The following is a 132,061-nucleotide window of genomic DNA, read 5'->3' on the forward strand; positions in this document are numbered from 1 at the left end:
GCTCAGATCCAGCCAAATGCAGCCAAACTGATTGGTCGTCATTTCATACTACAGATGGACAATGACCCAAAACATAAAGCCAAAGCAACCCAGGAGTTTATTAAAGCAAAGAAGGGGAATATTCTTGAATGGCCAAGTCAGTCATCTGATCTCAACCCAATTGAGCATGCATTTCACTTGTTAAAGACTAAACTTCAGACAGAAAGGCCCACAAACAAACAGCAACTGAAAACCACCGCAGTGAAGGCCTGGTAGAGCATCAAAAAGGAGGAAACACAGGGTCTGGTGATGTCCATGAGTTCAAGATTTCAGGCAGTCATTGCTAACAAAGGGTTTTCAACCAAGTACTAGAAATGAACATTTTATTTACAATTATTTAATCTGTCCAATTACGTTTGGTCCCTTTAAAAACAGGGCGGCACATGTTAAGGAGCTGAAACTCCTAAAACCTTCATCCAATTTTAAAGTGGATACCCTCAAATGAAAGCTGAAAGTCTGAACTTCAACTGCATCTGAATTGTTTTGTTTAAAATTCATTGTGGTAATGTCTAGAACCAAAATTAGAAAAATGTTGTCTCTGTCCAAATATATATGGACCTAACTGTAAGTAAATAGTAGGGGGAAAACAAGTCCTAGGAGATCTGTCATTCACGCTGTGATATCTGAATCTGGATACCAGTGTTGAACACTTCTTTAAAAGAGTGGGTGAAAGATACAAAACAGAGTGCTTATTAGGTTCTATTCACACCACTTATACACAGGAAAAATGTCATTGTGTATGTGTCAAACCTATGAAACTGTATGGTTTACAGCTAAATACATTCACCGGCAATGCACTTGGATTGGAATCTTCAGTTAATTATGCATTCCAATGCAGTAAAAAGAATGCCATGTCACCTTTCTTGGTATACATCCAGTCCATTATAGGAAATGGATATAATATTTTTTCTCAATGGAGTGTTATTTTCAGATATTGTTAATAATGAAAGTAGAGCACTTTTGGTGATGCCTTTATAAAAATAACTGCTTTCTGCATCCACATCATGTACAAAAATGAGGTTTTACGAGTTGTAAACCAAAACTCACAGGGTTCATGGGGCTGCTGTCCGTTCATAAGAAAGTGTGCCTCAGACTTGCATCGCAAACTCTTAATTACTAAAAATGCTTGTAAACAGTGTAAAAATCACTAACGTCTGAACCTGTCTGCCCTGACGATTGAGAGACGGATATTGATGCATTTCTCGGATATGTCTGCGCAATGTATCTGCACGAGAACAACACTTTCAATTATTTATGCAAGAAGACTGGAAAGGCTTAAAATAAAGAAGCAGCATGAATACTGGAGGAACGGATTTTTTGGATGCTCCCAGATGAAGTGTTGGAATTCGGTGGTGTTCATATAGAGAATTCATCTTTAATACAAATACAAGTAAACAACAAAAAGGTCAGCTTAGTCCAGATGCAAGGCCATATTGTTAAAAGAGAAAGGGGTAAATTTGTATCCTGCACCAGAATAAAACTTGTTCTGAAATTCCACCCTGTTAAAGAAGTAAAAGAAAATCCAGTTAGAGACAAAGTGTATTCTGCAGAGTAAATACAAGAATAATGTAATTTATTTAAAAGGAGTCATATTTATAAGCCTGTTAAAAAAAGTTCAGAAGATTTTAAAGGGTTTGTCCCATAAAGCACCACTCCAGCTTTTTTTTTTAAAAAACGGACGCATACAACTGGAAATTGGTGGCGGCGTGAAAGGTTTCTGTGCTGTGTGGCCACATGTTGTGTGGAAGGACCTCATGCAAACTGCTTTACAGCAAACTGCTGCGGTTTTTCACTGCAGCTATTGGTCTCGAGTTTTTTGGTTTTCTTTTTACAAGTGAAACATTTTTTAAACATCATTAAAGACTATTGTGCCAGGAACCACAACAATTTGCAATAAAACATGTGTGGTTTCCTGAAGTCCAGCACTTGACTGCAGCGTGTGAACTCAGCCATGGGCATTTACCACTACATGGTCACGGATGATGATTCACAGTTTGGAACAGAGACCCCAGTATGGTGATAATACTTTTGGGATATATTCAAAGCTCTGTTTGCACATTCTTTCTGTCTGCTCTGTTTAGTGGAACAGACATCTGAAATTAATGTGAAAAACGGATGTATAACTGATGCAACCGGAAGCAGAGGTTATTATTACAGGTTTCATTATGTCTCAGTTTTTAGAACATAAATTCTCCATGCTCCACTTTTTCTTCCCTTCTAAAAACCTGACACAAATAGAACCCAAAAAATCAAATAATCATCACTGTGGTCCCGCTGCTTTCCTTTACATCAATTATTCACAGATCCATTTGTCTGTTCATCAAAACAGAACAGAGAAATAGAACGTGCTATGGCTGTTATTATATATACAGTACTGTGCAGCATTTTTTCCACATCTGCCAAAAACTTTTTCAAATAATGCTTCAAAAAATGCAAGTATTAATGGTTTCATTTACATTTTTTAACTAATGAAAATAAAGAGACAACTAAATTAATATTTGGTGTCACCACCCTTTTCCCCTTCAAAACAGCAATTCTAGGCAGACTAGCCCACAGTTTTTGAAGTTGTCTTACATGAAGACCACTTATGGTCAAACTTCTCTAAACAGTAGATGGGTGTAGTTGGGTCCCACGTGTTGCCCACAGTTCAGAGCTTATGGTGAATGTCATGGATGGTAGCACTAGTGAGGGGTGGATTAGTGTAATCGCACTCACCTCTCAAAGTGGACTACTGCTCCTTTCTCTTTCCTGATCCTTAGATTGGGTGTCAGTACGAGCAGTTTTGTGAAGGTGCGATAAAGCAGTAATGGACAGTGCACTGTTTTATTTCACCTTCACCAAACTGCTAGTTCTGAGATGATGGAGCTGCTGGACATTTCTTCTGATTTCAAAGAGAAGTAAGCATGATGTTTCTTTCATCTGTTGCACTAACTGTCCATGGCTGATCACTGTGTTTATGGTCATCACGATTGCCCATTTCTAGCTGCTTCTTCTAAAGAGCTTGAATATATTGCAAATCTTGAAACCCCAATCTGCTTGGCTAGCTTTGCTAGGACAGACCTTGCTGATGCAGTATAACAACCTTGTGTCTAATTGCTGTGCTCAGTCTTTCCATGGTTTATGACCTGTCTCATTAAACTGTCTTGTACACCCTCACTTTTGTAGAAGAGTTTGGCTGCTCCTCACACAGTTTTAAAGGGACTCTGTCAGTACAGAAAGACTGTTCAAACTAAGTCCCGCAGCTGGTTGCTTCATGGCGGGGCCAATCATTTACATATACCCTCCCACCCACCTGCTAAATGGTCACTTAAACACCTGACTACAATCTTACAAAATCCCTGGCTTTGTGCAAACGTACCTAGAGAATCCTTTGCAGCATTTTCTCTACATTTTCCTGATCAAAGTGTATATACACAGTATAATACATATACAGTATAATACATATATATTATATATATATATATATATATATATATATATATATATATATATATATATATATATATATATATATATATACACACACACACACACATACATACATATATATATATATATATATATATATATATATATATATATATATATATACACACACACATATATATATATATATACACACACACACACACACACACACAGTGCAGACCAAAAGTTTGGACACACCTTCTCATTTAAAGATTTTTCTGTATTTTCCTGACTATGAAAATTGTACATTCACACTGAAGGAATCAAAACTACGAATTAACACATGTGGAATTATATACTTAACAAAAAAGTGTGAAACAACTGAAAATATGTCTTATATTCTAGGTTCTTCAAAGTAGCCACCTTTTGCTTTGATGACTGCTTTGCACACTCTTGGCATGCTCTTCATGAGCTTCAAGAGGTAGTCACCGGAAATGGTTTTCACTTCACAGGTGTGCCCTGTCAGGTTTAATAAGTGGGATTTCTTGCCTTATAAATGGGGTTGGGACCATCAGTTGTGTTGTGCAGAAGTCAGGTGGATACACAGCTGGTAGTCCTACTGAATAGACTGTTAGAATTTGTATTATGGCAAGAAAAAAAGCAGCTAAGTAAAGAAAAACGAGTGGCCATCATTACTTTAAGAGATGAAGGTCAGTCAGTCTGAAAAATTGGGCAAACTTTGAAAGTGTCCCCAAGTGCAGTTACAAAAACCATCAAGCGCTACAAAGAAACTGGCTCACATGAGGACCGCCCCAGGAAAGGAAGACCAAGAGTCACCTCTGCTTCTGAGGATAAGTTTATCCGAGTCACCAGCCTCAGAAATCGCAGGTTAACAGCAGCTCAGATTAGAGACCAGGTCAATGCCACACAGAGTTCTAGCAGCAGACACATCTCTTCAACAACTGTTAAGAGGAGACTTTGTGCAGCAGGCCTTCATGGTAAAATAGCTGCTAGGAAACCACTGCTAAGGATAGGCAACAAGCAGAAGAGACTTGTTTGGGCTAAAGTACACAAGGAATGGACATTAGACCAGTGGAAATCTGTGCTTTGGTCTGATGAGTCCAAAATTGCAACCACCGTGTCTTTGCACGACGCAGAAAAGGTGAACGGATGGACTCTACATGCCTGGTTCCCACCGTGAAGCATGGAGGAGGAGGTGTGATGGTGTGGGGGTGCTTTGCTGGTGACACTGTTGGGGATTTATTCAAAATTGAAGGCATACTGAACCAGCATGCCTACCACAGCATCTTGCAGCGGCATGCTATTCCATCCGGTTTGCGTTTAGTTGGACCATCATTTATTTTTCAACAGGACAATGACCCCAAACACACCTCCAGGCTGTGTAAAGGCTATTTGACCAAGACGGAGAGTGATGGGGTGCTACGCCAGATGACCTGGCCTCCACAGTCACCAGACCTGAACCCAATCAAGATGGTTTGGGGTGAGCGGGACCGCAGAGTGAAGGCAAAAGGGCCAACGAGTGCTAAGCATCTCTGGGAACTCCTTCAAGATTGTTGGAAGACCATTTCCGGTGACTACCTCATGAAGCTCATCAAAAGAATGCCAAGAGTGTGCAAAGCAGTCATCAAAGCAAAAGGTGGCTACTTTGAAGAACCTAGAATAAGTATATAATTCCACATGTGTTAATTCATAGATTTGATGCCTTCAGTGTGAATGTACAATTTTCATAGTCATGAAAATACAGAAAATCTTTAAATGAAGTGTGTCCAAACTTTTGGTCTGTACTGTATTATATATATATATATATATATATATATATATATACATACATATATATATATATACATATATATATATACATACATATATACACACACACACACACACACACACACACACACACACACACACACACACACTCTATGTTTCAAGTCTCTAGTACATTGGTGAAGTAGATACATATATTTTTTTTATCATAGATTGACATGTATTCAATAAATGTGTTTTTCTTAGCACTATGAATATGTGAAGAAAATGCATAAGGCTAGCTAATAAAACATACCAGTGTAATCGAAGAGCATGAAGGAAGGCAGACATGCCCTCCATAACTAAAAGAATGAAAACAGTCAAACAAGAAAATGCAGCCACGGCTGGCACCAGTAAAAACACCGCTATATGAGAGGGCAGCACATGGAGGCCTTTATTCAGCACCATCGTCCACAAGACCTCAGACAGCTCTGAAATGGAAAGAAGAACATTTACCAGCAAATCCCATTTACAAAACTTGAGATTGTAATTAACATTTTTCAGAAGGATCAGTATGCAATATCATTTTATGACAATTTACCAGTCTACATCAAATGGCGAACAAAGGACCAATCATTTCTTCAGGGTTTTTTGTGCCACTTCGTTATTAGCTGGGCAGTATTACCTGCTCCGAGCACAGCCACCTAGGGCTGCAGTCATATCTTTATGGTTTACTCACCGCAGTGGGTGAAAGCAGTATAAGGGCCCATTGAGATGTCCGTTTTTTATTTGCTAGTTCTATCTGTGGTTTTCACGGATAGAACACGTACTCATTATAGACTACGTGGCTGTTCACATGTCTATTTTTTGAGGTCAGCAAAAAAAAAACAAAAAAAAAACAGACATGTCCATTTTTAATCCAAATAATGAATCAGACATATGCATTTAAGTCTTTAGGTCTGTGAAAATCTCTGACAGTTCTCGAATGCCATGCTAGCGCTGTTCTGTCTGATTTTCAGGTTTGTTTGCTAGCAGAAGTTGAGAAACCCCTTTCCGTTTTTGTTGCATACAAGAAAAAGTGGCGAAATATTGATCTTAAAAAGGAACACTGATCAAACACCGATGGGAATCTGGCACAACACACTCATAAGAATCAATCCTTATTTTATATTTGAGAAAAGAAAACACTCGTGTCTGAATTAAGCCTTCGGGTGCCTGCTGTGCAGCCTAAAAGTATGTTAACATAATGTCATAGCACTAAATATTGCTGTTATTTCAGAAAATTGGCAAAATCCCCCAGTGTAATCGGATCATGTGAACATACATGAAAGTACTCTTAAAGAGGTGGTACAAAACTAACAGATTTTAATCTTAAATGTCTATTTACTGTAATAATCTAATCACTTTTCTACTTTCATTAAAAAGTCACCATCGTTAACGCTCTACTCTAACTGCTTTATTTATTTATTTATTTATTTTTTTTTACTTCCAGTATGATGACATTTAGTTTGAGAATCAAGTGCATGCTGGGAAACTCAAACGATAAGTCATTAGGGGGCAGAGGGAGTGGTCACTGCTACAGCCTCTGTCCCCACCCTGAAAGAAGCATCATCAGTGATTCGTTTCAGGGGCTGGGCTAGTCCCAGCTCTACTAACCATGGGTCAGTTGTCAGTTGCCGACATATGCTAAGTATGAGCTCCTTTGTCACTGTGCGATATCCTTTTCAATGCACGGTGACAGTGCGCTCCCTTGCAGACTCTAATGAGAAGAGGCAGGCCAGCAACAGAGCACACTATCAGTGCACATTGTAAGGGGAGAACCCGGTGAGCATAGAGAACTGAGACCAGCTCCACCCCCCCTGCTTGCCGGGTTCTCTTCTTTGCAATGCGCACTAACAGTAACACACAACTCTCTTGCTGGATTGTCACTTCTCATCTGAGCCGGCGAGGGAGTGCACTGTCACACTGCATTGAAAAGGATATCACACAGTGACAAGGTAACTCATACTGAGCATAAGTCTGAATTGACAACCAACACATGCTCAGTACATCAAGGACTAGCCCAGCCCCTGAAACGGACGTCACAGATGCTGCTTCGTTTCACGGTGCGAACAAAGGCTGCGCCACTGACCGGCTCCTTTACACACTGATGACATCTAATTTGAGTATCCTGGCATGCAATGGGGATGCTAAAACAAAATGTCATCAAATCAGAAGTAGGTAAAAAAAACAATAAAGCAGTTACAGTACAGAGGGAATAAGAGGGGCTCTTCAGGAAAAGTATAACAGACAAGTGATTAGAGTATTACAATAAATAGCTAGACATTTAAGATTAAAATCAATGATATTTTGGACCAACCCTTTAACTGCAAATTAACACCATCTCCCCTCAAAATAAATGCAAGTGAAATTTCATAAGTAAGACTTTTTTTTCCTCTGACACAAGAAGTACATAATACTAGGCTGCAAAAAGTTACAAAACATGTGCTGCTGCTCTGCTAAATTATATTCAAGTTTTAAAAAGGGAAACTTACGAGCATGTGCCAGACTTAGAGCCCACAGACGTAGGTAGGAAGCAGTGTTGGAAATACATCCCAGACAGTATTCAATGGTGTGGATTGCCTGATTGATAAATACATCAGCCACATCAAACTGCAAAACAAACCAACACAGCAGTAAGACATTGACCTCATGTGCACACATTCAGGATCCCGCCTGGATTTAGACACTGCTGAAAACCCAGGGCTGTGGAGTGGGTAAGCGAAACCTCCGACGCGGACTCCTCAATTTCCATGACACCGACTCCACGACTCCGACTCCCTCATACATGGCTCATGTTTAAGTGATACATTTACTGTAGCACAGATTCATCTCAGCTAAAAGTCTAGACCCTTAGATCAAGAATAGGACAGACATTTATAGGACATTTCATAACTTTCCCAAATTCTTATGAAAAAATATTCCCCACAAATTACATTGAACTACTGTACCCAATTTATTATATATTTTAGGAGTCGGAGTTCGTCCATTTTATACCGACTCCACCAAAATGGGCTCAGACTCCACAACCCTGTGAAAATCTGCCGGAAATTGAAATGAATGTAGTATTCCTTACCACATTCATATACAGCGGAATAAATCCATGGTCGTTATTACCATTGGATTCTGCCCCGAAAAACCACAGATTAGCGCAATCAAAATAAAAAATGGGCTAATCACTGTGTATATCTGCTGGCACATCTGTAGCATAAATCATGTGATAATATAGTATAGTACACACAAGTTACAGAAGAAGACTGTGCATTGGGGAACATGTATATAAAAAGCCAGTCAGTTAAGATTTTAGTAATTTTCTTACCTTTTCTTCTTCTCGCTGAGGTTCATGGCCTGAATGATTTTCCCCCTCTTCCAAATCATGTGGTCTGAGTAATGACAGCTCTTCCTCGCTGCCACGGCGAACTAAAGTATATCCTTTCTATAGGGAAAAATACATGCAGTTACATGGCTAGAAAAATAAGAAGGTCCAAGAAATGTCTAAGTATCTAACTGCATGGATGTATCTGCATTCAGGTCTAATTCTTTATAACTTATGAAATGGCTACAACAAAAATCTCACATTATGTATGCGTTCTTTTACTTCAATAAATACAAAGCGGCCGATACATCAGAAAACTGGTGTAAAACACTTTCAATTGTCGCAAATTTTTTGTACAACACAGTTGCACAAAAATGTTGCGACTTTTGGCGTTTTCACACCAGGTTAAAGCATGGAAAGTGGCAGTATTACTTACGCAATAAATGTTACTCCAGTCCCACACTGGAGTAACATTTCTGGTGAGGTGCACGTCACTGGTAAGATGTGCCAAATTCATTAAGTGACGTGTCTATCTTAATGAAGGGCGTGCAGGAATAAAATGCGCTGAATTCATTAGGACTACGGTACGAAACGCAAGTGTTCATGAATCTAGGTCAAAGTGTGCAACAGTAGAATATTGTCCACCATTGTTTTTTTGGATAAGCAAATTTCCTATTACTGTGTTACATATTTCAAGTCTAAGGATGTGTGCCCACGATGCATTTTTTTAAGCGTTTCCGCAGCAGCAAAAACGCTGCAGAAACCCTTAAAAAACGCATGGTAGAAGGTCTGCCATGTTCCCCAATGATAATCCGCATGTGCTGTGCACATGCTGCGGAAATTTCCGCTGCAGATTATCATTGCGGAAAAAAACGCAGCACTACCAATTATTTTGTGGAAGCGCAGCGTTTTCGCCGCCATTGACTTGCATTGGAACGCATATAATCCACATCACTGCATCTGTACATGCGGATAACGTGCGTTTCAATGTGCGGATGGTACCGGGTGTGGAGGAGAGGAGACTCTCCTCCAGACCTGGGTACCATAGAACCTGTAAAAAAAAGAATAAAATAAAAAATATACATTATACTCACCTTTCTGATGGCCCCCGGTGTGCTTGTCTTCGCTTGCCGGCAACTCGCAGTGGACTGAAGGACCTGCGCTGACGTCATAGTCATGTGACAGCAGGTCCTTCAGTGTAGTGTACCGCGAGCTGCTGGCAAGCCAGGACGGAGCGAAGCAAGACTGCGGGGGCCATCGGAAGGTAAGTATAGATTTATTTTTTTATTTTTTGACATTCTTTGGGGTCACACAATATAAATACAAGCCATTTGCATGGATTTACATAGTGTGACCAAGTTGTCAAGCACTTTCCAAGTGATGCTAAAATCGCTTGGAAAGAGCTTGTCAACCCGCATGTGGAAATGCATGTGAAGAACGCTTCACATCCGCTTGTCCCTGGCAGGAAAAATGCATGTACAAGCCGCATGTACAATCCGCATGTACAATCCGCATGCGTATTTTCTGCCAGGGAGATGCAGAAACGCTCAGGAAAAATCCAGAGCATTTCTGCATCGTGGGCACATAGCCTTAAAGACGATAATTTCTGAAATTAACTTAATACAGATCCGTATCTCAGCCTGTTTGCTAAATGCCATTGAAGTTGTAGGTCTAGCAATTCTTACATTGCATAAAAATCATCATGTACAAAAGGGAATAAAAAAAGATAACTGCCTACCCTGTAATTTCCAAATGTCTGACCGCCATGGTGCTGCCAGTACAGATACAATGGTTTCCCAAACAGGAGCACAGGAAAGCAGAGGAACACAATCACCACCAAGAAGATCTGAAAAACAAACTAAATGGAAAAAAAAAAAAGATACAACTGTGACTTTCTGCATACTGTTACTAAAAATCAGGGTTATGTTTCTACATTACAAAAACTGTTATATAATATTTCATAGAATAAGAAAACAAACATGGAAAATCACAACAAAAAGTTATAGTGAACCTCCGAGGCTTTCCTGTTAGTAACCTGCATTTATCTGATCTTATTCTCACTGCTGGTTTATGATCTACACTTTATAATCATTCTGTCCTTACTGACTCTCATGCCAAGATTTATGCCGTCTGGCAGACATGGGCACCATGATCTGGGCTGGTTTGTCATTGTGATCGTAAAGTCGTTATCCATCTGAAAGAATGCCGCATAAAAACAGACATAATGCACAGCAATGTCTAAATGACATTGCTGTGCAGATGTTCAGTCTTTCGTTACTTCTTTCATGGTTCGGACACCGTGAAGCAGTTAAAAGAAACAGTGTGTTCATTATTCAGATTGCTTCCACTAGGAATCCGTCTGCTAGTTATTGTTTAAAATATAAAAAAAAAGGTGCCAAAGGGAGAGTCACTACAAAAGATACATTAAAACTGCCAGCGAAACGGCTACAGGAAGAAGACCACTGTTTGACTATGAAACGCTGCGGCTTTTCAGAGAAAAATATACTTTAAAAGCCGTTGGGAACCGAACTAGGTGTTAATGCAGGTCCCTAGCAGCTTCTCCCTGCCAACTCCATCTTCCTATACACGCATGAGGAGAGACCTGTCACTCAAGGCTCCAGTGTGCACAGAACCTTATAGAGGGAAACTCAGTGAAAACCATGTACTAAAAACCCCAAAGTTTTAATTCACTCTTTTTATTTTTCTTATGTGATTTTGGTGAGGACAGATCTAACAATTTAATGGAGAATGTAAAAGAGTATACACTTTAATGAAAAAGCAATGGTAAATATACAGTGGTCTATATTGCAAGCAGTCTGAAGTGAGCAATGTGTGTAAGATGCTCATATCTGTTTGGTGTATTGAATTTATAAATCAGACCCCAAAAACACCCTGCCAGGTATTAGTGAAACTCCACTGACATACAATGGGGTCTACCAAGTATCATCCAGGTGTCCGTTGTTTAGAGAAAAATGACACAATCAGTGAGGAAGGCTTTGACACAGAAGTGAAATCTTCTTGTGTGACACAAAGAAACCAATAGTAAAATGCTATTTTGTGCAAACACTGAGGCCAAACACAATGTTTGTGCACCATGATGCCACCATTATAGGCTTTGTGATACAGGAATTCTCTAATTTATTATACAGTTTAAATAAATGTCATGTGTCAGTGTTAGAGCATGCATCTTAAAAAAAATATATATATATATATTAATGCACCAACTCTCAATCTTAAAAAATTGTGGAGGGGGTGGACAAAACATTAACCAGATCCGAACCCCTCCTAGACTGCTCCATACTAATCAGGTAGCGACAAGAGCCACCTCAGATCACTGCTGGTTAACCATTTAAACTTGCTGTTATTCACGGACAGCAGCATTTAAATGTTCTGCTTGTTAGAGCGTGCCTATCAGCCTTTCCGCAACGCGATTGTAGACAGCCGGGGGCCAGCTGGGGTCTGAGGTGGGGCTGATGCTGGTGACACACTATACTTTCTACTGTTGATTGGTGTATTTTATTACAGTGCAGCTGTATACTCTTGATATTGCCATCTTCTATTCTATTTAATCCAATTTTTGGGTATTACATTACACTAGCTGTATGGATGTTCTTTGTACCTAGTGGCTACCTTTTGCATTGCATGCTATTTTTATTGCATTTCCCTCATCAGCCTCCCCCCTTTGAGTTTAACAATTTTTTTTTTTATGTCTTCTAATAAAGTATTTATTATTTGGATATATTTGTCTGATATTTTTCTATTATGGAGTAACACCTATATGAATATAATGGCATGGTCTCTTTACTCCTTTTTGGCTTACGGGTTTATATAAAAGTTCAGAATTTTGTTTTAATCACTAAAATATACATGTAAAAAAATAAAAAAAACATATACATTTTGTATCGTAATTGTACTGACCTCAAGAATCATATTGCCAAGTAATTTTTACAGCTCAATGACAAGGAACAAAACCCAAAAACAACAGCAGAATTGAGATTTTACCATTTCACCCCAAGTGGAACTTTTTTTATGTTTTTCAGTATTTTTAGTGGTAAAATAAATTGTGTCATTCAAAGCTAGAATTCGTCTGACAAATAGCATGCTCTCATGCAGCTAATATTGATGGAATAATAAGCTAATTCTGACTATTAAAAGGTACAGAAGGCAAAACCGAAAGCACAAAAACAAAAAATCATTGGGTCTTGAAAGGGATAAGTTATATAATAATTAGTATTGTTGAGCGAGAATGTATTATTAACCCTTTCAGGGGAGCACGCTCGGGTGCTCGCCGAGTATTTTGGTGTGCTCGGCGTTTCATTCACTGTCGCCGTGACACATGCAGAGATTGCCTGTCTGACAGCACGCCAAGCTCACCAAAATACTCGGCGAGCACCCGAGCGCGCTCGCCAGAAAGGGTTAATGATACATACTCGCTCAACACTAATAATTTAAATGTATACAAAAATAATGTACAATCCAAAACACCCATAATTAAAATGGGTACAAAGTAATCACTGACCTGCCCTGAATAGAGAGAAGTGTTGCCATCCTGATGACCAGTAAACATGAACATGCTTATAAAGTGAAGAAGGATACTGGGTGCCCTCCTTGAATCTACTGAAGTCCAAGCCAACCACTTATATACAATCATGAATACAAGATAACCAAAGATGCACATCATGAAGAGAAGCTCAGGGAGGAAAACCAAATACATGCAGAATTTCTTCTTGAAGTGCCTAAGAATACAGAAAATGCAATTAATTCAGTAAGTATAAGGACAAGAGTGTAAGCAACACACAAAGAATTAAGCTTAAAAGAGGACATTTCGCCAAATTTTTCATGTTGAACCGGACACACAATGTAATTGTGGCTGCAGAGAACAATAAAACATTTTTGTGTTTCTTTTTATTTCACCTCTCAGTTGCGAAGATATGAGCAATCAAAGTATTTAGTACCTGATGAGTTAATTTTCATTAAGTCCAAGTGGGTGTTTCACTGGGGGCGTGCACTTCTTCTCCCTGTAGGATGCTGACCAATCATGACCAGGCAGCAACACAGCAGAAAAAAAAAAACATGCAGATTTCTCAGTGTGTGAGATGTAATGATACAGCTCTGGTCTGATCTATCCTCCTGCATGAGCCAGAGTGGGGGAGGGGTCAGTACAGCTGAGTTTAGCAATGTCCCATTACAAACACTCTTATCAGTTTTTCTTCTCTCCTAGCATGGTCACCTCTGCCATACTGCCCCCCCCCCCATGGTCTGTGAAATGAAAGCTCAAAGTGTCTGTATCACACTTATGTCTGTTGTGCTCAACTTTAAATCGCTCTGCAATGAGATTTGGGCTATCATTATGTCTGACACAGAAAAAGCCCAGAACAGGCATGTGACTCCTGTGTGAAATGTAATGGCAGCCCTAATCTCACTGCAAAGCAATTACAAGTTTCTTGAGCACAGCAGACATAAGTCTGATTACTGACACATCTTCAGACAGGCTGTGTGGAGGGAGGGGCATAACAGCAGAGGTGACAGTGCTAGGAGAGGTAGAAAGCTGATAGAAGAGTTTTGTAATTTGACACAATTAAACTCAGCTGCACAGCCCCTCAACCACACTGACTCATGCAGGTTAGATCAGGAGATCATACATCTCATATACTGATAATCCTGCTCTAATCTATGGTGAAGCTATGTTTTTCTTTCCGGTGAGTATTTTTTGCCTGCTTATGATTTGCCAGCATTATACAGGGGGAAGAAGAATACGCCCCCAGTGAAATCACTCTAACACCCACTTGGGCTTAACAAAAATGAACTCCTTAGGGAAAAATACTCTGACTGCTAATACCTCTGCAACAGAGACAAAATTAAAAAGAAAAGTTTTATTCCGCTCTGCAGCCACTTAGTACATCATGTGTCCAGTTCAACATGAAAAAATTGTGATAGGTCCTCTTTAAACACCATGTTATAAAAGCACAACAGAAAAACAAATGGATTTTTTATAAAACATCAGATGCAGCTAACTTTAACTCTTTAAAGAGGTTGTCCTGGCAGTGGGGGCCTGGCACCTGGCATCCCACCGATCAGCCGTGTACAGCATTGATGCTGCCTGGATATAAGCAGTGTGTGGGCTCAAATGTATGGGTTGTAACTGCTTCAGAGTTCAAAAACTGTGAAGCAGTTAAAAGAAGCAGCACGTTCATTCTATGGGTGGTCTGCTAGTTAAGCTTTAAATTACCTCCCACCCTCCCCAAAAAAAACGCTGAAGATGGAACCGCCACAAAGCTAAAGCAAAAACGTCAGCAAAACCACTTCAGGAAAAAGACTGCAGCCTTTCCCTCAAAGCGGCTTCGTCTAAGAAAACTTTGGCGGGTCCACTATTGTCAGCTGTTACTAGCCTTGTGTCCGATATATAAAAATAATTGTTACGGAAAGGGGAACATAATTTAAAATGTATTTCACCGGCCCTTTGTGGTTATAAAAAAAATGAAAAAATATGTGAAAAGTTTTTTAATCGCTGCCTCCATTCTGCAGAAATTGATAGGGTGCTCGGTGCATGCTTTGTGTGACCAAGAGGCTCAGTCCGTGCAAGGTTTCTCCTGCTGGTTTTGCATGTCTCCCTCACTGGTGATTGACAGCACTAGAACAGAGCCCAGTATTTGCAGCATGGTCCTGGCTGTGAGCAACTTCTGCTACAGATATCGGGGACAGCACCTACATAGATCACCATGGGAAGAAGATGTATATCATGAAGAGCAAGGGTTTACACATGAGCAACGAAAGAGAATGTGTCATCAGAAAATGACCAACAGGTAGAAATCAGGTTTTCATGTTAAATGTACTGATGTGGAAAATAAAAAAAAATACTGATCAATAAAAACCTAAATTATGATATATGTACACGACACATGCACTTTAACATGCTGACTCAACATTTACCAAGGGACTAGGTAAACAAGTAATGCATTTTGGCTGAGGACACCAGTGAACAAACAATTCAGGAAACTTATAGTAGCCATAAGCAAAAAGATTCAAACTATCCCGGTCTGGCATCCAGTTTGGCCCTCCGTAGTAGCCGGGCTAGGGCAGTGTTCACTTTGACAATCCTCTGCTTCTGACTAGTCAACCGCAACGTTATAATGTAGGGACTAGGCTGGACCAGGGAACTTCGACTCTTTGTTCATTACTATCTTCTACAACCCCTGGCAAAAATTATGGAATCACCGGGCTCGGAGGATGTTCATTTAGTTGTTTAATGTTGTTGAAAAAAAGCAGATCATAGACATGACACAAAACTAAAGTCATTTCAAATGGAAACTTTAGGGCTTTAAGAAACACTAAAAGAAATCAAGATTAAAAATGTGATACTCAGTAAGGGTAATTTTTTTCAGACCAAGTAGAGGGAAAAAATTATGGAATCACTCAATTCTGAGGAAAAAATTATGGAATCATGAAAAACAAACACACAAAAGAACACTCCAATACATCACTAGTATTTTGTTGCACCACCTCTGGCTTTAATAACAGCTAGCAGTCTCTGAGGCATGGACTTAATGAGTGACAAACAGTACTCTTCATCAAGAGTGCTTGGTCTGAAAAAAATGACCCTTACTGAGTACCACATTTTTAATCTTGATTTCTTTTAGTGTTTCTTAAAGCCCTAAAGTTGCCATTTGAAATGACTTTAGTTTTGTGCCATGTCTGTGATCTGCTTTTTTTCAACAACATTAAACAACTGAATGAACATCCTCCGAGCCCGGTGATTCCATAATTTTTGCCAGGGGTGGTAGTTAAAGAATTTAACAAGCACAGGATACTGAAATCCTGTTAGTTGTCTGTTGATTTACATAATATTTCATAGGTAATGAACAGTATGTGATGTTACTATACAAATAATTCTGACTTACAGATAGTTAAAAGCACTCAAAACTACCCCAAATGTCATGTGGATCACTCCCAGAATAATAGACATCTTCATTTTAAAAGAGTTCAGGAAAGTGAGACGATTTGATGCCAAGTTCCAGATCTTAATATGAAAAAATAAAAAAAGATATCAGAAAAGTAAGGTTAATACAACAAAGCTATGATAATAGCAATGGTAATTGACATTATAAGGGAATTTGTCAGCATGTTTCCCATAACTGCCTATATGAGCGTGTAGGTCTTTAAAACATAAGGCAATCTGTACCTTTACTTAAAAATCTGTTACTCGATTACTAAAAAAGTAAGCCCATATGGAAAAAAAGGCATAAGTGCTCTGGACGTGATCGGAGCACTTCCCAAGCCTCTGCCTCCTCAGCTCTATTCTTTGCCTAGCACCACCTTCTTCTGCTTAGCTGACAGCTCACAAGTTGTGTAGACGAGCCGGTGAGCTGTCACTCCAGCAGAAGGTGGTGGCACTAGGCGGGGAATAGAGCCGAGGAGGTAAAGACTCGGGAAGCGCTCCGATCACGCCCAGAGAGTGGGAGGGTGGAATGCAATGACAGCTTCCCTTTAAAGTAATAATTATTTGGACAACAGTGGATACACAGTCTATTTTTTCACTAAATGATATTACATGAGTTAAAGATATATTATACTTACAGGATCTATTCCAAAAGGATACACTCCTTTGACAACTCCTGTTACATTGGGGTCCAGTGTCAAATAATGATTTGATAAATCTGCTTTCCTGATGCAAAAGTATAAAATAAAATCAACAAATTGCGAAGGATTTCACAGATTCATTTTAATAGCCATAGTTCTTACAAATTTGCCCCTTCAATCAAGATGGTGGAACCTATGAATTTTCTTCTGTGACACTGTACAGAGACAATTCATAACTAAATGTGCATCTTGATTTGGTTGTCTTATTTCACAGTGTCCACTTGATAAAAATGCCAAATATGTATATTATTTTTCAAAGCTTTAACCCGGTCAGGCATTGAATCAATGAGTTCTGCTACCTTGACCTGTGGAACACTAGCACTTTGCCACACACACTCTAGACCAGGGGTCTCAAACTCAGCTGGGCATATGGGCCGCACACAGAAAAACATTTAATTTGGGGGGCCGCATTATTTGCATGACAAAGTGACATTTTTAGTGATACCATTTTATTTTCTATACACCTTTTGAACTGGTCCCCCACATTGCAGACATGGTCTCCCATCCAGGTCCCCCACATTGCAGACATGGTCTCCCATCCAGGTCCCCCACATTGCAGACATGGTCTCCCATCCAGGTCCCCCACATTGCAGACATGGTCTCCCATCCAGGTCCCCCACATTGCAGACATGGTCTCCCATCCAGGTCCCCCACATTGCAGACATGGTCTCCCATCCAGGTCCCCCACATTGCAGACATGGTCTCCCATCCAGGTCCCCCACATTGCAGACATGGTCTCCCATCCAGGTCCCCCACATTGCAGACATGGTCCCCATTATTGCAGACATGGTCTCCCATCCAGGTCCCCCACATTGCAGACATGGTCCCCATTATTGCAGACATGGTCCCCCACATTGCAGACATGGTCCCCCATCCAGGTCCCCCATATTGCAGACATGGTCCCCCGTCCAGGTCCCCCACATTGCAGACATGGTCTCCCATCCAGGTCCCCCACATTGCAGACATGGTCTCCCATCCAGGTCCCCAACATTGCAGACATGGTCTCCCATCCAGGTCCCCAACATTGCAGACATGGTCTCCCATCCAGGTCCCCAACATTGCAGACATGGTCTCCCATCCAGGTCCCCAACATTGCAGACATGGTCTCCCATCCAGGTCCCCCATATTGCAGACATGGTCTCCCATCCAGGTCCCCCATATTGCAGACATGGTCTCCCATCCAGGTCCCCCATATTGCAGACATGGTCTCCCATCCAGGTCCCCCATATTGCAGACATGGTCCCCATTATTGCAGACATGGTCTCCCATCCAGGTCCCCCACATTGCAGACATGGTCTCCCATCCAGGTCCCCCACATTGCAGACATGGTCCCCATTATTGCAGACATGGTCCCCCACATTGCAGACATGGTCCCCCATCCAGGTCCCCCATATTGCAGACATGGTCCTCCATCCTGGTCCTTATCTTGCAGACATGTCCCCCATCCAGGTCCCCCCCATACTGCGCACAGGGTCCCCGTCCCCCCCCACCATACGGCGCACAGGGTCCCCGTCCCCCCCCACCATACGGCGCACAGGGCTCCCCCCCCCCACCATACGGCGCACAGGGCCCCCCCCCCACCATACGGCGCACAGGGCTCCCCCCCCCCCACCATACGGCGCACAGGGCTCCCCCCCCCCACCATACGGCGCACAGGGCTCCCCCCCCCCCCACCATACGGCGCACAGGGCTCCCCCCCCCCCCACCATACGGCGCACAGGGCTCCCCCCCCCCCACCATACGGCGCACAGGGCTCCCCCCCCACCATACGGCGCACAGGTCCCCCCCCCCACCATACGGCGCACAGGTCCCCCCCCCACACCATACGGCACACAGGGTTCCCCCCCCCACCATACGGCGCACAGGGTTCCCCCCCCCCCACCATACGGCGCACAGGGTTCCCCCCCCCCACCATACGGCGCACAGGGTTCCCCCACCATAAGGCGCACAGGGTCCCCCCCCACCGTACTGCGCACAGGGTCCCCCCGTCCCCCCCGTACTGCGCACAGGGTCCCCCCGTCCCCCCCGTACTGCGCACAGGGTCCCCCCGTCCCCCCCGTACTGCGCACAGGGTCCCCCCCGTACTGCGCACAGGGTCCCCCCCGTCCCCCCCGTACTGCGCACAGGGTCCCCCCGTCCCCCCCGTACTGCGCACAGGGTCCCCCCGTCCCCCCCGTACTGCGCACAGGGTCCCCTCGCTATACTGCGCACAGGGTCCCCCCGCTATACTGCGCACAGGGTCCCCCCCCATACTGCGCACAGGGTCCCCCCCATACTGCGCACAGGGTCCCCCCGTCCCCCCCCTATACTGCGCACAGGGTCCCCCCGTCCCCCCCCCCATACTGCGCACAGGGTCCCCGTCCCATCCCCCCATACTGCGCACAGGGTCCCCGTCCCATCCCCCCATACTGCGCACAGGGTCCCCGTCCCATCCCCCCATACTGCGCACAGGGCCCCCGTCCCCCCATACTGCGCACAGGGCCCCCGTCCCCCCATACTGCGCACAGTGCCCCCCCATACTGAGCACAGGTCCCCGTGTGCTGTATTTCACATGACAAAAAAAAAAAAAAGATTCTCACCTGTTCTCCGTTCCCTTGGCGTCCTTTCGGCACCTGTGGCCCGCAGGCACAGACCCCTTAACAATCGCGGCTCTCTCCAGCCGCCGCCGCCATCAGCGCTGTAATGCAGTGTATTGGCGCGCACAGACCGACTCTCTGCACAGCAATACCAGTGTCAGCCGCCGGCTTATCAGAGGCCAGCAGCTGACATCGGCGCATGTCAGGGACGTCATACGCCGCTGCGCTGGGACGTAGATGTCAGCTGCTGGCCTCTGATAAGCCGGCGGCTGACACTGGTATTGCTGTGCAGAGAGTCGGTCTCTGCGCGGCAATACACTGCATTAACAGCGCTGATGTCGGTGGCTGCTGGAGAGAGCCGCGATCGTTACGGGGTCTATGTGCCTGCGGGCCGTGTGTTTGAGACCCCTGCTCTAAAAGCTCTTCACAGAAAGAAGGTTTTATGATCGCCTTCTCATACATGATCAATCATAGCCCATACCTACTCAATGGGATTCATGTCAGGTGACTGACTGGCCCATGGAAGCTTCCAGATGCCTTTTTTGCCTGCCACCTAGGGTCCTTTTAAACAGTGTGGCAAAGAGCTAATCTTCCATGAAAAAAAAGGATGTTTTGGCCAACAGCCCAAGAATGAATATTGGGTCTTCTTCCAATATCCTTAGATGGGCTGCTAAACATGCCTGACTGAGCAGTGAGACCAAGTTCATGAAAACCTGCTTACCGTGGAGAGCTTTTAGAGTGTTTGCGTGCCGAGTCAGCCAACATAGCGGATCTCATTAATGCCAAACCAGGATAAAGTTTTAAAGGGAATCTGTCAGCAGGTTTTTGCTATGTAATCTGAGGACAGCATGAGGTAGGGGTTAAAACACAGAATTCAAGGATGTGTCACTTATCAAGCTGTGTGCTGTTGTTTACTTACAATGAAGGTTTTATCACTAGGACATTATCACTGCCAGATCTGATGTGCACGTGACTGCTAGTCGACAGAGTCTGACCCCTCCTGTGACAAGCAGCTAACTGTCTATAGACTATTTACATACAGAGCCTGGTGTGGGTGGGGTTAGCTTTCTCAGCTCTGCTTCATTGCTAAATTTAAAAACTCTGATTGTGTCAGAACGGCAGCACCGAGTAAACTAAGTGATACATCGTTGGATTCAAGGTCCCTGCCCCTATATCATGCTGCTCTCAAATGAGATAGCAAAAACCTGCTGACAGATTCCCTTTAAAGAAAGCAAGAGTCGGGATAGCTAAATTTTAATATACATATTTGGAATTTGTATTAAGCAGCAAATACTGTGAAATAAGATAATATCTAAAAATCAGGGAGTCTATTTAATTATGGTTTGCCTCTAGCGAAACCTCTACAATACACTAGCCCATTATCGAGACCAGAATTTTTGTTACACCATATCATATGTACACCCTCTAGAACTGGGGTTTTTAATCTTTTTCCACAGGACCTCTTGGGTCAGAACATTGTGATACATATGGCCCCTCCATTAGTAGTAGTCCAGGCTGAAAATATTAATTGATAAGTCTCAATTTCTTAAAACATTAAGAATTAAAATAAATACAAAAGGATTCACTTCTGTAACTAATCCAAGGATTCTTACAGCCAGTGAAAGACGTGAGCACTTCCAGCAAAACAGGCTCCAAGCTTAACTAGAACAGCAACGAAGGGGGCTAACTAGTGAGGTTTGCCTTACAATTTGGGAAGCACTGCTTTAGATGACAGTTTTTCAATGTAATTTTGGGTGACGATATCGCAAAAGCTTCAGCAATATAAAAAAACCAAAACAATACAGAAGTACATTTAAGCAATGTCAGGCCCAAGACAACTTGCCCATGGCACAGGATATACTCACGTCCATTTGGCTTCAAACATTGCTGAAACATTCCAACTAGAGCCAAATATGTTCATTGACTTTGAAAAGCAATCATTATAGATAAGCCCAGTATAGACAGAGAAGAGCCCCATCAGCAGGATAATGTAACGCCCCTCAAAAAACATCTTCATGAACTATTACACAGAACAAAAAGATTAAAAAAAATCTATTATATCATAAACATTACAGTAAATTTATACTAACTGTACAGGATAAATCTTTTATCCATTTTGCTTAGAATAACCCCCTTTACAGCATATAGATACTATAAATAAACCTGTGTATAAAGCATCCCCATACAATGGCCACATATACAGTATGAAGATCCTGCTACATTCGGGCTGAGCAGCAATGATTACATGTGTTAAGAGCCATACAGAAGGGGCAGCATTGATCAGAACATACTTCTAGACTGACCATAGAACGTCTGGGAGGTCCTCTCTTATCCCACCACTGATGTGCCAAAATGTAATCACAGTCAATTCAGCTTTGACAAGACCATGCAGCTATGGGGGAGCAGAGCCGGCTGTCATACTCCGCCAGACTTACCTTCTCGATCTCTGTATACATGGCGCTGAATCTATGCTTATGTATAGAGACCCTGCCTTCCTCCTTGGACCCCACTGGGTGCGGGGAAGGAGCAGGAGCTGCGGAGTACTAGGACACCCAGACAGCTCAGAAGGCTAACATCCCCCTGTAACTGGGGCAAGGGAAATAAGCAAAAGAAAAAAAAAAAATGGAGTGATGTGTTAAAAAGCCCTCTCCATGTTCCTTATCCCCTGTTCCTTAAGGGGAACAGTGTATAAAATAGATTAAAAAAAGAAAAATAAGAAAATTGCAAAAATAAAAAAAAATAAAAAATAAAAAAGAATGAGACACTACCAGTCTAAAATCACTGTTGCTAGCCCGCTCCCCCACCAAAAAAGATGTCCAATACATAAAAATTATTTCTATGGATAAAGGAAAATAATTTTAAAAAGCTTTTAGCGGTCCTTTGTGCCTTAAAATATTTTTTTACAACATTTTTTAAAACAGACACATATCTTCATATTTCGCTTTACATTTTCAACCGATATTTTTATATTATATATCAAAAAAAAAAAAAAAAAAAAAAAAAAAAAAGAAGGCAAAAATTATTTGAATATCCGGACCAGAAAAAAGCCTTCAAAAGCACATGTATCACAAAACACGAAAATGTCTCTGGTCAAGAAAAAAGGGGTGGGTTAGAGAAATGTTCCGGTCATGTACTAGTTCGTGAAAAAAAAAAAAAGGAGCTTATTCAAGGAAAACCTCTCGATTATGAAGTGAAGATTTTTATTAAAAAAAAGTCTTAGATGCATTAATGTATAAATAAATGGGAGCCTTACTTCATCTTGCGTGCGCTTTAGTTTTGGATTGTTTTCATAGAGAATCAGTACCAGAGCAAAGAGCGACATCATAAGTCCATGTCCAAAATCTCCAAACATCACAGCAAACAAAAAAGGAAATGTGATAATGGTGTAGGGAGCTGTAATATGAAGAAACACAAATGTTAGTTCTGCCTCTACCCTACGATATTATGACAAAGCTGCCAAGGACTGTGTCTAGAAGTACAGCTCAGCCATATTCCCATGAACCAGGGTGAGCTGCAATAGTAGATACAGCTAATGGACAGATATGATGTGGTTTCTAGAAATAAAGGGGAACCTTTGTTTAATAAAGGACCATCCCTTTAAGTTGCTATAAAAATGAAAAGTGGAGCAGTCCGCAGTATACCTGGATTGACTTCTCGGTAGTTCCCCACGCCATAAGCATCTACTATGTTCTGAAAGCCAACGGTGAATTTGTTTGTACGTATTAATGTTGGAGGGGTGTCATTGCTGGGAATGCGGTTTATGAAGGAGGGGACAGATGCACCACTCTTTCTCTATTAAGGAGAACAGACAGACATTCAACGCAGCCACCACTGTACAGATTTCATTAGAATATCAAACATATCAAAAGAATTAAAACGGGTCAATACTTGTTCTGTGGCAAAATATCTTACCGAGCCTTCCTCAAGAGCTTTTTTGAGGTTCTGGAGATCGGACACAGGACACCAAACTTCGGCAATTAGACACTTATTAGTGACATCAAAACTACAAAAATTCAGCACATGATAAATTGCCTTCATCTTCTTGACTTGAATAACCCACTTGTAGACTGACTCCGATGCCTTGAAGAGAACTTGTCTCAAATAATCTTCTGTCTGGACAACCACCTACATGAAGTTGAAAGCATTGACACTTTATAACACAGACTTGAATATATATAGAACAATATAGAACAAATGGGAGTAATGACCCAGAAACTACAACAGTTATGTGTATAAAATATAATATCGTTTATTAAATCCATTAAAAAGCAAAATTATAAACATTTGTGAAGGGAGAAAGATAAAAAGACACAAATGTGTGACAAATTTGGCACTGCTGTATCATATAGTATTACACATGGGGTATCAGGGCACCTGGAGAGACTATAGGGCAAAGGGACATATTCCATATAAAAAGAGTATCTATGATCAATTGTAAAGTCCCTATGGTAATAGATTAATGCATATTTGAGATCATCTCATTGGTTTGCCAAAAAAAAGCCTTCTATCCAGAGAAAACAGCATAGTGAAGTGCGAGACCAGAAAACTCACCCATAAAGTGCTGCAGTGCAAATTAGGTCAGACAAACAGGAGCCCCTACGCGCGTTTCGCGTGGGCTTCGTCGGGGGGCCTGTATGTTCTGTGTGTCAAACAGACTTTTATGCGTGCCATCAAGCACCTGCATGCAATACCGAACACTGATGCGGCGCCGCATAGGGACTTTACAATTGATCATAGATACTCTTTTTATATGGAATATGTCCCTTTGCCTTATAGTCTCTGAGGGGTGCCCAGATACTCCATGTGTAATACTATATGATACAGCAGTGCCAAATTTGTCACACATTTGTGTCTTTTTATCTTTCACCCTTCACAAATGTTTAGAATTAATTTTGCTTTTTAATGGATTTAATAACCGATATTATATTTTATACACATAACTGTTGTAGTTTCTGGGTCATTACTCCCATTTGTTCTATATATGTAGTTTGGGAGGACCCTCCCTTTGATACTATGGTCCTTATACATTTAAATGGTTCTATTCTATTTTGTATAGACTTGAATATATAGCAGCATCCAATCGCAAGAAGGGGGCGGTAGATTTTCTTGACTTTTATAACCTGGCATTATACTACAGACTATTCTAGACTGGGATCACCAAAGCCCAACTCCACAGCACCAAGAGTTTAATTTAATCTTGTACGGATTTAAGGAGCTTGATACATACTACATATATCAGTTAAGAATGGAAATAGAAAAGGTTCACCTATGGTTAGCATCACCTGTCAACTCTAACTATATAACGCTTCTAAAAGGTATCAACCTTAGAATCATAGAATGGTAGAGTTGGAGGGGACCTCCAGGGTCATCGTGTCCAACCCCCTGCTCAGTGCACGATTCACTAAATCATCTCAGACAGATGTCTGTCCAGCCTCTCTATGAAGACTTCCATTGAAGGAGAACTCACCACCTCTCGTGGCAGCCTGTTCCACTCATTGATCACCCTCACTGTCAAGAAGATTTTTTATCTTCTCTCATTCAGTTTCACCTTATGTGCTACTTACAGATAAACAACAGGAAGATTTTTTAACATACCGTATTTTGCAGACTAAAGGACGCACCCCAAATTTTGGGGAGAAAAATAGGGGAAAAATTTTTTTAAGCAAACTGATAGTGCGTCTTATAGTCCGCTTTTATGGTAGCTTACCCGGGGGGAAGGAGCGGCTTTGGTGGAGTGGGGTCCCAGGATGCAGGGTCGCTGCTGCAGGATGCTGGCGGTGGCAGGAGTGGCTCCAGAAATCTCAATCTGCACATGCCTCTGGCGGCCATTTTCCAGAAGTCCACCGCAGTGAAAATGATGGAAGTGCGGGGACTCCGCTGACATTTTCTGTACGCCCAGCCTCGCACCGCAGAACACTTCATCCTCCCAGCCCGAGGCCCGCAGCATCGCCCCACTCCTGCCGCCGCCAGCAGCGACCCTGCTCCACTGCAGCCACCCCCAATCAGCAAGCTACATTTGGATTATAAGACGCACCCCAATTTTCCCCCCAAATTTGGGGGGAAAAAAGTGCATCTTATAATATTGAAGTACCATATTTTTCGGATTCTAAAAATCTTATAGCTGTAAGCTTACGAGCAGGTCCCTCATTCCTCCTGTGACTGTTAAACTGTGTTCGTTTGTAACCTCTTTATTGTCTGTACATGTTCCCCTCAATTTTAAAGCCCTGCGGATTAAATTGGCTCTATACAAATAAAATGATTACAGCATAAACCCATAACTATTGCTAAACTAATGGACTTCACGTTAAATTACAGCTTAAGACAAACTTACCGCATGAAGGTCTTGAATTCTTGTGTTCAGCCCAGACATGATTTCCTGACGTTCTTCAGAAGAGTTTGGGTAAGGATACATATGGCAATGGTAACTGAAAACAAGAAAGAAAAAGGAAAAAAAAACATATCAGAACTTACAAGCAAACATACTTATCTCATCATCTGATGGATGAGTCTTGTTTTGACAGCTCTAAACTGGTGTTCATTCAAATATTCAAAGTAATAAAATTGAAATATTATATATTTTTTTTTAAGTAAACCGCATCACTAAAAGTAAATCTAAATAATACATTGCAAATACATTATAGCAATCTTTCCTATTAAAATGTTTATTAATAAAAGAACCAACCGTAATAGATGCAGTTTTGTATAGGGAATTTTACTCACCAGTCACAGATCTGCTTAACTTTTTGTCCTATTTGCTCTCCCCAATACGAAATTAAAAACACAAACCACTTAGTTGGCTCTCCCTATAAATAGAGAAAAGACAACTGATGAGTTACAGGAGCCGTACTTAGATATTGATGGCGTATCCTTAGGATAGGTCACTAATAAAGGATCAGATGGGGTCCAACTCCCACCCATCAGCTTTTTACAGCCGGAGTTGCAAACAGTGTAAGGAGCAGAACAGCACAACTCCATAAACTGTGTAGCGGTGGTTCTTGGGTGCTGCCGCTCAGCTTCCATTGTGATGGATAGGATAGGTCAGCAATATGTCAGAATGATAGCTCTCTAGTAAGTCACTAGTGGACTACCCCTTTATCATGTTTAAATGTGTTCTGATTTTTGATGATCTTTACGAATAGCACAAAAATGTTCCCAGCCACAGAACAAGTCACTTACAAACACTGGTATAAAAATTTGTGTTTTTTGTTTTTCCTGATTGAAGATTTGACTTCCACAATGACGTCACCTCAGTGTATGGGCTCAATAACAAGTATATGGTCCGTACACAGCTGTGCGAGAGGACTGTGCAGACCCATAGACTTACTATTGAGCTCGTACACGGCTCTGTGCATGCAGCTCATGCACCAGTTACAAACCCCAGAGCAGTGTTTTGACCGATCTGTGGGGGTCTCAGAACCAGGACTGACACCAAATCAGAAACACTATGTACGATATAGAATACATAAAAACATTTTTTAAATGACAGTTACCCTTTAAAGTTGGCCAACATAAAACAGACATATTTCTTTCTTCATTTTTTGAAGATAGCTCTATCACAATGCAAGTCTGTAATATAGTTTAGGTCACAGTTCATCAAAACAAAATATGCTAATAATTGTATCCAGAGTTGTGATTTGGGGAATATTTCACTAAAAAGAGAGAAATTATATACATAATAAATTGTTAACACATTAAAAGGGGTATTCCCATCTCCAAGATCCCATCCCAATAAGTGTAATAATAATAATAATAATAATAATAATAATAAATAATATTAGCAAATACCTCCAATTAGAAATGTAGAATAGTTTTTCTGATTCTCTTTCCTCATAAGCAGGCATTGCAGGACCTTATGTATCCATGGTTACGACCACTAGCAACAGGCTACCTAACTGTCACTATATCAGTGGTTGTAACCATGGATACCTAAAGGTCCAGCAATATCTGCACATGAGGAAAAAGACGTAGCGAATCAGAAGAACTATACTACATTTCTAATTGGAAGTATTTGCTAATATTATTACACCTGAAACATATTGCGAGAGGTTATTGGAGATGGGAATACCCCTTTAACTAATTTGGGAATGAACATTAGCCGACTCCAAAATTATGTAATACAATAGCAAAACACCAACTCACTGTTTCACAGTCTTTCAGATACTCATCTAGCGCCCGATACGTCAGGATGGTGTAGCCTTTACAAGCCCTCCAAAGCATTTTCTCAAACGATTCTAACTTTGCATAGTGAACTAAACCAGAGATAAAGCTGCAGAAAGAAAATAAATGAATACATCGCTTGTGGGAAGAAACTAAGGTTGTTCAGGTCCCATACAAGCATCAACTGCACCTTACATCTTTATAACCAAAAAAAGTAAAAAAAAATAATGATACGAACGCTCCATTTTCAAAAGGCATAGGCTAGTGAAGGGTAAAAGAGGACTCTCTTTTGCAGAGGGGGTGAGGGGTTTGTAAATGTTTGTTTTTTTCCCCATGAAATACCAGAAATGAATGGAAATTAATACATTGACTAGTGGGCATTACCACTGAACTGTTCACACTGATTGAACAGGGTAAGGCTCACAAGACCTTTTTTCTCTCATCCGAGAAAATCGGTCTGATTATCGTGTGATCAGAGTGTGATCAGAGTGTGATCAGAGTGTGATCAGAGTGTGATCAGAGTGTGATCAGAGTGTGATCAGAGTGTGATCAGAGTGTGATCAGTGTGTGATCAGTGTGTGATCAGTGTGTGATCAGTGTGTGATCAGTGTGGCTCATAGACATAAACGGTCGAGTACGATCAGATGATTGGATACAACTTCTGCATACTGTGATTCTTTTCCTAGCACTGACTCAGTCCAAGTAAAAAAAAAAAAAAATCAGACTTGTGCACAGCCCCAATGAATAACATGGGGACAATTGCTATCCGTCAAAATATGGGAATGAGTGTTATCAGTCAAAATGACAGGTAGCACTCGTACGATTTTTACGGTCATATGTATGAGCACTAAGAGTGTGAAGGAAGGACAAATCCCATTAATAAGGGGAATTGTAACACCTAAGAGTTTAATATATAAATACATACATCCCCAGGAGGAATAAAAGAGTATTGGCATAGCATGGAGTACTAAAAAGGTGCTCCACAATAGTGAAGAGAGTAGACATGTTCTCTTTAAATTATTGGGTGCCAACAACTCCCATTATATACCTCACAGAAACAGCGCTTATCAGACAATTACCTGTGCCCAGAATCAATCTGAAAATGTAAGCTGCCATCTGGTATCACCAAACCATTTATAAAAGTCCCTCATCACCGGTGCTTGTGGCGATTCTGTATCTTGCAAAACTTGGTGCAGCAGAATGAACTGTCTATTTCTGATCATATAATTGTCTGACTGATGAAGTAACTTTCCTTCCTATCCATTTCACTCTTGGCTATACACTAGCGCCTACAATGTGGATCCCAAATCTTACAATTATTTAACAGCTTTGTTACGAAGCCTGCCTAAAAATGGTTCCTAGGGACAATAACTTTTTTATTTTTCTGTCAAAATAGCAATATTGCGGCTTTTTTTTGTGACCCTGTAAAGTTTTTTTCATTTTAAAATTGTAAAAAAAAAACAAGTCTGAATTGTATATAAAAAAGGTAAATAAAACATTGAATAAAAAAATAAATAAATAAATTTGCTTGTGTCGCCAATTTCTGAACATAACGTTTTCATGTCTCTGTTGATGGAGCTTGTTATTGCATGCCGAGGTGACGATATTATTGGTACCATTTTGAAGTGCATACGAGGTTCAGATGGGCATTTTTTTGGTGGAGTTGCAGCAATTAATTCTAGCTTATCGATTGTATATTCTTTATGGCATGTAAAACAAGGGTTAAATAAATTCACATATTAAATAGATCAGATTTTTTTTTTTTTTTACAGATGCGGAGATACTAAATATGTTATTTATTCATTTTGTAAAGAGAAAAAGGGGCGATTCTTTTTTATCTCTTTAAATGGGGCAAGAAATGGTGATTAGCCCTGATCGCTGCTCTTAGAGGCTAATGTCAGCTCTGCAACAGTCAGTACCCGGCAGGTATAGGGGGCTAGGCTCCTGAGCCTGATCCATACACCAATACCCGACATAAGACATACCAGTAAGGGAAGGGGTTAAGTATATTTGCTCTATATGTATTATCTCTTGACTATACGTGGTACCCTGAATCTCTTTGTCTCACCTCTACGAAAATCCATTTACATCTTACTTACAAGGTGATGGATGAAGTAGGAGAAACTCCAGAAACATTCAACTAGACTAGACTCCATTATAGAATTGGTGGCATTGGCTTACAATAACTATACCACCGAGTATGTATATGTTAATACGCAAATTGCCTCTTCAGAAAGGAAGATAATTGGATCTCTAGTGCTACCTATTGGAAGCAGCAATCCTACTAGTCAATATCGAAAACACCATATGCCTTAGACCTAATTCACACTTCAGTTTTTAGCGTAAGGGTGCTATCCGTGTTTTTCACATATAGCACTGGCACCTATAATAGTAACTGTGGCTGTTCACGTGTCCATTATTTTTTGCATGTGAACAGTGCATGCAAAATTGTGGTGACATGTCAAATCAAAATTGGTAATGCAACTCTATGGGTCCATGATAAAAAAACGGATCGTACCCGATTTCCACAGACTGTTAGACAAGAGACAGTAGAGAAACTTTTTTTTTTTTAATGTACGTGAAACTCAGATCAAACCCCGACTGAAATCACTGGTGAAACTTGGTCAGTTATGTGAAAAAAAACTGAAATGTGAATGAGCCCTTAGGATAAGAAAACCAAAAATCTCATTTGCACATACGTGTTTCAGGATGTTTGCCTCTTATCAGTGCAAATCAGGAGAACTATTCTGCTATAACCAATAGAGGACACTGGCCTTATTCTCTGAAGAAGCTATTTGCATATTTAAAATTCCCAGAGAAGCGTTCCACAGCTTATAAATCTCCTTACCCTGCACTGACCCTAAGCATTTTATAAAAAAAAAAAAAAAAAATTAAAATCAGCTTACCCCAATTTTGCCCCCAGTCTGTGCATACATGTATAGTCCATTAGGGATTCCTTTTCTAATGTAGGGAATTCTTCATAACTTGTAGTGGACGATTTTTCACACTACAAGGAAGGCAAAGGTTTTTTTTATTATACATGATCATTCATATTACTTTGATGATAAAGAACATAAGAAAAGTATATTTTTCACTTGCTGCTTTTAAAATCAAGAAAATGAAAAGTAGATTCAAAATAAACCTGAATGCAGAGATAAATGATGCAAGTTTATAAGTGAAGCGGGACTGACAAACCATATTTTATAGTCAGTTCTTACCATCTAAAGTTCCATTAAATAAGCATTTGCTCTAAGCTTTCACCAACCATAACAGATGGCAGAGATGGCGGCAGAGATCAGAACATTCAGGACCCCCGACTGCTGGACCCCCAAAGGTCAAGAGCAGGGATGTCTGGTCCTCATTCTTAGTAGAGTGGCCAAACAAGCACAGCCAATTCTCATTACAGTACTTTTTATTTGTCTCCAAATCTCCCATATATTATAATGGAGAGAGATTGGAAAGTGATCTGAAGGTCATGGCATATCAAGTTGTGAGCCACAATCATCTCAGAGAGGGTCGTGAGCCACATCTAGACCCCATGACATCAAGCTCCTGCCCCTATCATAGTAGCTACACCCAAAGCCTCCATAACTGGTATACTGATAGTGTGATTTCTGTGGGAAAGCTTTGGCTAAGACCGTATAATTACATCCAGGGATTCCTACCTTACCCCCATTCAGTATCCTCGCATCAAGCACTCCCACCATACTGTCGCATCCAACTTGAAGTACCATCCTATCTCCAACTTATCATACTTAAATTTATCTTTACATGCTCAAGCCTGGGATATACACATTCAGATCTGCTCTTCTGTGTGGGCTACTCACAAAAGTCACCATCTGGAGACCTGTTCTTCATAGCTGTTTGCTAGACCTGGTGCCAATGAACCAAGCTGGCAGGCAACCGCAAGATAAGCATTATGGGCCTGCAAGTCACATGGGGCTCCCGAGCTACAGGTTGGGGACCCCTGCTATAAGTCATCAGTCAGAAATAGAAAGGTTCTTGTTCAATAACATGTCCAATTACGAGGACAGTGGTCCACAATGTAAGAATTGCAATCAAAAGAGCCATAGCCATGTAGAATCAGGACACTTTCCCAACAGTAGTCAGGAGTAGGTTATTTTTCTTTACCTCCATTGATCTCTGCACAAAGCCCTTTGTCACCCTCAGCATGTGTGTATACTCCGTCAGCTCCACCAAGTTTTTCTGCAACTTCTCCTTGTTCTTATACACTTCCTTCAGCTCAGACTCAAGCTTCTGTAACTGTTCCTACAGAATAGACATAACATGGAAACCCTCTGTCAGTGACCAATTATTTTTTAGATCTCACAGAAATAGAAAAATGCATAAAATCGGATAAACAGCTGCTTATTAAAAACAAGATGAATGGAAATGAAATATGCATAGTCTAGTTGCAACCCTTTATAGAATTATATAAAGAAAAATTGTGAAAAACAGATTACCTGTATGTCCAACACATGCTTGGGGAGGGGGGCTGCAGGCAGCGTAGTTGCTTCTGGGACAGGAATGTCAGCCTTTTTCATTTCTTGGACCAGATATCCTGGCAACCCCCCCCCAAAAAAAATAGACATTTTAAAACAAATTTCTACGCAAAATAAAAATCAATCTTCAGAAAGTTTTTTTTTAAGTTTGACAAAAAATGTTTTAAATGTTTTATGATAGGAAATTAGTAGCGTGTTCTTAAAAGAATTCATAAGTAAAAAAAACAAAACAACAAAATTAAGGGATTTTTCATTTTTAGCTTCTATTAATCCAAAGGCTTAGTCTGCGTAGAAATGATGAAATCTGATTTACTTAGCTCTACTGCGCCAGTGTTGCCTCTCCGCAAATGCGCCCAGTTATTGAGGACGGGTTCAGAAGTCTTGTACCAAACATATTCCTTTTCTACATGCTGTAGTAATGACGCCACCACTGCAGCCATGTCAAGAAAGACCAAGGGCAGCAGTGAAGAAGCAGCGCTGGAGAGCCAGGGGTAAGGTGAACCTCCAGACTAAAAAAAGTTAAAGATAGCTTTTGTGCTTAGAGATTTTCTAATGTGAATTCTGATATTATGCAGTTATACTAGTTGATTGGACACAATCGTACACTAACTTTACTTTTTTTAATGTTTAATTTGCTGTTATTCTTCACCCTCTGCTCGGCGATGTGTTGTTGATCTGTTTTTGTTTTTGTTTTTTTTTAAATCAAAATCTTTGATACTAAAATTAATGTCTGGAAACTTTCATGCCAGGATGTCATCTACACAGTTCATTGTGACCAGTCAGATTAGGGGAGTGTGAGGTTCCCATGTGCTGCTGATTAGATAAAGTAAATCATGAGCGCACTATGGAGAATATTACAGGACATGTGATTTTCATCAGAGAGCAAAAAAAAAAAAAAAAGGGACTTTCCAATATAAAATATGAAAAGCCTTTTGTAGGGGGGGGCGGGATCACATCAACGAACCCCTAGTATGCTCTTACTCTATTTAAATTGCTCAGTTACAATAACTAATATCATCCACGACTGATCATGCACCTGACAACGTATTACAATAGAAGAGGTCCACCTGCCCCCCATCCACTGCTGCCTTGGCAGTAAGGGGGATCTCAACATGTGCAAACCTTTGTACACACAGGAGATCAGCAGAGTCTGGATGTCTGGAAGCAGTCTGTCTTCTTTCTATAGAAGTAAACATGCATGCCCCGCTAAACCTGTGCATGCAAATGTATAAGTATAGTTCAAGTGACATCTATTATGTATAATCACTAACTACAACAGTTTCCCCACTATTAAAAAAAGATGGTTTGCAGCTTAAAGGGATGGTCATAAGTTCTGAGGCAGCAAAGCATCGCTCCTCAGTTTCATGGTTGCTGGTGGGAGATGCGCTTCTCCATGAGTGACAGCTCGAACCAGCAGCGTTGTCGAGTCGCTGGCCCACAGGGTGCGCTCTCCAATGCTACAAGAAAAGGCAGCTTTGTGCCAGGGGCACTAAAGAGAAGCAGGGGCACTAAAGAGAAGCAGGGGCACTAAAGCAATCCAACCAGCTTCACAGCAGCAATGACACGTTCTAATGGAAATAGCTTGTAACACTTCACTCCATGCCTAGGAGACTGGCCACCGGTGTACACTGCAGCAGTGGCTGGTACCCTAGGCAATTTGCTGTAAAGATTAAAATCCCTTTTTTTTCTAGAGAAGAGGATTCTGAATAATAAGTAAATTGCAAAGTTATTTGTTTTTACAAGCACATTGTAATTGTAACCATTTATGACTATGGGTACAACCATTCTCAAAAGGTTATATATACATATATAAAGGTTGTATATCCCCACTAATCGTATCGTTATGGAATATCTTCTCTTCTACTGATAGTAGTTTATTTTACTCATTTATATAGCGCCATTCATTTCCAGACAACATCACTGTCTCCCTTGGGGCTCACAATTTAAATTCCCTATCAGTAGGTCTTTGCAGTGTGGGAGAAAAATGACAGGTGAGAACACAGAGACTCCTTGTAGATGTTGTCCGTGGTGGGATTTGAACCCAGGACCCGAACAGTGCTAACCACTGAGCCACCGTGCTGTCCAAGCACATTGACCAAACCTTCCACCCTTTACCTTCCTATGTCACAATATCTTTCAAAGGCCCAAATGGCTGAGGACCTGGAAAAAGTGTAAAATGGTTGGTGTGGTTGTACTCATCTGACTTGTTATTTTAATGTGACTCAAAGAAAATACTTTACATGACCACAAGGGTGAGCGCTGCAGGTCATTACTCCTTTTACATTTGATATATGGACAGTTTCCCTGATTCACAGACACCGAGCACCATATACCGGAGAGCTGTATGCCAGCTTGTTCTGCTCTCACGCTGGATAAACAAGAGACACATGGAGGAAATATTTCCAAGTCTAAAGTCCAAGTCTTTCTTGCTCATTCATGTTTCTGACCAAATCAATATTCTTGCAATGTGTATATGTATGTAGTGATCGGACTTTTAAGGGGGGTTCTGCAATTTCAAATTATTACTCTGTCACAATTCACATAGAGAAATGAAGATATTGGACGAGTGCACAAGTGTAATGCCCGTCTGCACACTTCCTACATCAAAGTCCACGTGCACGTCGAGAGGAATTTATTATAAGTTTTACTTCACAAAAGTGGTGTAAAGAATGCTGTAAAATATGGCACACACATCTACGCAATCATAAGTGCACTTTTTAAGAAATTTTCACATTTTACCCCAGTGCACTAAAATCCAAGACTGGGGTAAGGAAGGTTTAGTTTCACCCTTATGCCCATAAGACTGGTAAGCACGAAAAAAAACCCTCATCACATCACTAATGTCCCGATATCTGGATGACATAGGAATATGCTTAATTTACATTGCTATTAACTCTTTTTTTTTAATCAAATGAGTTTTATTCAAGTTTCATTAATATAATACAACAGTATATATAACAGAAAAAAGTAAAAAAAAAACATAAAACCCTTCCTGCTATCCCTCAAGAGATAAACAGAATGCAATCATTAGCCTATCAGTATATTGTTTATGAATTTTTAGAGCATTGGACAATTACACTGTCCTTGGAAATAGCAGAATATCACTGTCCATAGCGACACTGAAACATTTATAAACTGCATGACCACTTAATAATTGTATCTAAAAATAAAAAAAATTGTTGAACACACGTCTGCTAGTTTCCGACAGGACAGTCATTATATGGAAAGAAAAATTATGGATTTTGTAAATAGTTTTTTTGCATAAAACATGGCTTTTATTCAACTAAACTGTTAAAATATGAAATAAATAAAATCAATAAACTTGCCATGACTGTCACCATACAAGTACAGTTATAATCGTCACCGTATCATGTACGTAATTTATACTGCAAGATCTGAAGAGATAAGCACAATACCAAAGGAGCGCGCATGCTCTGTCGAGAGAGATACAGGGGCACGAGTGCTCTGTCGAGAGAGATACAGGGGCACGAGTGCTCTGTCGAGAGAAGATACAGGGGCACGAGTGCTCTGTCGAGAGAAGATACAGGGGCACGAGTGCTCTGTCGAGAGAAGATACAGGGGCACGAGTGCTCTGTCGAGAGAGATACAGGGGCGCGAGTGCTCTGTCGAGAGAGTCATTCTGGATCCAGTCATTCTGGATCCAGATGTAGAAAGTCATTGCGCTTGGCTCTACAGGCACCTTCTTGATCTTTTCATCTCTATAGTGTAGTGATATCCTTCTCCCTCTAGGACCTAGCAGTAACCTCTACCTTCTGCTGAAAATTGACACACCCTTGCTGGATGTTTAAATACCTTCAGTCTCTCCAGAGAGTCGCCGGTGATAGCTCTATTTTCCTCTGTCCAGGCTTGAAGTACTAGTAGTCGGCTAGTGTCTTCTTGAAGTTTCCTTGGAGGATAGTTGGCGTGATCCCTCTGGTGTCTTCTCAAGCTAAGTGTTTTCCCTTGTCTGTTTACATGTTCGTCTTTAGTTGCAGTGGGGGCAGACTAGTGCTCACCCCGTCCCCTCCTTATCTAGGGCCTATTGCTAGGGGCAGTCAGGGATTAGGTTTCCTGCTCGGCAATAGGTACGGAACCTATTTAGGGACGGTAGGGGAGTCAAGATGTTGTCAGATCTGCAGGGTATGAATTTGGCTACTGAGTTCCACACCATTACCCATATCATATATACAGTCATGGCCAAAAGTATTGAGAATGAGACAAATAGTAATTTTTCCAAAGTTTACTGCTTCATTTTTTGTAATGGCAATTTGCATATACTCCTGAATGTCAAAGAGTGACCAGCTTAACAGCAATTACTGTACTTGCAAAGTCAATATTTGCCCAGAAAATGAACTTTAACCCCCAAAACACATTTCAACATCATTGCAGTCCTTCCTTAAAAGGAGCAGCTAACATCGTTTTAGTGATTGATCTATTAACACAGGTGTGGGTGTTGATGAGGACAGGGCTGGCGATCAATCAGTCATGATTAAGTAAGAATGACATCACTGGACACTTTAAAAGGAGGCTGGTTCTTGGTATCATTGTTTCTCTTCAGTTAACCATGGTTATCTCTAAAGAAACACGTGCAGCCATCATTGCACTGCACAAAAATGGCTTAACAGGGAAGAGTATCGCAGCTACAAAGATTGCACCTCAGTCAACAATCTATAGCATCATCAAGAACTTCAAGGAGAGAGCTTCCATTGTTGTCAAAAAGGCTCCAGGGCGCCCAAGAAAGACCAGCAAGCGCCAGGACCGTATCTTAAAACTGTTTCAGCTGCGGGATAGGACTACCAGCAGTGCCGAACTTGCTCAGGAATGGCAACAGGCTGGTGTGAGTGCTTCTGCACGCACTGTGAGGCGGAGACTCTTTGAGCAAGGGCTGGTTTCAAGGAGGGCAGCAAAGAAGCCACTTCTCTCCAGAAAAAACATCAGGGACCGACTGATATTCTGCAAAAGGTACAGGGAGTGGACTGCTGAGGACTGGGGCAAAGTCATTTTCTCTGATGAATCCCCTTTTCGATTATTTGGGACATCTGGAAAACAGCTTATTCGGAGAAGAAGAGGTGAGCGCTACCACCAGTCTTGTCTCATGCCAACTGTAAAGCATCCTGAAACCATTCATGTGTGGGGTTGCTTCTCAGCCAAGGGAATCGGCTCACTCACAGTCTTGCCTAAAAACACAGCTATGAATAAAGAATGGTACCAGAATGTCCTCCAAGAGCAACTTCTCCCAACCGTCCAAGAGCAGTTTGGTGCTCAACAATGCCTTTTCCAGCATGATGGAGCACCCTGCCATAAAGCAAAGGTGATAACTAAATGGCTCATGGAACAAAACATAGAGATTTTGGGTCCATGGCCTGGAAACTCCCCAGATCTTAATCCCATTGAGAACTTGTGGTCAATCATCAAGAGACGGGTGGACAAACAAAAACCAACAAATTCTGGCAAAATGCAAGCATTGATTATGCAAGAATGGACTGCCATCAGTCAGGATTTGGTCCAAAAGTTGATTGAGAGCATGCCAGGGAGAATTACAGAGGTCTTGAAGAAGAAGGGGCAACACTGCAAATATTGACTTGCTGCATTAACTCATTCTAACTGTCAATATAACCTATTGGTACTCATAATATGATTGCAATTATATTTCTGTATGTGATATAAACATCAGACAAACACTAATAAAAACCAGAGGCCAGCAGATCATGTGAAAATATAATTTTGGTGTCATTCTCAAAACTTTTGGCCATGACTGTACATTATTTCTACACTTTCCACCCCTGTGTGTGCACCAATACTGAATCATAAATGTATCAGGAAAAGCCAGGACAGGCAAGCAAGCAGCAGTGGAAATATTTTCTTACATATAGATACCTAAGATTTTTTCAAGCTCTTCACACTTCTTTACTTCACCAACAAACTTCCTCTGGAAGGCGCTGACTTGAGGGTTAAGCTATAAGAAATGAAATAATTATTATAGATGGGGAGTAGTTAGTAAACAATATGGTAAGAATACCATAACTAAAAACTCGGTATATGGATAAGAAACTAAATATGTTCTGTTTAAAAAAAACTTCCTGAACTTACACAACTGCAATTTAAATCACCTAAAAAAAGCAAATATCTGAATACTGACGTTACATTTTGCAGTAACCTGAAAGATAAGGGATTCTAGACAAGACCTTTTCAAATGACGGAGATAGGTGACACCTCGTGTCATACTCATAGGACCCGCAGATAATTTACACGGTGTGAGTACTTTGACTACATCATCATATTTATGCAGATTTTCCAACTCCAAGCTGTATAAACATGAATGCTTATTGGATGAAGCAGATCAGATGTGTATTTGTGTAATGGTGAGCTACCTGGATCTTTTTGGATTGAAGACGGGAAACAAAATCAGCTTCCAAACATATTGCCAGTTTTTAGAAAACCCTTTCTTCAAGCAATGGTACAGGAAAAACTCTCCAACTTTCAAGAATGTAAAATATAGAGTTCAGTTCGACCTCAAAAGGAACACCAACCCTCTAGAGCAAGGAAATGTGCAGTTCAGATGTAGTGGATAGCAAACAAGGAGACATTACAGTTCTATGGTGTGCAGAAAATATATTTCATAGAAAACACAAGGGTTAAAATTTAGACATCAAATGTCATGTACAAAAATCCATAAAAAAACAATGTAGATCTTAGTGTTTCAGATGAGAACCATCCTTAATCATAAATCACGATTATGGATGGTTCTCATCTGAAATGTGTAGATCTACATTGTTTTTTATGGATTTTTGTACATGACATTTGATGTCTGAATTTTAACCCTTGGATTTTCTATGTAATAAGGTACATTTTTCTGCAAACCATAGAGCTGGAATTTTGCCTTGTTTGCCATCTTTCAAGAAAACCTTGATTTTTATGCGGCACAATGCTGTATTGCATGCACTGAAGTCTCCACAACTTGGCTGCCAGTAAAGGCCTTAAAGATGACAGAATAATGACATGGCCCCTTCCTCTTCTGACCTAAACCCTATTGAGAACCTGTGGGCCCTTCTTAAACAGGAGATTTACGGTGAAGGAAAACAGCCACCTCTCTGCACAGTGTCTGGGAGGTCGTGGTTGGTGCTGCCCAAAAAGTTGATTGTCAATAGATTAAGAAACTGACAGACTCCATGGATGGAAGGATTATGACTCTTATTGAAAAGTAGGGCGTCTATATTGATCACTGATATTTTTTTTGAAATGTTAGAAATATATGATTGTACATTGACTTTTTTGGTTATTATTCTCACTCTAACAGATGAAAATAAACAATTGAGATGGGAACACGTACGTTTTTCATTTAGTTGCATAATTCTGCACAGCTAGATATTCTCCTAAGAAAGACAAACCTCACTTCTACTTTCTTAAATACTCAGGATTCAGGTTTATTAACCTTTTGGACTGACTGGCAGCACTGTAGATGTTCAATAATAAAATGAATCATCAAAAATACAGATTGCCTAATAATAGTGCACGCAGTGTATGCCCCATCATCATGTTACTTACTATAGGGGTCGGCACACAGACCCCATAGGATCTTCAGCCCCGGGGGAGAACAGAAGGGGCACAAGAGACCCCGAGCAGTCAGCAGGATTCCCTGGCACTACAGGGGGTGGGTGGCAATGCCAGGCACCATGTTATAAGCAGCAGCACACCATTACACCACAGAGGTAACACCATGCTAACCAGATAAGACAGTGCCGCCAATACTCACATCCCTGAACTCCGCCAGCCCCATCTCCCCGAGCTCACTGACACAGTGGTAGGCTGAACCGGACTGCAGGAACAGCTGCGCCAGGCACATAGCCTCACTGCGGAACAGAGAGCCCATCCTGTACTCCGGCACCTCGTATCAGGATCCTGTCAGTGGCATCAGCAGAGGGAAAGTCACCAGATTCCGGCACAGGTGACGCCTCCGTGACCGGCTGTCCCTGCTGTCTCCACGTAGCCGCCTTCTAGTCCTCTCTACCCAGAACTTCCGGGATGAGGACCTGGCGTGACGTCACGATCACGTGATGAGTGACAGCGGGACAGTAATCAGCGAAAGCAGCGCAGAAGGGAAAGTCGTCTGTGGTATCAGGACGTGTCAGAGGCGGCGGAGGAGGAGAGCGGGGACATAACAGGGCCACTGGCCACAGCCCCCGCCGGGGCAGGAGTCTCATCACTACCCAATATAACTGGTAGTGGGACAGTCAGGGGCTCTGGGGTGTGTTCTGGCATGTGTGGTTACATGGTCTTCGAATCAGATAATATCCACACATACAGTATGGTAACCCTAAACTTCCCCCACACACAGTATGATGCCCCACTCAGTATGACACCCATACAGTATCATGGCACACATAATGTATGATGACCCGCTAAGAATGATGGCCCCCACTTAGTATGATACCCCAACATGCCCCCCATACATTATGATAGTCCCTCAGAATGATGTCCCCATCACTCGAAATGATGCCCTCACAGCCCCTTACTCAGCATGATGCCCCCCCACAGCCCCACACTCAGTATGATAGCCCCCCTAGCACCTGACCTAGTATGATGGCCCCACCACCTTTTACTTAGTATGATAACCACACAGTATCATGGCCTTCATAGCCCTCACACACTATGATGACTCCTCAGTATTAGGATCCCACAGCCCACTCTTTGTATGCTGGCCCCCTCACTCCATATGATGCCTCCACAGCCCCCATTCAATATGATTCCCAAAGCTCCTCCGTTATTATACAGCTCAGCCCCCACTCAGAATGATGACCCCCCCCTCTGACTTAATATGATGGCCCACACCACCCCTCACTTGGTATGATATTTCCATAGTCCTCCACAACACATCATGACCTTCACAGCCCCCACACAGTATGATGCCCCCACAGCTCCTCACTTATTATTATACATCCCAGCCTCTCACTCAGTATGCTGCCCCCCCTCCCTGGCTTACGGGCTCCATAGCGGCAGCGTGGTCTGCCACTATGGATGGTATGGCTCTTTGCATAATGGCATTACCTCTGTTTTGCATGGTGGTATTATGCTCTAGAGCAGTCTTTCTCAGAGGTGGCCTCTACTGATGGGTCATTCATAGATAGGAATGAAAGTTAGTGGAATTGAATGTGCTTCATTTTTAAAAAAAAATCATATTCTCCAGAATACAGATTTTTTTTGCAATTCTTCCACGTGAATTCAGCAAAATACTTGCTTGTTGCAGCCACCATCTTGATGAAACATGGAGGGCCAGGCAAACAAAAAAAATCCCTCACCTGTCCCACTGTCTGGTCCGCCTCACCTCTTTCTTTTCTCCTTTTACCTTCATTCTCTTGGTCCTCCTCACTCCAGGTTCTGGCCTCCGATGTGTCTAAGCCTCAGACGTCCCTAAGTGCCAATCTCATTTTACCCTATCTATGATATAACCAGGGATGTGTCCTTCTGTCCGAAGCCTCTATAGACTGTGCCTGTGCAGTCGGCCGCAGCCAGAAAGACACATCCCAGACAGCGATGAGGAGTGTGGCACCGGAGATCGCAGTATGCATAGGCACTGGGCACATACCTCAATATCTGGCACCATAAACACATATCTGTTTGGGTCTGTCATCTCTGAAGAGGCCGGTGGACGAGTGTGGTGCCAGAATAAGGTCCTGTGCATAGCGTGATATCTGGTGTCATTTTAGTGAAGTCAAATATGCAGAGTCTTCAACAAAATGGTGCCAGATAGCGCAGTATGCGCATGTGTGTACTCTGGCGCCATTTTGTTGAATACACTCTGCACCTTTGTCTTCGATAAAATGGCGCCAGATATCACGCTATGTGCAGGCCCTGATTACGGCGTGATTTTAGTAAAATAACGCCAGTGAAGCGTTTTATTGTTGGATGTGGGAGCACATAAAAGGATTGGGAGAAGCATATACCAGGATGGTGGAGCACATCACTGAATGGGGGACCAGTATGGGAGGGGGAGCACATAACAGGATGGGGAAGCATATAACTGGATAGGGGAGCACATAACAGGATGGGGAGAGCATATACCTGGATGGGGGAGCACATAACAGAATGGGGAGATCATATACCTGGATGGGGGAGCACATAACAGAATGGGGGACCAGGATTGGGGAGCATGGACCAGTATGGGGAACACATACCAGCATGGGGGACCAGGATTGGGGAGCATATAACAGGAGGGGGGGCATATACCAGGATTGGAGCGCATATACCAGAATGGGGGAGCATGGACCAGGATGGGGTACCATATTCCAGGATTGGGGAGCATGAACCAGGATGGGGGGAGGAGCATATTCAAGGATGGGGGACCAGGAATGGGGAGCATATACCAGGATGACGGGAAGAATATACCAATAAAAATGCTTGCCCCCTGGGCGTAGAAAGGGTTCAATAGCTAGTTAATATTTATTATTCAGATTTGAAGTTGTATATTTCTTGTATTTTTAACTTATTTATTCTGTACCCTTTTGTGAAGATTGCTGGAAGGAATTTTTCACGCAGACCTCTGACAGCACTCTTAGGCTATGTGCACACACGTTGTGTTTTGCAGCGTATTTTGCTGCAGATTTTTATTCAAAGTCTCAGCTGCATTTTGCAGTACCAGCAAAGTCTATGAGAAACCAGAATTCTGTTCCCACATCTTGTGTTCCTTTTGCTGCGGATTTTGTGCCTGGTTCGTGTTCTTGGAAAATAGAGCGTGTCACTTCTTTCAGCGTTTTTTCACCCATAAGAAGTAGTGGGTGGTGAAAAAACGCACGTAAATTTTTTTTCCCGCATTTTTGATGGCAAAATAGAATGGGGTTCTTTTTTTTTTTTTTCACAGAACTTTACATACATGCATAAATTGAGGCAGAAGGACAGTGAAAAAAACGCAGCAAAACCTGCAGATTTGACGCAGCTGATTTCCTGCCAGAGATAAGTTTTGCTGCAGATTTCTAACTGAAAAAAAAACACAACATGTGGGAACATAGTCTAACTAGTAATTTTCACTTGCTTTTGCCCACGTGCTTCAGTGTGCTTTCTGCCAAAGGTCTGCACATATTTATAATCTTTTTATATATAGCGCCAACATATTCCGCAGCGCTTTACAATTCAGACAATTTACAGATATTATTGGCACTGTGCCCATTGGGGCTCACAATCTAGATTCCCTATCAGTATGTGTTTGGAGTCTGGGAGGAAACCCACGCAAACACAGGGAGAACATACAAACTCCATGCAGATGTTGTCCTTGGTGGCATTTGAACCCAGGACCCCAGTGCTGCCCTCTGCCCTGATTTTATATATATATATATATATATATATATATATATATATATATATATATATATATATATATATATATATATATATATATATATATATATATATATATATATATATAAATCGTGGTGTGAAAAAGTGTTTGCCCCCTTCCTGATTTCTTACTCTTTTGCATGTTTGTGACACTTAAATGTTTCAGATCACAAAACTAATTTAAATATTAGACAAAGATAACACAAGTAACCACAAAATGCAGTTTTTAAATGAAGGTCTTTATTAATAAGGGAAAAAGAAATCCAAACCTACAGGGCCCTGTGTGAAAAAGTGATTGCCCCCTAAACCTAATAACTGGTTGGACCACCCTTAGCAGCAACAACAACTGCAATCAAGCATTTGCAATAACTGGCAATGAGTCTTTTACAACACTCTGCAGGAACTTTGGCACAAATCATCTTTGCAAAATTGTTGTAATTCTGCCACATTGGAGGGTTTCTGAGCATGAACAGCCTTTTTAAAATCATGCCACAGCATCTTAATCAGATTAAGATCAGGACTTTGACTAGACCACTGCAAAGTTTTAATTTTGTTTTTCTTAAGCCATTCAGAGGTGGACTTGCTGGTGTGTTTTGGATCATTGTCCTGCTGCATAACCCAAGTGCGCTTCAGATTGAGGTCCCGAACAGATGGCCGGACATTCTCCTTCAGGATTTTTTGATAGACAGAATTCATGGTTCCTTTTACCACAGCAAGTCTTCCAGGTCCTGAAGCAGCAAAACAGCCCCAGACCATCACACTAAAGCCACATTTTACTGTTGGTATCATGATCCTTTTCTAAAATGCTGTGTTACTTCTATGCCAGATGTAACGGGACATATACCTTCCAAAAAGTTAAATTATTGTCTTGTCAGTCCACAGAGTATTCTCCCAAAAGTCTTGGCGATCATAAAGATGTTTTCTGGCAAAACTGAGACAAGCCTTTATGTTCCTTTTACTCAGCAGTGGTTTTCGTCTTGGAACTCTGCCATGCATGCCACTGTTGCTTAGTCTCTTTCTTATGATGGAGTCATGAATACAGACCTTAACTAAGGCAAGTGATGTCTGCAGTTCTTTGGATGTTGTAGTGGGGTCTTTTGTGACCTCCTGGATGAGTAGTCGCTGCGCTCTTGGGGTAATTTTGGTCGGCCAGCCACTCCTGGGAAAGTTCACCACTGTTCCATGTTTTCGCTGTTTGTGAATAATGGCTCTCACTGTGGTTCACTGTAGTCCCAAAGCTTTAGAAATGGCTTTATAACCTTTTCCAGACTGACAGATCTCAATTACTTTGTTTCTCATTTGTTCCTGAATTTCTTTGGATTGCAGCATGATGTCTAGCTTTTGGTCTACTTCACTTTGTCAGGAAGGTTCTATTTAACCCCTTAATAACATCTGACGTACTAATACGCGTCTGTGCCCTGGGACTTAAGAGCCAGACCCGTATTAGTACGTCATGGCGATCGCGCGCGCACACAGGCTGTGCGGGCGCGATCGCCGCCGGGTGTCAGCTGATTGTCATAGCTGACACCCGGTACTATGTGCAGGGAGCGGTCACGCACCGCTCCCAGCACATTAACCCCCGCGATGCTGCGATCGAAGTCGATCGCGGCATTGCGGGGGCAAGGGGAGGTGATCGCCGATACTCACCTCCTCTTCCGGCTTCCAGCGCAGTCTGCAAAGGCTTCCCGGGTGTTGCCATGACGACCCGATGTCGTCATGACAACATCCGGGTCACCAGAGAGCAGGAAGATTGCTTGGACATGCGCAGTGCATCTCCAAGCAATCTTCACACTGTGCACTTCTGACAGCCTTCATGGCATAGGGATGGTGCTCCATTCCTGTGCCATGCAGGCGATCAGAAAAAAAAAAGTGAAAGTCCCAGAGTGGGACAAAGTAATAAAGTGTATAAACTGTGTGAAAGTGGAAAAAAAAAAAAAAAAAAATGTGCAAAAATATTATAAAAAAATAAAAAAAATAATACACCAAAAATAAAAATATAATGTACCCATCAATAAATATTATTATAAAAAAAATAAAAAAAAAACAATAAAAGTACACATATTTGGTATCGCCGCGTCCGGAACAACCTGACCTATAAAACTGTCCCACTAGTTAACCCCTTCAGTGAACACGGTAAAAAAAAAAAAAAAAAAAACAAGCAAAAAACAATGCTTTATCACCATACCGCCAAACAAAAAGTGGAATAACACGCGATCAAAAAGACGCATATAAATAAAAATGATACTGCTGAAAACGTCATCTCGTCCCGCAAAAAACAAGCCGCCATATAGCTCCATCAGCCGAAAAATAAAAAAGTTATAGCTCTCAGAATAAAGCGATACTAAAAAATATTTTTTTCTATAAAATAGCTTTTATTGTGTATAAGCGCCAAAACATAGAAAAATTATACAAATGTGGTACCGCTGTAAACGTACTGACCCGAAGAGTAAAGCTGCCTCATCAATTTTACCACACGCGGAACAGAATAAAAAAAAAAAAAAAAAAACAATTCCTGAATTGTTGGTTTTTGTTTATTCTGCCTCCCAAAAATCGGAATAGAAAGCGATCAAAAAATGTCACGTGCCTGAAAATGGCACCAATAACAACGTCAAGTCATCCCGCAAAAAACGAGCCGTCACATGACTGTCTGCCAAAATTTGGAAAAATTATAGCTCTCAAAATATGGCGATGCAAAAACTAGATTTTACAAAAAATGCGTCTTTTAGTGTGTGACAGCTGTCAGTCATAAAAACCCCATATGATTCTGGCATTGCTGTAATCACACCGACCCGAAGAATAAAGTCGTCTAATCACTTATACCGCACAAGGAACGGCGTCAAAAATAAACTCTTGAGTTAGGATTGGGCTAGGGTTAGGGCTGGGTTTGGGGCTAGGGTTGTGCTGGGGCTAGGGTTGTGCTGGGGCTAGGGTTGTGCTGGGGCTAGGGTTGTGCTGGGGCTAGGGTTGTGCTGGGGCTAGGGTTGTGCTAGGGTTAGGGCTGGGGTTGGGATTTTTTTCAAAAGTAAGAAAAAAAGATGACGATATGGCGACTAGTGTTGAGAGCAAGTGCTCGCTACTTGAGTTTGCATCGGGTGCTCTGGTATGCATTTAGTATCGTGGGTATTTGAGTGACATGCTCGAGTCTCTGCCCCATATGCTTCGCGGCCAAAAAACTTTACGGGGATTGCCTGCCATGCACGAGCGATCCCCGCATGTTTTTTTTTGGGTGTCTAATAACCGTGAAACATGCGGAGCAGGGACTCGAGCATGTCACTCGAGCACACGCTGTACATGGTGCATACCTGAGTACCCGATGCAAACTCAAGTAGCGAGCACTTGCGCTCAAGAATAATGAAAACTTATTCAATATGATGACCTAATGTAAACAAATAATGTGCCGTACCTCTGGGTTCAAAATGTTCACTATACACCTTAATAAAATCTTTGAGGGGTATAGTTTCCAAAATGGGGACACTTGTGGGGGAGCTCCACTGTTTAGGCACATCACGGGCTCTCCAAACGCGACATGGTGTCCGCTAACAAATTGAATGGAAAATCGGCTCAAATTGTTAGCGGACACCACATTGCGTTTGGAGAGCCCCTCTGTGCCCAAACTTTGGAGCTCCCCCACAAGTGACCCCATTTTGGAAACTAGACCCCCCAAGGCACCTTTCTAGATGCATAGTGAGCACTTGGAACCCCCAGGTGCTTCACAAATTGATTCGTAAAAATGAAAAAGTGAAAAAAAAAAACACTTTTTCATTTTTATGAATCAATTTGTGAAGCACCTGGGGTTCCAAGTGCTCACTATGAATCTAGATAGGTGCCTTGGGGGGTCTAGTTTCCAAAATGGGGTCACTTGTGGGGGAGCTCCAATGTTTGGGCACACAGGGACTCTCTAAATGCAACATGGTATCCGCTAACAAATTAAATGGAAAATCGGCTCAAATTGTTAGCGGACACCACATTGCGTTTGGAGAGCCCCTCTGTGCCCAAACTTTGGAGCTCCCCCACAAGTGACCCCATTTTGGAAACTAGACCCCCCAAGGCACCTTTCTAGATGCATAGTGAGCACTTGGAACCCCCAGGTGCTTCACAAATTGATTCGTAAAAATGAAAAAGTGAAAAAAAAAACACTTTTTCATTTTTATGAATCAATTTGTGAAGCACCTGGGGTTCCAAGTGCTCACTATGAATCTAGATAGGTGCCTTGGGGGGTCTAGTTTCCAAAATGGGGTCACTTGTGGGGGAGCTCCAATGTTTGGGCACACAGGGACTCTCCAAATGCAACATGATATCCGCTAACAAATTGTCGGCTCAAATTGTTAGCGGATATCATGTTGCATTTGGAGAGTCCCTGTGTGCCCAAACATTGGAGCTCCTCCACAAGTGACCCCATTTTGGAAACTAGACCCCCCAAGGCACCTATCTAGATGCATAGTGAGCACTTGGAACCCCTAGGTGCTTCACAAATTAATTCGTAAAAATGAAAAAGTGTTTTTTTTTTCACTTTTTCATTATTACGAATCAATTTGTGAAGCACCTGGGGGTTCCAAGTGCTCACTATGCATCTAGAAAGGTGCCTTGGGGGGTCTAGTTTCCAAAATGGGGTCACTTGTGGGGGAGCTCCAAAGTTTGGGCACAGAGGGGCTCTCCAAACGCAATGTGGCGTCCGCTAACAATTTGAGCCGATTTTCCATTCAATTTGTTAGCGGATACCATGTTGCATTTAGAGAGTCCCTGTGTGCCCAAACATTGGAGCTCCCCCACAAGTGACCCCATTTTGGAAACTAGACCCCCCAAGGCACCTATCTAGATGCATAGTGAGCACTTGGAACCCCTAGGTGCTTCACAAATTAATTCGTAAAAATGAAAAAGTGTTTTTTTTTTCACTTTTTCATTATTACGAATCAATTTGTGAAGCACCTGGGGGTTCCAAGTGCTCACTATGCATCTAGAAAGGTGCCTTGGGGGGTCTAGTTTCCAAAATGGGGTCACTTGTGGGGGAGCTCCAAAGTTTGGGCACAGAGGGGCTCTCCAAACGCAATGTGGCGTCCGCTAACAATTTGAGCCGATTTTCCATTCAATTTGTTAGCGGATACCATGTTGCATTTAGAGAGTCCCTGTGTGCCCAAACATTGGAGCTCCCCCACAAGTGACCCCATTTTGGAAACTAGACCCCCAAGGCACCTATCTAGATGCATAGTGAGCACTTGGAACCCCTAGGTGCTTCACAAATTGATTCGTAAAAATGAAAAAGTGTTTTTTTTTTCACTTTTTCATTATTACGAATCAATTTGTGAAGCACCTGGGGGTTCCAAGTGCTCACTATGCATCTAGAAAGGTGCCTTGGGGGGTCTAGTTTCCAAAATGGGGTCACTTGTGGGGGAGCTCCAAAGTTTGGGCACAGAGAAGCTCTCCAAACGCAATGTGGTGTCCGCTAACAATTTGAGCCGATTTTCCATTCAATTTGTTAGCGGATACCATGTTGCATTTAGAGAGTCCCTGTGTGCCCAAACATTGGAGCTCTCCCACAAGTGACCCCATTTTGGAAACTAGACCCCCCAAGGCACCTATCTAGATGCATAGTGAGCAGTTGGAACCCCCAGGTGCTTCACAAATTGATTCATAAAAATGAAAAAGTGTTTTTTTTTTCACTTTTTCATTGTTACGAATCAATTTGTGAAGCACCTGGGGGTTCCAAGTGCTCACTATGCATCTAGATAGGTGCCTTGGGGGGTCTAGTTTCCAAAATGGGGTCACTTGTGGGGGAGCTCCAATGTTTGGGCACACAGGGACTCTCTAAATGCAACATGGTGTCCTCTAACAAATTTAACGGAAAATCGGCTCAAATTGTTAGCGACACCATGTTGCGTTTGGAGAGCCGCTGTGTGCCCAAACATTGGAGCTCCCCCACAAGTGACCCCATTTTGGAAACTAGACCCCCCAAGGCACCTATCTAGATGCATTGTGAGCACTTGGAACACTCAGGTGCTTCACAAATTGATTCATAAAAATGAAAAAGTGTTTTTTTTTTTCACTTTTTCATTGTTACGAATCAATTTGTGAAGCACCTGGGGGTTCCAAGTGCTCACTATGCATCTAGAAAGGTGCCTTGGGGGGTCTAGTTTCCAAAATGGGGTCACTTGTGGGGGAGCTCCAAAGTTTGGGCACACATGGGCTCTCCAAACACAACATGGCGTCCGCTAATTATTCAAGCAAATTTTACAATCAAAAAGTCAAATAGCGCTCCTTCCCTTCCGAGCCCTGCCGTGCGCCCAAACAGTATTTTTTCCCCAAATATTGGGTATCTGCGTGCCCAGGGGAAATTGCACAACAAATTTTGGGGTCCATTTTTTCTTGTTACCCCTGTGAAAATAAAAAAAATTGGGTCTAAATTAACATTTTTGTGAAAAAAGTTAAATGTTCATTTTTTTCTTCCACATTCAAAAAATTCCTGTGAAGCACCTGAAGGGTTAATAAAGTTCTTGAATGTGGTTTTGAGCACCTTGAGGGGTGCAGTTTTTAGAATGGTGTCACTTTTGGGTATTTTCTGTCATAAAGACCTCTCAAAGTGACTTCAAATGTGATGTGGTCCCTAAAAAAATGGTTTTGTAAATTTTGTTGGAAAAATGAGAAATCGCTGGTCAACTTTTAACCCTTATAGCTCCCTAACAAAAAAAAATTTTGGTTCCAAAATTGTGCTGATGTAAAGTAGACATGTGGGAAATGTTATTTATTAACTCTTTTGTGTGACATATCGCTCTGATTTCAGGGCTTAAAAATTCAAATTTTGAAAATTGCAAAATTTTCAAAATTTTCGCCAAATTTCCGTTTTTTTCACAAATAAACGCAAGTGATATCGAAGAAATTTTTCCACAATCATGAAGTACAATATGTCACGAAAAAACAATCTCAGAATCAGGGGGATCCGTTGAAGCGTTCGAGAGTAATTACCTCATAAAGTGACAGTGGTCAGAATTGTAAAAATTGGCCCGGTCATTAACGTGCAAACCACCCGCGGGGCTTAAGGGGTTAAAGGGGTTGTGCCACCATAAAGAATACTTTTAACTAAGCAGAAAATGTGGAAATAAATGGTTTTGTAATTTACATTTATTAAAAATGATGCTCCATTCAATAAATACCAAGCTTTTATCTTCTGAAGTATGCCCCCTTGCCTCCCCCTGGCGTTATTCCATTACATCCTTGTAGTGGGCGAGCAGCTGGTTGAGTTTGCACACTTCCTGTCATCATAAGAGGCCCCCCAACTCCCCACCCCCAGTGTACACAACGTAATTAATCTTCCTTATACAAGTCTGACAGCGCAAGGAGCAGATTGCTATGGAAGTGTGTCAGTGAGTCTAATTGGCACAGATGATTTTAAATTAGCTGGAGACTGCAACGAGAGTCCAGCCTCTTTTGCTCTCACTTGAGAGCTTGAGGAAGGTGAGTTAAGATGCTCCTTTCATGTGGTGTTGGTGCAATTGTTGCTGTAGTTTTGTGCTTGTGGGGCGGCGCGGCCTGGAGTCATGGGGACTCGGTCTTGCAGCATGGGTGTTGTGAGGCACCAGGCCGCCCGCCCTGCTGGTGCATTGATGCTGTGGCACGGCGCCGCTCTTTTAAGGCAGGAAACGTTAGGACCCACTAAGAGGTTTGCCGTGACGTGGCAGTGGGCTTCATACAGTCGGATCAGAATGTTAAACTAAGAACCTCATGTTCAGTTATATATATTTTTGCCGAGAGGCATTAGATCAATGTATGATTTTTTGAAGGTGCAGTCCACGCTCTTTTTCTTGTATTGCATAGATTACAAAGTAGACTGGGATTTCAAGATGTACTGTTCAAGCTCTTTTGAAGAAGCACCAGGAAATGGGCAACATTGAGCACCATAGACAGAGTAGTCGGTCAAGAAAACAATGTGCCACAGATGAAAGACACATCATGCTTCCTTCTTTTTCAAAGTGGAAGTTTTTGAACAGTGCCATCAACTCAGAGAAGACTGGCAAGAAGTGGTCTTTATGGAAGATTACAACCAAAAAGCCACACCTTCGACATGGAATCAGGACCAAGCAACTCAACTATGCACGAAAACATAAGAACCAGAGTGCAGAAAAATGGCAGCAAGTGCTCTGAACTGATAAGTCAAAATTGTTGTCTGCAGGCAACATTGAAACATGGAGAGGATTCCTGGCAAGTTTGGAGCTACATTTCAACAAATGGAGTAGAGAATTTGATCAGGATTAATAGTGTCCTCAATGGTGAGAAATGTAGACTGATATCATCCATCAAGGAGGGTCTGATTGGCTCCACATCTATTCTGCGGCAGGACAATATCTCCAAACATACAACCAACGTCACTAAGAACTGTCTACAGCAGGGGTCTCAAATACGCAGCCCAAGGGTTACATGCCATCCCCGAGGCTGTCCTTTCAGGCCGAAGGAGGAGCGCACAGACACCCCTTAATAACATCACGCCGGAGCACAGCCAAAGCTTTCCCACAAATTACATTGAGGCAGTATGATCAGGATTATAATCAGCAGAGATTCCTCAAGCCCTCCTACCACACTGTCGCATCCGGCTTAAAGCACCTCCTCTGACTGGAAGGATCATCTTATCTCCAGTCACCATACTTAAAGGGGTTTTCCGACAAACAAAAGTTCATTTTAATCAATGGCTGTGTCTGACAATGTATGGAACATGCCACAGCTCCTGGGCAGGGGAGGAAGCAAAAGACAACACCGATTTTACATCAGGGGATCACAGAGGATTCATTTTGTGAGGTAAAATATTGTTTAAAAACAGGCAGTGAAATGTTTTACCTCACAAAATGAATCCTCTGCGATCCACTACTGTAATGTCTGTATTGTCTATTGCTTCCTCCCCTGACCAGGAGCTGTGGTGTGATCAGACTGTGTTCTGTACATGGTCAGAAACAGCCATTAATTTTAATGAACTTTTGTTCGTGGGAAAACCCCTTTAATTTAGCTCTAAACCCCACAAGGCCAGTATATGTGCACTCACCTCTTCTGTGCAGGGCTATGTGAGGACACCGCGTTTATTCTTAATTATGCCAGGCGTATTATCCAGTAGGCCCAGGGACATAAGCTATTGTTCATATGACATTGAATGTTGACTCTTGTAGATTGAATTGATATTTGTTGAATGCCTGCTGATTATCTATTGTATCAGCCCTACAATTTATTCTTCAAAATAACCTTGAAGGACAAAGACTCAGGTTAATTGAACAATTGATGTTTGTTAATATGTTGATTACCCATTGTATCAGTCCATGCAGCTTGTTCTGCAAACATTACAGGACAAAATATGCAGGTTAATTGAACACTCCAACAAAGAGAGATCTTCATTAGCGTTCTTCTTGTAATTGGCCCTTATTCACACATGCGTGATATACAGTAAATAGACAGCAAACTGATGCATCCGTGTGCTGTCCATTTTTTAATAAACCATTTATTAGAATGAGTGAATTTGTTCTGCAATTTGGACCTATAGTCTATAATGTGTATTGGCGCTGTCTGGCTATACAAAGAATAGAACAAAGACATGTAAATGAAGTCTTAAGTTACGAGCTCAGGGAGTTTGAGAAGGAGAAGACTTTCCCTTTGTTTTGGGGGAGGTTTTTTTTGCCATTTAAAGAGAACAGTGCTGGCCAGGATCTGTGACATTTTGATCCTAAGTTGGAATCCTTTGCTCCCATTGGGCATTCACCCCGTCCCCTCACTTTTGTCTAGCTTTAGGTTACTAAAGAGTTATAATAAAATGAAGATAAAATAAAAAAGGAAATAATGCAAATTAAAAATAAAAAAATAAAAATTACTGAAGTACGGAGGAAGAAATGGAAACCGTACGCTAAATAAAAAATCTAAAGATAAAATTTAAGCTTGATATAGAAAAATGTATCTTGGCATTATAAAATCATTTCATGTGGTCAATATATTTACACCCTTATATACAATTACAAGGAAACAAATAGTATTTACAGTATAAATATTGCTGCAGTCATACAGTATATGCTATAAATCCTGAAGAAAGAAAAAGATCAGTTTTTAGTCTGCATTCACACATCCATATGAAATGTCCGTGTGCTGCTTGATTTTTATGGGACAGTACACGGACGCTTTGAGTAAAATTGATCTATTCAAACATCCGTTAAAATAACGGATCCAAGAATGAGATCCGTAATACTCAGAGCAGATCCTATTCTGGTATTGAAAAAATTAGGAGAAACCGCACTTCGATCCTTTTAAAATGATTCTTCTTTATTGAAAAATCATGTTTAGAGTTACATAATAAAAATTTTGGCATAATCAGTTCACTGATGTGTTTCTGGCAACAACTCGCCCTTAGTTGTACTGTGCTCTATACAGACATGAACAAGGTCCTATTCTGATCCAATGTTGAGGATCACAATGGGACATACTCAATGGGGCTGTGTGCTGTCCGATAAAAAACAAAAACGGACAGCACGTCGCCACTTCACACGGATGTGTGTAAACACCTAAGAGACAAATAGCTAGGTGATCTTAACTCCATTAGGCACTATAAGCAAGGATCGGCAAGCTACTTTAAAGGGAACCCGTCACCAGGTTTTTCATGTATGAACCACCTTCCTCAGCGCCTGTGCTGCATTCCAAAAGTTGTATATTATGTCCTGACTCCTCTGTGTATCCTGAAAAAAACCTTTTGAAGTGATCCAGCACGATATGCAAAATTGGACGTTCCAATGGGTGTCATTGCAGAGGCGTCTGTCCCTTGCTAAACGCCGTCCTCTTGCTGTGATTGATGTGGCTGACACGTTCTGCGTCATCGACATAGCAGAACGAAACCTCCCGCCAGCACAAGGACATCGCCAGCTCTCGCAGGGGCACTTTGGTCTGCCCTGCTGCGGGCAGAGCCTAAAACCTAACTGCACATGTGACAACACATCTTTCCGGCTCAGCTTACTGGAACCTCTTAGTCCATATTGTTTTATTCCCTACCACCGGAATTAAACTCCTCTTCTGTGATTTCCGGAGGCGGGGAACAAAAAAATATGGGAGAAATTGTTCCCGTAGGCAGAACAAAGTGCGCCTGAGCAAGCCGGTGATGTCCCTGCGCAGGTGCGAGATTTCATCCAGCTATGTGGAGGACGCAGGACGCGTCAGCCACATCAATCACAGCAGGAGGATGGCATTTAGCAGAGGAGAAGAGGGACAGGCGGCACTGCAATAACACCCATTTGATCGGATTGCACAAATTTGCAAACCACACTGGATCACTTCAAAAACTTCACTCTTTTGGGGGACATATAGGGGAGTAAGGACATAATATACAACTTTGTGGAATGCAGCAATGGTTTATACATGAAAAAAATGGTGACAGGTTCCCTCTAAAAAGGGGATGTCCACTGCTCAGACAACGCCTTCTCAATCAGCATGTTTCAACCCAGTAAAATAATGACACTAATATTCACCTCCGGTGCCAGCGTCATTCCAGTGGTGTCGGCACTGGCTCTCCCAGGGATCGAGTGACAAAACAATGTGAGCGGGCAGATGCAGCTCTCACATCCTCCTGATGTCTGATTTGTCCAAAAGCTGTGAGAGTGAAGTTAGTTCTGATTGGCAGCAGGGATCACGTGACAATGTCATGCAATCCCCAGGAGAGCCAGTGGCGACATCGCTGGAATGGCGCTGGCACCGGAGGTGAGAAAAAGTGTTACTTTTTTTACTGGGGGTTATGCGAGTAGTAGACAACCCCTCTAATAGTCTAGTGTTAGAGCATCTTTCTTTTTTATTGCAAGCTTCTTTTAAAAGGTAGTTTCATTCCATGCTTTACGTATCATGTTCCACGGTGTTCCAAGAACAGCTGCGCTTATAAAAAAGAAGACCAGAATCAATCCTTTAGCCAAGGTGACATGTTGTGGCTCTCCTAAAAATAAAACATATAAAAAAATGAACATTTTTTAATGTAAAAAAAAAAAAGCAAATACTTGTACAAAACGACACAGTTTGAGGAGCTGATCTGTGGACCTGCAATGTATGACACAACCGGACTGTACTATTATACAGCGGCTTCGGGTTGATAAGCAGTATAAAGTAAACGGAGTGTGATGTAAAAAGGGTCTTGGCCACTCGTGTTTCTCCGGTGTTTAAATTGTGAGCAGCTGAAAGTAGTCTGGATGGAGGGGTACATACACATGGGAGAGATGCTGTGGACCTTCCACAATGGGAAAACAGGGCCAAAAACAGTTCAACCAATTCGAAAGTCTGAAATCCCTTATCCAAGCAGTATAAAACCTGCACATCTAGCAGCAAAGTGTTAACTGTCCTGTGGGGGATTTTATAGCCCCTTACCTGTGTAATACTTGGTCAGTGGATAAGCAAGTTGCTGCCAGCACACATCATTTTTCTCACAGTCATATTCTGTATCAGTCATTTGAAATCTAGATACATTAGGATGTTAAATAGTTATTCAAAATGATAAAATAATAATTAGATATAGGATTGCTAATTTTTTTTTTGCTTCAATTTTATGAAGTCGCAGCACAAACTTTGTTTTGCAGCAATTTCAGTGAAAATGCTGCAAAAACAGTGCACAAATACCATATAAAAAAGGAAGGGGGGGGGGAGCATTTTTTTCTACCACATGGTGCGAGGACAAAATTAGTATAACAAAGCCAGACTCCTGACTTTAAAGGGAAACGCAGAAAAAAAGAGAGGGGGTCGCTCACTGGTCTATTCGGGTGCTCTGAAGAAAAAAGTAATCTCAATTGCAAAAAGAACTTCGGCACTCCATACATGAATATATAAGAAATAGACTAATGATACAATATTTCTTATATATTCATGTATGGAGTGCCGAAGTTCTTTTTGCAATTGAGATTATTCTTTTCTTCAGAGCACCCGAATAGACCAGTGAGCGACCCCCTCTCTTTTTTCTATTAATCATTTTTGGGATCCCGCTCCTGGAACATTGCAGCAGGTACGTGTTCACACTACTAGAAGTTTGACAGCCTTTTTTCTGACCATGTGTCCCTCCCATTCAGTCACAGGTGGTTTTAACTAGCTCTACCAGCCCATACATTGTAGGTTAAAAGCCCAAGCAGAGACATATTGTCCATACAGGCTTACAGCCCAAGAGTGGCATATCCAGTGGTAGCGTAGCGTAGTTTCCCATCATACGAAGGTGACCTTGTCATGGTTGATGGGCACACATAAATTGGCCAAATTATGCGCAAAAAAACCTTCATTTTTCAAAGTGACATTAGTCTAGATACAATATTTCTTATATATTCATGTATGGAGTGCCGAAGTTCTTTTTGCAATTTAAATGGAAACGGTCACGTGAAAAACACTATTAACCTGCAGATATCTGGTTAATCTGCATGTTAATAACATTCTGAACCTGCCCGATACCGACACTTAAACCCCTGCTGCGGGAGGAAATTAGCTTTATTACCCTCGGCAGCATTCGGGTTTCAGTCACAACTCTGTATATAGAGTAACCACACCCCCGGCCCTGACTGACAGCAGTTAAGCATTAGAGCTGGCTGTCAGTCAGTGTCGGGGGGTGCAGTTACAGCCACCACTCTCTATACACAGAGTTGTGACTGAACCGGCGCCGTCCCCGTGGCTGAAACCCAAACGCTGCTGGGGGGAATAAAGTTAAGTTCCTCTCGGCAGCAGGGCTCTCAGTGCGAGCGCCGGGCAGGTTCAGAACGTTATTAACCTGCAGATTTACCCCATATCTGCAGGTTAATAGCATTTTTTTCACATGATCGGTTCCCTTTAAACCTATCTAAATGCTATGGCATGTTATTAAGAGGGCTGCAGATGCAAGGTATCCCAGAAATATTCATGAATTGAAACACACTTTCAAGGAGGAATGGTCCAAATCCCTTCTCAACATTACACAAATCTTATCATATTTGTAACTACAGTAAAGTTTGGTCTGATATTTCCTCAACATGCTCCAGAAAAAACAAGCGCAGTACAAAACATGTGGTATAAGCTTTAGTATATAACAATCAGATAACATTTTAGTAGTAATCAGTGCAGAAATATAGGCGCGTGTGCTTACTTTTTCATAAAACTATACAGAGTATTAGGCGTTAATGTTAAGGCTGATCAGTGTATCTATAATAATTACCCCAGTTCCATAAGTTACGATACCTTGTAACGCTCAAGGGCACCTGGGCTGGGACTCTGATGAACTGTACGGAGGCCGTGAGTGGAAGTGACAAGTTACAGGCAGACACACAATTTATATTAACTGCTGAGAAGCTGGAAAAGAAACATAAAATATGTGACATTGTGTCAAATTAGACTTTTTTATTAGTAAATAAGAGTAAAACCCATTAGTTTTATTAGGTCTTCACAATTTCCGCAAACAGTTTGAATCAGAATCCGTATCATACAGCTTGCTATAAAAATCTGGACGCGGATCTGTTCAACTATTACAGAAACAGAGTTGACAATTGAAGGCTGAAACATCAAAAGTTAAAAGGGGTTGTCCAGGCTTGGGGTTCAAGTCTGCAATCACTATGTGATTGTGGATCCATGAATCCTCAGATAGTGTAAAATGCACACTGTCAGGATTTTCCGGTGCTGGCGCCAGTATCGGCAGGCGAGTGACCACAAGTATGCAATATGCAGTCACAAGGTCACATGCCGACTAGACATACAGTTATATGAAAAAGTTTGGGCACCCCTATTAATCTTAAGCTTAATGTTTTATAAAAATTGGTGTTTTTGCAACAGCTATTTCAGTTTGATATATGTAATAACTGTTGGACACAGTAATGTTTCTGCCTTGAAATGAGGTTTATTGTACTAACAGAAAATGTGCAATCTGCAGTCAAACAAAATTTGACAGGGGCATAAGTATGGGCACCCTTATCATTTTTTTGTTTTAAATACTCCTACCTACTTTTTACTGACTTACTGAAGCACTTTTTTTGGTTTTGTAACCTCATTGAGCTTTGAACTTCATAGCCAGGTGTATGCAATCATGAGAAAAGCTACTTAAAGTGGCCACTTGCAAGTTGTTCTCCTGTTTGAATCTCCTCTGAAGAGTGGCATCATGGGCTCCTTAAAACAATTGTCAAATGATCTGAAAACAAAGATTATTCAACATAGTTGTTCAGGGGAAGGATACAAAAAGCTGTCTCAGCGATTTAACCTGTCAGTTTTCACTGTGAGGAACATAGTAAGGAAATGGAATAACACAGGGACAGTTCTTGTTAAGGCCAGAAGTGGCAGGCCGAGAAAAACATCAGAAAGGCAGAGAAGAAGAATGGTGAGATCAGTCAAGGACAATCCTCAAACCACCTCCAGAGAGCTGCAGCATCAACTTGCTGCAGATGGTATCACTGTGCATCGGTCAACTATACAACGCACTTTGCACAAGGAGAAGCTGTATGGGAGAGTGATGCGAAAGAAGCCGTTTCTGCAAGCACGCCACAAACAGAGTCGGCTGAGGTATGCAAAAGCACAGTTGGAGAAGCCAATTACTTTTTGGAAGAAGGTCCTGTGGACTGATGAAACCAAGATTGAGTTGTTTGGTCATACAAAAAGGCGTTATGCATGGCGGCAAAAAAACACAGCATTCCAAGAAAAACACTTGCTACCCACAGTAAAATTTGGTGGAGGTTCCATCATGCTTTGGGGCTGTGTGGCCAATGCCGGCACCGGGAATCTTGTTAAAGTTGAGGGACGCATGGATTCTACTCGGTATCAGCAGATTCTTGACAATAATGTTCAAGAATCAGTGACAAAGTTGAAGTTACGCAGGGGATGGATCTTTCAGCAAGACAATGATCCAAAACACCGCTCCAAATCTACTCAGGCATTCATGCAGAGGAACAATTACAATGTTCTGGAATGGCCATCCCAGTCCCCAGACCTGAATATCATTGAACATCTGTGGGATCATTTGAAGAGGGCTGTCCATGCTCGGCGACCATCAAACTTAACTGAACTGGAATTGTTTTGTAAAGAGGAATGGTCAAAAATACCTTCATCCAGGATCCAGGAACTCATTAAAAGCTACAGGAAGCGACTAGAGGCTGTTATTTTTGCAAAAGGAGGATCTACTAAATATTAATGTCACTTTTCTGGTGAGGTGCCCATACTTATGCACCTGTCAAATTTTGTTTGAATGCAGATTGCACATTTTCTGTTAGCACAATAAACCTCATTTCAAGGCAGAAACATTACTGTGTCCAACAGTTATTACATATATCAAACTGAAATAGCTGTTGCAAAAACACCAATTTTTATAAAACATTAAGCTTAAGATTAATAGGGGTGCCCAAACTTTTTCATATAACTGTATGCTGCCTCGGTCAATACAAGTGAATTGAGCAAGGCTGGACACGTCTAGTTGGAATGTGGCTCGATGTAGTATGCAAATCACATACTTGCCGTTACATGACCTCCCTCTTCTGGCGACGAAGAATCCTGACAGCACGCACTGTGAGGATTCACAAGCCTGCAGTCACATAGACTTGAACCCCAAGCCTGGCCAACCCCATTAAATACTAAATGCCTCAATATAAAATAAAAACCTCATATACTCACCTCCAGCGCAGGTGCCATTCCAGCGATGTCGGCATCGGGTCTCCCGAGCCTCATGTGACATGGCTATGCCATGTGAGCCCTGCTGACAATCAGTGACCACCATTGGGCTGCCTTGCTCACGCTTCCTTCAGACAAAACACGGACATCCAAAGAAAGTGAGAGAGCTGCAGCTCAATAGCGGTTGCTAATTTGCTGCAGGGCTCATGCAGCATAACAATGTCATGGAAGCCTCGGGCGTCCCGGCAAAGACATCAATGCAATGACGCTGATGAAGGAGGTGAGTATAGTGTGTTTATATTGTGAGTATGGTGTTTAAGAAGGGATTATTCAAGTAGTGAACAACCCTTTTAAGAAGTAAAGATTTTATAAAAATATTAACCATTTATTATTAATAAAATAATAAGTGGGGGATTTCACACTATAGTCACTCTAATGCCAAGGCAAAAAGAGTACGGTGATATTTATCAGGAGCAGTAGAGCGGATACAATCAACGAAGTATGCTGGACCCAGACCTGAATTTAGCTGCCAGGATTTCTTCCTGAGGCATGCCCTCGACAGCTCCCGTGACAGCGGTTAAGATTTCAATTTTGATGTTTGATGGCACCCTTATACACATTGCATTTTCTGAGCCACAGTTCTCTGTACACGTTGTATTGTATTCTTCATCTAGAAGAAATCACACCAAATTAAAGGAACTATGCAGATTTAAAGAAATAAGGCACAATTATTAGACAAGTTCGAGTATTCTCATAAGCTGCGTCTTACAGTTCAGAAATGTTTAGAGGATCCTTTTTTTTTCCACTTGGAGAGGCTGTAACCTGTACAAACCCAATACTGAGGGTTTGCTACAGCTCTGTCCAGTCTAGATCATCGTCTGTGAAATAATCAGGATGGAAACTAGGCTAATACATTGTCCTACACTGATACATTAAAAAATGCTATCAGGTCAGGATGGGGCAGGAGAACCGGTCACAGAGAAGTGCGGCCCGTCAGTCATTGACAGGAGGCCGGCACTGGGTGGAAAAGGGGAAGAGAGGCTGGAGAGCTGTAAGTGGAATCCAAGCCCCCTGCACTCACAGCTCATCTGCATAAAAATTTGGATTTCTTTAAAACTGAAACACAGACTAATAAAACAGAGGAATGGATGTAATCAACATTCCAGGGGTTTTACATAGCTGACGTTAGTTTGGGGTCCAGAAACCTGCTGACAGGTTTCCCTTTATCCCTTCACGACATGCACAGTACCAGTTGGAAGAGGAGTATGGAGCGGGATCATGGGGTGAGCCCACCCCGTACCCGGCAGATCATGGCTGTGTGTTACAGCCAGGACCTGCCTCTAACAGGGCAGCGGCGCTGATAAAAGGTGAAGACGGCAGCTGGTAAGTTTAATACTACGGTCATGGACTTTACTTTAGAAACACCACTCCAGCACTGAAAAAAAAAATAACAAAAGCTGGAGTGACGTTTTAAATTAACCCCTTCACGACATCTGCTGTACATGTACGGCGTAAGTTGGAAGCGGGTGTATGGAGCGGGCTCACGCAGAGAACCCGCCCCGTACCCGGCAGCTGATGGCTATGTACAGTATTACAGCAAGGACCTGCCACTAACAATCGCGGGTGGGGCAGTGCTCCGCTCGCAATGGTTGACCTGTTAAGTGCCGCTGTCAAACTCTGACAGTGGCATTTAACAAGCGCTAGCATGGGGGCACATCATTCCATGCGCCCATGACGTGATCGCTGGTCTCCAATGGGTTGCAATGAAAGCCGGGGGTCTTGCTTGTCATTGCAGAGTTCCTTTAAAACCCTGCCTGTGGCCGAGCTTCAAAGGAGACCGTGATTTTTACCATATGCAGCGGTGACGTGACATCGCTGTATATAGCACAAGCCATCAGGCGATCGCAGCTTCAAGTCTCCTAAGGGTACTAACTAGTACTAATAATAAAAAAACAGGACATGTTTTGTATCGCGAAAATCGTACAGATGAGCAGAATCATAATGCAAGGTCATTTTTACCACAAAATGTACACCGCAAAAACAATTTCCAAAAAATTATGCAAGAATTTAATTTTTTCACAATTTCTTCCCGCTTGGAATTTTTTTCCCGTTTTTCCAGTACACTTTGTGGTAAAATCAATGACGTCATTGAAAAGTACAACTTGTCCAGCAAAAAAAAAGCCCTCATATGTCTATGTGGACAGAAAAGTAAAAGAGAGTTATGGCTCTGGGTAAAAGAGGAGGAAAAAACGAAAACGCAAAAACAGAAATTGGTCCCGTCGTGAAGGGATTAACAGCGGCTGTAAAGTAAACGAGCCATAAAACATGGCGGTGCTGCTTGCTGCTGATGTGTAGATTTTCTCTACCAGCTGAGCACTGATGTCCTTTCCTTATCTTGTACTGATTTTCTTCTCCATAAAGGGAAAGTTACATTGGTGCTAGTATTTCTTTGTGTACCTGTCCTTTATTGGTAAGCATTAATCTTCAGGCAAGATACTGAGTACCCAGCACGAAATCAAAGTGTTATTTAAGTCTCCTCATACTGGCGTGCCAGACCTGGCATGTTACTCTCCACAAGGAGAAACCTTACCCATAAGATCCCAGTCTTAGCCTCTCACCCAGCCAAATCAGATCTCATACTTTGTACTGACGAGGGGCAATACCCTGAAACACCATGTCTAAAAATTGAGATTCTGATTTGGCTTTTATCCCAAGTCATATTTCAAGTTAAAAGGATCGATAATGACTTTTAGGATTGCTACTTCCAGTAGGTGGCACTAGAGTTGAAGTCCTCTTCCTCTCTGAAGAGGCAATTTGCATAATCCAGAAGAGACACAAGTAAAAGTTCTCCTCCATTTTGCTACATGGACGAGCGATTTCATCATCACGGCTATCTACTGACTTACAGATTATTGATATCCATTCGCTTGGATCGCTGACATTGGAATTTCCCCTCATGGATACATGATTGACAGAAAGTAGAGATTCATTAAACCAGGAAAGTACATTTTCCCTGCAAATATAGAAGAAAATGACATATACAGTACATCATTCCTATTAATACAAGTACAGGCCGTACTGGATACACCGATGCCTTATTGTCAGACAAGTGCAGGCAGCTGATATGGAGAGACATGGAGACTCTGCTGCTCCGTACTATAGTACCATGAGAGCTGATCTTCTCTAGGAGCAATGCTACCAAGGAAAAACACCACCAGAATAGGTCATGGTTTCTTTTAATGTCCTATCAGGATGCCAAAGGCCACATTGTCAGACATTTTGATCATATTGACAATAGCTAACACATAAGAGTGACAAGTGGGAGTTTCACTTTCGAGACTCTTCCTATTGGGGGACAAGGATTTTTCTGCAACTCCCATGAACTGTTTTCTTCTTTTGACAACTAATTCTTTCTTAACAGTCAAAGATAAGAGGGACTGTGTACTGATAGTTTGGGACCACAGAATACTGCATGCCAGGACACAGGTAGTGTGCTCCTCCTCTAACATCTATGCACCTGGTAGTGACCATTTATATCATCAAAGTAATCTAACAATTGAAGATTCTAACTCACCTAAGCTTGGCGCAGTTCTCATTAACCACGTGCAAGAGACATCCAGAAAATGAATTTTCTCCAAAAAGAATTGGTGTATGTGTCACACTAGAGCAGGAGCTATCCAAAACTGAAATAGATGACATGAGCTATTCTCAATTACAGCACATTAAAGGGAATCTGTCAGTAGGATCGACCCTCCTAACCTGTGTATATGTGCAAGTAAGTCATAGGAAGCTGAATAAAGTGATACTTTGATATCTGTGATCCGATGTCTTATTCCAGAGAAATCCTTTTTTCCTTACATCTAAATGAGCTGTTCAGAGCTATTGGCCGGACACTGATCTGTATGAGAATCTGCCTCCAGAGATTATTATAAATGAAAGGGGGAGTTACCAGTGTGAGACATGTAACTAACACAGGACAGTAGAACTGAACTTTGTCTTCTTTGCTGCAGCTCTCACAGCTCTGCTGTATTGCAACAATATTGCAGCCGTCTGCCTGAGAGGAGCCTGCAGATGTGTCAGGTATAATCACACACAGCTCTGCAGTGACATCAGGAGAGCAGAGAGCGGCCATTACACATCACACCGGTAACTCCCCCTTCTATTTATAATAATCTCTGGAGACAGATTCTCATACAGATCAGTATCCGGCTAATAGTCCTGAACAGCTCATTAATATATAAGAAAAACATGGATTTCTCTGGAATAAGACATCGGATCGCAGATATCAAGGTATCATTTTATTCAGCTTGCTATGACCTACATGCCCATATAGACGGCTTAGGAGGGTTGTTGATTCTACTGACAGATTGCCTTTAAATAACACCACAGTATATACCATCCTCCACTACAAATATTAGATTTATTTTACATGTATAGTATACAAGAAACATAAAAACACAATTTTACCTGATTTCCAGCCACTGAGAGTGGTCTTGGTAAATGGCACACTTCCATTTGCAGCTATCACAGGTTTTCCAATTTGATAGCCTGACCATAATAAAAAAACAAAAAACAGAAAATATTCATTATGATTATTAGAACAGAGAACTATTGGTGTATGTTTCCAGATTTTTTATATTGAAGCTGGGAATGAATTACAAAAAAGAAGACGCCTCAGGCTTATCTTTACAGGTGATCCATACCTAACTTTTTGCTTCAAAATCTATATCAGAAACCCTCAATGTGAAGACACTCCCGTTTTCTGGGAGGATTCTAAATAAACCAAAAACTAACCCATAGGGGGAAGATTTAGCACAAGTGAAGTCGAGGCTCAAAACAACCAGTAATATTGTCCAATGGATTTTCGAAAATGTCTCTGAAATAGGAGAGTGGAGTTTAGGGAAAAAAACAAAAACTTTTCAACAAAAATTGAGCACAACATTGTAAAAGTAGTGTAGAGAAATATCACCTTACACAAATCGGTCATAATTAGCCTAGCTGGCTCTGAAAAACCGCACCTTCTCTCCTCCTCCAGCCTATCAGACTCGCGCACTTGGTCGGTCCCGCCACATCCATCCAGCCTATCATGTTTGTGTGGGTCACTAACGCATGCGTTGGGTCTACTCACTCCTCTCCATCTGCTGGACAGCGCCATTTTCTCTCCCCAACGCAGAGGAATAGCTCCCTCCTGACCACTGCAGGAAAGTTCTTAGCCCCTAAGAAAAACCCCTGTACTGGTGCCTCTTTATCTATAAGTCTCTTTCATCGACCATGCCTAATTCCAGAAAAGATTGCACACACCAGCCTGGCCAGCTTCCTTTGGTCACTTATTTTGCATGCGCCTCTAGCGAATGCAAATTTCCTAGGGACAACCTATTGCAAACAGCAATTGCACCCTTCACAGCCACACAGGAGTCCCCCACTGGCCGCAATTAGAGCATATTCCCTCCCCTTAAATGGGCTGTATCTCTCTCCCAGTCTGTGGATGTCCTAACTAAGGTATCCCAGACCTTGGTTTCTGTCATGGAACGTATACCTAACTCTTTTACTGCCCGGTACTCTGACCACTTCCCAAGGAGAGTCAGACCTACTTGCTACTCCGCACCAACATGCAAGGCTGGTTCCAGGTTTTCGTGGGCCCCGGATGAAAGAGTCTCAGTGGCCCACTTTAACACTAGAGATGAGCGTTGTTCTACTCGAACTGTTCGCCAATCTCAAATTCGAGCTGTTTTGGGCGGTGTTCGAGCCGGTCGGCGAACACGAACAATTTGAGAAAAATTCGGCTGTTCGAGGTTATGTTCGATAACTGTTCGTGCACCAAAATCATAACTGGATTTTTTCTCAGTAATGATGAAAATTAATGTTAATACGCAGTTTGAGTGTACAGCGGGGCGGGGGGAGGGGCAGGGGATGGATCTCTGCAGGAACAATGAAGATCTCCATTTTTTTTTCTCTTTCCCGCATTTGCAGTGGGGAGGTGCAATCTGTCAGCCTATCAGCAGCGCACACACGGAGCGAAGTGCTTTTTTTCACACAAGCAAGGGCATGTGTGATTGGCAGTGTATGTCACATGTCCTTGCCCTATAAGACCAAGCCATTTTCCCCGTCGCCACCATTTTCTCACTGCTGCAGCTGCGTGTTAGACGGCACCGCTGTTGCTGTGTGCGCTATACCTTGTTAATTTCAAGCCAATTTTCGCACAAATATACAGATAGCTTGGGAGTAGGGAATAGTTGTGATTGCAGTCCTTTTAAGGACTAGGTTACAGCATTTCCTACGACTTTTATCAGGGAGGTCTGTGCTCTTAAATAGATAGATTGTGGGAGTAAAGACTAATTGTAATTGGAGTCCTTTTCAGGACTAGGTTACATCAGTTCCTATCAGTTTTTGCCAGGCAGGTCTGTGCCAGTGCTGTGCAAGTTTTTTTCACAGCATTTGGCTGAATCTAGCAAAGCTAATCCTTTTTGGCCTATTGCAGAGTGTGTTAGTCAGTGGAGTAGCCTATCTGTGTTGCAAGATATACCACCTGTGTATAGAATACCAATTTTTTTACTGCACCTAGTGAAGTAAAATCTTTTGGGCATAGCATCATTCTATTAGTCCATCTATACTGACCTCCATCAGGTTGCAAATTGAATATAATTTTTTTCTGCATCTAGCTCTGAAAAAATATTTGGGCTTCTAGCGGTGTGTGGGACTTGGTCTATTAGTCCATCTATACTGACCTCCATCAGGTTGCAAATTAAAAATAATTTTTTTCTGCATCTAGCTCTGAAAAAATATTTGGGCTTCTAGCAGTGTGTGGGACTTGGTCTATTAGTCCATCTATACTGACCTCCATCAGGTTGCAAATTAAAAATAATTTTTTTCTGCATCTAGCTCTGAAAAAATATTTGGGCTTCTAGCAGTGTGTGGGACTTGGTCTATTAGTCCATCTATACTGACCTCCATCAGGTTGCAAATTGAATAAAAAAAATTTCTGCATCTAGCTCTGAAAAAATATTTGGGCTTCTAGCGGTGTGTGGGACTTGGTCTATTAGTCCATCTATACTGACCTCCATCAGGTTGCAAATTAAAAATAATTTTTTTCTGCATCTAGCTCTGAAAAAATATTTGTGCTTCTAGCAGTGTGTGGGACTTGTTCTATTAGTCCTTCTATACTGACGTCCAGCAGGTTGCAAATTGAATATAATTTTTTTCTGCATCTAGCTCTGAAAAAATATTTGGGCTTCTAGCAGTGTGTGGGACTTGGTCTATTAGTCCATCTATACTGACCTCCATCAGGATGCAAATTAAAAATAATTTTTTTCTGCATCTAGCTCTGAAAAAATATTTGGGCTTCTAGCAGTGTGTGGGACTTGGTCTATTAGTCCATCTATACTGACCTCCATCAGGTTGCAAATTAAAAATAATTTTTTTCTTCATTTAGCTCTGAAAAAATATTTGGGCTTCTAGCAGTGTGTGGGACTTGTTCTATTAGTCCTTCTATACTGACCTCCAGCAGGTTGCAAATTGAATATAATTTTTTTCTGCATCTAGCTCTGAAAAAATATTTGGGCTTCTAGCGGTGTGTGGGACTTGGTCTATTAGTCCATCTATACTGACCTCCATCAGGTTGCAAATTAAAAATAATTTTTTTCTGCATCTAGCTCTGAAAAAATATTTGGGCTTCTAGCGGTGTGTGGGACTTGGTCTATTAGTCCATCTATACTGACCTCCATCAGGTTGCAAATTAAAAATAATTTTTTTCTGCATCTAGCTCTGAAAAAATATTTGGGCTTCTAGCGGTGTGTGGGACTTGGTCTATTAGTCCATCTATACTGACCTCCATCAGGTTGCAAATTAAAAATAATTTTTAGCTGCATCTAGCCCGGAAAATAATTTTGGGGCTCCGAGATGCGCAAGACACATAAGTGCCTTCTTGCTGCACTACCTGCAGCATGACCCTCATATTGTCAGAATTCGAAGTAATCATGACTACTGGGTTGCCACACTCTTAGATCCCCCAAACTTTTCGATCAACCTTTTCATTTTAATAAAGACCAAAAAAATTGTCATTTTTGAAATTATAAGCATTAGCAGGTTGTTAGAAACTGAAATCAAACAGTTTTCAACTCAAAACTTTATTCTAGGTGATGTTACATTTTCACATAGGACCCCTTGTTCGAAAGGAGCTTCTGAACTCTCTCGTCCATTGAATTTGTCAGGTTTTGGATGGTTTCTGCTTCAATTGTTTTGCATGAGGACAGAATACCCTCCCAGAGCTGTTGCTTAGATGTGAACTGCCTCCCGCCATCATAGACACTCCTTTTAATGATGCTCCAAAGGTTCTGAATGGGGTAGAGGTCAGGGGAGCATGGGGGTCACACCATAAGTTTGTCCCCTTTTATGCCCATATCAGCCAGAGATGCAGATGTTTTATGTGCAGCATGAGATGGTGCATTATCATGCAGAAAAATGATCTTGCTGTGAAATACACGGTTCTTCTTCTTGAACCATGGCAGGAAGTGCTGTTTGAGAAAATCCACATACATTATGGAGTTCATCTTTAGCGCCTTCAGGGATCCTAAAGGGGCCGACAATCTCTCTCCCCATGATTCCAGCCCAAAACATTACTCCACCTCCTCCTTGTTGGCGCTGTAGCCGTGTTTGCGTGGGGTGTCCATCAACCAGCCATCCTCCACTCCATTCATCTGGACCATCGAGCGCTGCACGGCACTCATCCGTGAACAAAACAGTTTTGAAATCAGTCTTCATGTAATGTTTGGCCCACTGGAGCCGTTTCTGCTTGTGTGAAGTGGATAGAGGAGGTCGACAGGATGGCATATGCACAGCTGCAAACCTCTGAAGGACCCTGCATCTTGTTGTTCGGGGGACGTTGGAGGCACAAGCAGCTTCAAAAACTTGTCTGCTGCTATGACAAGGCTTTTTTGCCGCTGCTCTTTCAACCTGACGTAATTGCCTGTAGGAAAGAGTCCTCAATTTGCCCTTATCAGCACGCACACGTGTGTACTGTGAATCAGCTACATATTTCTTGATTGCCAAGACACTTCATCCTGATCATCGCACAATGTTGATTGTAGTCATGCCTTGACCTAAACACTCCACAATTTGTTGCTTCTCAGCAGCCGACACATCCTTTTTCTTTCCCATTTTGGCAGAAAATGTAGGCTGCTTAATAATGTGAGAGAGCCTTCTTAAGTAGTCTTGCCTTTCATTGGACACACCTGCCAAACTAATTAGCACAGGTGTCTGCAATTGCTTACAGTGATATAAAGAGCCCTGACACACATCACCATCAATGAGTTTAACTGACAAACAAATTCTTCCCTTATCACTCCTAAACACTTTTTGCATAATAATTTGGAACGCGGTGTACATGTGCTTTTCCACAAAACACCAGTGGTTCACGTAGTGAATCTTACAGTTCTAACTTGCCAACCGTGGTCTGTATGGAATTGTTCAATAAAGGGCCCAAAATTAAGATAACATAGATGGGAGAGGTCTCTATGAATAGGAATTCCTAAGTATTTGATACCCTGTGAGGGCCAGGCAAAGGGAAAGTTGGACTGGATGGAATCCTATATGGATTTAGGGAGGGAGACATCGAGGGCCTCAGACTTCGCTGCATTGATTTTAAAATTTTACCATGTAACAAAGTGATCTATTTCAGCCATAACAGCAGGGATGGATATATGTGATTGAGTGATATATACTAGGACATCATCAGCAAATAGAGAGCACTTGTACTCGGTGCCTCCCACCTCAATCCACCTAATATTGGGGTTATGGCGAATTGATGAGAGCAGGTGCTCCGTCACTAGGATGTATAAGAGAGGGGACAGAGGACATCCCTGCCTTGTCCCATTGGTGATTGTGAAAGGTGATGAAAATGTTCTGACGCACCCCCTGGGCCTTGGGACACCCGGAGCCGGACCCTTTTTGGTGGATGCTGGTGGTTGTAGTCTTCGTGGCGGCAATCCGGTTCCGTGGCTCAGGGCGGTCAAACCAGTGGCGGAACTATTTATGTGGTTTTGATGTTTAAATGTCCGACTACGCCACCCGTGGATTGCGGTCAGAGTGAACCGCCGCTACAGGGCAGACCGCTAAGGCTGGTGTTGTGGGTGCAGCAGAGCGTAGCATAACTCCCCACGGGAGGAGTATAGCCTCAGGGCAGTGTATGCGGAGGATGGGGGTGATGGTGCAGGGCAGCAGCAGTAACGACACGGAGTCAGTGATGCAGTTCAGGGCCTTTACTCACAGTTCTTATTATCCAGAACACGTCTGCAGGTAACGGCTGCCCACGTCGTACTGTGCTCACCAGGTGAGGGGCTCAGACAACTCCCAGATAACTTTGGAGCGCTTCACAGGACCCCCTTTGTGTGTCCTTTGTCTGGCCTTTCTTACCAACACTTCTGTCCGGCTGCCTCGGGCCTCCTCTTGGTAAACTTGGCGCCAGTTTCCCTGACCCTATGTGGTGCCTTCCTAGCGGGTGGAGCAAGGGGCTGCGCCACATAAAATGTCAGAGCCTCCGGTTTCTAGCTGAGGGTCGTTTCCTGCCTCCACTAGTTCGGGGACCGGTCTCCCCCTTTGGCCTGACCCCTCCACGCAGGTGGATTCGGGCGTGCGGTGGCGACTCGCCCGTCCGCACCCCTGGGATCCCTTCATTCCTCGTTCCTGGAGCCTTCTCCGCTCCTCTTCCTTCCTTCTCCCTCTTGCAGGCCTGGGCCTCTGTTACTAGGCCCGCCTCCGGAGCAGAGCTCATGCAGAGCCCCTGCTCCCTGCCACTTCTGCTCAGACTTCTCTGCACTGAACTAAGATGGTGCCCACCTTTTATACTCCCTTCTCAATGCACCCAGGAACTGCTTCCTCCCTGCTCCTGCACTGCAGGGTTCCCCTTCCTCAGTGTTCCCTCCCCCCACTCCAGCCAGGGACAGGGACTGTCGTGCCCATCTCAGGGGCATATTGGTCGCCCTGCCCCACGGCAATGTGGTGTAATGCATGCAGGTGTCGGGTCCTGATCCACACTCCATCCTTATCTGAGAGTGAGATATCACACCTCTGGGTGAGGTGCAATACGTCTGTAGCAACCGAGCCCTCGGTGCTACAGTTCCATTTATCTTCAGCCTAGGTGACGTATTGTGATACAGGGCCGTGATTTTGGCTATAAAAGGGTCCCCTAGACCCCTACCCCAAGCTTTTTAAGAGAATCATATATGGCGTGCCAGGAGACTCTATGGAATGCTTTCTCAGCATCCAACGAGAGTATCTACTTACAAATTTTTAACTGCATCTAGCCCAGGAAATACTTTGTGCCTAGTAGCAGTGTCTGCTAGTCAGCGGATTATCCCGGCTGTTAAGCAAGCTACACCACCTGTAGTTTGGACACTTAATTTTTTCAAAGGAAATGCTTTGGGACCACGGGATACTTAGTGAAGAGCATCAGGAGGCACCCCAAGGCATAGGGGCTGGGACTGGCACTAGGATGCCTTGCGGTGGACAGCCGAGCTCGATCCTTATAAAAGCTTTTTAACTGCAGCAGCTTTAGTGGACGCTACTGGAGCTGGAATTACGCGGCTGCTGGCATGAGACTTGCCCTCCAATAGATCCTTGTAAATGGATTTAAAGTGTATTCATTCAAATTAGAGGGACAATTTAAATTAAAAAGCTTAGAGCTGCCTCCACCACAGGGGGGCTCTCTCGACCCACCAGCGGACAGGCACCAGTATTGGGAGAGGGGGGCTGGCCGTCAGGGTTCACCGCGGCTCTGGCACAAACCCGGCGACACGGAGGTGGCACGGGCAGGAGCGGACTGGCCGTCTCGGCTTCTCACTTTTTGGATTTTAGAAGGGCATGACATGCCTATATCTGTGTCTCCCCCTCCTTTTACTCCTCCACCTCTTTTCTTTTCGCATGACTATATGTACTTGTCACTTTTCCATGTGTTAGTTGTGTCTTCTGAGCAGTTTGTCAGCTTTTGGACACCTTTGAAGGTGTTTTCTATGTGTTTCTATGTGTTTTTGTTTGCCTGCCATTGGTTTTAACGGTGTTCGAAGGTGTTCGACGAACAGTTCGACGAACAGTTCGGCGAACACACGGGTGTTCGACGAACCGAACCGAACTCGAACACTACGGGGGTGGCTCAACACTATTTAACACATACCACGATTCATGATGCACAGATACGGCAGAGAAATATAGGTGTACAAAACAGGGCCCAGCCTGCTCCCTCATCGTTCACATATGCAGACATGCACACATATACAGTATGCAGACATGCACTCACACACATACACACAGCACGCACACATATACAGTACGCAGACATGCAAGCACACATATACAGTACGCAGACATGCACGCACACATACAGTACGCAGACATGCACGCACACATACAGTACGCAGACATGCATGCACACATATACAGTACGCAGACATGCAAGCACACATACAGTACGCAGACATGCAAGCACACATACAGTACGCAGACATGCACTCACACGCATACAGTACGCAGACATGCAAGCACACATACAGTACGCAGACATGCAAGCACACATACAGTATGCACACATACAGTACGCAGACATGCACGCACACATACAGTACGCAGACATGCACGCACACACACAGTACGCAGACATGCACGCACACACACAGTACGCAGACATGCACGCACACACACAGTACGCAGACATGCACGCACACATACAGTACGCAGACATGCACACACACATATACAGTACGCAGACATGAACACACACATACAGTACGCAGACATGCACACACACACACACACACATACAGTATGCAGACATGAACACAGACACACGATACACAGATATATGCACACATACAATACCCCGTCACGCACATACACAAACATATACACAGATATGTGCACATGCAAGCATACGTACATATTTGAAGACATTCTTAAAAACACATATAAAACAGAAATAAATATATAAACACAGTCATACACACTGACATACACACACAAATATTCACATCCTACATGAGCACGCACACCCACACCCATTAGAAATATTTTTAATATGAGGATTGGGGAAGCTGGCAACTAGCCTCGCTCACCTGCCCCCGGCCTGTCTCCCATCCAACTTTTCTGACATGTGGCTGTGCAGGGCCGCCGGCATGTGTTTGATGGCTCTGCACTTTCACAGTCACAGACATGGCCCTGGACCATCAGGGGGGCCGACTCGCTGTCGGGGCCCGGGCGGCTCCCCCAGCATCTGTGCAGGACCGCTGGCGCTGTTTGATTGCCATCACTTTACCAGACATGACCATGCTCAGTGCGGCTGTGTCTGCTAGTAATGACGTGGCAGGGGCGACACACAAGCAAAATTAAAGCCGCAGGGCTGACCCTGCCGTGCCATTACTAGCAGACACAGCCGCACAGTGCACTGTGCGCAGCCATATCTGGTAAAGTGACGTCCATCAAACAACGCCAGTGGTCCTGCACAGATGCTCGGAGAGCGGCCCGGGCCCCAATGGAGAGTGGGCCCCCTTGATGGTCCAGGGCCCCGGCATTTGCCGGGTGCTGACGCCGGCCCTGCCAACATGATAGATCACACAGGAGATCCAAGCGGTGACACAACCATGAACGGTTCTGCACCCACCACTCCAGAGAAAAAAAAAAGTTACCAGTCCCAAGTGTTAAAGAGATCTATTAGTTCCATTTTTTAATACCTGGATTTCCAGAGAGGACATCTGTTGTACTGTTGCTGGTGAGAAATGTAGCTGTGAATCTTTGAGACAGTTTTGCTGTGAAAAGAATCTAATATAATTATTTGCAAATGACTAAATGCAAAAACTCTTAAGAACAAGCGAATAGTAACTTTCACAACATGGAAAAAATATAATTGCACAAATGACGTATATGTGGTTATAAAATACTGGATTTTAATGGGGTGGAAGAGGGGTTAACATAATCTCCGAATATGTTAAGGCCTTTTTACACATTAGGACAATGTCAACTGAACCTCATGATTGTGCTGCTATCGGCCAACCATTTAATATGCATGGGGGCCTCCCAACTCTTCCCCAGTAGATGATGTCAGGAGGAAAGAAGGATCAGGCATGTTAAATTTTAATGCCATATACTTTTGGCCCAGAGATTTCGCAGAAGCTTAATCTACTTTTACGATTGAAAATAAACTCGCATATGTAAGCAACTGTGCATGTATATGGGTAGATCAGGAGAGACAGTTGGCTTGCCAAACAAGATTGTGGAAACCTTAAGTATCCACATACAAAAGGCGGGACCCACAAATATCAGACATTTATGGTATATCCCATGAATAGGTGATAATAACCTTCATAATGAGTTAGATTAGTAAACATGAACTGACAGTCAAAGTAATAAAAGTTATATTACCCCGATGAGTAAGAGTGATGTTAGCAGTCTCAATGGTGACCTGTATTTCTTTTATTTTATTGGCTTCCCAAACAAATGTGTAGTCTGCTGACACATTCACCTCACACAGTAAAACTTCTGGTAGGGTGGGTCCTATGGGGAATAGAAGTGTTGCAAAACCATACCATACCATTATATTACATGTGGTTCATAATAAGTATTTTACCTCGAATTATAACCTGAAACTATTAAAATGATTATATTCATTTATTTTTTTAACTCGTTTTATTGAACATTACCCAACATAACATGGTTACATCATAGAACAAAAAACAAACAACATTTCTCATTAAAGAAGTTGTCCACTACTTTTTCATTGATGACACCCATGTCAGGCACCAAACATCACATACTTTATCATGAGAGAATACTCATCACCTGGGGAATAATGTGAGTCAAAAGGGAAATCAAACCAAATTATCAAATTTTTGAGGACAATGTCTATTTTTATAAACCACCCTCTCATAGGAAGCTACAGTATTTACCATATTGACCCAGTGTGAAATTTGCGGGGGTCATCTATCCATCCATCTCAAGGCGATAGCCTTGGAAGCTAAAAATGTTTCCCTGAGAAGAGTGCGAGGGTAGTGAGGCCAGGTCTCCTCATCAAGGAGTCCTAATAAACACACCTTAGGGCAGAGTTGTACAGGGGATTGTATGATCGAGGAGGAGAGTTATGACCTCTTCCCAAAAGCCTGCAATAGGAGGGCAATACCACATCAGGTGTATAAAATCTGAACGCCTCTTCCCCACACCTAAGGCAATCTGCAGGGGTAGATCTACCCATTTTATATAACCTGCTAGGAGTCAGGTAGCATTGATGGACTATATACATTTGGATTACCTTGTAATTAATTGCCAGTGAAACATACTGTGTGGAGGTCAAGGCCTCGCCCCAATCCTCCTTTGATAGAAAGGGTATTACTGTCCTCCATATGGCCTCAACCAACGGCGATGAGCATTTCCTGCTTAGTAGCTGGGTGTATAAAAAGGAGATCAGTCCCTTGGGTCCCTGGCTCCTTAGAATCCCTATCAGGGTGCATGAGGATATGAAAATGTTTCCATTGTCTGGGAACTTGGTATTTAGGGCATGCTTGACTTGATAGAGCTGTTGACTTTGAGCAAAGCAAACAAGAACACCCTGGATATATACCTGTGCCAGATTCGTGACCCCTAAGTTTGACCAAAACTGAGCATCTTGGAAATGTAGCAATTCAGGAAAAACACGGTTATGCCATAAGGGGGACTCCGCTACTGCTGGAATATTATATACAGTGCATTGTGAAAGTATTTGGCCCCCTTGAACTTTTCTACCTTTTGCCACATTTCTGGCTTCAAACAGAAAAATATAAAATTCTAATTTTTTGGGGAAGAATCAACAAGTGGGACTCAATCGTGAAGTGGAACGACGTTTATTGGATATTTTAAGCTTTTTTTAAAAAAAAAATAAAAAATGAAAAAGTGGGGCGTGCAATATTATTCGGCCCCCTTGAGTTAATACTTTGAAGCGCCACCTTTTGCAGCTGCAAGTCGCTTGGGGTATGTCTCTATCAGTTTTGCACATCGAGAGGCTGAAATTCTTGTCCATTCTTCCTTGCAAAACAGCTCGAGCTCATTGAGGTTGGATGGAGGGCGTTTGTGAACAGCAGTTTTCAGCTCTTTCCACAGATTCTCGATTGGATTCAGGTCTGGACTTTGACTTGGCCATTCTAACACCTGGATACGTTTATTTTTGAACCATTCCATTGTAGATTTTGCTTTATGTTTGGGATCATTGTCTTGTTGGAAGATAAATCTCCGTCCCAGTCTCAGGTCTTTTGCAGACTCCAACAGGTTTTCTTCCAGAATGGTCCTGTATTTGGCTCCGTCCATCTTTCCATCAATTTTAACCATCTTCCCTGTCCCTGCTGAAGGAAAGCAGGCCCAAACCATGATGCTGCCACCACCATGTTTGACAGTGGGGATGGTGTTTTGAGGGTGATGAGCTGTGTTGCTTTTACGCCAAACATATCGTTTTGCATTGTGGCCAAAAAGTTCGATTTTGGTTTCATCTGACCAGAGCACCTTATTCCACATGTTTGGTGTGTCTCCCAGGTGGCTTGTGGCAAACTTCAAACTAGACTGTTTATGGATATCTTTGAGAAATGGCTTTCTTCTTGCCACTCTTCCATAAAGGCCAGATTTGTGCAGTGTACGACTGATTGTTGTCCTATGGACAGACTCTCCCACCTCAGCTGTAGATCTCTACAGTTCATCCAGAGTGATCATGGGCCTTTTGGTTGCATCTCTGATCAGTCTTCTCCTTGTTCGAGATGAAAGTTTAGAGGGACAGCCGGGTCTTGGTAGATTCGCAGTGGTCTGATACTCCTTCCATTTTAATATGATCGCTTGCACAGTGCTCCTTGAGATGTTTAAAACTTGGGAAATCTTTTTGTATCCAAATCCGGCTTTAAACTTTGCCACAACAGTATCTCGGACCTGCCTGGTGTGTTCCTTGGTCTTCATGATGCTATCTGCACTTGAAACAGAACCCTGAGACTATCACAGAGCAGGTGCATTTATACGGAGACTTGATTACACACAGGTGGATTCTATTTATCATTACCAGTCATTTAGGACAACATTGGATCATTCAGAGATCCTCACTGAACTTCTGGAGTGAGTTTGCTGCACTGAAAGTAAAGGGGCCGAATAATATTGCACACCCCACTTTTCAGTTTTTAATTTTTTAAATAAGTTTAAAATATCCAATAAATTTTGTTCCACTTCACAATTAGGTCTCACTTGTTGATTCTTCCCAAAAAAAAATTAATTTTATATCTTTATGTTTGAAGCCAGAAAAGTTCAAGGGGGCCAAATACTTTCACAATGCACTGTATATTTATATATATTTATTTTCAGACAAAGGACATACCTGTAGAGACAATATCCAGTGTAATACTTTTAAGCTGGATATTAAGAGGAATGGTACCTGAAATAAATAAAAATGAGCATTAATGTTTAACCCCTTTACAACCTTGGACATATAGGTACGTCCAAGGTCGTCTCCCTCCCTTTGATGCGGGCGGCAGCGCTGAGTCCGCATCTTTCCCGGCACATGCTCATGTGCCTCTTACAGCCATGGGTGGAATCGCGATCCATCCATGGCTGTTAACATGTTAAATGTCACTGTCAATCTCTGACAGCGGCATTTAACTTAAACGCACTGGAAGCGCGTCACATGACCCGCCCATCAGCGCCCCGTCATGTGATCACGGGACACCGATGGGTTATCATGACAGCCAGGAGTCTGTAGAAGACCCCTGTGCTTGTCATCGTACATCTCCTATGAACGCTGGCCCGTGGCCGGCGTTCATAGGAGATGATGATTTCTGCTACACACAGCAGGGCTGAAGCCCTATGTGTAGCACAAGAAATCGGAAGATCGCAGCTTCAAGTCTTTTAAGGGGACTATTAAAGCAAGTTAAAAGTAAAAACACAAAAAAAAGTTTTAAAAAATATAAAAAAAATATCTATAACATTCAAATCACCCCCCTTTAGATCCATTCAAAATAAAACAATAAAAAAATACACATATTTTGTATCGCTGCATTCAGAAATGTCCGATCTATCAAATTGTAAAGTAGATTAATCCGATCGGTAAATGGCGCAATGAGATAAAAAAATCAAAACCGTCTGAATTATGTTTTTTGACCACTGCAACATTGCAATAAAATGCAATTACGGGCAATCAAAACATTGTATCTACCTCAAAATGGTATCAATAAAAACCGTCAGCTCGGCACGCAAAAAAATAAGCCCTCATCCAGCTACAGAAAAATGAAGAACCTAAGAAGACCTCAGATACCTACATGTTTGGTATCTGCGTACTAGTAATGACCTGGATAATCAATATTGCCAAGTCAGTTTTGCTATATAGTGAACATGGTAAATAAAAAACCCAAAAAACTAATTGTGGAATTGCACTTTTTTTTTTTTGCAATTTCACCGCACTTGGAATTTTTTCCTGTTTTCCAATACACTTTATGGTAAAATCAATGGGATCATTCAAAAGTACAATGCAAAAAAAACAAGCCCTCATATCGCCATATTGCCGGAAAAATAAAAAAATAAAAAGTTATGGCTCTTTGAAGAAGGAGAGCAAAAAAAACAAAAAACGAAAATGCAAAAAACGGAAAATCCCAAGGTCGTGAAGAGTTAATGATTTAAAATGTGTATAACAGGTTGGTTTTTTTTTGGGGGGGGGGAGGGGTGTTCTTTTAAACACCTCACACTCTAAAAAATACAGTTGGATACTGAATAATTCTACAACTAGGGCAAAACAGAAGTTAGTTTCTCTATAAGTAAATAAAAAATAATTTCTGTAAAAATGGCCAATATTTGTTTCTGGTGGATATTTTCTGAATTTGTGAAGACTTTTTGGGAACAATTACTCCAACCTGAGCGGATGTTCCCTTCTTTCTGGAACATTCTTGTGTGGGGACCCAGGTAAGAAATCGGAAATGACTTTAGAACGTTTCAGACATCAAACACTTGGAGCAAGATTTTTTTCTGACTTAAGAACTGACCTCCGTTGCCATCCTTAACATTCAGATCATCCAACTGAAACGTCCATGCATCAGTGCACACTGCTATATCAGTGACACATGTAGTGCTGAAATCCTGAAGATAAGCCACTGGGGCATAGCTCATGCACGTCCCAATAGAAGATTGCTAGGGAGAAAAGAATGGTATACAAATGTCATCTTTCTGCAAGAAATTGCCAGACCACTGAGCGATTGCATTCATACACAGCAACTGGCAGATCTTACAATATAAATGTCGGGTAACAATCCTGAAGATCCAGGATAATGATTATAGAAAGTAGCAGCTTAAAGGGAAGACATCAGACAATTGCCTATTGCTTAAATTCAGGTTTTTGTGTTAAATGTATTTTTGAAAATGTTTTTATTTCCATATCACAATCTGTATCAATCCCTGCGTGCACCGACATAACTGTATGTCACAGTCAGGATGCGCGAGTATGGAGCAGACTTAGGAGCTGAGCACGCTCATTGCCGTGATCTGCCAGTAACAGCAGCAATCAGAGCTAGCCGTGATCGCTGCTATTTAACAGGAACCGGTCATGTAATATAACACCATTAACCTGCAGATATGGGGTTAATCTGCGGGTTAATAGCGTTCTGACACCATGCTGTAGCCGCAATGAAAGGAAATTAACTTTATTTTTCCCAGAAGGTTCGCTCCTTCAGTCATAGGGGTGGCACCACCACGGTTTAATTCAGAAGACAGGCCACTTGTGATGACACCAGAGATGGCCGGCAACCTGGGTACTGAGTAGTAAACCATAAAATAAAAAATCCTCCTATTCATAAGAACAGAGAGGATTTTTAATTATTTCTACATGCACTTTGCAATTTAAACTGTTTATAATGTTGAGAATATCCCTTTAAAGTCTTTCAAAGTTCTACCCCCGATAACTGACAACTGTAGGTACTGACGACTGTAGGTACTGCTGCCAATTGGACCAAGTCGAAATTTAAGGCTCAATTTCAAAATGTTGTTTTTGAGATATTCAGAAAATAAAGATTTGATGGTCTTTCTTTGATGGGGATATAACAAACTTTATAGCTAACTGGAAACAGTTTTTTAACTACTGTTACTTAATGGCGGCTCATAAAAACTATGCAAGAAAAAAATGAGTAGCCTTACTGGTTATAGCAAACGATTGGACACAAGTAACTGAGGTGAGCGTATTTTTACCATAACTATAGACCAGTTACACTATTGATCTGCAAAGTCAAAAATTACATATAATAGGGGTTTTCTCAGCTAGAGATTCCCTTCTCACACTGAAGCTTGACCCTATGAATAGCAGATCGCTGTGTGCTAGCAACTGATATCACCAAGAGAAGCTGCTGGTACCCACAAATTTACCCAGCAGTGGCAAATAATCACATTATACAGTAAAGCCCCCGTCTCACATAGCGAGATCGCTAGCGAGATCGCTGCTGTGTCATGGTTTTGGTGACGCAACAGCGACCTCACCAGCGATGTCGCTATGTGTGACACTTTGCAACGATCAGGCCCCTGCTGTGAGGTCGCTGATCGCTGCAAAGTGTCCTGGACCATTTTTTGGTCGTTGCTCTCCCGCTGGCCAGCACACATCGCTGTGTGTGACCAGCGGGAGCAGTAATCAGGCTGGTAACCATGATAAACATCGGGTTACTAGGGGCACACGCGCACCTAGTAACCCGTTGTTTATCATGGTTACGAGCCTGCTAAAGTGAGCGGTAACCTCCCGCTAACTGTAGCAGAGTGGTAACCATGATAAACAACGGGTTACTAGGAGCGCGTGTGCCCCTAGTAACCCGATGTTTACCATAGTTACCAGCCTGCTCCTGCTTCAGCAGGCTCGTAACCAGGAGCAGGACATCGTGGAAAGATTCTTTCCACGATGTCGCTGCTCCCCTGATCGTTGGCGAGCCTGTCTGTTTGACAGCTCACCAGCGACCACATAGCGACGCAGCAACGATCCCTGACAGGTCGTATCGTTGTCGGTATCGTTGCAGCGTCACTAAGTGTGACGGGGCCTTAAGTGACCTTCGAAATGTGGTGCTGGAGAAGGATGTTATCAATACCATAAATGGCAAAAAGAACAAATCAAGCCAGACATGTCACTTGAAGCAAGGATCACCAAGCTACGACTTGCCCACTCTGGGACACATCATACGAAGAGCGCAATCACTAGAGAAGGACATCATGGTCGGAAGAATAGAAGGAACCAGACGAAGAGGAAGACCAGCAACTTTATGGCTTGATACAATCAAGATAACGGCGGAGAATACTTTGAGTACCCATCTAGGCTTGCACAAGAGCAATCTTACTACAGAGCGTTCATCCACCAAGTCGCCATGGTTCGAGATCAAGCTGAAGGCAGTTGTTATTATTATTGTTAATAATAATATTATTATTATTATTATTATTATTATTATTAAGTGGCCAAAATCAAACACTCAGAATAACTCTTTGGTGGCCTTAGGGGAGTTTTCCAGGTAGTGTCTTTTTTTCCAGTGGATATGACCACAGCATAACTGTTGCAAAATCAACCCCATTTCTGTAAAGTCTCTTCATTTCTATGCGAGTTACGGAAACACCAAGTCTTACCAGCTCTCTACTGTATCCAGAGCTCCACATTCAGTAGCTGAAACTAGACGGACTTATTCCAGTCTCAGCCATGAAAGGCTGACATTTGAACAATCCTTTAACTCTTTAGAATATTTTAACTGTACACACAAATATATGTACCAAGCAGTACCTGAGGAATTGTAAGATATTCACTGAATCCACTCTGATCTATTAATATTGCATCTCCTTGTTTATAACCATTGAGAACTTTTTCATAAATGGACTGGAAGTTCAGAGTAAAAGATGGCGTCTGGGAGGGAGATCTGTGCAAAATCAGGGAAGGAAACATCTTATTATTCAGAATAAATTAGTTCTGACATTAATACAAATTTACAAGACCTCCTCTGGTTGAATATACTGTATATCAGAAGCTGTGGGAGTGATCAAATAATAGCTCAAGACACCAGGAATAGGAGAGGGCAGCCACACATACAGTGCAGTCTGATCATATACAGTTGTGCTCAAAAGTTTACATACCCCGGCAGAATTTTTCCTTTCTTGGCTTTGTTTTCAGAGAATATGAATGATAACAAAAAAACTTTTTCTCCACTCATGGTTATTGGTTGGGTGAAGCCATTTATTGTCAAACTATTGTGTTTTCTCTTTTTTACTCTTAATGACAACCAAAATCATCCAAATGATCAAAAGTTCACATACCCCAGTTCTTAATACCGTGTATTGCCCCCTCTAACATCAATGACAGCTTGAAGTCTTTTGTGGTAGTTGTGGATGAGGTTCTTTAATTTTTCAGATGGTAAAGCTGCCCATTCTTCTTGGCAAAAAGCCTCCAGTTCCTGTAAATTCCTGGGCTGTCTAGCATGAACTGCGCGCTTGGGATCTCCCCAGAGTGGCTCAATGATATTGAGGTCAGGAGACTGAGATGGCCACTCCAGAACCTTCACTTTGTTCTGCTGTAGCCAATGACAGGTCAACTTGGCCTTGTGTTTTGGATCATTGTCATGTTGGAACATCCAAGTACGTCCCATGCGCAGATTCCGGGCAGATGAGTGCAAATTTGCCTCCAGTATTTGCGGATAACGTGCTGCATTCATCTTTCCTTCAACTTTTACCAAGTTTCCTGTGGCTTTGTAGCTCACATATCTCCAAAACATCAGCGATCCACCTTCGTGCTTTACAGTAGGAATGGTGTTCCTTTCATCATAGGCCTTGCTGACCTCTCTCCAAATGTAACGTTTATGGCTGTGGCCAAAAAGGTCAATTTTGGTCTCCTCACTCCAAATTACTTTGTTCCAGACGTTTTGAGGCTGGTCTCTGTGCTGTTTGGCGTATTGTAGGCGAGATACTTTGTGGCATTTGCGTAGCAATGGTTTTCTTCTAGTGACTCGACCATGCGAACCATTTTTCTTCAAGTGCCTCCTTATTGTGCATCTTGAAACAGCCACACCGCTAGTTTTCAGAGAGTACTGAATTTCAGCTGATGTTATTTGTGGGTTTTTCTTTGCCTACCGAAAAATTTTCTTGGCAGTTGTGGCCGAAATCTTTGTTTGTCTACCTGACCGTGGTTTGGTTTTTACAGAGCCCCTGATTTTCCATTTGTTAATCACAGTTTGAATGCTGCTGACTGGCATTATCAATTCCTTGGATATTTTTTTGTATCCCTTTCCTGTGTTATACAGTTCAAATACATTTTCCCATAGATCCGTTGACAATTCTATTGCTTTCCCCATGACTCACAATCCAGAAACGTCAGTGGCTGGATGAAAGATGCAAGAGTCTGTCTGGATCCCAGAAACTCACTCAGCTTTTATGCACACACACGGATTACAAGCAAACAGGTCACAGGTGAGGATGTTACCTTTAGTAGTCATTCAAACCCATTTGTGTCAAATTCTGTGCATGTTATCAGGCCAAAATCACCAGGGTATTTGAACTTTTGATCAGGGTCATTTGGATGTTTTTGGTTGTCATTCATATTCTCTGAAACAAGGCCAAGAAAGGAAAAATTCTGCTGGGCTATGTAAACTTTTGAGCACAACTGTATGTCTGAAAGATTAACCCTTGTCATCATTTGTTTTTGGTTTTATGTTTTTTTTTACTAAACTTTTTTTATAAAATTGCTACGAATTATTTAAAAAAGCAATAGTAGTATTTTGAGCCTCTGATTACTGAGAAATGATGCATGATTCAATCAAAGGAAAGGAAGAGAGGTCCTGCAAAAAGAAATGCTCTTTACAGGAAGATCCAAGTGTAGAGATCCCCCATCTACTTGCATATCTATCTCCAGAGGCAGCACGGTGGCTCAGTGGTTAGCACTGCAGCCTTACAGCACTAGGGTCCTGGGTTGGAATCCCACCACGGACAACATCTGCAAGGAGTTTGCATGTTCTCCCCGTGTTTGCGTGGGTTTCCTCCAGGTTCTCCGGTTTCCTCCCACATTCCAAAGACATACTGATAGGGAATTTAGATTGTGAGCCCCAATGGGGACAGTGCCCATAATGTCTGAAAATTGCTGTGGAATTAATGGCGCTATATAAGTGAGTAAAATAAATTTAAAAAAATATATTGTAAGGTTGCAGATGAACAAGTCCTGGACGGAGTGTATGTCACCGAGGTGCCTAGGCTCTGTGATGTGAAACCCGAAGAACAGGTTTCAGAACGGATAGTGCCAAGGTTTGTTTTTTTTTAATGGGTCCAGGTTTTAAGAACAGCCACTAGAGCTGAGAGGGACTGGCCGTTCCCATACCTTGTTCCAGGCCTTCCAATGGCCTATTTAAGGCCGTCCAGCTGCTCCATTCAAGGTCTGTGTGTGGGAGAGAGAGAAGTGGAAAGATTTCTTGATGTAGATCAGACTCAGAAGAAACTGTTGTGTATCTGCACGGATGAGCCCGTAAAGGTTTATGGACCATTTTGGTTTTGTTATATCTTTTATGGGGAGGAAAGGCTATATTGCTTTGTGAGCTGTTTATGGGCATTTAATAAACTGCTCACTTTTTGATACAAGAACCTTGTGCCTGTGTGAACGCTACCAGCTGCCAAAGAGAGTAAATTCCCACACATACATATACACACACATATATATATATATATATATATATATATATGTTGAAAAAGAAACAACTTCTTTATGTGTCATGATAACATTTATTTATCATGTACCCATAACACTGTTTCCTCAGAACCTTAAAACATTGCATGAGATAAGAAAGTATTAGATGAAGTATGAAAACCTTGAATACGAGACTATAAGACTGGTTACTACTAAACAAAATATAGAACAGAGAAATACATTAACCCTTCTGTATCACTGACAAAACCGCAGGTGGTGGCGAAACGTGCATTGTGGTGTTCTCTCTGCCCATTTACTCACTACTATGGGCCAAAAGGAACTGTTATTCAACAAATGTGTGACTGGTTTGCTTTCATCCATAATTTCATCTTATTGCTATTCATATTCCACTTATCTTATTGCATTTGTGACTGTTTACCCAGGCCACTTATTATCAGGATATTTAGTTTCCTGATGTATTTCTGAGTTTGCTCCAGATCTACGTATCCATTGTCCTCTTGATCCTATGTGTTTGTATTTTATACATATGTTTATGTAAATGCTCAATAAACTTTGATATATTTCTATTACCAATTGATCATTCATACTAAACTTACAGCGATATAGAGGGTAACTTCTTTAGGTGTACATGTAAAGAAACAGAAACTTACCCAGTATATCCCTGGTAGAAATAACCAAGAAACGGGGAATTGTCTGTAGGAGACTGGACACACAGAAACGGAAACCAATCAGGAGCATAGTTCTTCTCCTGAACACTACAAAGCTGATCAAAAGGTGGAGAGACATTTCCACCAAAGACACCGGAGTAACAGGATCCATTAAAGAGCTCTTTCATGCTTACGCTGCATTCCTAGCAAACAACGAAACAGGCCAATTATAAATTTATAAAATTGCTACAAATTATTTAAAAGGAATGTCAGCCAGATTTCACCTCCCCAAACTATTTACATGAAGCTCTTTCAAAGATTAGTACAGCAATAGCTTTCCATGGCCAGTCTGTTCCTCCATTACTGAGAAATTAGGAATTCATATGCAAATGAGGCTGTTGCAGATCTGAAGCATCTGTCACTCTAGCTCTAATCCCCGCCCAGCGCTCCTTTCTTTTGCTTTGCTGATGGCACCTTTCCCAAGAGTCACACAGCATAGAGGCTAGTCAAGCAGGAGGTCTCTGCAAAGAGAGGAGAATAGAGCTGGAGTGACAGAGGCTTCAGATCTTAGTTACCTATCAATTAACACACTGATTGCTCAGTAGCAGAGGAATGGACTGGCCATGTACAGATATTGCTGGACTTGTCTTAGAAAGAGCTTCATGCGCATATAAATAGCTTTGGGGGTGAGATCCTGCTGATAAATTTCCCTTAAGAAACCTCTTGACCCTTTAGATATAACTTATAGGACATCAAAAAGATAAATGTAATTATAGAACTCCAACTCCAAGGCTGTTAAGTCAAATTTCTGAGTAATTACATTAGGAAAGCAGAATTGAGTTACATATAAATGCAGTTATACACCGTCCCCCGGCTATAGTCCAGCCAAGTTACAAATTGAAACAGACTGTAGTCATTCATTTAAAGCCCCTTTATTTGCTCAGTAAGCAAAGCAGGACAACTGATCCTAGGAAAGGCTCATATATACAGAAATGTTGCTCTCATAATTACTGAGTGACTTAAGGTACTTGCCCTGTAACAATGAGACTGCTGCTATCTTTTATTAAAATTACTCATAGTCATAAGAAGACCATATATTAGTAAATTATGTTAAGAAAAATACTGCTCCTTTCACAGGTTGCCTGAAAATATTCTGGTCTGCAGGCATAATATGCTGTAATAATGCATACTGATCTTTTTTCTATTTTGAGGACACTGATTATTTTACATCACGTATAAGAATGAACACATTTCTCACAAATACGACAAATTTTACATTACGTGCCAGAACACGACAACAAAAAGAAGCAAATAAGTTACCTGGTCACAGCAGCAGCGCGCGTCACAGGCCCCGGCCGTCAGATTACAGGGACAGGGCCCCAGTGGTTGGTACGCTTGGTTTGGGATCACAGTTTTATTCTCTGTAAAATCAGTATCTTGTAAACTTTCAGGTACAAAAATTCAACAGTTCAATAAAGAAATGTGCAGATTGTAACATCAGCTTTATGCTATGATGGAAGTGGTTGTCCAGATGTATGGCTGGGGCAACAAGGTAAGACTTGGGCAGGGGAAGACGTTATAAAATCATAAGATGATAGTTTCCTCAATGTCTCCATATAGAAAGCAATGCATTGGGTGAGCTTTGTAAAAAAAAAAAAAAAACCTCCTGTAGACGGGATCCGCACAGGAAAGCACTGAAAATGCATAATGTTTATTCTACAACCTTCACTAAACCAAATGTTGCCTGGACTAAATCCTAAAGGGAACCTGTCAAGAAGATTTTACGAATGAAACTAGTGGTATGGCTATAGGGGTCAAGAACAACAGAAAATATGACACTGGTTTTGTACCAATCCGATGTCAGCACTGTGACATCGAGCTATGAGGCCACATGCTAATCAGCCTGGAAATGCATTGTGGGGGGAGGGAGGTTGTGACATCCGGAGCGCGCCAACAAGTCCCCAATGCACTTCCAGGCCTGTTTGCATGTGGATTTAAAGGAAATCTGTCTAGTCGGATAAGGCCCTTAACCTGCAGATATAGGTTTAACACGCAGGTTAATAGCATCTGGAAGGTGCCCGGACACAGTAATGAAAGTGCGGCACCCTGGAGAAAATGAACTTTATTTCTCCTAGCAGCTGCCGGCTTTCAGTCATACAGGTGTGTTACAGTCACTGCTCAGTATATACCTCAGCATATACATACCTCAGTATATACCTCATTCAAAGTGGCAGGCATGCGTACGACTGCTGCTGTCAATGCTGAAAGAGGTGACTGAAACCACACAGGAGCTGTGTGTGACTGAAGACCAGCAGTCTCCAGAAGGAATAAGATTAATTTTCTACCAGGTACCGCACTTTTAGTTCAGTGGCCAGGCACCTTCCTAACTCTATTAACCTGCAGATTTACCCAATATCTCCAGGTTAATAGCATTTTCCGACCGGACAGGTTCCTAAACAGGATTTCTCATATCAGATTATGACAGACAAGTATCATTTTTATGCCTGAAGAAGGAAGCGCCGAAAAGCACGTTGTGTCCTACGCCGTTGCAGGGATACAGGCACATTCTGGTATAGGTTTACTTTGGCACTTTATATAATCATGTTTAGCATTTATTATCATGTGAATGTTATATGGCACTTTATCTCCTCCTGATAGGCAGTGGATCAATAATATAGTTATGCACTTTGCATCTTGTAATGTATGATACATGTTACACTGACACCTACTCATCTACCACACCACCTGGTATATTCTGAATATGCATGTACTTATATCATATCTTGCAATTACATTATTTTGCAATTAAGTCCCATTCCTGTAAACTACTAACATTGCTTATAAGATATTTTACTATATGACCTGTATTTGTCATCCCTGCCAGGTCGTCTTTTTGCCCATTGTGGTTCTATTTTTAAATTCCCATATCTTTAATTTTAAATATGTTGTTCATCTTATAAAAAACATATATTATTTACGTGCTTTGGAGCTCAATTCATTACAGGTTTACATTATTGTTCTGAGTTTGCACATGTTACTATAGATTACATCTTCACTATTTTTTTATATGAGGTGAAAGAGCTGGAAAAAAACAATAGCACAATAGGGTCTTAACCGATTAAAGATAGGACGGGTGGGTGAGGGATTTGCTCATCTGGCTCACGTTGTGCGGCCACAGGCACAGATTTCCCTTAGAATGGCTGCTGCAGACCCACGTGGAAGATTAATGCAATGTGGTGGGAGGAGATGGGGTTAATCCTGAGCTACCTATTTGGATGAAGGATGGAGCCAATGAAGGATCAGATAAAATGCAGTTTATTTGTCTGTGAGTTTTGAAGTATATACACCTCTTCCTCAGGACAAAACCACAAGTGCCACTTGTGATTTTGTCTTAAGGAAGCGGTGTATATACTTCAAAACACGTTGACAAATAAACTGCATTTTATCTGATCCTTTGTTGGCTGCGTCCTTCATCTGAACAGGCAGCGAAGGATTAACCCCATCTCCTCCCACCACACTGCATTAGTATTTCTTTATATACTGCTCAAAAAAATAAAGGGAACACACAAATAACACATCCTAGATCTGAATGAATGAAATATTCTCATTGAATACTTTGTTCTGTACAAAGTTGAATGTGCTGAAAACAAAATCACACAAAAATCATCAATGGAAATCAAATTTATTAACCAATGGAGGTCTGGATTTGGAGTCACCCCCAAAATTAAAGTGGAAAAACACACTACAGGCTGATCCAACTTTGATGTAATGTCCTTAAAACAAGTTAAAATGAGGCTCAGTATTGTGTGTGGCCTCCACGTGCCTGTATGACCTCCCTACAACGCCTGGGCATGCTCCTGATGAGGTTGCGGATGGTCTCCTGCGACCTGGACTAAAGCATCCGCCAACTCCTGGACAGTCTGTGCTGCAACGTGACGTTGGTGGATGGAGCGAGACATGATGTCCCAGATGTGCTCAATCGGATTCAGGTCTGGGGAACGGGCGGGCCAGTCCATAGCTTCAATGCCTTCATCTTGCAGGAACTGCTGACACACTCCAGCCACATGAGGTCTGGCATTGTCCTGCATTAGGAGGAACCCAGGGCCAACCGCACCAGCATATGGTCTCACAAGGGGTCTGAGGATCTCATCTCGGTACCTAATGCCACTCAGGCTACCTCTGGCGAGCACATGGAGGGCTGTGCGGCCCTCCAAAGAAATGCCACCCCACACCACTACTGACCCACTGCCAAACCGGTCATGCTGAAGGATGTTGCAGGCAGCAGATCACTCTCTACGGCGTCTCCAGACTCTGTCACATGTGCTCAGTGTGAACCTGCTTTCATCTGCAAAGAGCACAGGGTGCCAGTGGCGACTTTGCCAATCCAGGTGTTCTGTGGCAAATGCCAAGCATCCTGCACGGTGTTGGGCTGTGAGCACAACCCCCCCCCCCCCCATCTGTGGACGTCAGGCCTTCATACCACCCTCATGGAGTCAGTTTCTAACCGTTTGTGCAGACACATGCACATTTGTGGCCTTCTGGAGGTCATTTTGCAGGGCTCTGGCAGTGCTCCTCCTGTTCCTCCTTGCACAAAGGCGGAGGTAGCGGTCCTGCTGCTGGGTTGTGGCCCTTCTACGACCCCCTTCACGTCTTCTGGTGTACTGGCCTGTCTCCTGGTAGTGCCTCCAGCCTCTGGACACTACGCTGACAGACACAGCAAACCTTCTTGCCACAGCTCGCATTGATGTGCCATCCTGGATGAGCTGCACTACCTGAGCAACTTCTGTGGGTTGTAGAGTCCGTCTCATGCTACCACGAGTGTGAAAGCACAACCAACATTCAAAAGTGACCAAAACATCATCCAGAAAGGATTGGTACTGAGATGTGGTCTGTGGTCCCCACCTGCAGAACCACTCCTTTTATTGAGGGTGTATTGATAATTGCCAATAATTTCCATCTATTGTCTATTCCATTTGCACAACAGCATGTGAAATTGATTATCAATCAGTATTGCTTCCTAAGTGGACAGTTTGATTTCACAGAAGTTTGATTTATTTGGAGTTATATTCTGTTGTTGAAGTGTTCCCTTTGTTTTTTTTGAGCAGTGTACTATTGTTCTCGTTTTCACTAATATAAGTAATAAAATTGTGCTGGCAGGTTTCCTTCCACAAATATGCAAGAAATATCACAAAAATATAAAAATTTGCAGCTTATATATTCGAACCTACTTAAATAATAAATTAATCTTCACTTATTCCAATATGTCTAGTTTTAATAATCGCTATAATTTACATGTACAGTGTGTAAAAAGAGCATGGTACCCCACTATACCATGGTACCCACTATGCCTGGATATTCTTCTCCTACTAAACATCCCCTGCATGCAGCCATGTGAATAGCCCCTTACCTGAGACAGCCCCCACAAAGGTGGTGTTGGTAAAAATCTCGGCATGAATAAGCATGCTGGCTATGGGTCGGCCATTCTCACAGGCGGTGACTTGAAGGGTTTCCACAACACACTGAACCTCGGGGCAGCAATTTGCTTCACTGCCTGAACATAAGGTCAGGTTCTTCATGGAGGTTACCAGAACTTTAGTTACAACCTGCAAGGGAGATCCAAAATAGCAAAGTAATTCATGGATCGTTCCATGGGTCAAAACAGGCGCTGGTAGTATCCGTCATATATGAGCAGAAGCCACAATGCAATGTGAACAAAGCTTTACAAGTCACTAAGGATAACTTACAATGGCGCCTATACTGAGACAATAAAGGGTCAGAAGGACACAATTTAAAGGGGTTATCCAGGATTATACTAATGTTTTTCTGTCGACCTAAGAACTAACAGACAGGTAGGTGTAAAGTAGTTCATTTTAATTACTTCTTTTCTCATCTCCTAGGGCAGTGTTCCCCAACTCCAGTCCCGAGACCCACCAACAGGTCATGTTTTCAGGATCTCCTTAGTATTGCTCAGGTGATCATTACATCACCTGCACAGGCAATAATTCCATCACCTGTGTAATAGTAAGGAAATCCTGAAAAACATGACCTGTTGGGAGGGCCTTGAGGACTGGAGTTGGGGAACACTGTCCTAGGGCACTACCCTCCATTTTCTACAGCGTCTTCCACTTCCATCATCCACAACTATCACTAACTGCACATCCCAGGCTTTGGGAGGAGATTCCCCTTCTGTAGTCATACCCACGCTCCCTGGAGAATATCGCACAATACAATTCTACTTTATTGAACCAACACTCAAAACTACACAGCAACTTTACCAAACGCATTTAGTCATATGCTCAGCAGACAGGTCAGATCAGATATAAAAAATTAAGGCATGGACTAACTGCAAGACCCTACAGCCGCTGCAGTCCTCATAATTACACCCATCCCTAACGGATATAAACATAGAACTAACATTTTATAGGTTCAAGACAGTGAACACCAATTACTTTACCAAATAAAGGGATCATGGCGTTCTTTTTAGTGATCGACATGTGTTACCCTTGCTAAGCTCTTGAAGCCTATTTTTCAAAAAATAACTTTGCCTGCATTTGATCTTTAAGGCACCACTTTTTTTTTTTATATTACCGCTGTATAGGTGCCACTAAAGTAAGTTCCCTGCCACTAGTCTCATAATTACCAGGCGCTATCTTCATCTGTTCTTGGCGTCGCTCTGGTCGGTCTCCAGCAAGTTGTGCTCTGCTGGATTGCTGCAGTGTTTGCTGGGTGATTCGGAAGTCACAACTCAATATACATCCATAAGAGCCAGAACGATGCTCTCATAAACTTACATTGAGAGCTTGTGACCGTTACCTCTGACTTCTGTCTTGTCACAAGATGGCGGCACAGGACCGGAGCAGCACCGGGAAGAGCTAAAGACGGTGGGTGGTGAGTATAATACTAGGGGCAGGGACCTTACCTTAGTGGCACCGCTCCAGCACTGAAATGAAACATAAAACGCTGCAGTGGTGCTTTAACAGTCTATTAATTTCCCTTAATATTCTAATCTCACTAACCAGTTGTGCCCCAGCAGCAAACGATTCCAGACTTGATGACCAGTTCTCTGTGGTGGCCTCTCCGTTACAGCTTGGTGATGGTATAGAAGCTAGAAAAAAAAAAATGTATTGATACACACTAATCCTATAAAAACTAAAAGCTCGACAAAAACAGGTGAAAATACAATAACAAATTGAGCCCATAGTGACACATGGTAATGGTATAAATACTAAAAGCGTATATATTATTATTATTGCAGTTAGGACGATGGAGAAAATCACGGAACTTACTTGTATCGGCGATGACCGCAAGAGATAACTGATCAGAGGAGACATTAGCAACAAGAAACGTGGTCATTTGTGGTCCAGACAAAAAGACCGTGGAAGGATAGAAACCTAAATGTAAAAGTACAAAAAACTCTAATTAAACTCTATCATCATTAATTACTAACAGCTTGGTCAAACTAAAGGCTGAAAGGGGATGTCCAGTCATAATAATAATAAACTTTCATCATTAACAAAGCTCCATTGATGTCTTGCTCTCAGCAGATGGAGGGGGCTGGCTCATTTTGCCAGCCCCCAATCTATATCTATGAATCAATGAACATATGGGGGATACTGAACACCCCACAATGTACTTATGGTGATACAGTCATGTATCAACTACTGTATGATCACACGATTCCTGTCCTTCATGATGTAGGTACTGCCCTCTACTACAACTCCTAAGCTCCTAGGAGAATGGCAAAGCAATGAGACTATCAAATAAGTGCAAAATCCCCAAGTGCCAACAATGCAGCAATAGTACTAAATGTTCCTTCAAGGAAGCTCAAAAACAAACTGACAGAAAAATAAAGTCCAAAAGCTTCTCACTACTTAGCCAGAGTTAGAGAAAGTCCAGGACTGCAAAATGGCCCTGAACTCTCTCCAACTCCAGAGGGTAGTCCTGGGTTATATAGAGCAAGGTCTGCAGGTTGTGGTTGTCAGGCCTCATTCAGACATCAGTGATTTTTTTAGTAAGCAAAAACTGACCAACTTTCATCAGTGCTAGGTCTGTGTGAGTTTTTACAGTCAAAGTTTCATCAATTTTTCTTGTAAAAAAAAATGACGGAGTTTCTAAAGTTTCTCCAATCAAACAGTGAAAAACAAATAGCACCCAATCGGCATCCAAGTGCTGTCCAAATTTTTCACCCCATACACTTGACTCAGATCAAAATTGGACATGCCTCTGTGTTTTGGTTCAGGCCACACAAAAAATGTGAATAAAACGTGTATATTTTTAAAACTAATGTCTGAATCAGCTCTAAGGGTGATTTATGTTTTTAAATGTATGTCTAGTATCAATATATATTTCATAAAATTACCATGTTCATATATTATATTGAGCGTGCGCAGTTGTTCTAGAGTGGTACATCAGTTTATGAATCAGTCGCGATGGAGAAGGGGGCTGGCTTAGTTAACCCCCTTTGTACATGGATAGTCATGCGAATACACTGGAGGAGGAAGTTTGGAGTTCTCTCCTATGTCAAAGCAATTGTGCAAACAGAGTTACCAGGATGGAACAAATGTGGAACTTTGATAAGGAAAGAATTTTATATATTTTTATTATAAACACATATAAAGCTGTTCTTCTGGCAGGAGAACCACCTTATTCAATTAGGTGTTTCCTCCCGCACTCATGGAATCCAGACACAATTTTCAAGAAAAACACAACTTAAAAAGGACAATCTCTGAAAATACGTTAACACTGGAGGTCTCTGCTGTGTAGCCCCTCAGCAATCAACGGTTCATTTCCACCTTCATTGTCACAACAGGAAGATTAAGTATTACACTGTTGCCATCAAGATCAGGGGACTGTCCGTGTAACACATGATTACACCAGATTGCCCAGAGTTGCTCTTGATGAGGGTCACCTTAAAAGGGTTGTCTTCATTTTTTTTTCTTTAATGCATGTATTTCGGGCTAAAAAAATTTTTTTGCAATTCGGTTCCGTTAAACATTTTGCACCATTTGGCTTTTACAGACTCTTTGTTTCTCTCCAAATCCAAGCATGATGTGGTCTGTGGTCATAAATCAGCAGAGAGGAGCTTAAAAAAAAGTCAGATAAAAGGACAAAATGTCAGACCATGTAACTGATAGGTTCTCAGTTAACTCATTCTACAGTCAGCAATAATCAGCGTAACACAGCAGCTGTAGGAGGCAAACTATGCAAATTTTGAATGAAACCCAATTGCAAAAATTATTTTTAACCAAAATACATGTATTTCATTAAAACAACAAATTGTCCCGATAGTTGGGACAACCCCTTTAACCTCTGAAAGCCAGACAAGCCCTGTAGTATCTATGGCCTGACTCAGATCAGAGTAGGAGTCTGCTGCCGTCACCAGAATACAGCAGGGGTAATACTGGACAGTCTGTACTCTGATAATCGGCACATTGCCCTTCAGCAGGACTGGGACCCCCATTACCACTAACGTGGCTTTAGTGCAGATCCCTGTGCAGCAGCTTCCTGTCTGTTAGGGCATGTGTGTACTAGGGCTTACCATTCATCATTTCCCCAATATATTACTAGTCTAGGAAACAGCAGAGCACAAAACACCACAACCTATGACATCCGAGCTTAACACTCACCTATCACTGCCTGAGCCCTGGCCTGAGCTAGTAATCCGACCACTGCTAAGGTCACCAGGTGCGACGCCTCCATAGGCAGCATCGTAGCAGCCCGCTCTACTACACAATACCGCGCACCCACGTTGCTAAGACGCCATGTCAGGCCTGCTATGCGTTCCACAGTAACCAAGCGAAAAATTGGCCAATCAAAGGGAGAAGGTAAATCACGTGGGCTGCAGTGACGTTCAATAGCCAATCGGTTACTTGCAGGAAGTGTTTGCGAAAGGAAGTGTGACTCTGGCAACTGGGGCTTTTTTTCTCTTCCCCCTTTTCCCTGGGCAATGTTAGAAAGGTTCCGCGGTATTTGATACACTGTGTGCTGCAGAATATTGACGTCGGGGAATCACTGAGCGGTCAGATTACATGACTGTAATGTAAATGATGAAATGCCGTAAAGCGATATCCTGCTGTAGATGCACAGCCTGGGAATGCATAGTTAACCGGTCTGACACCGGGCCATTTACCCTGTTCCTGACCAAGCACAGGTTTTCTTTCGTACATGAGGTTTAAAAAGCTGTAAAATATTTTCTCATTCGGATACTCAAGTAATTGTGTATTTTTTCCTGATACACAGAGCTTCATTTTTATGTCATATTCTTTTTTTTTTGTTGTTGATATTGGTGGAAAAGTAAGGGAAATAAGTGTCTGCTTTTCCCATTTTTATAATTATGACAATAAAAAATTACTAGAATACATAAAAAATGTGTTCCTCATTCTATAAGGGTTATTTTTCTCTATCGGACCCGGGTTACTATCAGCAATTTGGATTGATGGCAGAATTTTTATTTATTTTGTTTTTTTACCTGATATTTTTTATTTATTTTTCATATTGTGCCTCCCATCCCCCATAAGGTCATAACAGACCTTTGGGGGAGGGGGGGGGGGGCATTTAAATATTGACATTTTTTTTTTTTTCAGTCTTATTTCCTTTGTAACCGGGGCTGGTATATTGGCTCCAGATACGCTGCCTCCTGCTGTCGGGGTCTCCTATGACCCAGCAGCTCCTGATCTCTCCCTATACATTGTGATCACATAACCGCTGTGTATGGAGGAGGAAGAGATGTCAGCACTTCTTTTTACTGTGCACATAGCGCTTATCTATTGATGGAGAAGGCACAGACAGTAATAAATCATCTCTGCCTTCGCAATGGTGACTCCAGCTGTCTCTGACAACCTGATCTCCACTCCCGCAGCAACATGATCGCATGTCACTCCGCTACTATGCAGTAACATAGAACGTCACTGCAGAGGAGCTGAACCGCCCATAGACTCAATCAACTAAGTGATTAAAGGGTTTGGGTATAAAATTGTGGTGGTCTAGTGGAGTAGAGCGGCGCTCTCGCGCCTTGCTGTATCTGTCAGTGGTGGCAGTGTGAAGTCCTATCCTCCAGTTGGTCTCCCTGGCAACCCCTTTGTATCTGTATCCAGCGCTGCACACAGCAAGGAGCCGGCGTAACGTCACTTCCGGTGACATGCCGCTACCAGTGACGCATTTCCGGTCCGGCGCCGCGATAATACACATAAAAACGCAGTCTCTTCACACTGATAGCTACAGCAAGGCGCGGGAGCGCCACTCTACTCCACTAGACCACCACTGCCTAACCCACCCCTTCAGGGGACGCCATAAGGGGACCAGACCTGACACAGGAACACGTCAGGTATCCACCACAAGGTACAATCCCATCAGGACAGTGTCCCTATACCAACAAGTCAGCGCAATATTCACTCCTAATAATCTATTGCACTGTATTTTGTAGATCCCTGTGACCCCATATCTACTGTGAACTTAAGGTAACCACCCTGCAAGTATATAAGAAGACCCCGCTACTAATTTTCACAGCATACCTAATCACACTGCCTTGATATTGCAGCCGTGCACCTGGAAAATCTCTTTCCCTTTATCTATTTACTAAGCCTTAACTCGCCCTCAAACCGCATAACAAGTAAGATAATCCCTGGTACTACTCTGATTATTGTAAATATTAAGCTATGTATATAACTGTACTCTGTCATATGATTCCTCTCCCTAACCCTCTCTCCCTGCCCCTTCTCCTCTATCCCTAGACTCCCCCTCCCTCTTTCCGTTTTTCCCCTGCCCCCCCCCTCCTTCTTTCACAGTCATGCTCTCTTTTTATATTCACCTTGGATGATAACAACTGTATATAATGTAATATATTACCTCCATTGACACCCTGTATGTCTTCTCCTTTTGCAGTAGCGACGTAATGATTAAGGCCACATGAGAGGCCGAAACGTCTACTGTCGCCCTGAAACCCGGTTTGATTGTTTAATTTTGTCTCGCTTTGTTCACAATAAATGAACTTTGCATTCAATTGAGTGTGCAATGAAATAATTCTCCACACTGGCCACTAAACAGACAAAACCTAAAATATGAACATATACCCTGCTATAAGACTTCTCACATACTACGACACTTCTCTAGAATGCACTTGTCACGCCAGGTGTGGGAAAGACTTAGTGCAACCCAGAGGGAAAGGGAGTCCAGATACTAGGGAAAGGGGGAAGTGGAGATCTCCTAGTCTGGTCTAGTGTCACCCTGTCTCAATTACCGTCCCTATATTGCCTCTTCAGCAATTGCCGCACGCGTTCCTCACCCTGTCTTTCCCTGGCGTATGGCTAAGGCTAGGGATGGGAGGAGATGAGTACTAGTCGATCTCCACTAAACTTTATAGACAACAAGGGTGGACAAACGGGGAGAATGCTTAGCTTCAGACGACTCCAGACAAATGCAAACTCAGTGTCAAGCTCCAGAGAGGACGAAGTACTGCTCTTGCTAAAGCCTCACAAGTAGAAATGAATATAGCCAGCACCTCCCTCTCAGACACACCAGGTATATATACACCCAGGCCAGGGAGCTAATTACCAGAGGGAGGTAGCCTCTAGGCCCTAGAGACAGCCTCTCATCTAAGAAGAGGTCTGTAATGCCAAATGTAGAGGTCTCCTGCAACCAACTGCAGGGCGACTGTCTGTCACCTCTGATACACCTGTGACAGTATCACCCCCCCCCCTCTATGAGTGGCCTCCGGACACGCAGGACTGGGTTTCTCAGGAAAAGAGGTGTGGAATGAGCGAACCAATCTGGGAGAGTTCACCTCTGACACAGAAACCCACATCCTCTCCTCTGGCAGAGGTACACAACGCCAACAAGAAGGCCCGGAGAAGGTGGTCTCACCCGTCTGTCCCAAAGGCGTCTATCAAGACGTATGGCCAAAGACATGGCAGCCTCCAAGGACTGAGGGTTTCATATACTGCCAAGGCATCTTTCAACCTTTCAGTAAGCCCCTCACAAAACTGACTTCTAAGGGCTGAGTCATTCCATTTGGAATCTGTCGCTTATCTATGGAATTCCAAACAGTACGTTTCCGCTGGATTCCCCTGCTGAAGACGACGTAGCCTAGACTCAGACAAGGTGACTCGGTCAGGGTCATCATAGATGCAGGCCAGATCTCCGAAAAAACCCTCCACAGACTGGAGACAAACTGAGTCCTGCAGTAACGAAAACGCCCATGGCTGACGATCTCCCTGCAATAGAGAGATCACAATACCAACCCGTTGCTCCTCATTACCGGAGGAGTAAGGACGAAATTTGAAATACAATTTGCATGCCTCCTTAAATACAAAAAAATTGTCCCTACCTCCTGAAAACCTGTCCGGGAGGGCAACCTTGGGTTCAGGATGGACAGGCCTACCTACTGAGAACCCCACATTGGCAACCTGTAACCGCTGCTGCTGCTGCTGAATCTCACAGCGGAGGTCATTCACATCCAGAGACAGCCTGTGCAGCCGCTCTGCAAGCCCTGCACTGAGCCCATACCAAGGGAGAAAGGGAAAAAAAAGGTGCACACCCAAAAACACACAGAAACAAAAAATGTCAGTATTTTTATTTTTTTTTCCTTTTCAAAACGTGCTGGGCCGGCTATAATGTCACGCCAGGTGTAGGAAAGACTTAGTGCAACACAGAGAGAAAGGGAGCCCAGACACTAGGGAAAGGGGGAAGTGGAGATCTCCTAGTCTGGTCTAGTGTCACCCTGTCTCAACTACCGTCCCTATATTGCCTCTTCAGCAATTGCCGCATGCGTGCCTCGCCCTGTCTTTCCCTGGCGTATGACTAAGGCTAGGGATGGGAGGAGATGAGCACTAGTCGATTTCCACTAAACTCTATAGACAACAAGGGTAGACAAACGGGGAGAATGCTTAGCTTCAGACGACTCCAGACAAATGCGAACTCGACCTCAAGCTCCAGAGAGGACGAGGTACTGCTCTTGCTAAGCCTTCACAAGTAGAAATGAATATAGCCGACACCTCCCTCTCAGACACTCCAGGTATATATACACCCAGGCCAGGGAGCTAATTACCAGAGGGAGGTAGCCGCTAGGTCCTAGAGACAGCCTCTCATCTAAGAAGATGTCTGTAATGCCAAACGTAAAGATCTGCTGCAACCAACTGCAGGGCGACTGTCTGTCACCTCTGATACACCAGTGACAGTACTACCCAGGACAATTCAATTAATTTCCAATACCCACAGTTTTAAGCGTGTCCTAAAAACGCATTTCTTTAGACTGACTTATCGCTTCTCACTTATATAACTATTCCAGTTTTGCTCTTCCAGAATTTTCCTCTAAATCTGGTCCCTGGTAGCATCTGTGTACACACCCTCCATGCACTTAATAACATTCTGTATCTGTACTGTACACATACTGGCTCGTCATCAGTTAATGTAGAGTTATTTGAATACCCTGTTTAGTATATTGATGGCTGGACCTTACAATACAAGTGTAGCACCCCGAGGACTCGGCTGCTACAGGGGTATTGCACCTCAAACCAGAGGTGTGGTATTCCACTCCCGGGTAAGGATGGAGTGTGGGACCAAGCTCAGTTAGTTGCATGCACTACACTCATCCCATTTCCGGGGGACAGAACAACGGTACTCCCACCAGATAGATGTGCAGGTACGACAGCGTCTGTCCCTGGCTGGAGTGGGAGGGGGGGAGGAACATCCCAGTAGTGTAGGAGCAGTCAGGGGAGGGACTCTGGGCATAGGAAGGAGCCCATTGGGTGCTAGTCACCTGGGCTCGGGTGTCAGAGGGAGTATAAGAGGTGGGCACCATCTTTAGACAAGGTCCTGTTCAGAGGAGAGCCTGTTCAGAGAGGAGCTCAGCCAGAGAGGGTTGACAGGGAGCTGTGGCTCCGGCTGGGCCCAGCTCCAGGGCCAGGCCTGAAGCAGAGAGAGGAGGAACAGAAACACCAAGAAAGGCCCAGAGACACAAGCAGAGGGAACCCTGAGATCCCACAAGTGAACTAAGACGGGTGAAGGGTTGGCAGCAGAGGTTACCGGATCCCAAACTGGTAGAGGCTAAACATCCTTAGCCAGGAACCGGAGGTCGTGGACAAGTTTTGGCGCGACCCCTCACCATATCCACCAGGAAGGCAAACCACGCATAGGGTCAGGGAAGCCGGGAAAGGTTTCGCCACCAAAAGACCCGAGGGAGCCGGACAAAGGGGGGTCCCTGGTGAGGACGGCCCGTAGGAAGGAATAGAGGGGAGCTTGGGACCACGCTCTGGAACTGCCTGGGAGTTGGCTGAGTCCCGCACCTGGTGGACGCAGCACGGCTCGGGTGGTCACTGCTGGCCGAAGTGACCGGAGCAACACCTGTGAGTAAAAGCCTTGAAACTGCACCACACGTCTCTGAGCTTCCTTGCTGCACCATCACTACCACTATCATCCACATTTGCTGCCCTGAGGCCATACCCCTCCCGTTGGGGGTTATACCATCCACGCTGCACATCCGAACCACCGGCCTCAGCGGTCTGCCCTGCAACGGCGGCTTCATAGCCGCATTCAACGGGTGGCGTAGTCGAACATTCTAACATCTACTGCTAAGACTGCCGCTCAGTTTGACTCCCTGGGCACGGACCGGGTCACCGCCACGAGACTACTACCCCTATCAGATCCGGCACCGGGTAGGCTCCCGCGTGCGCAACACTGCGCGACTCTGGCCCAGGGGCGCGTCACAAGCACTTCTTACCATTTATCTTTCGTGTTTCCCCTTTTTCCTCATAAATTGTAAGCCTTCGAACAGGGCCCTCACTCCTCTTGGTATCTGTTGAATTATGTGTTTACCAGTATGTCTTTATTGCCTGTACAAGTACCCTCTGAAATGTTAATATAAATTGCTGTGGAATATATTGGCGCTATAAAAATAAAAATTCTTATTATAAGTAAAAAACAATAGTGCCCCCAGTCGCACAAACACAGATGAAGTCAGCTTGGCTTGTGACGTCGAGGCTACCGGGACCTTCCAGCTCACGTGCACTAGGAGAAGATGTTGTGCAACTTTCCTATTTATTGGAATAGGAAAGGTGCTTGATATCTGCTGCTCGGGACGTCACTGGCCCACCATGCCATAAGACTTTTATAGAAGTGATAAAGACAGAAGAGTGTCCATTTGTTTCCAAAATGCATAAACATAAATAAGTGCTGAGACAAAGTCACTGGTACTGTGTCAGAAGGAAGGTATGTGTCGCTGAGACCCTTAGGCTATGTGCCCACGTTGCGGACCTGAAGCATATTTTTTACGCTTCTCCCTGGCGGGAAAATCGCATGCGGATATTACATGCGGTTTTCCCGCCAGGTAGAAGCGTTTGTGAGGCGTCTTTGCATGCATTTCCGCATGCGGGTTATCAAGCACTTCTCCAAGCATCACTTGGAAAAGTGCTTGACAACTTGTTCAGAATGGTAAAAAATAAAAAAATAAACTTTATACTCACCTTCTGATGCATTCTCTGCCCCGTCCGGAGGCTTGAGCGGCTCACGCTGTTGTGTGCAGGACCTGCGGTGACGTCATTGAGTCATGTGGTGGGTCACATGACTCAATGATGTGGCAGGTCCTTCAGACAACAGCGCGACGGAGGGAAAACATCAGAAGATAAGTATAAACTTTATTTTATTCTTTTTTTTACAGGTTCTTTGGTACCCAGGTCTGGATGAGAGTCTCCTCTCCTCCAGACCTGGGTACCATCCGCACATTGATTCCGCTGCGCTTCCGCAAAATTAATGAACATGCTACGGATTTTTGACCGCAGCATATACGCTGCGGAAAAATCCGCAGCATGGGCATTGACATTGCGGAATGCCATTGGGGACCATGGGGTGCGGATATACATGCGTTTTTCAAGCGTTTACGCTGCGGAAATTCCGCAGCATATACGCTTGAAAAACGATACGTGGGCACACAGCCTTAAGCTCAGTGATGTGAAAACATGCGAGTTCTCCTGCACACCTGGTGCAGAGAGAGTTAATAGAACCACAGTTACAAGGGAATGTTTTTAGTGGATAACGAAAGTGCAGGGCGGGACGTTATCCACCATCCCTCCCAGTCAGGGGAGTGTCTGGGCTTTAAATAGCCAGCCCTGACAATCAGGTGTGTTCAGTACCTGGGGAAACTTTGCTCCAGGAAGGAGCTAGCACAGGGTGTGCTGAATATGTGCGTGGCTAACTGGGTGTGTGGCCAGACCTTGGCCAAGATACGGACTGTGCTGTACCTTTTCCCCTTTGTTTGTTTCCTGTTATGCCACAAAATCTGTGTTTATGTTTTGCACTTGGCTATGGTTTATGCTGCTTCTTCTTATAAACAACTAAGCTACTTAAAGAGACAGTGTCCTGTATCTACCATCGAGTGCTGCAGAGTGAGAGACTTTACCACAAGTGGTGTTATAATTGCGGGCAAAACTCCCAGGACACATGTGCGACTGTTACAGGAAGGCCTGTATGTCCTGGGTAAAGTCGGCTGTGAGCCACCAAGTGACGCCGGACAAAATGAAGGACCTCCTTAAACATCTGTTGCAGGCGCAACAAGCGCAGCAGCAAGCACAACACCAGCAGATTGTACAGCAACAGCAGATGGCGCAACAGGAGACCACCAAATTGCTGATGCAGCAGCTCCAGCTCCTGCAGCAGGCCCAACAGGACCAGTGCCGACAACAGCAGCAGCAGATCAATTTGCTCGCAGAGGCGATCTGTGGCTCGACAACAGCTCCAGTGATAAGGTCAGTGGACGACATTGCGGTTCGAAAGGCAGTAAGGGGTGCGCTGCAGAAAATAACACCAGGTGATGATGTGGAAGCTTTTCTGACGGTATTCGAGAGGGTCGCCGAGAGGGAGAGGCTACAGCCAGAGCAATGGGCAGAGGTGTTGGCGCCCTACCTGACGGAGGAACCCTAGAAGGCGTATTATGACTTGACCTTACAGGACGCCAAGGAGTATGCCAAATTAAAGACTGAAATTTTGGCACGCTTGGGGGTAACAATTACTGTCAGGGCATAGCGCGTCCACCGCTGGGCGTATCATCGTGAGAAACCACCGCGCTCCCAAATGTTTTACCTGTTGCACCTGGTGCAAAAAAATGGCTGCAGCCAGAATCGTCTACCCCGGCGCAGATCATAGAGCGAGTAGTAATGGATTATTTCGTGCATTCCTTACCGAGGTCGGTGCAGACTTGGGTTGCCCAGGGTGATCCCCAGAACGCTGATGAACTGGTCTGTCTGGTTGAGAGGTACCAGGGGGTCGAGGGAAAACAGCCCACTTCATATTGGGGGTCCCAGTCGAGGGCGGAGGCCCAAAAGGGGGTGGCGCGTCCCAGGTCCAAAGAGGCGGGGGAGGTGGTGCCCAAGGTTCCATCGGGTGAGATTATTTGTTGGTGGTGTCACGGCCCAGGCCATGTAGCTGACCTCTGAACAGATGGACTGTGGCCTTGGATGTCGCTGCTCCTACTTTGCCTACCCTGCCTGCAGTGTGGACTATCAGCCTGGTGAGGGGCCACAGTCGTGTCCGGTGACTGTTAATGGGGTACTGGTGGCAGGACTCCTGGACTCAGGGAGCTTGGTGACTCTCATAAGGGCCACGCTCCCACACCAGTTGATCCCCGGGAAAAACAGTGCACACAGGACTATTTGAGATCATCAAACCCCCTATTCTCTAGATAGTTGATAGTCACTGAGGTGTAACGCACAAATTAAAGAGGAGCTTTCACCAGGTTTTTCATGTTGAACTGGACACACAATGTAATATTGGCTGCAGAGTGGAATAAAACATTTTGCCTTTCCAGAGATATTTGTAATAAAAGTATTTGGCACCTAGTGAGTTAACTCTTTTTAGAGTCCAAGTGAGTGTTATCAGATGATTAATTTTTTTCTAAATTAATTTAAGAAAAAATGTAATAAAAATATAATGCTGAACCCGTAGGGTAAATGCCGAGTTATTTTCTGCTCCTTTTTATCCACATACCTACTGTCAAGGATCAACTAGAGTCTCAGTCCGGTATGTGACTGCAACTATACAATTTGCATACTTACATTCACGATAACGACTGCTGGAGCCGGCAAGCGAGCGGAAACCTCGCAGTTTGTACATCACACACCTTTAGGATTCAGCAAGCTACGGGGCTTGCCAAAATTTCATCGGGGGCGGACAACCCCTTTAATGGAAACCTATTTAGTGCTTTGATATTCTACAAATTTGTACATCTGTAACTGTCATCATGATGCATTACAGTGAATGCTACCATTGCCTTAAAGGGGTATTCTCATCTCCAAGATCCTATCCCAATATGTAGTAGGGGTAATAATAATAATATTAGCAAATACCTCCAATTAGAAATGTGGTATAGTTTTTCTGATTTGCTATGTCTCTTTCCTCATGTGCAGGCATTGCAGGACCTTAGGTATCCATGGTTACGTCCACTGATATAGTGACAGTTATATAGCTGCCAGTGGTCGTAACCGTGGATACCTAAGGTCCTGCGGTGCCTGCACATGAAGTAAGTGACATAGTGAATCAAAAATACTATACTACATTTCTAATTGAAGGTATTTGCTAATATTATTACAGCTACTACATAATGGGATAGGATCTTGGAGATGGGAATACCCCTTTAAAGAAAGTTTTCCATTGAAAACATAGGAAAGGTGCACATATTTCTATTATAGTTTTTCTATCTATAGATTCTAATTATTCGTTTTGCTTACAAATACTGATGCAAAATACTGACCAGAATATCAGCATGTGAATGATGCCGTGCTTGGTGTCCAGCGGTGTACATTTACAACAGTTAGATAAAGATATCACTCAGACTTTAGTCGTTTATACCCTGTAATACCAAGGTCAATACTGCGGGATCAAAAGTGAGAAGTGCTCCATTTGGCCGTAGCGCACCAAAACCGGCACAATTTTGTATATTTTGAATAGGAGAGAGCTGCAGTACCATTCATTGTCATTTATTTTATACTAATACATTATTAGAGTGTTAATTGTTTTATTACAACTTCTACAATGCAATGTTTTGAAGCAATAATTAGTGAATTAGTTTGAGCAGAATATAGACAAATAGTTGCCAAATTTAAAAATACTGTATTGCCAAGACTTTTTGGATTCTAGAAAATAATGCTGTGTCCAAACACACCTTGAGGCTGGATTTACACACAGCATCTAGTTCTAGTAGACTTGGGGTCGCCTGAGTATTCAGGTAGTGCAGTGTCCGATATTTACCACATGCTTGTACTCCTTTTTGACTCTTGACAAACCCAGCGCTGCCTAATCCTCAAAAGTGTGCTTTCTGACAAACTCCTTTCTGCTATCCCTCATGCTCGACTCTGCTGTACCAAGGTACCTGTCTGCACACACAGCTCTACTATTCCAAAGTGCATGTTTGCATACTTGGTTCTGTTGTTCCAAGGCACCTATCTGAACACTCAGCTCTGCTTTACCAAAGTGACTGCCTACATATCCAGCTCCACTGTTCCAAGTGTCTTCCCCATATCTAGGTCCACTTCGGGTATTGACCTGCAAATTTAGCTCTGCTGTTCCACATGCATCTGACCTATCCAACTCTGCCATGGCTCACTGAATCAATCTCTCTAGTGCATGCTGCTCATCTGGACCTACGACTTAGAGAATCCAACTCACCAGGTGAGCCATAACAAATTATCTGGAGTGGGCACATTGACGTCTGTAGAAGAGTTTAAAAATATGTTCTGTGACTTGCGTGGAGGTCATTGATTAGGGAGAGGGAGGAGGTGCGCTGTGACATCACCTAATGTGCAGGGGAGCTCTAACATCACCTAATGAGAATAGTATGATATTTTGTGATCTGTAAAGCCCCCGTCTCACATAGCGATATCGCTAGCGATATCGCTGCTGAGTCACGGTTTTGGTGACTCACCAGCGACCTCACCAGCGATGTCGCTGTGTGTGACACTTTGCAACGATCAGGCCCCTGCTGTGAGGTCGCTGATCGTTGCAAAGTGTCCTGGACCATTTTTTGGTCGTTGGCCTCCCGCTGGCCAGCACACATCGCTGTGTGTGACCAGCGGGACCAACGATCTGGCTGGTAACTATGGTAAACATCGGGTTACTAGGGGCACGCGCGCACTTAGTAACCCGCTGTTTACCATGGATACCACTCTGCTACGGTGCACGGAGGCTCCCGCGCACCGTAGCAGAGTGGTATCCATGGTAAACAGCGGGTTACTAGGGGCACACGCGCACTTAGTAACCCGATGTTTACCATAGTTACCAGCCTGCTCCTGCTTGCAGCAGGCTGGTAACGGGAGCAGGACATCGTGGAACGATTCTTTCCACGATATCGCTGCTCCCCTGATCGCTGGTGAGCCTGCCTGTTTGACAGCTCACCAGCGATGTATTAGCGATGCAGCAACGATCCCTGACAGGTCGTATCGTTGTCGGGATCGCTGCTGCATCGCTTAGTGTGACGGGGCCCTAAGTAGTGGTGTTATCTGTCTTTGTAATCCTGCCTGTGAGGAGAATGAGATGACTACTGAAAAGTGATGTGTCAGAGTATTATTAGACTTAGTGGTCAGAGTGAAAATTGCAAGATTTAATTATATAATGTTTAAAAACATCAATTTTTATTACATTTGATATAAAACTTGATTCAAATAATTTTTCAACAAATATTCCAGTGACAAAAAAGGCAACTTTCATACATATCGCAGCTACCCGTGATACATTCACTGCACCAAACAGCAGTAAACAAGTCTCATAAAATCATCTGTGAAATGAAGGAGGCCGTGTTCCAATTGTTCACCCTTCATTCCATTTTTATGAAAGGACTCAGTGAAGCTTTGCAGTGAGTTTTTCCCATAAGTCTTTTTCAGCGGCTCATCTCTCACTTATAAATAAACTATTGTCCATAAACAAGAACACCATTGTTCTTATCAAAGGAACATTATCTCCTTATCCCAGCTCATCAATTATTATCACGGTGCTTTTTATTAGGTGAAATTAGATCTGGCGTCTGACACAGCATGCGTTTCTTCTTTTAAAGTAGCTTCTAACGCGTCCTCTAAATGCGCTCACTGATTATTGTCGGTTTGTCCTTATAATGAGGTGCTATCAACTTTCTTCATCTGGGATACGTTGTTCCCTCATGTCTGGTTTATAGAAACATTGATTCATTCAGAAAACTAACCCAAATTATCGGATTTCCTATGAGCATTTAATACATTGTAGTGAGAAATTTGACAAACATGATAATAAAAACCATGTGCTGGTTGTACAGTCATTTTTTTCCAGTGCGCCTTACGAACATAAAAAAAGGACTTTGTTCATCACTTAGGCTGTGTGCCCACGATGCGTTTTTTAAGCGTTTCCGCAGCGGCAATAACGCTGCAGAAACGCTTAAAAAATGCATGGTAGAAGGTCTGCCATGTTCCCCAATGATAATCCGCATGTGCTGTGCACGTGCTGCGGAAATTTCCACTGCGGATTATCATTGCGGAAAAAAATGCAGCACTACCAATTATTTTGCGGAAGCGCGGCGTTTTCGCCGCCATTCCCTTGTATAGTAGCCCAGAGGTTCCGCCTCCCAGACCCGTTACAGTTTGCTCGGGCCATGGAACCCGGTGGCACCCAAGCTCCCTCGCTCTCGGACCTGTGTCATGAACTGTCCCGTCAAAGGTCCCAACAGGAGTCCATCCTGGGTCACCTGCGGAATGTCAATACTCGCCTGGACACTCTGACTGCTCCACCAACAACCTCCGCCAGTGCCATGTCTCGCAATCCGGCAGCTCCGCTGTCCACTAACACCATGATATCCTACCCCGGACCTCGGCTTTCTGCACCTCCTCGCTTCGGAGGCGACTCAGCCCAGGCTCGGGGCTTCATAAATCAGTGCACCCTGCACTTTGAACTATTGTCCCACCAGTTTAACTCCGACCGAGCCAAAATTGCATTCATCATGTCCCATCTCACCGGGGAGGCCCTGGCCTGGCTAAATCCTCTATGGGAGAGGGGAGACCCCCTGGTGTCCAACTTGCCTGCTTTTCTCATGGCTTTCCGGAAAGTCTTCGACGAACCCGGACGGAAGACCTCATCCGCATCATCGTTGCTACGCCTCCGTCAGGAAAGTCTCACCGTGGGCCAATATGCCATACGGTTCCGTACCCTTGCCTCGGAGCTGGCCTGGGATAACGACGCTCTGGTTTTCGTCTTCTGGGAGGGTCTGTCCGGCCGTATTAAAGATGAACTTGCCGGTCGGGACATTCCTACCACTCTCGATGACTTAATAACTCTTGCCACCCGGATTGACCTACGGTTCCAGGAGCGTGCCAGAGAGGTCACCCGTGAGAGGAGGTTACCACGTCTAGCTCCTACTTTTCAGAAACCCGTCACTCCTTCTGTCTCTAACCAGGTACACCCTCCTGAGCCTATGCAGGTCGACCAGACCAAGATGGTCAAGACCCGTCAGGACTTACGCCGTGCCGAGGGGACCTGCTTCTACTGTGGCAGTAAGGAGCACCAGATCCGTGCCTGCCCGGAGAGGTCGGGAAACGCCTGTGTCTAGGTTCGCTCAGAGAGGTCCACCTAGACAAGAAAAAATCCTCTCCATCCCTGCTGTTGTCAGTTTCAATCGTCTACGGGGAGAACCGTTATTTCGAACTAGCCCAACTGGACTCTGGAGCAGCCGGGAATCTTATTTCACAGTCCCTGGTAGAGATATACCGCATCCCCACCAAACCTCTGGCTGTACCCTTGTCTGTTGCTGCCGTGGATGGGGGGCTCTTACCACGCCCCATCCAACTCATCACCGAATCCATTACTCTGCAGGTGGGAATGCTGCATTCTGAAAGTATCTCCTTCCATGTTCTGCCTGGACTCTCTCACGCCCTCTTGCTAGGCCTACCTTGGCTCCAGAAACATGCACCCGTTCTTGACTGGCAGACCGGAGAAGTCCTTCGCTGGGGACAGGGCTGCCATAAGACCTGTCTGGTTCCCGTTCATCCCGTCCGTCCTTCTCCTACCCCAGCTAATCTACCTGGACTTCCGATTCCTTATTGGTCTTATGCTGATGTCTTTAATAAAAAGGAGGCAGAGACACTACCCCCTCATAGACCATACGACTGCCCTATCGACCTGTTACCTGGTACTTCTCCTCCCCGTGGGCGTATTTATCCATTATCCGCTGCTGAGACCCGGTCGATGTCCGAATATATTGAGGAGAATCTGGCCAGGGGATTCATCCGGAAATCTACCTCCCCGGCGGGAGCAGGCTTCTTTTTCGTCAAAAAGAAGGACGGCTCTCTCCGTCCCTGTATAGACTATAGAGGCCTTAACCAGATCACGGTGAAGAATAAGTACCCCCTTCCGCTCATTCCGGAGTTATTTGATCGTCTGAGGGGGGCTAGAATCTTCACCAAACTGGACCTCCGTGGGGCGTACAACCTGGTTCGTATCCGTCAGGGGGATGAATGGAAGACGGCATTCAATACCCGGGACGGCCACTATGAATATCTGGTAATGCCCTTTGGCCTCTGTAACGCTCCTGCCGTCTTTCAAGAGTTGGTCAATGACATCTTCCGGGACCTTCTCTACTCCTGCGTAGTGGTGTACCTGGACGACATCTTGGTCTTCTCTCCGGATCTCCAGACTCACCGGAGGGATGTTCGTCAGGTCCTGCTCAGGCTCAGGCAGAACCATCTCTACGCTAAATATGAGAAGTGCCTCTTTGAGCAGACCTCGCTTCCGTTTCTGGGCTACATTATCTCTCAGACCGGCCTACAAATGGATCCTGAGAAACTGTCTGCCATCGAGAAATGGCCCCGACCAGAGGGGTTGAAGGCTATTCAACGGTTCCTGGGCTTCGCCAACTATTACCGCCTCTTCATCCCGCACTTCTCTTCCCGGACTGCCCCAATTTCCGCGCTCACCCGTAAGGGTACTAATCCCAAAGAGTGGCCGCCCGAAGCAGAGGAGGCCTTTCTTTCCCTAAAACAGGCCTTCTCTTCCGCCCCGGTGCTGCATCGCCCGGACGGCAACAAGCAGTTCTTCCTGGAAGTTGACGCCTCCTCCTCTGGAGCCGGAGCGGTACTTACTCAAAAATCATCTTCCGGGAGAATGGTAACTTGTGGCTTCTTCTCCAAACTCTTCTCCTCTTCTGAGCGCAACTATTCCATAGGAGACCGAGAGTTATTGGCCATCAAGCTGGCGTTGGAGGAGTGGCGTTACCTACTCGAGGGGGCTCTTCATCCGGTAATAATTTACACTGACCACAAGAACTTGGCTTACCTCCAGCATGCCCAGAGACTTAACCCGCGCCAAGCCCGGTGGTCCTTGTTTTTTGCTCGCTTTGATTTTGTTCTTCATTTTCGCCCGGCTGACAAAAACGTCAAAGCAGACGCCTTGTCCCGATCCTTTCTGGTGTCTGATCTCGAGGAAGAACCTAAACATATCATCGATCCCGCCAGAGTAATGCAGGTGGCTCCCGTGAGTCTAAATCGTCTCCCTCCCGGTAAGACGTTTGTTTCAGTACCTGATCGGGAGAAGATCCTACACTGGGGCCATTCGTCTAAACTAGCTGGCCACGCCGGTCAGAAAAAGACCCTCCAGCTTATTGCCCGGCACTATTGGTGGCCTACCCTGCACAAGGACATAATAGACTTTGTTTCTGCCTGTGTGTACTGCGCCCGCAACAAAGTCCCGAGACATCTGCCAGCCGGACGGCTCCTTCCGCTTCCTGTACCTGCTGCCCCCTGGCAGCATATAGCAATGGACTTTATAAATGATCTCCCCGTCTCTGCCGGTTGTACGGTCATTTGGGTGGTCGCTGACCGCTTTTCCAAGATGGCTCACTTTATTCCCCTGCCAGGCCTTCCGTCTGCACCCGAGCTGGCTAAAGACTTTATCCGCCACATCTTCCGTCTTCATGGCCTGCCCCTCCACATCGTGTCGGATCGTGGGGTACAGTTCACCTCACGTTTCTGGAGAGCCACTTGTAAACTACTAGACGTCACCCTGGACTTCTCTTCCGCTTACCACCCACAGTTCAATGGTCAAGTGGAGCGGATCAATCAGAACCTGACCAGTTACCTCCGGCACTTCGTTAATGCCCACCATTCTGACTGGGTGGATCTCCTACCATGGGCCGAGTTCTCTTATAATAATCACGAGAGCGAATCCTCCTCCAAATCCCCGTTTTTTGTAGTCTTTGGTCAGCATCCTCGGATTCCTTTTCCTGTCTCCACCTCTGTGGACAACCCGGCTGCGGAATCTCTCGTTAGCAAATTTTCCTCCATATGGGAGAGTACCCGGTCCGCACTCCTTCTGTCATCCGAGCGTATGAAAAGACACGCTGACAAAAAACGCCTGGATCCTCCACAATTTCGTCCAGGAGATAAAGTCTGGCTCTCATCTAAATATGTTCGACTCAAGATACCTTCTTACAAGTTAGGGCCTCGGTTCATCGGTCCTCTGGAGGTCATCAGTCAGATCAACCCGGTGGCCTATAAATTGAAACTCCCGGCCAACTTACGGATCCCTAACTCCTTCCATGTATCTCTCCTCAAACCCGTGGTGCTTAACTCTTTTTCCAAGTCTACAGGTACGCCTCCTGCTCCGGTTTCTGCTGAGGACGAGTTTGAGGTAGAGAACATTCTTGCCACCAAAAGGGTAAGAGAAAAGACCTTTTTTCTGGTAGATTGGAAGGGGTTTGGTCCTGAGGAGAGAACGTGGGAGCCCCGGGAGAACATCCATGCCCCTCTCATCCTAGCTAAATTTCTATCTGGCCTAAAAAAGGGGGGGCCTAAAGGGGGGGGTACTGTAGTGCCGGCGTCCCTGCCCTCTGCTAGGCAGGGACGCTGTTCCCCTCACCGCTCTGCTCCGTGCCCGGCGTCCCTCTCCCGCTCTGCTGGCAGCGCGCGCTCCTTCCCGGCCACTGTGCTTAGGGCGCGCGCGCGCGCCCTCCCTCCCTCTTAAAGGGGCCGCGCACGTCATCCTAAGGAGTCCCCGGCCAATGGCCGGAGGACTTTACCATATATAAGGCACCTCCTCCAAAATGGAGGTGCCCGAGCAATGTTGTTGCACCGTTCTACTCTGCTTCAGCCCTCAGGTCCCGTTGCCAGTTACCTGCCAGTTACCTGCCAGATTCCTGCCAGCTTGCTGTCCTAATCCTGCCTGATTTCCTGTTACCTGCCTGCCTGCCTGAGGTCCGACGGTCTGCCTTACAACTCCGGTCAGTCTGTCTAAGGACCAACTTGCCCGCTCACCTGGGAGCGCACATCAGCTACCTGCCTGCTTGCCTGAGGTCCGACGGTCTGCCTTACAACTCCGGTCAGTCTGTCTATGGACCAGCTTGCCCGCTCACCTGGGAGCGCTTCTCCGCTACCTGCCTGCTTGCCTGCCCGGAGGCTCCGCTGTCACGTGCTGTGACCACCAGCTATTCCAGAGACTCTTGCCCGCTCACCTGGGAGCGCTTCTCCGCTACCTGCCTGCTTGCCTACCTGGAGGCTCCTCCGTCACGTGCTGTGACCACCTGCTATTCCAGAGACTCTCGCTTGCTCACCTGGGAGCACACATCCTCCATCTGCCTTGCTAGCCTACCTGGAGGTTCAGCCATCACAGGTCGTACCTACCCTTTACCTAGAGACTGCCCCGGTCACTTGCCGTGACCTCCAGCCTGTTCTTCCAGAGACTGCCCCGGTCACTTGCTGTGACCTCCAGCCCGTTCTTCCAGAGACTGCCCTGATCACTTGCCGTGACCTCCTGCCCGTACACCCAGAGACTGTCCCGGTCACCTGCTGTGACTGCCTGCCTGGTCGCCACCCGCTCCCTTACAAGGACCGCTCCCTTGTATAGTAGCCCAGAGGTTCCGCCTCCCAGACCCGTTACAATAAGATTCTACATCGTCATCCTCATCACTGTCACCATCTTGCTCTGTTTCAGAATCCACTTCACATACTTCCACCTCATCATGAGAATCAATCTCACTTTCCTCTCCTAAATCCTCATTCAGAGTGGGGTCTGCATCATCTAACAGCATGTTTGTTACTTCCTCAACATCAAGGTTTTTTGATAAATTGTACATTTTCCTCTCCATTTCAGCAGATAATCTGAAGCAAGAGAAGGAATATGTGTTAGGGAACTACTGTATATGCCTGAGCAGCACACTTTCTTTTTTAATCTGCCTTATTTCTATGAAATATCCTCACACTTTGTGCTATGCATTCATAAAACAAGCTAAATAAACAATTGTGATGTATAAAAACATAAAATACCAACCTTATTGAGTGTGACGTGTTCACATACAATGAGCCTGAGAGATTAGCGCAGTTATATCTGTCCTCCTGAAGCTCTGCAATCCAACTGTGGTATGAGGTTTCACAGAGCTGCTAGAGACAGGAGACTACCTGGAGGGAGGGGATTTCCTCACAATCTGGTGAGGAAGGAGAAATGAAAGTAAAAGAGATGTGCCTGTCAGGCCTATTGTATGTGACGGAGGGTTAAGAATCGGGGAGCGTTCATGCACTAGGCATGCCACCGGGGGACCTGCGTGGCGTGCGCAGGCCCAAAGCAGCAGGAAGCACAGGAACGAACAGGGACACCGCCGCATGGCCGGGGCGGTGAGTATGTCGGCATCTCTACCAGGAGGAGGGTGAGGGAATACGCAGGGACGCCGGCATTAGCGTTACATCGGTAAATGCTTACCGTCGGCAGTCGTTTAATAGCATTTTTACACAAAGAAATATATTCAAGGTACTAGATCAATTCCAAAACAAATCCATTATTGTAACAATAGCATAAAAAGGATAAAAAGATGCAATGTTTCGGGCACAATACACCCTTTTTATCAAGTCAGATATAGAAATACCGCAGTTTGCACAAGAGACTAAAGACGGGATGTCAATTTCAAACACACAGAGGGCCAAAATAAAAAAACTTGAACAAAGTCGTGGGCCAACCAGTATACAGTATAATAGGCCCCCCAAAGTCCTCCATACAGAATAATGGGCCCCACATAGTCCTCCATAAAGAAAAATGGGCACCACATAGTCCTCCGTACAGAATAATGGGCCCCACATAGTCCTCCATACAGTATAATGGGCCCACATAGTCCTCCATACAGTATAATGGGCCCCACATACTGTAGTCCTCCATACAGTATAATGGCCCCACATAGTGCTCCATACAGAATAATGGGCGCCACATAGTCCTCCATACAGAATAATTGCCCCACATAGTCCTCCATACAGAATAATTGCCCCACATAGTGCTCCATACAGTATAATTGCCCCACATAGTCCCCTATACAGAAAAATGGGCACCACATAGTCCTCCATACAGAATATGCTCAGACACTCATATGTCATATGCTGTCCATTTCCTTGTGATCCTCCTTGAGATGGTTCTACTCCTTCATTGGAATCCAGCTGTGTTTAATTAAACTGATATGACTTGATTTGGAAAGGCACACACCTGTCTATATAAGACCTCACAGCTCACAGTGCATGTCAGACCAAATGAGAATCATGAGCTCAAAGGAACTGCCCAAGGAGCTCAGAGACAAAATTGTGGCAAGGCACAATGCGGGCCAAGGTTACAAAAGAATTTCTGCATCACTCAAGGTTCCTAAGAGCACAGTGGCCTCCATAATCCTTAAATAGAAGAAGTTTGGGACCACCAGAAGTCTTCCTAGACCTGGCCGTCCAGCCAAACTGAGCAATCGTGGGAGAAGAGCCTTGGTGAGAGAGGTAAAGAAGAACCCCAAGATCACTGTGGCTGAGCTCCCGAGATGCAGTAGGGAGATGTAAGAAAGTTCCACAAAGTCAACTATCACTGCAGCCCTCCACCAGTCGGGCCTTTATGGCAGAGTGGCCCGATGGAAGCCTCTCCGCAGTACAAGACATATGAAAACCCGCATAAAGTTTGCTCAAAAACACATGAAGGACTCCCAGACTATGAGAAATAAGATTCTCTGGTCTGATGAGACGAAGATAGAACTTTTTGGTGATAATTCTAAGCAGTATGTGTGGAGAAAACCAGGCACTGCTCATCACTTGCCCAATACAATCCCAACAGTGAAACATGGTGGTGGCAGCATCATGCTATGGGGGTGTTTTTCAGCTGCAGGAACGACTGGTTTCAATTGTAGGAAACATGAATGTGGCCAAGTACAGAGATATCCTGGATGAAAACCTCTTCCAGAGTACTCTGGACCTCAGACTTGGCCGAAGGTTCACCTTCCAACAAGACAATGACCCTAAGCACACAGCTATAGTAACAAAGGAGTGGCTTCAGAACAACTCTGTGACCATTCTTGACTGGCCCAGCCAGAGCCCTGACCTAAACCAAATTGAGCATCTCTGGAGAGACCTGAAAATGGCTGTCCACCAACGTTCACCATCCAACCTGACGGAACTGGAGAGGGTCTGCAAGGAAGAATGGCAGAGGATTCCCAAATCCAAGTGTGAAAAACGTGTTGCATCATTCCCAAGAAGACTCATGGCTGTACTAGCTCAAAAGGGTGCTTCTACTCAATACTGAGCAAAGGGTCTGAATACTTATGACCATGTGATATTTAAGTTTTTCTTTTTTAATAAATTTGCAAAAATTTCTACATTTCTGATTTTTTTTTTTCAGTCAAAATGGGGTGCAGAGTGTACTTTAATGAGAAAAAAAATGAACTTTTTAGAATTTACCAAATGGCTGCAATAAAACAAAGAGTGAAAAATTTAAAGGGGTCTGAATACTTTCCGTACCCACTGTACATGGAAAGATTATCGTGAAACAAGCGCTCTTAATAACTCTTGTGCATGATAATCTCTCAGTGTAAATGCACCTTTAGGCTGGCTCCTCAAGTCCACGTTTCAAAGTCTGTGTACAGACCACAATTTTTGGACCAATCATGTGTCTTCTAACCTGATCTACCAACCTTATATACACATATGAGGCTGCTAGTTCAGGAACTTGTAGGTCCTTTTACGGATTGTGAAATGTGGACCTTTTGCTATCACAACAGAGAAGCCACAGGTTGATGACCACTGGTTAACGTACTCCTATAGTAATATCAGGCCTCATGCACATGGTTGTGTCGTTGTTTCATAGAACAGAGGTTAACAGAGCCATAACACAGCAACCATAAAAATGCTAAGAGGCCATCCTGGTAGCCTCAGAATTTATGCAGAGGAATTTGTCACACACAACTGCTACATGCCCCATAGGATGCCATAATACTATTATTATTTATTATAGCGCCATTTATGCCATGACGCTTTACATGTGAAAAGGAGTATACATAATAAAAACAAGTACAATAATCTTGAACAATACAAGTCAGCGACTATTACAAGAGAGGAGAGGACCCTGCCCGCGAGGGCTCACAATCTACGAGGGATGGGTGAGGATACAGTAGGTCGGGGTAGAGCTGGTCCTGCAGCGGGATGGTGGAGCGATGGTTACTGCCGGTTGTAGGCTTGTCGGAAGAGGTGGGTCTTCAGGTTCCTTTTGAAGGTTTTCACGGTAGGCGAAAGTCTGATGTGTTGGGTAGAGAGTTCGAGAGTATGGGGGATGCTATGGTGAATATTATGGAGATATTCTTCATTATTATAAGCAATGTTTCTAAAGGAGAATATTTCCATAACTCATTGCCATGCGGAGGCACCAAAGAACTTCTGGGGCTGTGTGTGCCATGTTACAGACTTAATGCTGCTGAGGATCCCAAGTACTGCACACTCCAGTGCCTGATTTAACTTGTTCTTCTAAACTACTACTTTAATGTTACAGCACTTGATCCCATAAAAAAGGACAATGCTTGCAGTCCTGGGGGGAATATTGCATGCTTCTTAAGGATTGTCTCTTATGTCACACTTAGAGGAATACGTTTGCTCCGCTCACTGATTCATGAAAAGAATAATTCTTGTTATGTAGAGCTCACTGGTTAATTCATTAACCAATCGCCATACTATAGTTTCTACAAGCAACACTTATCTAAAGGCTTTAAAGCGTAGGACAGACTGATTAATATTTATAGCGACAAGTATCATGTTTAACTTATGGTGCCAAGGTGGCTGTGAAAGCATCTGATGCGGGGCATAGACAGCAGGAATGTCATCCTAGGCTCTAACTTGTGAAGTGTATGAGGTCTTTTCCAGAACTGCCCAGAAAGTAATCAGATCTCTTGCTTCACTGCACTTACATGATTGCATTACCTCCCAAAGGCTGAGTGTTTGGCTGATAGGAATAACCAAATCTGACTTTCCCGGGAGGTGATGTAAAATTGAAGTGGATGAGACCAAAGCAGATAGAATTTCGCACATCCCTCCCATAAATAAGCAGAAACCTTGACTGCGATCTCTACAAACAGATGAAGGACTGCAGTGCCAGCACCACACTCTATTATCTCATCTTACTACCTTAGAACTGGAGGATAGAACTATTTTTAAGTATGGATTCTAATCCTGGAACATCACTGGCTTTTTTGTATAAAACTGACCCGTTTTACACTCTTTGCCTCTCGGATTTAATGACTGCTCCACAATATGTAACCAACCAATTTCTGAAGGAGCAAAGGAACCTTACAGCGGTGAGTGATGGATCTACACGTATATCTGCGCAATCTTTGATGGTAGTTGTGAAGGTCTAGATATTTTAGATATTTTTCATTTTGTTGTACTGATTTCATTTTTGCTAACTCCTAAATGAACTTAGCTCCAAATTTTCATTTACCAAAATAGAAAACTAATGAAGCACATGCTGTATCATATTCTTCCAATATTGCTTTAAACTGATCTGATCTCAATGACTATTAAGTACTTTCTTTGTTTAAATGTTTATAGAAAATATATATATATAGTCTTTATTACAAATGTCCTATTTTCACTACAGCTCCTAGGCAGACCTATGTGGCATTATAGTAACAGACTTTAAACTAAACATGTATACCCGATCATTACAGTCGTGCTGTTTTCCAAATATCCCCTCATTTTTTATTACTTAATAAGCATATGATAGCATAACAGGAGACAGATGTAAGGGAGTATCTGCAGGATTGGACTATATGGAATCTGTTTGTAGTCTGTTACCATGGAGTTGCATCGGTCTGCATATGAGCTGTAGACACAAAACAATAGGAAGCTTGTAATGAAAACCATAAAGTTGCTATATTTTTTTATTTTTGTTTTAAATGAAACATTTATTTGGGAATGAGTAAAAATTGTGTGAGAACGCCAAAAGGATGCGTTATAATTTTGCAACTTTTCAAAGCTTTTTACGCTTCTGGCATAATAGCTTTGATGAATCGGCCCATAGTTAGGCTTTGACAACATTAAATTCTTTTGGTCAGTACCTGGGGCTGAGTTGCACCTGCTTATAAGGGAAGCTACATAGGATTGTCATGTAATGCAATATAAATTATATAACCACTGTATAAAGGCATCTTATTTTTTTATATAATTGATCATACAGAATAGGAAGTAATATAATAAAATAAACCAACCAATTACTGGAGATGCTAAAGACTGGAAACATCTCATTGTCCTTAAGACATCCTTGGACTCTCATTGTAGTGCGCCAAAGGTTTTAATACTTCACTTCTGTGCAAAAAATATCAGGTTATTGAAAGAAAAAAAAGCTTATCTCCCCATATAAATCCAATAATCCCAGTGCTTCTATAGATTTTAGAATTTGGCTTAATATGACCACACTTAAGGTGAAAATTAACGTTGAAATGATTGACATTGACTCATGACTTGGATACATTCAAACTGCCCAATATTTCAACTACAGTGGGGAAAAAAGTATTTAGTCAGCCACCAATTGTGCAAGTTCCCCCACTTAAAAAGATGAGAGAGGCCTGTAATTGACATCATGGGTATACCTCAACTATGAGGGACAAAATGAGAAAACAAATCCTGAAAATCACATTGTCTGATTTGGAAAGAATTTTTTTTTTCAAATTTTGGTGGAAAATAAGTATTTGGTCAATTACAAACATGCAAGATTTCTGGCTCTCACAGACCTGTAACCTCTTCTTTAAGAGACTCCTCTGTGCTCCACTCATTACCTGTAGTACTGGCACCTGTTTGAACTTGTTATCAGTAGGGTTGAGCGAGTATGTTCTGTCCGAGTATGCTCGGGCCGAGCTCCGAGTATTTACAGCTGCTCGGTGATAAGGTTAAATTGCTCCCGTGTGCATGATTTGCAACTGTTTGACAGTTTTATTACATGTGAGGAATGTGTAAGAAATAGACATTCCTCCCATGTAGTAAAACTGTCAAACAGTTGCAAATCATGCACACGGGAGCGATTTAACCATATCACCGAGCAGCTGTAAATACTCGGAGCTCGGCCCGAGCATACTCGGCGAAAGGGTTAATAGAACATACTCGCTCAACACTAGTTATCAGTATAAAAGACACCTGTCCGCAACCTCAAACAGTCACATGCCAAACTCCACTATGGTGAAGACCAAAGAGCTGTCGAAGGACACCAGAAACAAAATGGTAGCCCTGCACCAGGCTGGGAAGACTGAATCTGCAATAGGCAAGCAGCTTGGTGTATAGAAATCAACTGTGGGAGCAATAATTAGAAAATGTAAGACATACAAGACCACTGATAGTCTCCCTCGATCTGGGGCTCCACACAAGATCTCACCCCGTGGGGTCAAAATGATCTTAAAAACAGTGAGCAAAAATCCCAGAACCACACGGGGGAACCTAGTGAATGACCTGCAGAGAGCTGGGACCAACGTTACACAGGCTACCATCAGTAACACACTACGCCGCCAGGGACTCAGATCCTGCAGTGCCAGACGTGTCCCCCTGCTTAAGCCATCACAAGTCCGGGCCCATCTGAAGTTTGCTAGAGAGCATTTGGATGATCCAGAACAGTATTGGGAGAATGTCATATGGTCAGATGAAACCAAAGTTGAACTGTTTGGTAGAAACACAACTCGTCATGTTTGGAGGAAAAAGAATACCATACCTACTGAGAAGCATGGGGGTGGCAACATCATGCTTTGGGGCTGTTTCTCTGCCAAGGGACCAGGACGACTGATCCGTGTACATGAAAGAATGAATGGGACCACGTATCGTGAGATTTTGAGTTCAAACCTCCTTCCATCAGCAAGGGCATTGAAGATGAAACGTGGCTGGGTCTTTCAGCATGAGAGTGATCCCAAGCACACCGCCAGGGCAACGAAGCATTTCAAGGTCCTGGAGTGGCCTAGCTAGTCTCCAGATCTAAACCTATAGAAAACCTTTGGAGGAAGTTGAAAGTCCGTGATGCCCAGCGACAGCCCCAAAACATCACTGCTCTAGAGGAGATCTGCATGGAGGACTGGGCCAACATACCAGCAACAGTGTGTGCCAACCTTGTGAAGACTTACAGAAAACGTTTGACCTGTGTCATTGCCAACAAAGGATATATAACAAAGTATTGAGATGAACTTTTGAAATTGACCAAATACTTATTTTCCACCAAAATTTGAAAAAAAAAAAAAAAAATTTTCAAATCAGACAATGTGATTTTCAGGATTTGTTTTCTCATTTGGTCTCTCATAGTTGAGGTCTACCTATGATGTCAATTACAGGCCTCTCTCATCTTTATAAGTGGGAGAACTTGCACCATTGGTGGCTGACTAAATACTATTTTTCCCCACTGTATATGTGTCTAGTGACACGTATAGATACCCGATATGCATGTGTAAACTACATAGAGGTCTATGGATTAAAGCAACAATCTGTCAAAAAGAATCAATAAGGTATTTCTAAGAATGCAAGTAAGATCAGATCTTTAGTTACAATTTGAATATTTGTTGTGAACAGTCAGACAACAAAACTAGTTTCATGCATCATGGGGGTCTTCCTGTTTACTTCTTGTTAAGAAGTAGTAAATGCTTTGACACCTCTAATGCAGAGGTGCTGTATACACAGGTGCAGTGTACACAATATGTTTCACCCTTGCTATCTTTTCCATATAACATCTAATGGATATCTTCCTGTGATTTTTTTTACAGTCAAATAAAAGTACAGTAATATACAGCTCTGGCAAAAATTAAGAGTCCACTGATCAGTTTTCTATTGGAAAGCATGGAAAGACTGGTGGAAAGGATGCCAAGACGCATGAAAGCTGTGATTAAAAATCATGGTTATTCCACCAAATATTGATTTCACAGTTAAAACATAAGTAATTTGAGTTCAGAAAGCAGTTTCTTTTTTACTATTTGACGCTTTATCGTTTGCTGCAAATAAATGCAAAATTTTTAGCGTTGAATTTCGGAGACAGTAGTTTATAGACTAAAACAACAATGTACATTTTACTCAAAAATATACCTATAAAGAGAAAAATCAGAGAAACTGAAAATTTTGCAGTGATCTCTTAATTTTTGCCAGAGCTGTATATATGTGATTACATGAGGACTACAAATATGCGTCACCTCTAGTACACACTGCACATACGATAGAAGCAGCCACTGCAGATGCAAAGAGATCCACGTGTGGTTCTGTCATGTGAAATAGTGCTATTAACCTGCATATATGGGGTTAATAGCATTCTGACACTTTGCTGTGCAATTATACACAAAACTTTACACGGTGAACAGTAGTCACCAAGTAAAAAAGAGAAGTAACTAAAGAAGGTATGTTAAAATTAATCTTTTATTTTAAACATAATAAAAACGGTTAAAAGGAAACGGATACCAGAATAAAGGAAGACAAAAACTAAGCCTTTTTTCATATACACAAAGCGTGATGGTGAATATAGAAAAATTATTACATAGGGTCATGAAAAATATCTTTCAATTATCAGCCAAAAGAATCCAATGCTGGGATGTCATTTTATAGCACAACTGAACACAACTGACAGCATACAATATAGTATTAAAGATGAATAAGGTGCTTGAGTGCAATAAAGGCACATACATAATTCAACCTAACATCATAATAACTAGAATAAAGTGAATATGACAGTTCCAAGTTTAATAGCTCTAATAGAGCATAAGGCTGACAGCATGTAGTACAGGTATCCAAAAGTTGCTATGACAATTATTAACCTCAGCATGAATCACAAAGGCAACATATAATCGCCACCGTCCACAAAATTTGTGCTCACTAAGTTGTTAGAGTATTGTGTGGAGATAAAGTAAAAGGAGGGAGCCCAATTAGTAATAAATATCCACCTGTATTATGTAGCACGCACCACCATGGAGGCTCCAGCTTCCTGCCCCGACGCGCACGTTTCGCCTAGCTTCTTCGGGAGGCGTTTTTGTCTTCCTTTATTCTGGTATCCTTTTCCTTTTAACTGTTTTAATTATGTTTAAAATAAAAGATTAATTTTAACATACCTTCTTTAGTTACTTCTCTTCTTTACTTGGTGACTACTGTTCACCGTGTAAAGTTTTGTGTAATTGGAAGTACAATCAAATTTTGAGATATATATATGGACCTTTTTTGTTAAATTTACTTTGCTGTGCAAGCAGTGAAAGCCCCGCTGCCTGGAGGAAGTAAACCAGGGCTGTGCAGTCGGTAAGCCAAACCTCCGACTCCAACTCCGACTCCTCAATTTCCATGACACCAACTCCACGACTCCCTCATACATGGCTCATGTTTAAGGCATAAATTTACTGTAGCACAGATTCATCTCAGCTAGAAGTCTAGACCCTTAGATCAGGAATAGGACAGACATTTATAGGACATTTCATAACTTTCCCAAATTCTTATAAAAAATATTCCCCACAAACTGCATTGAACTACTGTACCCAATTTATTATATAGAACTTCGACTCCAACTCCACAGCCTTGAAATGAAATTTATTCCCTCTGGCAGGCTCACTATTTCACCCATAGGGACGGTGTTGGCAAGGTTTCAGCTACCGTTCAGTGCATAGAGAGCAACGGCTGTAACCGCGCTGACTGTCGGCACTAATGCTGATCCCGCTGTCAGTCAGTGATTGGGGCGCAGTTACATCCACCGCCGGCACCATCCCTGTAGTTGAAAGAGTGAGCCTGCCAGGGTGGGAATAAAGTAAATTTTCTCCTGGTAGCGGGGCTCTCAGTGCCAGAAAACTATTAACCTGCAGATTAACCCCATATCTGAAGGTTAATAGCGTTATTTTATACAGTTAGGTCCATATATATTTGGACAGAGACAACATTTTTCTAATTTTGGTTCTAGACATTACCACAATGAATTTTAAACAAAACAATTCAGATGCAGTTGAATTTCAGACTTTCAGCTTTCATTTGAGGGTATCCACATTAAAATTGGATGAAGGGTTTAGGAGTTTCAGCTCATTAACATGTGCCTCCCTGTTTTTAAAGGGACCAAAAGTAATTGGACAGATTAAATAATTATAAATAAAATGTTCATTTCTAGTACTTGGTTGAAAACCCTTTGTTGGCAATGACTGCCTGAAGTCTTGAACTCATGGACATCACCAGTCGCTGTGTTTCCTCCTTTTTTATGCTCTTCCAGGCCTTCACTGCGGTGGTTTTCCGTTGCTGTTTGTGGGCCTTTCTGTCTGAAGTTTAGTAACAAGTGAATTGGGTTTAGATCAGGTGACTGACTTGGCCATTCAAGAATATTCCACTTCTTTGCTTTAATAAACTCCTGGGTTGCTTTGGCTTTATGTTTTGGGTCATTGTCCATCAGTAGTATGAAACGACGACCAATCAGTTTGGCTGCATTTGGCTGGATCTGAGCACACAGTATGGCTCTGAATACATCAGAATTTGTTCGGCTGCTTCTGTCCTGTGTCACATCATCAATAAACACTAGTGACCCAGTGCCACTGGCAGCCATGCATGCCCAAGCCATCACACTGCCTCCACCATGTTTTACAGATGATGTGGTATGCTTTGGATCATGAGCTGTACCACGCCTTCGCCATACTTTTCTCTTTCCATCGTTCTGGTAGAAGTTGATCTTGGTTTCATCTGTCCAAAGAATGTTCTTCCAGAACTGTGCTGGCTTTTTTAGATGTTTTTTAGCAAAGTCCAGTCTAGCCTTTTTATTCTTGATGCTTATGAGTGGCTGGCACCGTGCAGTGAACCCTCTGTATTTACTTTCATGCAGTCTTCTCTTTATGGTAGATTTGGATATTGATACGCCTACCTCCTGGAGAGTGTTGTTCACTTGGTTGGCTGTTTCTCTTCACTATGGAGATTATTCTGCGATCATCCACCACTGTTGTCTTCCGTGGGCGCCCAGGTCTTTTTGCATTGATGAGTTCACCAGTGCTTTCTTTCTTTCTCAGGATGTACCAAACTGTAGATTTTGCCCCTCCTAATATTGTAGCAATTTATCGGATGGGTTTTTTCTGTTTTTGCAGCTTAAGGATGGCTTGTTTCACCTGCATGGAGAGCTCCTTTGACCGCATGTTTACTTCACACCAAAACCTTCCAAATGCAAGCACCACACCTCAAATCAACTCCAGTCCTTTTATCTGCTTAATTGAGAATGACATGACGAAGGGATTGGCCACACCTGTGCATGAAATAGCCTTGGCGTCAATTGTCCAATTACTTTTGATCCCTTTAAAAACAGGGCGGCACATGTTAAGGAGCTGAAACTCCTAAACCCTTCATCCAATTTTAATGTGGATACCCTCAAATGAAAGCTGAAAGTCTGAACTTCAACTGCATCTGAATTGTTTTGTTTAAAATTCATTGTGGTAATGTCTAGAACCAAAATTAGAAAAATGTTGTCTCTGTCCAAATATATATATGGACCTAACTGTATGTTAGGTTCCCTTTAATATTTTGACCTCATTTATAGTGTCTTCATTTATAAGCTCAGTACAAAAGCAATCAAAACATTATCACAATATAAAAAAACAGATTATATAAAGAATCAAAATCTATTATAATATTTTAAAAATAAAGCCAAGCCTAGGAATAAAGACATACAGTAGCGACCAAAAGTTTTGCATTTTTATTAAAGTGTGATTACTTCTGTCTGGTTGTAGTGATGCCATTTTCCATGTGATTTTAGTAAACCGGAAGCAAATGGTTGTCAGCTATAAGGACGAAAATTGTGTTTGACATTGTGTTATTCCTTTATGTGTTAGTTTTCAACATTTGCTGGGCCAAATGTTTTGCATATTTTGTCATGGGTAGTCGAATTTTGCCTAAAATTTATTTATTTTTGTGCGTATTTTGAGGTTAAAACATGGCAAAGACAAAGTCAAATTTATCGCCAGATGCCAGAAAGCTTATTATTCTGAGAGTCAAGGCAGACAAAAGCCAATAAGAGCTATGGAAATCAACTGTTCTCAGAGTCAAGTGTCATGTATATTAAAAAAAGAAAAAGAAGGTTATGGAACAGCTGACAAACCTAGAAGTGGATGACCACGGAAAACTTCCTCCAGAGTTGATCACATTATTAAGAAAAAGTCAGTATCTGATGTCCATAAAAGTGCTGTACAGATTTCACACGAAATTAACAAAGAATATGGAGTCAAAGTGAGTCGCCAAACTGTGGTGCGACGGCTAAGAACAGTAGGGTTGAATACATGAGTTCCAGTCAAGAAGCCTTTCATCTCTGCAAAGAACCGGAAGGTCCGACTTGAGTTTGCCAAAGAACACAGCCAATGGAAAGAGACAGATTAGTCTAAGGTGTTGTGGATGGATGAATCCAAGTTTAATATGTTTGGTAGTGATGGCAAGCAATATATATACCGGCCAATAGGAAAACGTAATGATGTAAGGTACCAAACACCTACAGTGAAACATGGTGGTGGCAATGTCATGGTTTGGGGCTGCTTTTCTGCATCTGCCATTGGCCCTCTGCATAGAATTGATGGAAATATGAATGCTACAATGTACAAGGATATACTGGAGAATGTAATGCTGCCACATGGTGGAACCAAAGTAGGCAGGGGATGGAAATTCCAGCAAGACAATGATCCTAAGCACACATCCAATTAAGTCAAAAATTGGTTAGCAAAGAACAATGTTCTCCTGTTGCAATGGTCAGGCCAATCACCTGATTTACACCCTATAGAGCACCTTTGGGATGAGTTAGGGCGACATGTTGGGGCCCGTACCCATAGCAATAAAGATGAATTGTTTGCAGATGGAATGGAGCAAGATCCCTCAAGATGTCTTGAATACCCCAATGGCTTCAATGCCCCGTCGGTGTGGTGCAGTAATTAAAGCAAGAGGTTATGCTACAAAATACTAAGTTATGGCATTGTAAACAATGAATTACACTCTATGTTGTGATCAATAAATAGTATATGCAAAACTTTTGGCAGTCTGTTTTCTTTAATTAAATGACCATACATATATTCAAATTTTGGTTAAAATTAAGGTCTTGCATGATGACAACTTCATGCACTTTCAATTCATCACCAGGGAAATAGCATCACACAACCAGACAGAAGTAATCACACTTAAAAAAAAATGCTATACTTTTGGTCCCTACTGTAGATTAATGTAACATACAATGTAGATTTGAAATAAAGATAAAACATCCTCACAATCAGGCTCACTCACACTGACATATACATTGGACGAACACTATCCGACTTTTAATAACATCGGACCAATGTTATTTAATGGGGCATTGCTGATGCACGTCTATTTTCAGACAGAATTTGTCAGTGAAAAAAAGAACGATGCATGCTGCGATTTCACTTTGAAATCGGATGCTACTCATCCATTCAAAATTATGGCTGTGTGGAAAACATCACACTGCACTCAGATGACATCTAAGTGCATCTGAGTGCATATACTGGATAGGACTCACAGAATGGAAATGGGGACATTTTTTTCTCTTTCTTCTCCTGATCTGATTGAATCTGATCAGTGTCATTTGCATAATCGGCCCCATTCTCTAGGATGAGAGAATCTACGGCCATCTGACTGTAGCCAAAAGCGCAGTCTAGAAATAAACTGTTCCGACATAATTCATGCTTTGCCAAAGGATGCCTCAGTTTTCAACATTTGCTGGGCCAAATGTTTTGCATATTTTGTCATGGGTAGTCGAATTTTGCCTAAAATTTATTTATTTTTGTGCGTATTTTGAGGTTAAAACATGGCAAAGACAAAGTCAAATTTATCGCCAGATGCCAGAAAGCTTATTATTCTGAGAGTCAAGGCAGACAAAAGCCAATAAGAGCTATGGAAATCAACTGTTCTCAGAGTCAAGTGTCATGTATATTAAAAAAAGAAAAAGAAGGTTATGGAACAGCTGACAAACCTAGAAGTGGATGACCACGGAAAACTTCCTCCAGAGTTGATCACATTATTAAGAAAAAGTCAGTATCTGATGTCCATAAAAGTGCTGTACAGATTTCACACGAAATTAACAAAGAATATGGAGTCAAAGTGAGTCGCCAAACTGTGGTGCGACGGCTAAGAACAGTAGGGTTGAATACATGAGTTCCAGTCAAGAAGCCTTTCATCTCTGCAAAGAACCGGAAGGTCCGACTTGAGTTTGCGTTCGAAACGTGTTGCCTTATGTCTAGCATTTAATGGAGTTTTTCCTTCTGTTCTCTTTTTTTATCAGATAAACTACACTCCTGTATGAAATTATCATTTTTTAAAAAAAAAATAATTTTGATATAAATAAATGAATTGATTTTTATTGGAGCGGGATCCTTTTCTCGTCTATTCACGTTTTTTAACGTTTGCAGCAATATTGAAGTTCATGTATTCATTAGTCGCAGTGTGCTGACACAACGTGTATGTATATGACCTAGATTTACCGTCACAGTCTGTACTCATTTTTTGGCTATTTTTTCTATCAGGGGACTCAAACACGCAGCCCCTGAGGCTGGTTAATGCGCGAGACGGATATTTTTTATTCTTTTTTATGTGTAAGTGAAGAGTGACATGGGAAACATGATGGGGCCATTACTGGAAGATGGAGACCAGGATATGGTCATTACTGCAAGTTTGGGTCATTACTGCAAAAATAAATAATAATCTTTATTTTTTATATAGCGCTAACATATTCCGCAGCACTTTACATACATAATCATTGCTGTCCCCATCGGGGCTCACAATCTAAATTCCCTATCTGTATGTCTTTGGAGTGTGGGAGGAAACCCACACAAACACTGGGAGAACATACAAACTCCTTACGGATGTTGTCCTTGGTGGGATTTGAACCCAGGACCCCAGCGCTCCAAGGCTGCAGTGCTAAAAAAAAAATGACTAAAAAGGTCAAAAAAAATGATCAAAAGGTGTATAAAAAAACATGGCATCACTAAAGTTGTCATTTCATCCTGCAAAGATCGCGGCCCTTCAAATTCACATTTTTTCTATGTGTGGCCCATATACCCAGCCGAGTTTGAGACCCCTGTATTATGTTGTTACAAGAGGTCTTTTTCTATCTTTATTCTTGGCATGATTGAGTTGATGTTATTTGAATGAAAAACATGTAGGACATATCCTCGTAACTTGGTATTAATGATGAAATCTGATATTTCCATATTTTACAGTCACTGAAAAAGATCGATCACTGCCAGCTGAGCAGAATGGCTCAAATAAATGAAGAGAAGAAACAGTTTACTCTACAGATGAGGAGGAGGTTGGCCTCAAGAGCTAGTCGTCTCTCTACGTTGGAAAAAGAGAGAGAAACCAGAAGTTTATCTACAATAACCTTTTCAGATCTGTCATCTGTCAAATCCAACATTCGAAGTTTTGAGTCCACGTGGACAGCATCCAGATACAGAAGACCACAATCAGGATCCATGACGTCTGGTAGTACAGAGTGGTACAACGGCAATGGTCATATGAAAGTAAGTTATTTTATCATATTATATAGTTTGGTGTATATAAGCTTATATTGCAAACTGCACCTGCTGCTGAACCTCTTTGCGAGGAAAATGTTTTCACTACAAAGCATACAGTTCTTTGGAATCAGTGGGTTACTATATATTATATTATTACGTATTATATGGATATTTTTAACCAGCGCACACCACAGGAAGTCCATACAAACAGAAATGTCAAACAGTAAAGCCAATGCCATTTGCCACATTACACAGTACAATTTAGTCGTCGTTCTCTACAGTATTCATTTTCTATTACTACAATGTACAAAAGTAAATACCATGCCAATATCCCCCCAAATGTTGGCAGTCAGTAGTATTATGTTCATTGCTAAACTTTAATATCTCTTTTTCTTCAGGATTCCCAGTATTTCTTTGTCACTCTTCTACCAACTGGAAAGGATCAACATGGAAAGACGCCTAAACTAACAAGAAGCGAGAGATGTTATTCTGCCCTTCATTCTGAAAACATTGGAAAAACCATTTCCCGGGCAGCTTATAGGGTTAAATAAGGGGCCGAAGGAAATACAATAATATGTTTTTTGTCTCACAGTGGGTAAAGAAAACACTACAGGAGAATATGCCGTCATATAATATCATAGTGTTCTCATTGTTTCTCACTAGCATTGTTATACATAAACTGATCAGAAAAAAAACAAAAGAAATGAACTGGAATATTAGTAGGTATGCATGCATGCAACATGTAGGCGCATGTTCACACTGGCAACCAAATAAGACAAAACCTAGGATAAAAACAAAATGAGCAAATTCTCTGCAGTAAGTAAATAAATAACATTGTTTTGATAAAAAAAAAAACGCCATCCCACCGCGTCAAGGTGACCCTACTCGGGACGGTCCTAACCTCTGGTATTAAAACTTTACCATATGTCAAGTGACGTAAATGTAAGTAAGCGCCGAGCAGGACGAAGACCCCGACTAATGGACACCCAGCCATGTGACAATATATAAACGTAATGTCCAGCTCAAGGAAAAGGGAGGCCACGCACTTATTTGCACAGAGTGCGCATGTTCACACTGGCCACTAGAACCGTTATGAGTAGGGTCAACTTGATGCTGTGGGATGGCTTTTACATTTTTTTAATCAAAACAATGTTAACCAAGTACGTTATTTTCATGCACTATTGCGATTTACTTACTGCAGGGTATTTGCTTCTTTTCTTTTTATTTTAGGTTTGTCTGTTTAGAGGCCAATGTGAACATGCGCCTACACCTTGCTTGAATACCAACTTATATTCCAGCTCATTTCTTTCAGTTTTTGCTTTAGGTTTGTGCACTACGTGCAAATAATGACGTGGTCTCCCTTTTCTTTGGGCTGGACATTGTTTCTATAGCTTCCCATGGCTGGGTGTCCAATAGTCGTCTGACACCCAGGGTTGCCAACTGTGCAGAAATTCCAGGACTGTCCGTAGAAATAAGGCACTTTTTTGACCTGTCCGTAAAAAAAATTTAAGTCGTGTTTTTAAAAAAAAAAAAAAAAACTGAAGAAAATACAGATAATTTTGTCTCTAATTATTATCATTTTACAGTTCACAGTGACTGCAAATGATGTCTTCATGTCTGAATTATGGGTTGTGGACATATATCACATATAAATCATAATGATTTATTATGGGTTTCCAATGTGTCCATAAAAAAAAAAAAAATGTCTGTCTGTGATTATTTTGATGAGCTGTGCAGCAAGCTACAGACATCCTGGGTCGTCAGCCGCTCTTCACTTCTCGTAGCTCTGATGCCTGATAATATCCACAACGGAGCAGAGAAAATAAATCATTATGGGCTTTATTCCCGCCACTATGTGCAGGAATGTTTAGTTCATAACACACAATTTTGTCAAAGGTCCTCTTTAAAGAAACACTCCGATCAGTTTTTATCCCCTTAATATATCACAATCATATTATATAGCACTGTGTACTTATAATTGCTCATTTTTACTTTCTACCCTGCTAATTCTTTGCTTTTCACTGCTCTATGTAGAAACAGGAAGTCTCTTGTCCCTGCATTTATCATTCCCTCTTCAACTCTTGGCCCCGCTGCTCCCTCCTCCCCCTGCCAGGGACTTTTGCAGTGACTCATGAAGGGATAAGAGACTTTCTGTTTCTACATAGAGCTTAGAAGGATTCAGCTAGTTAGTTTTTAATCAGGTGATGTCATAGACCTAAAGGAAAACAGAAGAATTAACTGGGTAGAAAGGTAAAATGAGCAATTGCAAGTACACCGTGCAGTAGAATATGATAATTGCAATATATTAAAGTTGTGCACTACTGTAGACTACCCCCCCCCCCCCCCCCCAATGTATCCCCCCGGGGCCCCTAAGACTTTTTGTAAATACCTTCCGTTGCAGATAATGCCTGTGAGTGGCGCTATCCTTGGCCGCTCACAGGCATCACGTGACCCCACGCTGACGTCATGACAAGTGAGGCGTGACTCAGCGCTGGGGTCCCCGCAGTGGCTGCTGGGTTGTGGACAGGGTTACCTCCCTCCCCGCGTCACACCCAGCATCCCAATGAATGGGGAGAGGCAGAGCGTGCGGTGGATGCCGGGTGTGACGTGGAGGGGGTAACCCCGCCCACAGCCTGGCATCCACCGTGGAACCAGAAAGAAAAAGACCCCCCGGCTGCTGCCAGCACTTGTCGTGACATCAGCG

General features: G+C 42.8%; 2 protein-coding genes and 1 long non-coding RNA gene across 4 annotated transcripts; 1 reads left to right on the forward strand and 2 right to left on the reverse strand.

Moving 5' to 3' along the window:
- Positions 1–1,394: 1,394 nt before the first annotated feature.
- On the reverse strand, positions 1,395–40,506 carry ATP6V0A2 (ATPase H+ transporting V0 subunit a2). The gene is made up of 20 exons (XM_073676174.1): positions 40,195–40,506; positions 38,319–38,397; positions 32,403–32,500; positions 32,071–32,208; positions 30,846–30,946; positions 27,922–28,048; positions 26,503–26,585; positions 26,114–26,207; positions 23,695–23,907; positions 23,424–23,574; positions 23,036–23,175; positions 21,648–21,802; positions 17,144–17,231; positions 16,468–16,586; positions 13,089–13,305; positions 10,308–10,427; positions 8,573–8,689; positions 7,749–7,866; positions 5,531–5,705; positions 1,395–1,538 (listed from the first exon to the last, which is right to left on the reverse strand). The coding sequence occupies exons 1-20, from the start codon at positions 40,309–40,311 to the stop codon at positions 1,451–1,453; spliced, it is 2,538 nt and encodes an 845-aa protein (XP_073532275.1). The 5' UTR covers positions 40,312–40,506; the 3' UTR covers positions 1,395–1,450.
- Positions 40,507–52,845: 12,339 nt separating this feature from the next.
- TCTN2 (tectonic family member 2) lies at positions 52,846–95,444 on the reverse strand. Of its 2 annotated transcripts, XM_073676176.1 has the most exons (19): positions 95,273–95,412; positions 94,555–94,728; positions 92,933–93,037; positions 92,663–92,751; positions 91,054–91,249; positions 86,967–87,067; positions 85,650–85,849; positions 82,102–82,234; positions 79,352–79,496; positions 77,698–77,754; positions 74,745–74,876; positions 74,057–74,131; positions 64,812–64,892; positions 63,919–64,027; positions 63,251–63,357; positions 60,861–61,014; positions 57,939–58,049; positions 56,121–56,209; positions 52,846–55,695 (listed from the first exon to the last, which is right to left on the reverse strand). In XM_073676176.1, the coding sequence occupies exons 3-19, from the start codon at positions 92,997–92,999 to the stop codon at positions 55,574–55,576; spliced, it is 1,968 nt and encodes a 655-aa protein (XP_073532277.1). In that variant the 5' UTR covers positions 93,000–93,037; positions 94,555–94,728; positions 95,273–95,412; the 3' UTR covers positions 52,846–55,573. The 2 variants fall into 2 exon arrangements, with proteins under 2 accessions (XP_073532277.1, XP_073532276.1); XM_073676175.1 differs by lacking the exon at positions 94,555–94,728 and having other exon boundaries at positions 52,848–55,695; positions 95,273–95,444.
- A 1,330-nt stretch (positions 95,445–96,774) lies between these two features.
- Positions 96,775–97,644, forward strand: LOC141167220 (uncharacterized). Its single transcript, XR_012251411.1, has 4 exons — positions 96,775–96,983; positions 97,069–97,102; positions 97,183–97,254; positions 97,527–97,644. It is a non-coding gene; the product is annotated as an uncharacterized lncRNA (long non-coding RNA).
- Positions 97,645–132,061: the final 34,417 nt, after the last annotated feature.

The sequence above is a fragment of the Phyllobates terribilis genome, unplaced genomic scaffold (genome assembly GCF_046119375.1).
Source record: "Phyllobates terribilis strain yellow unplaced genomic scaffold, ASM4611937v1 Scaffold_1__5_contigs__length_1240528914, whole genome shotgun sequence".
Lineage (NCBI taxonomy): Eukaryota > Metazoa > Chordata > Amphibia > Anura > Dendrobatidae > Phyllobates > Phyllobates terribilis.

Excerpts from the sequence above, each read along its gene's own strand:
- ATP6V0A2 (XM_073676174.1), bottom strand. The coding sequence starts at position 40,311 with ATGGGCTCTCTGTTCCGCAGTGAGGCTATGTGCCTGGCGCAGCTGTTC. Across the intron at positions 16,587-17,143 it reads ATCCTTTTGGAATAGATCCT|ATCTGGAACTTGGCATCAAA; the intron begins GTAAGTATAATA and ends TTTCATATTAAG. Across the intron at positions 10,428-13,088 it reads CTTCTCTCTATTCAGGGCAG|TTTGTTTTTCAGATCTTCTT; the intron begins GTCAGTGATTAC and ends TTTTCCATTTAG.
- TCTN2 (XM_073676175.1), bottom strand. The coding sequence starts at position 95,354 with ATGCTGCCTATGGAGGCGTCGCACCTGGTGACCTTAGCAGTGGTCGGA. Across the intron at positions 91,250-92,662 it reads TTGCTGCTGGGGCACAACTG|GTTGTAACTAAAGTTCTGGT; the intron begins GTTAGTGAGATT and ends TCTCCCTTGCAG. Across the intron at positions 55,696-56,120 it reads ACTGACCAAGTATTACACAG|GAGAGCCACAACATGTCACC; the intron begins GTAAGGGGCTAT and ends TTTTATTTTTAG.